Raw genomic sequence first — 144,179 nt, forward strand, 5'->3', positions numbered from 1 at the left:
CATAAACACACACATATTCATACATATACATATAAACATTTGTTCAGCATATTTTATTGTTTTCAGTGGGAGGGTTAATCTGGGTTACCCAAATTACCATTACCAGAAACAAGACTTAGATGGCATTTTTTTTTTAAAGATTTTATTTATTTATTCATGATAGTCACAGAGAGAGAGAGAGAGAGGCAGAGACACAAGCAGAGGGAGAAGCAGGCTCCATGCACCGGGAGCCCAATGTGGGACTCGATCCCGGGTCTCCAGGATCGCGCCCTGGGCCAAAGGCAGGCGCCAAACCGCTGCGCCACCCAGGGATCCCTAGATGGCATTTTTAAGTGTCTTTGTCAATGAAATAATTTTCCAGATCTATTTGGTTTCATTTCTTTACTTGTTTTTCTAAGCACACTTTTCCTGTTGCCATAATTATACTTTGTACGTGATACCATACTAGCTACAGCACCTTTTCCTTCCTGCATTATCCTTTATTGAGCTCTTTTTTTTAATGCATCCATTTCTCTTTTTTTTAAGAGAGACGAGACTGGGAGCAGAAAAAAGAGGGAGAGAAAGAATCTTAAGCAGGCTCCATGCCCAGTGTGGAGCCTGACACAAGGCTCGATTTCATGACCCTGAGATCATGACCTGAGCCACAATCAAAAGTCAAACGCTCAATCTACTGAGCACACAGGCACCCCTACTGAGATAACTCTTATTCATCCTTTAAGATAGTCTGGGAATCATCTCAGGAAGTCTTATTGCATTCCATTCCTAAATAATTAGAGTTGGTGTCCTCATGCACTTTATTACAGACAGAGAAGATATATTTAACAACCTAAGTATTGCAGGAGTACTAGTCACACAGACCAATAAGAACAGATGCCAGCTGTAAACAATCCGTGCCAACACATACTGAGTAAGTATCAGCAATGTTCAAAGAATGTACTACATTAAGGTATGATAACATATTCTTATTATCAGTACACTGTTCTATAATTTACTGTTTACATATCTCCTCTGGTAATCTGTGAGGTCATTGTGGACAGGGAGCAGTCGTATTCACCTGGAATCTTATGTTGCATGGATTACTGGTGCAAAGAAAACCTCAATAAACATTTTTTTGAATTAAAGAAAAGCTATGTTCATGGAACTGCCTCAAAAATTCATTAAATTCATTAAATAAATTATTATTTATTCCTTCACAGCTTTAACCACTAGAAGTTCATGAACAATGTATTCACTTCACTCATCCTGTTGGAACACCTCTGCTGAACCTTTGAACAAATCCTGCAATAAAGAGTTTGCTTATCACACCCTCAGCATTTTAGATACAATCATCCTCCCTTCTATGATTGGGATTATCTGTTCAATGGGGCTAGTTGGCAACATCCTCATTGTATTCACTATAATAAGGTAAGAGCTTCTTATCTTTTCCATAATTTAGGCACATCTTATACTCACTAAATGAATCCCTTTCCCTTTATATAATTTTTCTTAATGAAATTGGTTTGGGAAATATTTGGCTAAGATAATTAAAGGAGATTCTATAGATTATTTGCATCATGTATTAAGTAAAATCTAAGTTGCAAAACTCAAAATGAAAAGACCCAAGCCAATGTGTACTGCTGGGTTAGTGAATTTTTATAGCAGTCATCCTCAATCTTAGCTTCATTATCAGATCACCTGAGGAGCTTTCAAAACTCCTAATACATAGTTTCATCTAAATAATTCAGAATCTCTAGAGGTGGAACCTAGGCATGGAGCAAAACTGCAATGCAACCATTTTATTTTCTGGCAATAAGAGTTATCCTGTGTATAGCCCACAGATGCTTATACAGCAATAAAGATGAAGTTTTTGTATTTATCAAAACAAAACAAAACTACCCTCATCAGTTGGTGAAAGGGACTATATTGCACTCATTTGGACAAGAGAGAGACTTTACTTATCACCCAAAGATTCAGGCAGTCACAGATGGGGGCTTAGACCAGCCAGCCCCATGTAGGCCAAACTGAGAGAGATCTGCTCCTGAGCACCTCCTGCCTTTGCTTCACATCTCCCGCCTCATTCAGATAATTTCCTATTTCCTCTCAAACCTTGGGCATAAGGCTCAACCTGGAGAATAAGAATAAATTTCTTGCTTCCCATGGGCTTTGATAGATGGATTCAGAGTTGGTGTACATGTGCCCCATCACTGCTTGATATCTTTGCTATCCTGATTATATTCACATTTACTTGTTTTAATCAACATGTTAAATGTTATTATCCTGGTCTCTAATCATGCTTATAACCATCATTAAAGAAAATTTCATCCTTGTTTCTATATAAGAAAACACATTTGAGAGTACTACCTAGTAGGTGTTTTCAGCATTATATTAACATATGACTACAACAATCTTTTGTATAGCACATTATATTTACAAAGCACAGCTGCAAATCATTCAGTCCTCAAAAGAGCAGTACTATTATTATACCCATTTAGAAGAAGAGGCTTAGGAGAGAAAATAACTTGTCCAGCATCACATAACTAGTAAGTGACAATCCTGGCATTGAACTCAAATCCCATGATTGCAAATTCCAGGCTATTTTCTCTACCCTAATAAAAACAAACAAATCATTAAACTAGAAAGACAGTGGATTTACCATGTGGATGGAAGAATTCTCCCAGAAACAATTAAGAGCAAGAGCAGCCCTCAGGATGGTGATGGATGTGACACTCACCATCCCTGAGAAAGCTCGTAACTGGTCACTTTCCCCAAGCGGCTTCTCATCAGCAAGCCTACTTTCAAATTATTATTGTCATTATTCCTGCTGTTCGGTGTAGCATATCAATGGAATTTTTTACACCATCCATAATTGAAGATTTATTTAGTGTATTAGAATTTTACTCTTAATGAATTCAGGCATTTTTTATTGTGTCCTAAAAAGCCATTTGTGAATATCAAGCATACAGTGCGATATTGGTTTCTGGAATATCAAGCATTTTACATTAATTTTTTTAAGTGCTAGAAGTAGTTCAACTCAGTATGTATTACTAAAACCTATTGTAAACCCAGCACCAAAGGTTATGAAAATCCCAAAGAAATGTGGCAGCATCTGACCTAACAAGCTCATAGACGAAAAGATGAGATTTAAACAGATATAATTGAAAAAAAAATACAATACATTAAAAACAATCAAGCAGGGGCAAAAAAAAAAAAAAAGATGGTTCAAATAATAAGTTCAAGGAAGGGAAACAGAAATAAACAGATATTCTCAGGAAGCCTCAAGGAGACAATAGCTCCAAGTAGAAAGTTAATAGAAACACGAGAATGTTTCTAGCTCTCTCCTTGCCTGTTGCTCCTGCCCATTTCTCTTTCCATCTTTCCCTCATACCCATTGGTATTTTTACTGTCCTCTCCTAGAGGTACATGTAGTGTGTTGCATACCCATAGAGCCTTGGCCCCACTAGAGAGAAATCAAGTTCTCATAATGTGTTGGCCCTGCAGAAATGGTTGCATTTTCTACAGGCAACTTTTTTTTTAAGATAGATTTATTTAATTAATTAATTTATTTATTGATTTATTTATTTATGATAGACACAGAGAGTGAGAGAGAGGCAGAGACACAGGCAGAGGGAGAAGCAGGCTCCATGCCGGGAGCCCGATGCGGGACTCGATCCTGGGACTCCAGGATCGCGCCCCGGGCCAAAGGCAGGCGCCAAACCGCTGAACCACCCAGGGATCCCCTCTACAGGCAACTTTTATATGCAAAGACTTTTCAATATTAGATTTCAGACCGTGACAAGCTGTTGGAGAGATATTTGGGGCCAGAGAAAATTCTCGGCTTCCCTCAAATTACACCGAAAGGTATTAGCCTGATCCTATTAATCTGGAGACAAAGCTGGAAAAAAGAAGAAATATGGAATGTGAACTCTTCCAAAAGTCAATACTGAGCTATAATTCCTAGAAACAAATTCTCAACTTAAAGCAAATAACCATTTAACTGAAAAAGAAAACCTGAGCCATAATACTGACCAACTTATTTGCAATGATTGTGAAAAATCTGTCCTTTCTATCATTACCATTTTCTAGGTAATATGTGAGAAGATATATGTTAATGGAGCATTTAAGATGAATCTTTTAATCTTTCAAAAAACATTTGGGGGCAACTTAATTTTAATTTTTCTTACTAGGACTTTAATATTTTTCTTTGCAAGTTGCTCTCCAAAAATGTATTAGTCTTTCAAAAGCCATTTGAAAGCAAATTAATTTTAATTTATTTTTGGCTTAGAATTTATCTAACACTTTTTTTTTTAATTTTTTAAATTTTTAAATTGGCCTCCACAAATTTTAAGTCAATTTATATTAATATTTTCATCATGTCTTGCCATGATCTTTTGTTACTCTCTTAGCAGATGGGTACTTTAATTAAAATATTAAGACTACAGAAAAAATAAGGAGAAATAGATATATTTAAAGGTTTAGGACTGGGGATCCCTCGGTGGCTCAGCAGTTGAGCACCTGCCTTTGGCCCAGGGCGTGATTCTGGAGTCCCGAGATCAAGTCCCACATTGGGCTCCCGGCGTGGAGCCTGCCTCTCCCTCTGCCTATGTCTCTGCCTCTCTCTCTTTCATGAATAAATAAATAAAATCTTAAAAAAAAAAAAAAAAAGAAAGAAAAGGTTTAGGACTTTCTCGTTTATGATGAATATCTGCCTCAGAAGAGAATGAATAGAACTGAAAGTCAGTAAGATCATTAGCAATTATGGCAAGCAAGCAATAAACTAACTACTGGCTTTGCAAAGGAAGACTAGAAACATGTATTAAAAAATAGGTTTAAGGAAGATGGAGTTTCCAGAAAAAAGAGAGTCTAGGTGGCTATTTGTAAAAGAAGCAATTTGTGCATTAAGGAAGGTAACTATAAAGTAGGGAGGGCAGATCATTACTAGTTTGTCACATGTTAAATTCATAGCTGGTCAAAAGGAAACCAGATTAGGAAACAAAAATGTAGGAGGGAAATTGGGCCAGTTATAACAGAATCATTTCCCCCTTTAATTCCTCAGAGAGAGACTAGTGGACTCAGCCTCATTACACAACTACATTCCACAGTCACAGTGGGCCATGGGAAGCTACTTCCACAAAAGGGAGGACATTCTTCTCCATCAGTCCCCCACTCCCACCTCCTGAACACATTTTCACCTGTCTACTGACAGACAACTTCATGTAGGCAAAGACTCTCTAAGGGATGCCTGTCTCCTGAAAAATAAAAAGTCCTCGTTCTATCATTCTTTGACCTCAACTCCCTGTCAAGTCAATGAATTCAGACTAAATCATGAATTACTGAGACACCTTACTTTTAACCCTCCCAAAGGTATCTACATTTTATAGAGAGATTACAAGAGGGTCGCTGCAATAACCTGAAGGAACATTAGTGACCTAATAGTGGAACACCAGTTACTAACAGACAGGGAGGGGAAATGCTTAGAACAAGTCCTCTTCCTTTTTCCCACCCAGCTTAAATCATAACTACTGGCTCCCTCTGATCCAGCCCTCAGCCACTCTCAGGAGTGTCAGCCACATGTAAGTTGTTGTTGGTGTATACATACATATAGCCTATGCTTTAGATACTGCAGAAACTTTCAGCCACATTTGTGTACATGAACTGGAAAGTTGTTGAGAGAGCCTCGTTGTGATGGTCCAATACACCTAGACAACTCTGGAATCTAAAGAGATTGAATGCCTTGCCCAAGGACACAAGGAGGGCATAGAAATGAAGATGGGATTCCCTGTTAGGTTCTCTTTCAACTATACTACACTATGTATGTAGAGCAAAGTTGGCAAACATGTCACTTTATCCTAAACTCTCCCATTCATGCCAGTCATCTCTAATCTGTGCAGATGTTTGTTTTGTAAATAGTCCTTGTGTGAAGACTCAGAATTGTTCTTAGCACATTGCTTCACAAAATCACAACTAATCCATTGGAGTTGGCTCACAATAAGAATAGAGATAAATGCCAAACAGAGGCTGGTAAAGCAACTCAGAGATATACAAAAGTAGGAAGCTACTACTGTGTCCTAACCAACACCACCATCTTCCACCCCAACACCACCACCCTTCTCTTGGCCCTGAGCTGGATGGAGAAAAGACCTCAGGAGTCTGAACTGCCTGGTGGGAACTACAGCCATAATGGGATCTGGGACCATAGAATAGAGGCTACAGGATGAAGGTGGAGCCATGGATGGAATGCAGCCACTGGCAGAGATGCTAACAGCAGAAAGAACAAGGAAATGCCCTGGCTTCTCCTCCCTTCCATCCTCCAGCTTGCCTCCAGTAGTGCTTCCTTATTGGCCAAAACCAACCAAAAGCCAGTTGGCAAGGAGACCCAGGAACAAAGCTAGAGAAGAGTGGGAAATGGATCTGAGAGCAAGCTGATCAGCAAAGCAGCCTCCTGCATATGCGGTGTTATATGTTTTTACCAGTTTTATTTAATCCATAGCATATATTGTTACTTCTGACTGCAACATGTAAATACATTTTTTTAAAAATTTTGTCAAAATCAGTTATACTATTAACCAATAGATAAGCATTGTAATCACTTGACATATGATTCCAGCATATTTTTAAACATGTTGAAATAAATTCTTTAAATGTTACATAAATTTATGCTGCATACATAATTGGAACTTTTTTTTACTTAATCAGTATGTTTCCCTTTTGATTAAATATTCTTGACTATGATTTGTAACAACTATGTAATTATTGCAGGGTAATGTGGAATACCATAATTTATCTTACCATTCTTTAAATTAGTGAGCCTTAGATATGGCCATGTTAACCATATGGAAAACATGTTAGCTAAAATGATCACAAGGCTACATTTTTTATTTTAAATGTTTAAGTCAGGAGAGACAGGAATCTAATGAATTCTGGCAACAGAAAATCTAGAGATAAATTAGACCTAAAAAAAGAATGCAAGTTGTATAGGTAGAGATTTTACAATTTTAATTTCTATGCTGTCACTTTTAGTAAAGAAAGGAATAATGAACATAATGTGTTTTTATTGCCCTATTATCTTATGCCCAGATCATTTGCTTCAGAATTCTTTTTCCATAAATAATATCATCTAGAAACACTTTATTTCATTCTTTTTAATTGCCAGTTAATGGTCTGCACTGTCCTCAACAATAGAATTACCATAATTCATTAACACTAAATGATGGGTGTCTGTCTAGAGAAGAGCAAGGGCCATGAATCTAATTGCTGCAATTAGACCCTACGCAACCACTTATGGTTTATATCCCAATTCAAATGGAAATAACATCTGTTTATAGGCTGATTTATGGGGGGGGTTTGGTGGTGTTTTTCATGTGGAACTCTTTCTACCTGACCTCTAGGGTCTATTTCTCCCACCCCACTGCTCCTCCCCAACTCCCACTGACAATGGCCTGGATAGGACAGAGGATGAGAGACCAAGGCCAGTCACTTGGCTGTTTTTTTGGTTGACACGATCTTTTCCTCAAATCTCTTCTCATTCTGGGTCTTTCTGATATGAGTCACCAACCTGCTGGGGACAAGGAACCAACATGCTTTATAGTGCATCAACAATGCCCAGAGTGTGGTTGCTGAGTTAAGTACTCAATGGCCGTAACTGCCCCACAATGTGTGCTTGCCAGAGCCTGGGTAAAATATCCTCACCGACTAGTCTCACATGAGGATTCACTGGCTTAGAAATAAAATTCACAGGCTGTAGAATTTTCAGCCAATGAATAATAAAGACACACACTAGCCTCCAAATCACAGAGCAAAGCTCTGTACCGAGTGAACTAATAATTGTGGTATGATCTTAGGGCTAATTTTTATATGCTCTTTAAAGTCTTATTTGTCCTCAGTTCAGATGCCACTTCTGCCAAGAAATCTGCTTCGACTGTCCCCAGGGTAAGGGGCAGAAGCCCCTTTGTGTGCTTCTTGTGCTAGCTCTAGCTTTGTCACTGCACTGCAGTGATTATTTAGACATACCTAGACTACAAGCTCCTTGATGTTACAGTTTATAGATTATTTAGCTTTGCAGCCCCAGAGCACAATATTATGCTTGACATATAACTGGTTTGTTGACAAACAAAATGCTTGCTGAATTAATAGCATCTCCCAGAGAAAGATGTTACCTGTTTATTATTGAATAACCCAACTCCTTGAACATAGGGACCAAATGAATTTTAAATTTCTGCTCTTAGAAAATTCCTTTGCCTAGAGAGAAGAGTGCCATATCTAGATAGCACTGAATTCACTCCTCCCAACAGGAGTCATGAGATCATCCTCTGGGCTCTCTACCAGTTTACTCTTTTCAGATTTCTTCTCTAGATTTCAGAGTCTTAATTTATAGTCTTTGCTATTGGGTTAGATTTTGTTGGAATATTTCTAAATAAAAGTTGAAATTTCTTTAAGAATAACCTGTTAAGATTTGACTTCCACTTCAGTGGGGAAAAAAGGCATTATACAATGGAAACCATTTGTCTTCCTTGTTCAGCTGTTTTTGGTGCTAGAAATAAGCAAGAACTAAGCTTTTTGCCTGAGCTTAGAGTCGGTATAATTTGTTGCTATGTAGAAACTACCCCCAAAACTTACTGGCTTAAAACAACAAACATTTATTCTCACACCATTTCAAGGGGCGAGAATCTAGGAACAGCTTAGCTGGGTGGTTCTGGCTCCGAGTCTCTTATCAAGTTGCAGTGTCCTCCAAGGCAACAGTCATCTCGGCAGGAGTGGGAGCATCTACTTCCAAAGTAGCTAACTCACAAACCTGGAAGACTGGTGCTTGTTGTTGGCAAGAGGCCTCAGCTCCTCTCCACGTGGACCTCTCCACAAAGTTGCTTGCTCAAGATGGCAGCTGGCTATCCCAGAGAAAGTGATTCAAGAGAGAGCAAAGAGAAACCCTATAATGCCTTTATGTTCTTATGTCACACATTGTCATTTCTACCATATTCCATTTGTGAAAAGTGGGTTACTAAGATTAATCACACTCAGAGGGAACTAGGTTCCATCTTTTGAAAGCAGCATCAAAGAATTTGTAGCCATATTTTTAAGCCACCACAGTTAGTTATCAGATGTATAGTTCAAAATGTTTAAATATGCACAAGACTAGGAATTTGTATGTGCATTTGTTTAAGTTTTCCTTTAACTCCCTTTAAAAATCATTTTAACAATTACCAATTTGTAACAGGTGGCATATACTAAAGATGGTACATACTTTGAATATCAATTGTCAGTTTCCTTATTTTCTTTCAGGTCCAGGAAAAAAACCATTCCTGACATTTATATCTGCAACCTGGCTGTGGCTGATCTGGTCCACATCATTGGAATGCCATTTCTTATTCATCAGTGGGCCCGGGGAGGAGAGTGGGTGTTTGGGGGGCCCCTCTGCACCATTATCACATCCCTGGATACCTGCAACCAGTTTGCCTGTAGTGCCATCATGACTGTGATGAGTATAGACAGGTAAGTGAAGAAACTCTGAAATAGCTTAACATAATCCAGAAGTGCTTGTGCTTCCCCACGGTCATCCCAATTTAAGAAATATCGATTCTACTGTGTAACAGCCAAGTTCCTCATTCTTTGCTTGTTTCATCATAGGACTTAAAAATATTTTTTCCAACTTTCATAGAAATTTATTTTTTAATGGAAAACTTAAAACACTAAAATCTCCTTTTGGCAATCATTCTTTTTAACTTTAGTTTTATTTATAATTCACTGCCAGACAAAAATACTTTGAAGTCATGAATGTTGAAAACCAAAATGAGTGCCCCCATCATTCTTACAATGAGAAAGCTGAAGTCCCAAGAAGTGAGGGGCCTTTCTGAAGGCACATGGTGAGTCAGTGGCAAAGCTGAAAACTGAAGTAGGTCTCCTCATTCTGTCCAGAGCAATTTCTGGTATGTTGAATGTCTCAGAGTCCTATCATCACCTAGCAGCTTAAAGGAATCTGGGGACTAGATTTGGGCTCCTGAATAGCTCTGAAGAGATGTTCTAGTACACCCATCGTTATGACTGGTTAATGCAAATGATGCCACTTTACATCATTAAAAATGCATTCGACTGTGACCTGGAATGTGCCACAACCATATTCACCAACTATGTAAGCTAATGTTATTTGAGGAGATGGCAGCAATGGTGGGTACTTGTGGAGCTAGTGGGTGGTGGAGCCCAGTTCAGAACCAGGCTGTCTCTTGACATGGCAGGTTGCTTTCCCAACTACCTCATTACCTGCCTCTTCAGGAAGCAGGCAAATTAGGATATCTCTGCATCATACAGATGGTAGGAACTCCAGACTAGGTTTTAGCAGCATTCCCCAAACAGAAACAAGCCCTAAAGACACAGTAATATGAGTAACAGGAATTATCTCAGAGAACAACCTACTTAGAATCTCCATCCATCTTCTTTTCATCCCTACCCTAGCCCAGCACACTTGACCTCCTTTGCTCTGACCTTTTTCTTTCTCCCTTGCTGCCAATATATCACAGTTTAATTTACTTTGTATATGGATGTGTGTACTGTTTATTGTTCAGCTTCCTCTGCCCCTTAAATGTAAATTCCACAAAGGCAGGGTCTTTGATCACTTATACCAAGTATCTGTGTGACAATGCCTGTCACATGGGTGCTCAAAAAGTACTAATAAATGAATGATTTGACAATCAGTCTTGAGGGCTATGTTAAATTTTCCTGGGTCCAATCCAGGACTTCTCCCTGAACTCTGCCTCTTTTACCCTTCCATGTGTACCCTTGGGGTGGGGAAATGATGAGCAGTTTTTAAAACGAATAAACAAAGGAATAGAGAGGTTCAAAGAAATCATTCACTGAATCATTTTTTTAAAGATTTATTTATTTATTTATTTATGATAGACATAGAGAGAGAGAGGCAGAGACACAGGAGGAGGGAGAAGCAGGCTTCATGCCGGGAGCCCGACGTGGGACTCGATCCCGGGACTCCAGGATCGCACCCTGGGCCAAAGGCAGGCGCTAAACCGCTGAGCCACCCAGGGATCCCTCACTGAATCATTATTATTCAGACATGATGTTTAATGCATTTTTTATAACCTATTGCTTTTCTGTACAAGAATTCTCAAAAAATAGAGTGCGCTTCTTCTCAGTTTATAATTAATACCACATTTTAAAATCAATGTACTATGTAGGTCTGGTTAGTTCAGCTGATGCCAACCAATGCTGACAGTATCTTGAGTGAAGCCTGGTGAGCTTGCCAGCATTCCAATGCAGGGAGAGGGCTCTGCACAGGGCAGCTCCACTGCAAAAAAGCAACCTAAAGTACATATCTTACCAATCATAATCCCACTCTTAGAAATAATAAAAGCTTCTTCATATCCTATACTCTGAAGACAGGAGAGTACTGGTTTTTCTTTAAAGAAGGGAAGTCGTGGGGCAGCCCGGGTGGCTCAGTGGTGTAGCGCCGCCTTCGGCCCAGGTCGTGGTCCTGGAGACCCGGGATCAAGTCGTCAGGCACCCTGCATGGAGCCTGCTTCTCCCTCTGTCTGTGTCTTTACCTCTCTCTCTCTCTCTCTCTGTTTCTTTCATGAATAAATAAATGAAATTTTTAAGAATGCTTTTAAAAAAAAAGAAGGGAAGTCATATGTCTTCTGTAAACCTCTTACTGAAAATAAAGTGAATAGACCTTGTCTGTGTTGGAACAGACCAACTGTACACATTTCCTAAGGTTCCCGGGTTCTTTTCTGTGAGTATATGTGCTCATGTGTATATGTATCTTATACACCCGAATGTCATTTTTTCAAAAGATTTTTATTTACTTAGAGAGAGAGAGAGAACAGAGGGAGAGGGAGTAGCAGACTCTCTGCTGAACAGAGAGCCTGACCTGGGGCTCCATCCCAGGACCCTGAGATCATGACCTGAGCTAAAGGCAGACACTTAACTGACTGAGCCACCCAGGTGCCCTATGAATGTCATTTTTTTTAAATCGAATGGACACAGTATGCTAAACTTTTACTTTAGTATTAAGACACTTGGGCACTTATCCTTTGCTCGGCCCTCACTCTAGAGGATCCCATCACCAGAGAAAAGTGAAGATTCCGTAAACCTGAATCTTTTCCTCTTCAGCATTTCTTACAGTTCCATCTGTACAAAATGCATAAAACTTCACTATCTGCGATTTGGGGGTTTAAGATTTTATTTCTTTGTTTGGGAGAGGGAAAGCTCAAGCAGGGGGAGCAGCAGAGGGAGTGGGAGAAGCAAGTTCCCTGCTGAGCTGGGACACTGATGCTGGGCTCAATCCCAGGACCCTAGGATCATAACCTGAGCTGAAAGCAGATGACCAAACCACCCAGGTGCCCCAATATCTGCAATTTTGTAAAAAGAAATGGAGTTTTCTTTGCAAGGCCATAACTACGGTATTGGCCATGACCGTGCCATCAGTGATCTTGATTGCTTATACATTTAAGTGGTTTTAATTGCCAGTTTAATAGAACATAAATTTCAAGTGTTTCTGATAATTTTCATTTTTCTTTTTCTGATTAGTAATAACTACAGGTGTGAAATATTTCAATAGGGGGTGCCTACCTCCAAGTCATACCAAAAAAATTATGTAAACATCCAAAATATTAAAAATAAGCCTCCAGATGAAAGCTGCCTAGACTAATTTCATAAATAAATTCTCTAGAATATCAAAAGTAAGTAGAAACCAAATTCCCTATTTAGTTATTCATTCATTAAGCAAATATTTATTGAGTAAGACTACAGGCCAGGAACTACACTGGATACAGGATGATAGAACAGCACTAAGCTGATAGTCAAGGTTCCTGCCTTCGTGGGGCTTCTACTCCCAAGATGTAGATATTAAGTGAAAAGTCACACAGGTAAATGTGTATTTCCAAACAATGATATATACTAGGAAGGAAAAGGAGAGTTCCCCTACAATCTGCATGTAAAGTCATTGGCCATTATAGACAGTGAGTGATCAGGGTAGGCTTTCCTGAGACACAGACTGTTAAATAGAGACTCAACAGAAGAGTAAGATGAATCAGAGGGAGCTTCTGCTCGGCAGAAAGGACAGCATGCACCTGGCCCTGAAAGGGAAGAGACCTTGAAGGAAGGCCAGCAGGGAGACGGGCACAAACGACAGCCTGAGTGACAGGGAGGGACAGGTAGAGAAAGACTTTACAAATAATGGTAAGAATTCTGAATTTTATTTCAAAGGTGCTGGAAAATCATTGAAGGGTTTTCAGATGGGGAAAGGAGAGTGTTAGGATGAGGATTAGAGAAGATTCCCTAATCTCTTTATGCCATGATTCCATCATCCTTTCATCCCAGACAGAATGATGGCTGGGCTGTTGTACAAGTACCACGTCATCTCTTTCCCCAGCAGGGGAAGAGGGCCTTCTCCCCTTAGCCACAGGTAATGAAGGTACAATATGCAGAAGGAGGAGGGGCTGGGGTACCTTGGGCCACAAGTGTCTCCCTGCATGCCAAAGGGTCCCTTAACTAAGTGTCCTTTAAAACGTCCTGTCTCTTATACAAAATTGAAAGAACAGGGACAGGAAATCTTTTAATTTTTATAAATCTTCCTTAAGTAGCTCTATAAAAATTAAATGACCATCAGAACATGTTTTGCATTTATTTAATGTCTGTGATTACTGCCTTGCAACACCTGCAACTCTAGCAAAACTGCACTCTCACAAATACTCTTCCTCTTGGGTTCTAGGTTCTTTCTCACCCTTTAGCTTTCAGTTGGCTCTGAAAAATTCTTCTTGGATTTTCTAGACAACCAAATATATTTGATATGTCAGGACTTCAAGTTTAATTAACGATTTATCCTTTTTTACTGGATCAGAAATGGAAAAAAAAAATGAAAAGAAAGAAAGCCCCTTCCCCTATGAAATCAGCCCATTTCCCCCCTCGGGCATCCAGCCTAAGTTCCCTGAGGATTTTGCGTTGTCTGTACTAGCCACATCTGTTTATCCTCACTGCAACTTCTGTGACCTGAACCTCCAGGAGCTGGTGGCCCCCACCAAAAGGCCATCTGGGCAAAACGTCTGTCCCAGTGGTCCAGAACCTCATCCTGCCAGGGGATCCTACTAGCCAGTGCACTGGCCTCCTTCCTGCCTCCCTGTCAGTAAATCCTACTGGAAAGAGGGCCTCTCCCTCCTGGAGGAAACCCCCACTCAGAGACAAAGTTTTCCAGAGCCTAGCCTACATGGGAAGCACCTTCGCAAAGAGAGAGTTTGCACAGGGCAGAGTTTCACTATTATCAGTGTGTTCGTGGAAATGACAGCGATTTCAGTGAGTGGTTTATTCAGACTTGCAGGGTCAAGAGTTGTTTTCTCTACAGGTACCAGCCAGCTCTTAAAAAATATAACTTTCTTTTACCCTGATAGAGGTGTGCTTCAGGGAAGATAATAATACTAATAATTTACTCTTGTCATGAACCTTTCATCCTTGGAGCTCAGTGCTTTTATTGATTGTTCCCAAACCCTTCTTAACTGGCTTTGCAGGTACTTGGCTCTCGTCCAACCATTTCGACTTACAAGTTGGAGAACGAGGTACAAGACCATCCGCATCAATTTGGGCCTTTGGGCAGCTTCCTTCATTCTGGCGCTGCCTGTCTGGGTCTACTCGAAGGTCATCAAATTTAAAGACGGCGTGGAGAGTTGTGCTTTTGATTTAACATCCCCTGACGATGTACTCCGGTAGGTTGTTAAAACTTAAGAAAAATAGAGTTGAATTAAGTTGTGAAGTGCTTCATCCTCCTTGTCAACACGTGAGCAGCGGCACAGAGTGTTCTTGGGGATCCTCTAAGGGGCAGTCTCCCTGCTTAGTTTCCTGCTTTGCACAATCAGGTTGGTAGCTTGATTTTAAGGGGAAGGTAACCTTTAGAAACAGATCTGGAGTTTAATTATGTAGCCTCAGTGGACACAAACATATTTAAATATGGATTTTAAAGATCCATGGCAACCAGACACAACCAAATAAAGGGGGGGCAAAATTTCCAACAAGGCCTGGGAGTTACCAAGACTCAAGCCCTATCAGCATGCCGCTGGAGTTTGGTTGAATGATGTCCCCCTGCAAAAAAAAAGATCTACTCAAGTCCTAATTCTCAGTACCTGTGAATGTGACCTTATTTAGAAATAGGGTCTTTGCAGATAACACATGCACTTTGCAGATAAGTTAAATGAGGTCATGCTGGATTACAGCCGGCCCCAAATCAGGGATTGATGCCCTGATGAGGAGAGTGAGAACTGAAGGGACACAAAGAGGAGGGTGCCTGAGGAGACAGAGGCAGAGACAGGGTGATGAGTCTACAAGCAAAATAACACCAAGGATTGCCTGAAACCAGCAGAGTCAAGGAGAAAGACACAGAGCAGATTCTCCCTCAGAACCTCCAAAAGGACCAACCTTGCCAACACCTTAGTTTCAGTTCTTACTCCAGAATGGAAACAATAAATTTCTGTTGTTTTAAGCCATTGGGTTTGTGGTAATTTGTTATAGTAGCTCTCAGTAACTAACGCAGCAGCCAACATAGGGATTTCTCACATTTTAATCTGAAAAGAAAAATTAAGTCAAAAATTTTATTTGAAATTTTGAACATAGCATTAGAGTCTATGACTAAAATTTTTTCCTGGCTTACTAAGAGTCACGTATTGTGTAAGATGTTTTTTTGCATATATTATCTCCAGTCAATCTGGAAGATTCCTTTTTCTCATCCACCACTTATTAAATGGATGAGTCAGTTTTGCCTCATGTAGTCACAGCCCAAGAGGGATGATGGTAGAGGCCCCGGCAAGGCTCCAATTCCAGTAACGAAAATCTCCAGAGGACTGCAACATCAGTAGGATTGATTGTTTATTCATTATTTCGCCCATCAGCAATGGCTGCACCCACAGACCAAATCCACCTGCCAATCTAATGGTGAAATGATATTTATTCACTAGTACAGTAATTAATCACTGATACATTAATATGGACCCCAACATATCTGAAAGAGGAGCATAACCTGGTGACTGTAGGACTTCAGTCTTTGCCAAAGAAATAACAAGGATTCACTGTTTTGCACCAGTAGCTGCTTCTGCTATTTTTGGTTGGTTATCATAAAGGATATTCTGAGGCTCAAGGGTTGATCTCCCCAGAGGACTTTATGGAGAACTGAGATTGGAAGCACTTTTGGAGCCCTTCTGGTCCCAGGTGCTCTCTCTCTCTCTCTCTCTCTCTGCCACCCTGTCTGCACGTACCCAATGTGGGCTGTCTTCTTTTGCCAATGCCAAGGTTCTTCCAGGAAGGAGGATACCTGGCATCTGTGCAGAAACGGAGTTCTTACCTGAGAATTTCCCCTGGGGGAGCACCGACGAAGAGACTGGCTCATTTCACAACAGGCCTTTGGAGAGGCCAGCTGGAGCCTTGATTACAAATGTGGACTGTGCAGCTCAATTGTCCATCTGGGTTCAAATCCCACCTCTGCTACTTACTAGCTGGGCAAGCCACTTAATCCCACTGTGTCTTAGTTTTATCTCAGGCCCTGAAAAATTAGAGAATCATGCCTCATAAATTGTAAACGACAGTTCCTGACCTTGTGAATATGACAGTCATATCTTCTCTCTCATTTTACAGGTATACACTTTATTTGACGATAACAACTTTTTTTTTCCCTTTGCCTTTGATTTTGGTGTGCTATATTTTAATTTTATGCTATACTTGGGAGATGTATCAACAGAATAAAGATGCAAGATGGTAAGTGTTTACCCTATTTTATTTTATTTGTTGAAAGAACAATTCAGAAATCCTAAGACATCTACAATAGAAATTTAAACAACAATCACTTGAAACATACCACATTTAGACATATGGGCATTAATGTCTACATGAGCAATTTCTGAAAACAGGACATGTTCTGAAGCAGCTATTTGAGATCTCTCAGTGATAAATGTTCCAATCACTGAGGTAATGGTTTCATAAAAATGTAAACAGAACTCAAGATGCTATTTAAAGAATACTTTTATATTTTTCATCAACAATGGTATTTAAATGTTTTATTTGTACACTTTGCAGAGTTGTGTACATATGTAAATATCTTAGATGCTGAATATAACTCTCTAATTTTTGTGTTTTAATTTTTTAATTTTGAGAATAGGGATCTCATTAATATTTGAATACTTAGGACAAGATTAATTAGGACTAAATAAAACCAAAGATTTACCCTAAGACAAAAGATTTGGGAAAAACCTTTATGAATAAATCTAGATTATTTTCCAGGGGGACCAGAGTGGCTTAGCTGGTTAAGCATCCAACACTTGACAGTGGCTCAGGTCATGGTCTCAGGGTCAGGAGATGGAGCCCTGCCTAGCTCCATGCTCAGTTGAAGGGTGGGGGTTGGGGTGTCTGAAGATTCTCTCTCCCCCTCTGCCCTTCTCTCCTGTGTACTTTCTCTCTCTCCCTCTAAAAATAAATAAATCTTTTTAAAAAATTATTTCTACTTGAAATTGTCTATACCAAATTGAGTCAGTGAATACATAACATGGTAGATTTTAAAAATATTATTAAAATCTGTCTTTAGAATAGATTACTGTATGTTTTAGACAGACAAAATCACTAGATTTCCCACACATAACCCCCTCTTAATTAATCCCCTCCTAATCCCCTTCACCTCCTTCACCCATTCCCCCTACCTACATTCCTGCTGGCAACCACTAGTTTCTTCTCTATATTTAAAAGTCTATTTTTTTGTCTTTTTTTTTTTTTTTTTTGCCTTGTTCATTTGCTTTGTTTCTTCCAGCTACAAATGAAAGCATATGGTTATTTTTCCATTTCTGACTGACTTAATTCCCTCAGCACTATACTCTCTAGCTCAATTCATGTTGCAAATGGCAAGATTTTCCTCTTTTTATGGCTGAGTAGTATTCCATCACATGTATAAATCACACATTTTTTATTCATGTCTATCAGTGAACCTTGGAGTTGCTTCCATATCTTGGCTATTATAAATAATACTGCAATGAACAAAGGGTAACATATATCTTTTTCAAATTAGTGTTTTTGTATTTTGGGGGTAAATACCCAGTAGCACATTACTGGATCGTATGGTAATTCTATTTTTAATTTTTTAAGGAACCTCTGTACTGCTTCCAGTGGCTGCACCAGTTCACATTCCCTCCAACAGTGCAAGAGGATTCCTGTTCTCCACAACCTGACCAACACTTGTTTTTTCTGTTTTTTAGCCATTTCTGACATGTATGAGGTGATATCTCACTGTGGTTTTGAAATGCACTTCCCTGATGATGAGTGATGTTAAGCATCTTTTCATGTGTCTGTTGGCCATCTGTATGTCTTCTTTGGAGAAATATCTTCTGCCCAATTTTTAATTGGAGTATTTGGTTTTTTGGTGGTGAGTTAAATAAGTTCTTTATATATTTTGGATACTAACCCTTTATCACATATCTCACTTGAAAATATGACAACCCATTTAGTAGGTTGTCTTTTTGTTTTGTTGATAGTTTCCTTTGCTGTGAAGAGATTTTTATTTTGATGTAGTCCCAACAGTTTATTTTTGCTTTTGCTTCCCTTGCCTCAGGAAACCTATCTAGAAAAATGTTGCCAGGGCTGATGTCAGAGAAATTACAGTCTATGCTCTCTTCTGGGATTTTTATGATCTCAGATCTCACATTTAGGTCCTTAAGCCATTTTGAGTTTATTTTGGTGCTTGTTGTGAGAAAGTGGTTCAGTTTCCCAACACCATTTGTTGAAGAGAATGTCTTTTTCCCATTGCATATTCTTGTCTCCTTTGTCAAAGATTAACTGATCGTGTATATAATTGTGGGGTTAACTCTGGGCTCTCTATTCTGTTCCATTATTCTACGTGTCTATTTTTTGTGCCTCTACCAGACTGTTTTGATTACTACATTTCTGTAGTATGTTTTGAAATCTGGAATTGTGATACCTCCAGGGTTGTTCTTTTTCCAAGATTGCTTTGGCTATTTGGGGCCTTTTGGGGTCCCATACAAATTTTAGGATTATTTATTCTAGTTCTGTGGGAAAAAAATGCTATTGGTATTTTGATAAGGATTGCATTAAATCTGTAGATTGTTTTGAGTAGTATGGACATTTTAACAATATTGGTTCTCCCAATCCATGAGCATGGAATATCTTTCCATTTGTTTGTGGTATCTTCAATTTCTTTCATCAGTGTTTTATTGTTTTCAGAGTACAGATCTTTCATCTCATTGGTTAAGTTTATTCCTAGGCATATTATTAATTGTGGTGCAGTTGTAAATGGGATTGTTACCTTAATTTCTCTTTCTAGCTACTTCATTCTTAGTGTATAGCAATGAAAACGGATTTTTATATATTGATTTGTATCCCACAACCTTACTGAATTCATTTATCAGTTCTGGTAGATTTTTTAGTGGGGTCTTCAGGGTTTTCTAAATATACTATTATGTATCTGCATGATAGTGAAAAGTTTTACTTCTTTTCAATTTAGATGCTTAGTATATCTTTTTGTTGTCTGATTGCTGTGGCTAAGAATTCCAGTACTATGTTTATTAAAAGCAGTGAGAGAGAATATCCTTGCTGTTTTTGCCCGTTAAGTATGATGTTAGCTGTGGGTTTTTCATAAAAGGCCTTTATGATTTGTGAATATTGAACCACCTTTGCAACCCAGGAATAATCACATTTAATTGTGGTGAATGATTTTCATGTATTGTTGGATTGGTTTGTTAATATTTTGTTGAGGATTTTGCATCTATGTTCATCAGAGATATTGGCTTATCATTTTTTTTTTTTTTTGTAGGGTCTATCTGGTTTTGGTATCAGGGTAATGCTGACCTCATAGAATGAATCTGGGAGCTTTCCTTCCTCCTCTTTTTTTTTTTTTTTTTTTGGAATAGGTTGAGAATAGGTATTAATTCTTCTTTAAATGTTTGTTACAATTGACCTGTGAAGCCATCTGGTCCTGGACTTTCATTTGTTGGGAGTTTTTCAATTACTGATTCAATTTCATTGCTGCCTAGCAATGAAATCTGTTCAAGATTGATCTATAATCAATCTGCTCAAGTTTTCTATTTATTCCTGATTAAATTTTGGGAAATTATGTTTCTAGGAATTTATTCATTTCTTCTAGGTTGTCCAATTTGTTGGCATATAATATTTCACAATATTTTCTTATGGTCCTTTCTATTTCTATAGTGTTGGTTGTTATTTCTTCTCTTCCTGAATTTATCTGAGTCTCCTCTCTCTTTTTTTTTTTTAAATGAGTCTGGCTAAAGTTTTATCAATTTTGTTGATCTCCTCACAGAACCAGTTCCTGGTTTCATTGATCTCTTCTATTGTGGGTGTTTTTGTTAGTTTCTCTTTCATTTAGTCTGCTCTAATATTTACTATTTCTTTCCTTCTACTGTTTTTTTTTTTAAGATTTTATTTATTCATGAGAGACACACACACACACAGAGAGAGAGAGAGAGAGAGAGAGAGAGAGGCAGAGACACAGGCAGAGGAAGAAGCAGGCTCCACACAGGGAGCTTGACGTGGGACTTGATCCCCGGTCTCCAGGATCACACCCTGGGCCGAAATGGCACTAAACTGCTGAGCCACCCGGGCTTCCCTGGTTTTGAGTTCTGTTTGTTCTTGTTCTACTGTTTTATGTATAAAAAATAGGATGTTTCTTTGAGATTGTTCTTTCTTCTTGAAGTAAGCCTATATAACTATAAGCTTCCCTCACAGAACAACTTTTGCTGCATCCCAAGGATATGGGACAATTGTGTTATCATTTTCATTTGTGTCCATATTTTTTTATTTCCTCTTGGTTTTTTGATTGAACCATTCATTATTTGGTAACATTTTATTTAACCTCGATGTATTTGTGTTCTTCCTAGACTTTTTCTTGTGTCTAATTTCTAGCTTCATAGCATATGGTCAGAAAAAGATGCATGATATGATTTCAATCTTTTTTAATTTGTTAAGACTTGTTTTGTGGCCTAACTTGTGATCTATTCTGGAGAATGTCCCATGTGCACTTGAAGGAATGTGTATTCCACTCTTTTAAAATGGAATGTTCTGAATATATCTGTTAGATCTGTCCGTTCCAATGTGTCATTCAAGGCCACTGTTTGCTTGTTGATTTTTCTATCCGATCTATCCACTGATGTAAGTGGAGTGTTAAAGTCTCCTACTATTAGTGTATTACTATCAATTACTTCATTTTTGTTTATAGCTGCTTTATGTATTTGGATTTTCCCATATTGGTTCCATAAATATTTACAATTGTTATATGTTCTTGTTGGATTGTTCCCTTTATAATTATGTCATATCCTTTGCCTCTTGTTACAATCTTTTTTTTTTTAAAGTTTTTTTGTCTGATATAAGTAATGTTACCCCAGCTTTGTTTTTTACTTCCATTTGCATGCTAAATGTTTTTCTATCCCTTCACTTTCAATCTGCATGTGTCTTTAGGAATGAATTAAGACTTTGGTATGCAACATATAGATAGGTCCATTCAATCACCTTATCTTTAGAGCATTTAGTCCATTTACATTTAAAGTAATTATTGATAAATATGTACTTATTGTCATTTTTAAAGTTATTTTAAGGTTGCTTTTGTAGTTCTTCTTTGTTCCTTTCTTCTCTTACTCTCTTCTCTCAGTTTGATGGCTTTGTTTTGTGATATACCTGGATTCCTTTCTCTATATATTTTGTGTATCTATTTGTGGTTATCATTAGGTTATATGTAACATCTTATATATAGCAGTCTGTATTAAGTTGATGGTCTCAAGTTTGAACTCATTCTAAAAGCACTAAATGTTTACTCCCCTCCCCCCAATATTTTAGGTATATGGTGTTATATTTTACATCTTTCTATTTTGTGAATCCCTGGGCTGCTTTTATAGACATTTTTGCTACTTTTATGCTTTCTACTTTTTTTAATACCTGTTTATGGTCTTTCCTTTCCACTCAAGGAATCCCTTTTAATATTTATGAGGTTTAGAGATGATGAATTTCTTAACTTTTGTTGGTCTGGGGAACTCCTTTATCTCTCTTTCTATTCTGAATGATAGCCTTGCTGAATAGAGAGCATTCTTGGTTGCAGGGATTTTTTCTTTTAGTACTTTGAATATATTATGTCACTCTCTTCCTCCCTACAAAATCAACTGGAAGTTTTATGGGGTGTCCCTTCTATGTAAATATTTTATTTTCTCTTGCTGCTTTTAAAATTCTCTATCAGTTTTTTGCCATTTTAATTATTATATGTCTTGGTGTGGATCTCCTTGGGTTGATTTTATTGGGACCTCTCTGTGCCTCCTGGATCTGCATGTTTTTTTCCTTCCTCAGATTAGGGAAGTTTTTAGCTATTATTTCTTCAAATAAATTTTCTGCCCACTTTTTCTCTCAATTCTCCTTGTAGGATCCCTGTGATGCAAGTTTTTTATGCTTGATTGTGTCATGAGTTAAGGGTAATCTATTCTCATTTTTTTCCCCTCTCTCCTGTTCAGCTTGATTGTTTTCCATTATTCTGTCTTCTAGGTCACTGATCCATTCTTCTGCTTCCTCTATTTTACTGTTCTGTATTAACTTTGGCAGCACACATGCCTCTATTCTACTATTAATTCCCTCTAGTATATTTTTAATTTCAGTAATTTCTCAAGTCCAGTAAGTATCTTTATGACCATTACTTTAAATTCTCTATCAGGCATATTACTTATATCCATTTCATTTGTCTCTCTTGCTGTAATTTTGTCCTGTTCTTTCATCTGGGGCCCATTCCTCTGGTCCTCATCTTGTCTAACCCCGTGTCTGTTTCTATATGTTAGGAAACTGAGCTGTATCTTCTGCTTTTGAAAGTAGTAGCCTTATGAAGAAAAGGCTCTACAGTCCTCTGCGGTGCAATGTTCATTGTTCACCAGAACCTGGCACTTCAGGGATGTCTCCTATACATGTTGCATGTGCCTTACTATTATAGCTGAACTGCATTTGTCTTCAGTCCAGTCATCGGCAATGGCTCTCTATGCCTGTTGTAGGCAGGGTTTGGTTCCTGTGTTGTTAATGGATCAATATGGGGCTGCCCTGGTCTTGAGTTGGGTCAAACCAGGCATCTGGAGCAGCTATAGTCGCACTGAACTGTAGGGCACTCTCCCTGTGTTGTCCCCAGAGAAGCTTTCATTGTTGGTCAGGGCCTGCAATCAGGCCAGACTTCTGCCCTGGGGCCATTACTGGGACCACAGTGGAACTGGTGTGGGTGGTTATCTTCCCTTCTCCCCAGGGCAAGAGTCACTTTGGAGTGCTGTTGACCACTATCCAAGCTATATGCACACTGCCAAGCTTGTGGCACTGTTTTGCATGGGCTTCAGCCAAAGGTATATTGGAGAATACAGATCCAGAGAATGTGACGTTGGCAAGATTTGCATAGTTCTGCTCTGGGAGGGGACATGTAGCCACTTTTGAGGCTACCAAGGGCATGTTGGAGAGTTCTGAGGAGAGCAGGAAGGGTAGGGCACACTGTGTGCAAGCCAAGTAAAGAGTGTTTATACTGGTTCCCTAGGTGTCCATGTATCTAGGCCGGAGGGCAAGGGAGAGAAATGGCACTCCCAGCTCTTTTATTCTTGGAGAAGTCTCCTAATAATTTCTGCTCCTCCTGCAAATGTTCTGAGATTAGTAAATAAATCTTCCCACAAACTCCAGGCATTTTTCAAAATCCTGCTTTTATTCTTTATCTCCAAGGGATGGTTTGTTGTGCTGTCTCCTTAAGGGTGGGAACTCAGTTTCCTATTATGCTCTGGCTCTCCCAGAGCTGACCCTGATGACTTTTAAAGTTCCAGGTGTTAAGCCTCACTGACTGCAAAACTTGTGAAGTTAAGCCCTTCTGGTTTTAAAGCCAAATGTTGTGAAGATTCATCTTCCAAGTGCAAGTCCTCCCCTGTTTGGGGTACCTGGTGTAGGGTCTGCTCCTTTGCCTTCATCATGCTTAGATCTTCCTGCCCTCCAGAAAACAGTCTCACATATCAGTTTGGTGCATGACTGCATCTTTGTCCTTCCAACCATTTTGATGTGCCTGCCCTCCTCTCTCTGATTAACCATGGAGAGTCTGTTCTGCCAGTCTTTGGATCATTTTCTGGACTATTTACACTAATGTGGGTGTTATCTAGGTGTATCCATGGAATGAGGTGAGTTTAGGATTCTCCTAACCCATCATCTTCCCTAGAAGTCAAATAGGTGATCAACTTGTCCATGAGCCAAAATTCATAGCAAACTCTAATGCCAAAGGTATAGGTGTTCTACTGACCCATGATATTTTTTCTCACTTAGCTTCTTGAAATTCTTTGGAAATATTGCACCCCTAAAGGGTGGTCTGTTTAGAATGGAAAAGGGAAGCAGCCACAGTTATATAGAAAAATAATTTAGCTTCTAAATGTATTATAGGCAGCTGAGCTGGTGAAACAGTTGAAATGGAATCATATGGAACATTAAGAAACTGACAGGTGGAAAGGATGCTTGAGCCCTTTTAGGATAGTTCACTAAAGCAGATCACTGTGTTCCCAGCACTTTTCTCAGAAATGCAAAGAGCATCTTATGAAACAGAGCTCACACTGTCTAGTTATCCCTCAAAATGGAAGAAGTTTGAGGAATGATGGTGTCTACTCTGATAAACTGCAGAGCAATCACCTTACAATGACTTTCCGCTGCCACGCTGTTTTTTAATATATATATATATATATATTATTCCCTAGGGTGTCCCTGCTTCAACTGTGTCCCTAGGACATTTCTATTGAATGTCTAAATATAACGTGATAAAACTTGGGAATTTTAAAACATTTATTTTGGAATAATTTTAAATTAATAGAAGAGTTACATTAACAGTAGAGAAAGTTCCTATATACTCCTCACTTCGTTTCTCCATTAATACCTTACCTTACCATGATACAATTTTCAAAGCAAAGAAAATGGCATTGGTACATTACTACCTACTAAACTCTATCCCTTATTGTGTTCCAATTTTTTGGAAATTGGTATCCCAATTTTTCTATTAAAGTCCTCTTTCTGGTCTAGGATTCAATGCAGAATACTATATTGCCTTTGGTTGTCATGTCTCCTCAGTCTCCTCTGGTCTATGACAGTTTCTACTCTTCTCTTATTTTTCATGACCTAAAGAGTATTAAGGAATACTAGTTAGGTATCCTGTAGAATGTTTCCAATCTGAATTTTTCTGATATTGTATCACAATTAGACTGTAGTTATGTGCTTTGGGGAAAAATCAGTTCTCATCACAACATATCAAGGGGCACATGGTAACTGCATTACATCTCTGTTGATGAAAGTTCTAGAAAATCATTGCCCCATAATTTCTATGGTTGTTTATGTTCTGTCTATCTTAATATTTCCTTTATAGTTACAATCCCAGTGTTCCAAAAGAGAGAGTGATGAAGCTGACAAAGATGGTGCTGGTGCTGGTGGCGGTCTTTATCCTAAGTGCTGCCCCCTACCACGTGATACAACTGGTGAACTTAAAGATGCAGCAGCCCACACTGGCCTTCCATGTAGGCTATTATCTCTCCATCTGTTTCAGCTATGCCAGCAGCAGCATTAACCCTTTCCTCTACATCATGCTGAGTGGAAATTTCCGGAAACGCCTACCTCAAGTACAAAGGAGAGTGACTGAGAAATCAACAATATAGAAAATACCTTGAAATCGAGCTTTTAGGAGAGTACATGGATCACCAAAAGTAGATAGGCTTGTCTATGTTATTGATATTATTAGAAAGGGCCAGTGAAACAGTGTGCTTGTGTCTATCCTTCCTGTGTACTTTTGACTCTTAGTAGCATGGAACAGAATTATAACCATTCGAATGCAATGAGTTTAATATGCTAACTTTAGTAAGATGTAAAATACTTGTCTGCACTGGAAGCAAGGGATGGATAGTCTGAGATACCTAAGCTCCATGGCTATGGATATTATTTCAGCATACTGTAACTATCATTGATAAAAAGGCCATCCATGACTATTGATTGAAAACTCACCAAGGAATCTGGCTTTGCCATCCATACTTTGCTCACTGCAATAGTACTCTTGAGGTGTCTAGAAAGAGAACACCTTACAATGAGGTCTGAAATTTGGCCATTTTTTATCTACAAAATTTTGTATAATCCAATCTAATGCCTTCAATAATCAACTCCACCTGTTACCATAACAGTTATCATGTACTGAACATATGCAATATGTAAGATTACATGTAACAAACTCATGAGGTATTACCTCAGTTTACTTAGCCTCAGAAAGGTTAAGTGGTAGGCTTGATCCTGCAAAACTACGTAAGAGCTGGGCTAAATCCAGGTCTGCCTGTTTCTGTCCTTTGAAACTACCACCTTGGCAACCTGTACCGATCATACTACAGAGGGTCAAATAATTTGGGGGGTTGCTTTCTTCTACAACCCCATAAGGAAAGAACTAATGTCTGTAAAAATTTAGTTGATGATTTAAACATATCCTTTTGTATTTAGCTTTGTTCTCATGCTTACAAATTATAGAAACAAGCATCTACATTTTAATAATAGTATTCTTCAGGTTGTTAAGCATCCAATCAGATACATTCTCTTTGGGTACAGTATATGTTTGTTCAAGGGTACAAAAAGTAATACCCCTTAAATTTGTATATGTTAATTATATCTATTTTTCCTCTTTGAGCTTATAGGAAATATGCACTTTGTAAAGAAAGAAAAGAAAGAAATGCTTTTAAAGCCTGTATTCTCAACAAAGGTTAAAACACTGTTATTTTGTTTGTGGATGAAATCTATAAATCCATCTCCATCATCTAAATCATAAAATCACTTGCTCCATGGATGTCTTAAACTGATTTTTAAACTACCCTTTACATAAAGGAGTCACAGAGACCAGCTTTTCTTAACAACCTAATGTTCATTTTTATAACTCAACTGTCAGCACACATGACTTTTAACCCAATGTGTTTGGTTCTCGATCTTTTAAAGACTATTTTGAAACAAGGTAATATATAAATGAATATCTGGATTTAAGATCATGTAAACAACATGAGACTGATATAGGTTACCTCTGAGATATTTTAGTTCTGTAAGTTCTGTAACTGAGCTCTACAGAGCTAGACCCAGAGCCTACATGCTCCTTTACAATTTCAGAAGAAGCTATGTCATGGCTACAGTTCCAGAGGCTTTCCTTCTTACTTTCCTAAGGTGCAGTAGTCAGGGTTCAGTGAGTAGCCCTGACATCTGAAGACCCAACACCATGGGACATAAACAGATGTTGCCATTTGGTAACTGAAAAACAGTTGAAGAGTTTACCTCCATTGTCTTTTTTAACACAGAAAATATTATTTTAAAGACTTAAATAATTTTAAAACAACAGACCTTTTTCTAAAGCATTTCCAATAGGCCTCAAGTAATTCCAATATATAAATTAATTTGTGATTTAATTTATAAAGAGTTGTAAAGAACTTTAGCATTTAATCAAAGTACAAAATAAAAAGGATGACTATTAAAATCCTTTCTGGGCCTCTATATATGGTTTTTCTATACATAAGTGTATATACACACACAGATGCAAATTCGTTGAGATTTGATAAAGACTGTACATGTTTACTTTTAAGACAAGTTAATGATCAGTTTCCCATATCTAATTAATACTTGGGTATTTATCATTATTTACAATCATATTCCTCCTCTATGCCTATCCAATTTTAGGTACCTCATTTAAATTTTGACCAATTAATACAAATCAATGAATAATGCTTGTATATTTACTTATTTCTGGCTAGTAGCTTGTATTTGCAAGACTTTCTTATATAAAGGATTTCATATTTCCTTAATATAGCTTCTCCTGAGCAAAGCTTAAAGAGTTCAGAATTAGTAAAATGTGTCCTAAATATGGCTAATAGTCAAAAGGCAATATCACACCAGATTCTCAGAAATCTGGGCACTTATATTATACCTGAAGTCTTAGAAATTACTGCTTTTCGTGGGTTATAATATCATAGGGGTCATGGAATCTGGGACTTGAAAGATACTTTAGAGATTCTGAGATGCTACAGATGAGACAAATAATCCCAAGAAAGATGAAGTTATTTTTACCCATTCAGAGAAACTTCTCTAGTAACAAACTATAGAAATGATCCCTGAAAGCACAGTTTTAAAATCGAGTTATTTTTAACACAGTCCAGTGTCTGTCTGAAGACCCACCCCTAATGGGCAGCTAGAAACCAGCCCTGAGTTCTTTCCACCAAACTTTCCTTCTTTCCAGGACAGTGAAAAACAACTAATAAAATTAAAGTTAAGACTTAATGACTATAACACATTTCTGAGAGCTCAGTGAGTAAATAAAGACTGTGTATGTTTGAAAAGTTATAGAATTAGAAAAAAAAGCTGATTTTTCATAATTTGCTTTCACGATTTTCATGACTCATAACTTTTTGTTAGGATGGCAGATATTAATTTTCTATTTATTTCACAGAGTTCCATGGAATGAGCCCAAAGTTAACAATATTTTCTTTTACTATCCTCAGTTTTGTTTTGTTTTGCTTTGTTTTGTTTGTTGACACCGCTCTATACCAAAAATTTAGTTCATTCTACAGGTAGCCTCCTCCCTTGCCTAAGGCTAGGAATAGCCCTACAGCTATGACTCCTTTATGACTTCACCCCAGGAAGGATAATATTAAATTATTTCATTTGTCTTTTTAGTAATTAGTTCAGGTTCAACAATGTCCATCCAAAAGACTATGCTAAATTGGCATCTTGATTTTTGGTGTCTGTATATTCATTATTTACCACATATTTATATAACAATTTACCTCTAGGACACTATGCTGGGCTCCACTGGAAAAAATAATAATAACAATAATGCCTAAAACATTACCCAGTCTCAAGAACTGAAAATCTGGCGTCTCCTGTTTTCTGTAGATCAATTCTACCTACTTGGGTGACTCAGAAAACAATCTCTAGTGATTTCTCAATTCTAAAACACAATTCATGGTAAAATGCACCATTAATTGAATAACTGCCTTTGGGAAACAAAAATAGAACACTAAACATTCACATTAAACGTACAGCATTCCCTAATTTCAAAAACACTAACATGTGGGTAAATTGCACATTACTGAATTGAAAAAAAAAATTGACAATTCATCATCGCATTTTCTTCTAAGATTAAATGTATTCATCTCTATTATTCAATGAAACAATTCTCTACCAACAGATTTCCTCCCTACTAGTATATACCTAAATCCAAATACATAAATTAATCATATAAAAGGATCTAAATTAGTTAAACACCTCACAAAATGTTTTACTTTTTTTCAGGCACAGGATTGAAAAAAAAATGTAAATAATTTTGAAATAAATTGTATTTCTATAACAACAAAGCCACAAGTACCTTCGACCTTAACAACTGAAAAACTTAACATGGCATCCTGAAAATAAAACTTTGAGTTTCTTGAGAATAAAAAGTTATCTTGGGCTTCATCACTCCATTACTGGGAATGTAATTCTGGGAGACTGCTTCAAAAGTGTACTCTTATATCAGAAACCTATTCAAAAATATAAAGTTGCATCTTAAAAGCAAAAAACATTTCTAAAATGCATGATCTTTATGGAGAATACAGTTGTATCTCTAGTACATATAAAAAATGTGTTGTGCTTCTTAATTGAATACATTTGCTATTTCTCTGAAAAATATTCAAGCAATTACCTCTTTCACTGAAAGATTTAAGTAACAGTAGGTACTTTTTAATAACCGCTCTCTAAAATATCCTATGTAGATTTTTTACTATTCAAATAACAAAAATTCAACCGAGTAAATTTTAAAGATCTAATTGACTTTATTAAACAATTCATGAATTGGGTAGTATCCCATCTAGCAAACAGAAAGGCTCTAAGAGGGATCCCTGGGTGGCTCAGCGGTTTGGTGCCCCCCCTTCAGCCCAGGGCCTGATCCTGGAGACCCGGGACCGAGTACCACATCGGCTTCCGTCATGGAGCCTGCTTCTCCCTCTGCCTGTGTTTCTGCCCCTCTCTCTCTCTCTCTCTCTCTGTCTCTCATGAATAAATGAATAAAATATTAAAAAAAAAAAAAAGAAAAAGAAAGGCTCTAAGAGGAGTTGTACAAAATAGAAGGTTGTTATAGAAGGGGTATGGGGCAGGAAAGTTATTAACAAAAGAAAAGGATTAGTCCAGAAAAGGATTAGTCCAGAAAAGGCTGATTTCCCTTAGGAGTAAAGGCAAGGGTCTGACCATGAAGGTGTCCTCATCTTTCTCTGGGTGATGGAGGAGGCCCATTCAGCCGACTCATTGGCATTGATCAAAAAATTCGTGACTGACTAGTTAAGACAACATTTCTAGGGAAAGTTGAAATTGTAATTAGTTTAGGTAATAAGCCATGGTTTAGGAACCTGGTCTAAGTGACACTATTTTGGGCCTGTGGTTTTCTTTTTAACATTTCCAAACAATTGACAAAATTATTTCCAGGAATAGGAAATAAGGAATGAGGTCCCTCTCTTCAGCTTTCAATATTGTGCAAAAGTTCTGGAATTCCTAATGTGCAGTAAGAGTTGCTTCATCAGTCACTAGATGTAAAAGACCTTGGTAAAACTATTAATCAAACTACTTAGTTGTATGAATTAGAAAATTGGAGCCCAAAGAAGGGTAGACAAAGTCAAGCAGCTTTTTATTGTTAAAACGTTAAAACGAGGGCAAATTGCTAAAGCTCCCTCCTCAGGCCTTCCTTCTTTGCAGTATATCATTCTCTCCTGGCTGCACTCAGAGAGAAGGAAGTAGTAAATTTCACGCAAAGAAGTTTGGCTCATAAATGCAGTAAAATGCTAATAAGTGCAATGAGATACCCTGAGGTTTTTTTGAGAAGAGTAGTACCACAATCAGATCTTTGCTGGTGGAAATAACTGGCACTGGAGTATATGGTGGGATGAATGGGAGGAGCCTAAAACTAGAAAAGGAGGCCTCCTTTTCCATTCCATAAACGTATGGATTTCTTTCTGGGCTTTCTATCCTGTTTGATTGGTCTACATGTCTATCTTTATGCAAGCACCATACTATTTTAATTACTTTAGTTATTAAAATAAATTTTGAAATCAGGAAGTATGATGCCCTTCAGCTTTGTTCTTCTTGTTCTACATTGCCTTGGCTATTTGGGGTCATCTGTATTTCTATATGAATTTTAGAATTGCTTTTTCTATTTCTGAAAAGAATGCCATTGGGATTTTGATAGGGATTGCACTGAATGTATAGATCACTTTGGGTAGTATGGATATTTTGGCAATATTATTTCCAATCCATGTACGATCTATTTATCTGTATTTTCTTTACTATCCTTCATCAATATTTTATATTTTCAGCTGATAAGCTCTTCACCTCTTTAGATAAGTTTATTCCTATTTCATTCTTTCAGTTGGTATTGTAATGAGATAATTTTCTTTTTTTAAGAATTTATTTATTTATTCATGAGGGACACACAGAGAGGGAGGCAGAGACATAGACAGAGGGAGAAGCAGGCTCCCCGCAGGAAGCCTGATGCAGGACTTGAGGATCATGTCCTGAGCAGAAGGCAGATGCTCAACCACTGAGCCACCCAGGAGTCCGGAGATCATTTTCTTAATTTCCATTTCAGATAGTTTGTTGTTAGTGTATTGAAATGCCACTGATTTTTGTATGTTGATTTTGTATCCTGCAACTTTATTAAATGTATTTATTAGTTCTAACAGTTTTTTTGCTGAGTCTTGAGGGTTTTCTACATATATGATCATGTCATCTACAAATAGTGATAATTTGATTTCTTTCTTCCCAAACTGGTGTTTTTTCATTTATTTTTCTTGCTGAATTAACTGCTCTGGCTAGGATTTTAAGTACTATGTTGAACAGAATTGGCAAGAGTAGGCATCTTTGTCTCTTACTGAATCTTAGAGGAAAAAGCTTTTATTCACCATTAAGTATGATGTTAGTTACCAGTCTTTCATATATGGACTTTATTGTGTTGTGGTAAGTTCCTTTTAAACCTATTCTGAATATTTTGATTGGATGTAGAAAATTGTCAAATGCTTTTTCTGTATCTATTGAGATGATCATGTAGTTTTTATCTTTCACTCTGTTAATGTAGTATCAATTTGTGTATGCTGAACCATCCTTGGGATGGGATAAATCCCACTTCATAATGGTGTATGACTCTTTTAATATGATGTTGAATTCAGTTTGCTAGCATTTTATTGAGGACTTTTGCATCTAAATTTATTAGAAATATTAGCCTATAGTTTTCTTGTTGAATCTTTGGTATCTGGCCTCATAAAATAGTTTGGAAGTGTTCTATCCTCTTCTGTTTTTGGAATAGTTTAAGAAAGACTGATATATTAATTCTTCTTTGAGTGTTTCGTGGGATTCATTTGTTTGTGGGATTTTCTTTGTTAGAAGTTTGTTGTTGTCGTTGTTGTTGTTGTTTTACTGACTCATCCCTTTACTCATGATTGGCCTGTTCAGGCTTTCTATTTCTTCTTGATTCAATCTTGAAAGATCATATTTTTCTAGGAATTGATCTCTTTCTTCTAGGTTATATAATGTGTTGGCATATGAGTCTTCATTTTCATTGTTCTTAAGATTCTTTGCATTTTTGTGATATCAGTTGTAATGTCTCCTCTTTCGTTTCTAATTTTATCTCCTCCTTTTTTAAAAAATGCAGATTCTGATTCAGCAGTTCTAGGTGCAGTCTAAAATTCTGCATTATCTAACATGTTCCCAGTTGATGCCGATATTTCTGTTCCATAGACCAGACTCTGAGCTGCAAGGGGTTATGTCTAATGGAAGTGCAAAGAAGGAGAGAGACAGGAGAAATCTTCCAAAAAAATAAAGTTGGTTGTGTAGACTGAAGAAGACAATAGAGGAAACTGTTTTGAGATTTCTAGCCTAAGGGAAAGTTACCAATTGAAATAGTAACCCAGGAAGAGGACCAGCTATAATCTGTATTCATCAAATAATCTGTCTCTCTGCTGTTAAATCAATTTTATTATCATTTTTTAAAGATTTATTTATTTATTTTAGAGAGAGTAGGGTAGGAGAAATGGAAAGAATCTCAAGCAGACTTTCTGCTGAGCATGGATCTTACGACCCTGAGATCATGACTTGAGCAGAAATCAAGAGTTGGATGCTTACCTGACTGAGCCACCTAAGTACCCCTTAAATCAATTTTTAAAGGGCTAAAAAATTAATTAATAATAAATAATAAAAAAATAAAAAGGACTGAACCCACTCTCTTAGCAATTATTAAAATCATGCTACTAGTAGTAAATAGTGCATACATACCAACTTACTTATTCAACTCTGTTTTTTATTAGCAACTCAGTCACTACAATAATCTCTGATTACTTAAATCAGGATTGATGTTGACATAGAAAAACATAACACAGTCAGCAGGGACTTACTACCTCATAAAGAGTAGAGAGAAAGGGAAGGAGGGGAAAACTATAGGCTATAAAGTTAGTCAATCTGTGTTTGCATCCCTAAATTTGTGTAATACTTTGAGTTCTTTAACTGTTCCAACCAACCCTCAGGTTCCCCATCTAAAAATTGAGGATGATTATATCACCCAATTCACACTTCTTTTCTGAATTGTAAACACTGAGAGCACTTAGAACACTGCTTAGTGTAAATACTTAGTACTTTTGGTATCATCATCACCCTTATCATCTTCATTATCATCATCACTTTAAAATATTGGACAAATTTTAAAATGTATGAACAATATTTTACAATTCCTCCTATTGAGAAGTAGTCTTTTTCCCATCCCTTGAAGTTAGGTTAAACTTGTGACTTCCTTTGATCAACAGATTGTGACAGAAGTGACACTGTGTCAATTTCAAAGTGTAGGCCTCAAGAGAGCTTGCAGCTTTCACCTGTGCCCTCTTGGAATCCTGCACTGAGACATCAAGTAAAATGCCAGTGTAGCCTACTGGAGGATGAGAAGCCATGTGGAGGAAAACTGAGACACTCAACCTGGTAGCCAATGCTAACTCCCAGACGTGAATGAGACCGTCTTGGATCTTATATTTTAGCTGACTGTCCAGCGTTCATAGTCATATGAGTGACCCAAACAAAAGCCACAGAGGACCACCCAACCAATCCACAGAACTGTGAAAAATAATAAATTGTTGTTGTTTAAGTCATAAGTTTTGAGGCAATTTGTTCCACAGCAATAGGTAATCAAAATAGCATTCACAAAAGTAAAAATTAATAAAATGGCCCTTGGTGATAAAAAAAATTTATGAGCTTCTAAAGTATTACAGTTACTATGAACTTTGATTTCTTCCTTTCTTCCTTCATTCTATAAAGATTTACTGAGCACCTAGCACATTCCAGATAATATACTAAGCTTCAAATATAAATTGATAAAACATTTTCCTGCCCTTACAGAGTTTACAGCCCTGTTGGCATTACAAATGTAAATACAGGAATATGTATATAATTATAAATTGTGATGTGCCTAGAGGAGAGAATAGCAGACACATGTCTTAGTTTTACTGGACAGTTTTTTGTCAGTGCTAAACCCAGAGATGCTGTGATTTTATTCTGAAAGAATCCCATTGATTTTATTCTAAAAGAATTGGCTATTGCATCAAACTCAAAACATTTAAAGTATGAAAAAATTGTTGTTCCATCTCTTTTCTATTTAAAATAGTAGATATAAATAAACTATCTCCAGAGATGGAGAAAGCAGATGGATTTGAAAATTCAAGCTCACACTGAATATAATTAACTTGGAAAGGGAGAGAAGCTAATGACGCCTGAGATTATAGGTGCCCAGGAGACAGGCAAAGGGCTAACTTATTTTTAACACTACACTAGTCTCAGCAGTAAGGAAAATTCAAACTTGATTAAAGTCTCTGAGGAGGTGAAAAAGCAAATGAAGAGAGAAAAAAAAAATGTGGCTATTGAGGAATAATTAACATTTTGACCCAGTTGCCAGCCTGAGTAGGTGTTCACTGCTTATTAAAGCTGGGTTTCTTGGGTCATTGCAAATGAGAAGGTCTTGTGAAAGCGCTCTGGGCATTGTTTACTATTTGATTCTGAAGAAGGTACACCTGAAGAGACAAATGGGCTTAGACATAGCACTTACTCAGCAGGACTGGAGGACTGCTTTCTGCAAAGAGAAGCCCGTATTTGCATTCCCAAACAGAACCCTCTGGGATATTAGATCAGGAAGATGAGAAGATCACACCTGGCCTGGAAGGGCTTGATAATAGTCATATCCCAGGTCACCATGATTGAGGCTTAAATATAGCCTGGTCTACAAAGCCTTTCACGATTGAACTCTAAGGGCCATTCCTCTCTACTCACTCTACAATTTGGTCAGTCATATTCATGGGGGTATACATTCATAAATCCATGCTTTTTTTTAAGTGCCATTCCTGCTACCTAGAATACTCTCTACTTAACAAACTCCTGCTCTTCAGACACAATGTAATTGTTATTTCTTACACTCCGATTCCCAAAGTAAGCCAAGTTAATCATTTCCTGTTTGTACTTACATACTACTCTGTGGTGTCCTCTATAGAACATAATCAGTAATAGCAATTATGCACTTGTCTTACCCACTACATTTCTAAGCTCCTCAAACCAAAACATATTGACCTCATCATGGTACTGGTGATACTTAAGTATCTATCACGTAACAAGTGTCCAGGAAACACTCAAGTGATCAAATAAATAAATAAGGAAAGAAGGCAAAGAATACTTGAACGGATGTTGGGGCGTCTGTGTGTGCTGTGTGTGGGTATCCATAGTCCTATGTGGGCATGGAAAGACACGTATCTAAATGTTAACATTTAGGAAGATTTCTCATATCAACTATGAAAAGGTTTTGTGATTGAAATATCTTACAAATCTCTTTAAACTTCTCCTTTTCATTTTTTATTTTGAATGTAGTAATAAACCAGTGGCATATCACTTGTGTATTAAAATGCTTGTAGATATTTTGCCTTAGTTAGGTTTTAGCTAGGGTTTTCTAAAAGGCATCTGATTTGCACTTCTTAGGATTTAATGTGAAAAAATATAAATAAATGAGATAAAAAAGATTTAATGTGGTTTCAAATGCCTTACTGTGAATCTATGAGAACAGTATTTGATAAATGCTGCAAGTGCTTAACTTAAAGCTTGGACTTCTGTAGACCAATTTCTAAACTTCATTTCTAAGAACATTTGAAAGTTCAAAGAATAACCTTTTCAAAATTATATAGTTACATCAGGTATCAAGCAGAAAATATTCAATCCTGTCTTCTTTTTCAATAAACCAAAATCCTATAAATGTTACTAAGCAAATAACAACAGGTTCTAAAGATGGCTGGTTCTACCAAGTGTCTTATCTACATGAGTAAATTCTTTCTTGCTTCCATAAAACTATTATAATTCAAAGGGGATTTGAATATATTCTTGCTGTCAAGATATGTTTTTAAGTACTGCTTATTTTTTCTCTAAATTCATAAAAGATACAAAAATGCTCACTATAGAGAATTTGGGAAGCAAATAAATTATTTCCTTTAGAAGAGTAGGAGTGAAAAGAAATTATAATTACATTGGATCTGAGAGCAGGAGTTCTTTAGAAGAAAATAAAAACCATCCCAAAGTCAGCAGCCCAAAATAATTATTGCTAATATTTTATTATAATAATGTTTCATTAGAAAAATAACATAGAGAGGCACCTGGGTGATTTAATTGATTAAGCACCCAACACTGGATTTATGCTCAGGTCATGATCTCAGGGTTTTGAGATAACAGCCCTGTGTCAGGCTCTGTGCTTAGCCAGGAGTCTGCCTGAGATTCTCTCTTTCCCTCCCCCTCCATACCTCCTCCTGCACTCACTCTCTCGAAAAGAAATAAATCTTCAAACAAAGAAAAAGAAAAATAATATAGAAAACTCAGAAATACAAAATGAAAAGAATTAAATGAAAATCACAATGTCTTCTAGATTAGATTTTCCTAAGTATATGTGTTATTTTAACATATATTGGCCATAGTACATATTTTTAAATAGAATTAGGTTACTCCAGGTTTTTTCAAGGTTATAGCTAATACTACAATGGATTTTGTGCATAGATATTTGAGTTTTTAACCACTTTTTTAGAACAGATTTATAGAAGGGAAATAAATAGACTAAGGAGTACCTAGTTGTTAAAACTCTTAATACATGTTGCAAAGATACTCTCCAAAAAGTTGCCACTATAGAATTTCCTATCTGCAATAGATAAGAGCATCTATTTCCCATCTTCTCAATAATACTCAGTATTATATTATTTTTGTCTCTATTATGACAGGCCTAGGTTGTTTCTCAGTAATTTTGTACACTTCCAAGTTAGGAATTTTTCACATGTTAACTGGTCATTTGTATTCCATTTACTGTGAATTAAACTCCTTGAGGACAGGGGTGTTTTCCTGCCACACTGTAATGACTCAATAACTGGTGTAAAAACAATCATATTTTCACATACTCTGACCATTTGTTACATTGGTTTTTAACGTTTTTCTTTTTCATTTCTAAAAGCCATCTATATACTAAATGTTTATTGCAATTATTTCCCGCCAATTTCCCATTTTCTTTTTAATCTTGTTTTTAGTGTTCTTTGCTGAACAGTTTTTCATTTTTATATAATCATTCATTAGCCTTTTTACTTTGAATTTCTATTGTTTTTACAACTTTATGAACTCCTCAATTCTGAGATGACTTTCAGTGTAAACATAACTCACAGTTATTGTTAGGTAGGAGAGGTATTTATTACTTCTGTTAAGGTATTTAATTTGCAGAAAGAGATTCAGTGCCTCATAACAATAACTTCAGGAGTAACTGGTGTGTTCTGGCAATCCCTAAGAAGTGAAAAGGTGAGACTTTAAGAAAATACATTTCTCCATACAAGTATTCTTAATCTGGGGTGAATCTTCCAAGCCTATAAAATTCAGTGCGTACTTTTCTGGATAGAGTCTTGAAGAGACTTGTGATTTAAAATGGTTAAGAATCATGAGAAGTTCTTCAAAGAGTTTTCACATGTGACACTGGATTACCCAATCTTTAAACCTCAACAACTTTTCTTCAAATCAGAGTTTGACATCCCACAAAGAATAGTCTGAAGACTGGCAATTGATGTTTTTAAGTTGAAGAATAAATTTAGCACAAGCTTTACTGAAGATGCTGTCATGCTGAACCCAAACTTAACCACTGGGTGCCAGCCTTACATGGGTACCAGCCCATGTGTATGCTATTGAAAATTCAATAGATCCTAAGGCCTAGTATGTCAGTCCTTTGACAAAATTTAAACTCGTAAAATCTCCCAATTGGGTAAGACCGTATAAGTCTATGAGCCTTACAATCTTACATCACCATACTGTCCAAAATACCTCCAACAGCAGTCACCATATCTGTGATTAAAGATTTCTAGGGATGGAAAGCTCCTTGCTTTTTAAGACAGTTCATTGCAGAATTCCTCCCTCCAGTCCTTATTTTATGAAGATCTAAGTTTTCCATTTATCTTCCTGAAACAATGGAGCCCAGGTAATCAGGCACACCTGCAGGAAATCTGCTGAAACAACTTTTCAGCCTTCTTAAATGGATGAGCTGAGACATAATCAAAACAGCATGTCACTATTCTGTACAGATTTCTTGCTGAAACAGTGTGAGATTTCGAATACAAAGTACACTTTAAAAATAAAGGCAGAATGTAAGTTATAAAAAGCATAAAGTATACACTATACTGGGGTTTAGACCTTCTAATTTGGGGAAACTGGCATGGTAATTACTGTGTAGACAATCATTAAAGTATAAGGTCAGGCTATTGCCACAAAACTGGCCAATCATTTTGACAAAGCTAAACAAATGAGCAGAGATATTGTCGATTTTTACTTGGAGAAATGTCTCAATGCCAATGTGGGCAAATATCTCTGGGGAATGTCCAACCTACCATCTAGATTCATATAACAATGGAAAGGGGGTGTAGAACTGAGTGTGTGGTTGTCTTCTAGGAAAAAAAATGTACATATGGATGCAAAAAAATGTGAAATAACTTCAGTGTTTTTAAATACTTATTTTTTAAAAAATAACAATTTTATTATTAAAAAATAGACTAGGTATGGGAATTAGCCTGTTAATTTCTTTATCACTCATCACAATAAAGAAGGTTCAATCAGAAACCCATGGGGAAGACAGTGCTCAATTAGGATGAACTAAAAAATAACATGTTAGAGACTCTCATCACAACCTCTAAATCCCTAAAGGAAAGAATTCTGCTCTAGTTAAACACTTTTTTGAATCTTGTGCTATACTTTAATTTGTTATTATAAAGGGTTTTGACATACAGCTTTTTTAATGCTTATCTGTTTTTATAACATAAAATATTACTAATACTGTTTTTCAAGGTGCATGTCAAACCAGAGAGCCATGAGACCAGGTTAGTGGCTCATGACCATCTGTTTTTCCTCTTCCCCCCCACCCTTAATTAATAGAACATAAGTTGTGTATATGTGTGTTTGTGTCCACATACATGCACTAGTATGTGATACAAAATATATTTCTTATTCTAGGTCAAGATCAAATATATTTGAAAGACATTCTTTCATAGATTAGAGAATAGAGATCAATAAATGATAGATTCCCCTTTAAGAAAAGATTATGTTCCTATCACTAAAATCTAGACATGACAGTATTTTTCTTAAAAGTTTTTTCTACCATGTGCTATCAAAGAAATGTTTTCAAATTACTTCATTCATCTTCACAACTCTCCTATGTGGAAAAAATTGGACTTAATTAAATGGTGCTGTCAACTTCATCTTAAGGGAATGGATTTCTATAGATAGTAGCTGCCAATTTTTATTTGCCAAACCAAAGATTTTTCAAGAACACAGAATAAGACTTCTGAGTTGTGACTAAGAATGAAATGTCAATGGTAATTTATTTCTGATGACAACAATTTAGATCAAGTCAAAGCATAGACTCAGGAAGTCAAAATACATCTATACAGCCAAGTCCCAGTTATCTAGAAATGGACTATCTACAGTGTGAATTATTCATGTAAAACTCTCAGATAAAACCAGGGCATGCACATATATTCCCCATTGCCATGTTCCTCTTGGTTCTTTGGCTTAGACACAAGGTGCCAAATGCTTGCCTAAAGCGCAGCTGGGAATCCAAGCTCCTAGATCATCATCCCAGACTTGCCTGATTGAGTCTCTGATATTAGCCAACCGCACTTCCCACTCTATCTCTGCCTGTCCATTCCTAGTAAAGAGGTTTCTGCCAAACTCTATACTCCCCTTCCTGATCATCTTCTTTGTTTATATCACACCATTTCTCAACAATAAATCCCAATGCATCACGGCCATGCATTTGATATGGAGTCCCAGGGTAAATTACAAACTTCACAGACTAACTGTGAGATGCATCAACTACAGTAAACTCCATTTTGTGTACTGGTCCAAATGCAGTTGAAATTTTTCCTCATATCACTCAGACATTCTGACAATTCCTAAGAGACTTAGTGGGGGGAAGAAAGTGTTGTGATCATTTGACTATAAGGTGGTATGCTTAGCAAACATAATTAAACACACCCAGCATTTTTCTATTTTTTCCTTCAATTGCAATAGACCTTCAAGGTTACATCCAACCCTACTAATTGTACAAAAGAAAGAGCTCTTAATTGGAAGTCATGAGAATATGCTACTTCCTATAGTGGTAGATTTTAAGTCCTGTTCTTCCACCACCAAAATGATGCAGAACAGATCTAGGTGTTCATAGATAGGCACTGTCATCACTCGACTGTAGAAAAGTAGAGCCAAGCAAAAGTAGGGAGAAGACAGAGACATTACAAGGGACAAATACTGGGAAAAGACTGGACTTAGAAGAGTTGATAAGAAGTGATTGATTAAATGAAGAATATAAAGAAAATTATAAATGTCAATGACCTGCATTTCAAGTCAGTCCTTATATCTTGGTTATGTCTTTGGAAAAATATTAAGCTCTAGTGGTTATCTAATAATCTAGCAAATTATTTCCAAATCAGTACTCAGTACTTCACTGGTTGTAATAAAAATACATTTCAAATAACAAACAGAATAATGTGCTGAAATAGCCATTTTTATTTAATTAATCACTCAGTTCTGTCAAACATCTGGTCAATTTAGTGAAGAGGAAAATAGACAAGCGATTATTTGGTTTAAGTGATTAACCAAACCAGTTTAAATGGTTGATTCCTTCATTCTATATAGATCCACTTCCCAGCCATACCTCCCCACCACCAAAAAATAAGAAAACAAGGATTCGGTTTCATAACATTTGTTTCTACGTCAATGTATTAGGTTCAGTTCTACCACAATGAGAATGGAGATGTGTGGCATCTGCCCATTTTTCAGCACCAATAAATAGAGAAAGAATAGTCCAAAAAGGAAGGATTTCCAGGAGAAAAAAGTGCTGCAAGCACAAGGGTCCAGCAGACAGAATTGCCCAGTCAGGTTTGTGGATTTCAAGGATGGGATGGTTTCCAAGGATGTGTCAGAAGTTCCTTCTTTATTTTTATTTTTATTTTTTATTTATGATAGTCACACAGAGAGAGAGAGGCAGAGACATAGGCAGAGGGAGAAGCAGGCTCCATGCACGGGAGCCCGACGTGGGATTCGATCCCGGGTCTCCAAGATCGTGCCCTGGGCCAAAGGCAGGCGCTAAACCACTGCGCCACCCAGGGATCCCTGAAGTTCCTTCTTTCATGAACAGCTGCAGCAAATTAATAACAAGGACTAATTCATAAACCAATAAGGTATGCTTTGAATTATAAAGAAAAACTCCAAGAAAAGTTTGGACTTTCCGCATGTGAGGGGGCTTGCATTTTGTAACTAAAGGAAATATAACTCCCCCATGCTGGTGAAATAGAGCATCTTGATTGTAGTATCAAAGTAAATTAATTTCTCAAATTCTTGAGGTAGTCTACAACGTCCTTGATGCAACAATTTTCTGTAAAAATTTATTATGTCTCAGTCATCATTGAATCTACCTCCTTCATTACTTCTCTTTGTAAGAAATACAGAGCCATCGCTCCCCAGTCCATCTTCAGAGTATTCTTCTAGCCCTCATGGCATAGAGGTCTCATTTATAGATCTTTAACTGCTCAATGAGAACGTCTCATCTCTTCTTACCTCCTAATATAGTAAGAAGTTCTGGAAGCTCCAGTGGCAGTGGCAGTACCAGGGATGGCAGCTAATGTTGTGGGTAATACACTCTTTTTTTTTTTTAATTTTTTTTTATTTATTTATAATAGTCACAGAGACAGAGAGAGAGAGAGGCAGAGACATAGGCAGAGGGAGAAGCAGGCTCCATGCACCGGGAGCCCAACGTGGGATTCGATCCCGGGTCTCCAGGATCGCGCCCCGGGCCAAAGGCAGGTGCCAAACCACTGCGCCACCCAGGGATCCCAATACACTCTTTTCTGATTTGCTCCTCCATCCTTCCAACAAGTTATTAACCAATTCCTTGCATTGATTTCCTCTCTGCTTGAGATACCTAGTGCTTTCTCTTTTCCTGACTGACTCCTAACTAATATAGACCATATTTACCTTCATTGCCCATATTTCTCCACTTATTCCTTATATTTTATTAATTTACAATACTAAAATTATATGCTGTAAATATGTTATATATTTGTAAATACTTTACTTTTTACAAGTAAAAAAAAACTTGAACCAAATAAATTATTCCTTAGTTTTAGAACTCTCAGATAGCTACCACAGTGCCCATTTATACACAAGAAGATTTAACTGATTGGCCTGAAAATTGACTAGAGTCTGTTTTGATCTTCTGATGATAGAATAGCCACTTAACAAAATAAGACCTTTATTTTTACCAGTCCAATATCATCTAAAGAACCTAAAAAGAGACCAGCTGGCAGAGGAGGTAAGAGTGTTTGAAGATTAACTCTTCTGAATCAATTTAGTACAAAGTGTGGCAAAAACAGACCATGTAAGTGAACATTAAATGAAATATGGTATTAAATTATCCCTGAGACACATGTGGGCCCTGAAACTATTGAAACCAAGTCTAAATGTGTTTAGAGTTGATATGAAATATTCAGTTTGGTAAATATAATGCCAAAAAAGATTAAGTTTGACAAAATGTCAATACCTTTTCCAAAGGCATCTTTTTACCTACCTTGATGTAAACTAACTAGCAACTAATAGTATTATTGCCTGAGCAACCAGAGATTTTGCTAAGAGTCTTGAGAACCAACTAATGCCTTTTTTGAACCGTCAGATATAGTTGAAAGCAATCAGTTAAGCATGGTAACAGAAACATGGTCTCATTCTCTTTAAGCGCCAGTTAGTTCTCTGTTTCATGCCACTGGGTGCTCTCAAACCCCAAACAACTACCCTTCAAATACATTCTACTGGTCCCAAGAAGATGAAAGAATCAAAGAGTTACGGCATTTTAGAACTTCATTAGACCTCAGAAACCTTTTCAAGATATTACAAGATTTATACCAAGTTTTATCCAAAGATTTATCCACATTGATGAGTTGAGCAATCAGAATAAGAACTTGAGTTCCTACACAGGTCATTTTGCCTCAAGTGTATGGATGAGAATCTTGGGACTCTGTCACCAGATGCAAGAAACTCAGAGCACAATCTGCTTAAAGTCAGTGAATCACAGATTCATTCGCCTTTCCTAGGTCTTCAGAATCCATTCCAATCCAACAACAAATTCTGAGTTGTGGTTAAAAATCAATCTGTAAGAAACTATACTGTACTTGTGAATTTTTTCTTTTTTTTTTGAAGATTTTATTCATTTATTAATGAAAGACAGAGAGAGAGAGAGAGGCAGAGACATAGGCAAAGGCAGAAGCAGGCTCCCAGTGGGGAGCCTGATGTGGAACTTGATCCCAGGACCCCATGATCATGCCTGAGCCAAAGGCAGGTGCTCAACCACTAAGCCACCCAGGTGCCCTGTGAATTCTTTTTCAATGGGAATAAATGCCTTCAACTGTCCACCTATTTTTAAGAAAATTTTCAGAGCTTTCATCTAGGTTGAGTTATATCAAAGCTAAACCATAGTAATGCAGCTAACTCTACAGTAAATCAATAAATTCTAAAGTTGCTATACCAATATAGCCTATGACCTTAAATGAACACAAGTTTATATACAATGTTCTTGTAAATATCCTTTCTTACAATAAACACTCTATTATGCTACCAGTTTATTGTACTGCTTAAAATTTTTGACTATGCTAAAGGTAAAGTATGCAAGGCTTATAATTTTATGTTTCTACAACCTCTCCATTTTCACTCTCCTAGATCATCATTACCACAAGATGTGGACATAGGAAGGAAGCTGTAAAAATAAACTCCTTCAGGCATCTCTCCACTCACCTGCTCCAGAAAAAATCCATTCTCTCACTGAAGTCAGATTAATCCTCAAAAACTGTATCACAGCTCCCATTCACTCCTCTGGCCCTTTCACTTCCCTAAATCCTGTGTTTCTCTCCAGGATGAATCAGTGAAGTCTGTCCTTACAGGTCTCATTGATAACTCCTTCTATTGACTTTTCCTGTCATGTATTATAATGCATGCATGCATGGCTTTTGTATGCCATTTTGAGTTGTTATTCATCATTTTTCACATTCATATTCCTAAGTTCTTATTTTATACTTTGATATCTTGCACAGTGATGTGCTCATAGTAGGCAATTAATAAATTATTTGCAGCAGTCAGCTAGTGAAAGGTAGGAGCTTTGGGGTCAGACTGACTGTTGCAAACCCTAGCTCTACCCTTCTGAGTCACAGTTCTCCTTAACATGAAGGTAATGAGACCTACCCTGATGGTTGTTGTAAAAAAAAAAAAGAAAATAGAGAAATATCAAATATCAAGCTACTAGAATAGTAGCTGACATATATTTAGTGCTCAATAGCATAGCTTTGGTAATGAACAAAAGCCTGTGTAGCATTATTGATAACCACATTGTTATAAACAGCATTATCAATTTGTCATTATTAATAACAAACTGGAGTTTCAATCTCTTTCATTCTATTCCCACTATTCAATACTCATTTTGTTATCAAAACAAAATGTTGAACTTTTCAAGCTTGATCAACTATGCACTTTATCTATAGAATCTAGAAAGGAAGTATTTTTAATATTTTTATTTACCATACCATGTTTGTTTAATTTTCCCTTCCATTCATCATAGGCTTACTTTATTTTTCTGCAGCAAAGTAACAGATGATTATAGCTTGACAATTGTTCTATCTTTGATATGCCAAGTTGTAGTAGGGGCATTTTTAATCTTGGTCTTAACACCTATATGACATGGGGGGGCAGATCTCAGACTCATGCGGAGGGACCTCCCTGCCCTTTGGGGTCAACCCTCCTAGAAATTGTGAAGACCTTACTCTGCCCCCCCCTTCAGGACCAGGATTTGCACAGAGGCACAAGCATGTACCCCATAAGCCCCCTCTTCTGAGCAAAGATATTCTCCTGCCTCCACTCAACTTGTGGCCCAAAGCCCAAGCACAAAGAAAACTATTGATTTTTCATGATGCAATTTTACTTTGCCTTCAAAAGTTAGCAGATAAAGTGATCTATTGCCAATGACCTTTATAAATGAAAAGTAAAAATGATACAACTTCTGGAATCTTTTTATCAAAAAAAAAATGGCAAATAGACCTTATAACAACTAAGGCACTCAAAAAACAAGTTGGTCTATCAGCATAAGCCTCCATTTCCATGTTCCAAGCATTTCCTGTAGGGACAAAACACATTTAAAGGCAGTTCTACTCATAGTGTTCTAAACATCTCAAACCAGTCCCTTTGACTGTGGAAATATTAGCAAACCCACGGGCTCACATACATAATCTCACCATAGCCCTATCAGTCTCCTTGACTGCATTCAAGGCATCCACAGCATCCACATATGTCCACTCAGGATATCCTCCCTGACCTCACTTTTATTTCATAATACTCATCCCAAATCAGCCCATCATTCGGCCTCTACTCTTCCCCAATCTGATAGCTCTGTATTTGGTTACAGAGCACCAGGCCATGCATTGTATTTCAAAGCATCCCAAGATTTCCCAATCAAAAGTAGATAATAGTAGACAGATAGATGATAGGTAGGTAGGTAGGTAGGTAGGTAGATATAGATAGATAGATAGATAGATAGATAGATAGATAGATAGATAGATAGATATTCCCAGAACCTTCTCCTGAAGATTCTGGCTTAGAAGTTCTGGGGCTAGCCCTAGGATTCTTGCTTTTAACCAGACCTCGGGTAATACGATCATATGCCTGATTTGATAGCATCATCTTAGTTCAGAAATTCCAAACTCACACACTATGGACTATAGCTCACAAGGTGCTTTTCAAAAGTTTTACCTGAATGTCTTTAAGTGAAACACACACTCACCAATTCCCTCAGAGCCCGCTCCTTGCTAGTATTATTCCTTTGAGCCTCACCCCTTTAAGTCACTTGTCTATCATCTAAAGGCATCTGAGTTTGTGAATTCTGCTTTAGTTACTAGCTATATTCATCCTCTTTCACATAAAATTTTAAATCATTAAGAAAAAATAGAATGTAATCATCAGGGAAATGCAAATTGAAGCCACAATGAGATATTACCTCACATCTGTTAGAATGGCTATCCTCAGAAAGACAAGAAATAACTGTTGGTGAGGATGTGGAAAAAAGGGAACCTTCGTGCACTGTTGGTGGGAATGTAAATTGGTGCAGCCACTATGGAAAACAGCATGAAAGTTCCTCAAAAAAATTAAAAATAGAAATACCACACAATCCAATAATTCCACTAACATTCAGCCAAAAAACCAAAAAACCTCGTTCAAAATGATATATGTAACCCTATATTTACTGCAGCATTATTTACAATAATGAAGAATGTGGAAGCAATCCAAGTGTCCATCAACAGATGAATGGATAAAGAAGAAGTAAGATACACATGCGCGTGTGCACGCGCACGCGCACACACACACACACACACACACACTGGAATATTACTCAGCCATAAAAAGGAATGAGATCTTGTCATTTGCAATAATATGCATGGGCCTGAGCATATTATACTAAGTGAAATAAGTCAGATAGAGAATGACAGATAACATACGATTTTACTTATACATGGAATCTAAAACACAAAACCAATAAATGGAAACAGACCCATAAATACAGAGAACAAACTGGTGGCTGCTGGGGGGGAGGGAGGAGGGCAAAATGGGTGAAATGGAGTGGGAGTTATAGGTTTCCAGTTATAGGATAAATAAGTCCCAGGAATGAAAGGTACAGGATAGGAATACATCAACGTTATTGTAATAGTGTTGTGTGGTAACAGATGGTAGCTACACTTGTGGTAAGCATAGCATAATGTATACAGTTGTCCAATCACTATATTGTACACTTGAAAATAATATGACATTGTGTGTCAATTATACTTCAATTTAAAAAAACAAATTTTAAAAACCACTAAAAAGATTTTTTATATGATTTTAAGGCCCATTTTTAGGTATTATGAACAGAAAGGCTATTATTCTGATCTTTCTCATGTTCTTTAAAAGTATAAACTGAAAGTTACCCATTCAAGTTTCAAGTGCATTTTGTACATATGGTTATAATAAATCTGTAATCATATGCTCTTAGTATGGTAGCAGTAGGGTTTAACTCTGTTTTATATTTTACGCTATTAAAAATTAGGGATAAAAAAGATTAAGTAGAATAGATAAAACAGAATTTTCTCTTTTTTGAAATACATTTAGCATTCAAGGAGGGTTGTGGGGGTTTCTTTATTTTGCTTTGTTTTGATTTACTATGTATTGTTTTTAAAGAATGGCCCTCTCTAATGTATTCACTGACGTTCTCTTAAACACCAAAAGCAAGCTGACAGGCACAGGATTCTGATTTCACCTTGACTCAGGGTTAAAGAAGCTGAGTTTATCTCTGCAATATTAAATCCCTCTGGCTTGAACTATCAGACATTGTTCTCTGAAGCAAAGAAGATGACATAGCAGGTATGCTGAAGCAGTTAGTTAGTATCCTGCTGAGACAACGTCCCCTCTGCACTCATTTGGAGTATTTACTCTGAGAAAAAGTGCCATCCACTATTCTCTATGCTAGTAGAGAGACTGGGTAATCCCCTTACCCTGCATAAAGCTCAGAGGATTGACCCCAGTGTTATACATAGCCATTTCTCCAACTAGAGAGAGGATCAGGCTTGTTTGCTTTTTTGTGTTTTTTACCCACCTTAACAATACTATTTTATAGGGTTCAGAAAATAACAAAAAGAAAAGGAAGAAGAAGCAAGGAAAGGGAGGAGGAGAAGGGGAAATGTGCTTCAGGGGGAATATATCAGAGTTGGAATATATATTCCCTTTCAGCCTAAGAGAATTTAGTTAATTAGGGAAAATTTGCCAGCTGAGAGTAAATGGCTTCTAATGAGAGTCACAATTTCTCCTTTCCCAGAACTCTCCAAGAGAAATGCCGAGAGCCCTGGGTTCTGGATGTTTCAGACTTTCCTCTACCTAAAGTAGCAGAAGAATGGAAAAAAATGTGTCCTGAGTACTTTCAACAAACATGTCTTGAGTGCTTATCATGTGGCAAGGATAAGTCTAAACACTAGAATCTAAAGATAAACAACCCACTGCCCTCAAAGTCAAACCAGACCAGTAAAAATTAACCAATCACTGCTACATATTAGAAATGGATGCAAGGGGGGATCCCTGGGTGGCTCAGCGGTTTAGCGCCTGCCTTTGGCCCAGGGCGTGATCCTGGAGTCCCGGGATCGAGTCCTACGTCAGGCTCCCAGCATGGAGCCTGCTTCTCCCTCCTCCTGTGTCTCTGCCTCTCTCTCTCTCTCTCTCAAATAAATAAATAAATAAATAAATAAATAAATAAATAAATAAATAAGTCTAAAAAATAAAAATAAAAAAAAGAAATGGATGCAAGGTGATTTGGGGCACAGAAGATAAATTCTGACTCTACCTAAGGGTAAGAGAAGGAAAGGTCTCAGCAGAAACAAAACAAGTGGGAACACTTGGGTTAGTCTTGATAGCTGAATAAAATCTCACCAGGTCCATAAAATAGGGCAACATGCCAGGCAGAGGGCACTTCATGCACATGGAAGTTTTGGAAAATATTTTGTATTGGATTTCCAGGAATATGGACTAGGAGGGGCCTATGGGTTAGAAGAGAACTCAGGTGCTGTACCAATAAGCAGATGTTGGGATGCTGAGTGACTCAAGGCCCACAGGCTAGGCTATCACCCTCAACATAGGACAGCCTTCCCCGCAGACACATCTAGTTGGCAAGAGATATGTACATTTAGGCATCAGAATTTGTCTAAGACCTAAAAGTTATCATGAGGGTCAGTAATAGCCACAAAGATCACCAGAAATATATCTAGAGCAAGCGGTTCCATCTGAAACCAAAAATGGTAACCTGAGTATTAAAAATGAAAGCTAACTTCCAGATAAATGTGGTTAATTCAGCATGCATGTTTATAGTCTCTCCCTTCTGCATTTGTACCAAAAAATCAGTAAAAAGGGGGAAAGTGTAATCCACAAAGGCAAGAGAACCAAAGAGAATACAAAAGTAAGTGAGCAGTATCCCCAAAAGGAAAATGGAAAGTAAACAGAAAAGTAGTAACAGACAGAAGAGAAGTTGAAATCTAAGTGCTTTCTCTGACTTATTTCACTTAGCATTATACCCTCTAGATCCATCCATGTTGTTGCAAATGGCAAGATTTCATTCTTTTTATGGCTAAGTAATATACCACTGTGTGGAATCTTCTTTATCCATTCATCTATCCAGGGACACTTGGGTGGTTTCCACATTTTGGCTATTGTAAATAATTCTGCAATAAACATAGGGGTGTATATATCTTTCTGAGTTAGTATTTTTGCATTCTTTGGGAAAATACTCAGCAGGAGAATTACTGAGTCATACGATAATATTATTTTTAATTTCTTGAGGGACCTCCATACTGTTTGCCTCAGTTGCTGCACTAGTTCGAATCCTACCAATATTGCACAAAGAGTTCTTTTTTCATCACATCCTCACTAACATTAGCCATTCTAAGAGGTATAAAGTGGTATCTCATTGTGGTTTTGATTTGCATTTCCCTGATAATGAATGATGTTGAGCATCTTTTTATGTGTCTATTAACCATCTGTATGTCTTCTTTTAAATTTAAATTCAAGTAGCCAACATATAGTACATTAGTTTCAGATGTAGCTTTAAATAATTCATTAGTTGCATATAACACCCAGTGCTCATCCCATCACATATGTCTTCTTTGGAAAAATATCTGTTCATATCTTCTGCCCATTTTAAATTGGATTATTTGGTTTTCTTGGTAAAAAGAAAAGGAGCTCTGTTCAGCTCTGTAAGCTCCTTATATGTTTTGAATACTAATCCTTTGTCAGATATGCCACTTGCAAGTATCTTTTCCCATTCCATAGGTTATCTTTTTGTTTCGTTTATAGTTTCTTTGCTGTGAAGAGATTTTTATTTTGATGTAGTCCCAACAGTTTATTTTTGCTTTTGTTTCCCTTCCCTCAGGACATATGCCTAGAAAATGGTGCTACAGCTAATGTCAGAGAAATTACTGAGTGTGCTCTTTTCTGAGATTACTATGGTTTCAGGTCCTTAAGCTATTTTGAGTTTATTTTTGTGCTTGGCATGAGGAAGTGGTCCGATTCCATTCTTTTGCATGTAGCTATCCAGTTTTCCCAATACCATTTGTTGAAGAGAATTTCTTTTTCCCATTGCATATTCTTGCCTCTTTTGTCAAAGATTAAATGACCATATATGTAATTACAGACTATTTTCTCTTCCATTGATCTATGTGTCTATTATTTGTGCCTCTACCTGACTGTTTTGATTACTACACCGCTGTAGTATGTCTTGAAATCTGGAATTGCGATACCTCCAGGGTTGTTCTTTTTCCAAGATTGCTTTGGCTATTCAGGGCCTTTTGGGGTTCCATACAAATTTTAGGATTATCTGTGAAAAATGCTGCTGGTATTTTGATAGGAATCGCATTAAATCTGTAGATTGCTTTAGGTAGTATGGTAGTATGGTAACCAGTATTTTAACAATATTGGTTCTCCCAATTCTCCCAATCCATGAGCATGAAATATCTTTCCATTTGTTTGTGGTGTCTTCAATTTCTTTCATCAGTGTTTTACTGTTTTCAGAATACAGATTTTTCACCTCATTGGAAAGTTTATTCCTAGGCATTTTATTAATTGTGGTTGTAAATGGGATTGTTACCTTACTTTCTCTTTCTAGCTACTTCATCATTAATAAACAGAAATGCAACGGATTTTTGTAGATTGATTATGTATCCTGAGACCTTACTGAATTCATTTATCAGTTCTAGTAGTTTTTTTGGTGGACTCTTTAGGGTTTTCTAAATACAGTATTATGTCATTTGTAAATAGTGAAAGTTTTACTTCTTTCAATTTAGATACCTTTTCTTTTTGTTGTCTGATTGCTGCAGCAAGGACTATGTTGAATAAAAGTTGAAAATGGGTATCCTTGCCTTGTTCCTGATTTTAGAGGAAAAGCTCTCATATTTTCACCACCGAGTATGATGTTCGCTGTGTCCTTACCTGGTGTTGGTACCAGGGTAATGTTGGTCTCATAGAATGAATCTGGAAGCTTTCCTTCCCTCTTCTATTTTTTGGAATAGTTTGAAAAGAATGGATATTAACTCTTCTTTAATGTTTTGAGAATTCACCTGTGAGGCCATCTGGTCCTGGACTTTTGTTTGTTCGGAGTTTTTCAATTACTGATTCATTTCACAGCTGGTAATCAGTCTGTTCAGATTTTCAATTTCTTCTTGATTAAGTTTTGGGAGGTTTTATATTTTTGGAAATTTATTCATTTCTTCTAGTTTGTCCAATTTGTTAGCATACAATTTTTTATAATATTCTCTTAGGATCCTTTGTATTTCCATAGTGCTGGTTGTTACTTCTTTTGTTTCTCTGGGTCCTTCCTCGCTTGTTTTTCTTTTTTTTTTTTTTTTTTTGTTTCTTTTTTTTTTTGAATGAGTCTGCCTAGAGGTTTATCAATTTCATTGATCTTTTCAAAGAACCAGCTCCTGGTTTCATTGATCTCTTCTACTGTTCTTTGTTTCTATTTATTTATTCTATTGGCTTGGGGTGTAATTTTTCTTTTTTCTTACTGTCTTAGGGTATAAAGTTAGGTTGTTTGGTATTTTTCTTGCTATAAAATTCCCTCATAAAACAGCTTTTCCTGTATCCCAAAGATTTTGGACCAATCAATTTTTATTGTCTCTATGTATTTTTTGATTGCCTCTTTGATTTCTTGGTTGACCCATTTATTTAGTAGTAAGTTATTTAACCTCCAAATATTTGTTTCTTTCCAGATATTTTCTTGCGATTGATTTCTAGTTTCATACAGTTGTGATCAGAAAAAAATGCATGACATGATTTCAGTATTTCTGAATTTGTGAGAGAGACTCAATTCGTAGGCCCAACACGTGATCTCTTCTGGAGAATATTTCATGTGCACTTGAAAATACTGTGTAATCCACTGTTTTGGAATGGAACGGTATCTGTTAAATCCATCTGGCTCAATATGCCATTCAGAGCCACCGTTTCCTTGTTTTCTTTCTAGATGATCTATCCATTGATATTAAATGGCTGTTAAAGTTCCCTATTGTTTATTACTATTAATATTCCATTATGTCCATTAATAGTTAGTTGCTTTATGTATTTGAGTGCTCCCATGTTGGGTGTATAAATATTTACAACGGTTATATCTTCTTATTGGATTGTTCCCTTTATGATTATGTAGTGTCCTTCTTTGTCTCTTGTTAGTCTTTGTTTTAAAATCTATTTTGTCTGATACGCAGTCAAATGCTCTGCTATAAGTATCACTATCCCAGCTTACTTTTCACTCCATTTGCATGATAAATGTTTTTCCATCCCTTCACTTTCAATCTGCATGTGTCTTTAGGTCTGAACTGACTCTTTTATAGGCACCATATAGATAGTAATAACTCAATTTTTTAAATGGACTAAGAAGATGAATAGATATTTCTCCAAAGAAGAATACAAATGACGAACAGATACAAGAAAAGATGCTCCATATCACAATCAGGAAAAAGCAAATCAACATCTCAGACCCCTTCCCTAACTTAACTAGAGGAGCTTAACTGTTATCTTTTTATTTTCTATTCCACATAAGATTTCATTTGAATAAAGGGTTTGATTGCTGCTAGAAGGGCACTGATTTTGAAATCTCCTATCCTCCAGTTTCTGGATGAGTGACCTTGAGCTATTCCCTTCACCTCTCTTTAACTGCCCAACCTGGAAGCAATAGCAATAAGAAATGTCAAACACCTAACACAGGGTCCAATCCATAGTAGGTGCTGTAAATGTTGATTCCCCATTTTTCTTATCACCCTGGAAATTCTAAAGGCATTAGGTGGTCCTTGATGATAAGACACCGTAAGGCCAAAGGAAAAGGGTTTTGCTTTTCTTGCTAAAAGGGACAACAGTCATCTGGCACCCTTCCTCACTTCTCTATGCCTCATACACAGAGGTGTAGTAGCATCTACTTGAAAATGTGAAGGAAAGGCAAGAAAAAAAAAATCACAGAAATAGTGCCAATCTGGTATCTCTATTCTTCTGAATCAATGGCACTGGATGCTACTATCAACTAGAATGTCAGCAGGAAACAGGTGGCACATTCAAAAAGCAAAGAGAATTTAATAAAGGAACTTTTTAGAGTGCTGTGGGCAGGACTAAGAGAACCAAAAGGAATAATGAAACCCCAGGACCCAGCACAGTGAAAAGCCATCATGACCTGAAGCCTGAAAGAGAAAGAAATAAAGACAATGGGCCTGAATCAAAAGAGGAGGGAGAGGGGGTGCCCCACAGGAGCTGTGGTATTAGGTAAAAGACCCAAGCCTCAATTCAACTTAGCTCAGTAGGGAGGAAACCAGGAAAAGAAATATCCCAACTTTTCTGTCCTGCTTGCTTGGTGTTTCCAGCTGTTGCCACCCATCAGCCAAACTCAGCCTGATGTCCAAGGGTAAAAGAACACAGATGTGTTGAGAAGCCAGATCTGGTATATTAGTTAAGAATATGCAAATTATGACATGCTGAAAGAGTGGGCAAAAGCTACTTACAGATGTTTGGCAGGTAGCTTCCTCAGGATCCAAATACACTTATACAAAGGAAGTAAAGTCTCAGGATTCATTATTTGCAAGTTCCAGAAACAGGTGAAAGGCAGGTAGCAGAATAACAGGGGGACGCGCAGTCCTCCATCCTAGCAGAGCAGGGTAGCAGGCACTTATTACTTACAATGAGATTGGGACAAAGGTCATTAAGTTGGGGGAGAGGGGGACTCAATCCTAAGTGGTTATTTTAAAAGGTGTCCCAGGAGAAGTAAAGCAGGAACTTGGGGTTGGAACGCTAAGCTCAGGTCCTTATCTAAATATCCAAACTCTGATTGTGAGCAAGGTTGTCATACTATAAAATGCCTAGTCAGCAACTCAGTATAGCTGTTTTCTCATCACACTAGGTGACACAGTCCTCAGAGATCAGCCTCCGAGGGCACAAAGAAGGGCAGAGAAAGTACAAAATGGGCATAGCCAACTATCTCCAAACATTTTCTCATACAACACAAATAAAAAATTCTTATTTCTTAAAACCAATGTTAGATTTCAAAACAGACCCTAATTGAAAAATCCATCAATACAGTCCAAACCAAGGGCCTTTGCTTGGTAGAGGGTAGCCTAGATTGGGGTTAGTATGGAGTTCTGCTAGGATACAGTAGAAAGGAATGGAAAATGGAGAGGAAAAGTCTCAAAGACAAAAATCCTTATTGTTAATCAGAAAGGATGTTAGAGTTAGGGCAGACTTTAGCATGTTCTCACCAAGTTACTCACATTTAGGGTCTCCTGTTTTTTCTGCTGATTTTAAGATGACAAGTAGATGCACTGAGAAGCTAAATCACATGAAACACATCAGGTGCATTTTAAAATAAAAATATTGAAGAGGGCACTCCAGAAACTGATCCCTATCCCTATGACCTCTGGACTCCAATATTACCTCATCTGGAAGGCCATAGAGTCTGAAGATTTCACAGAGGAGGAGAGTTTCTAGGTCAGCTGCGGTCCTGGACCAGGTCCCCTAGAAACAGCTCTAGGCCTCAAGTTAAAAGTGTCAATATTAACTTACACTGATCTAGGTCACAGAGTAGCTCAGGTGGAGAAGGCAGACCCAGAACTCCTGCAGGATGGTTAAAGGTAAGGATATGTCCAGAAAGTTTAAAATTAGGTTTCCAGGACATGGATGTCATGAAAATTGAACCATGTGAATAAGAACAGTTTCTTCACCTGTCACTAGCTAAATTGCTTGGGAGTATATGTTGGGATTTAAAGGCCAAATTAAATAACACTCCTTTGTCAAGTTTGGAACTGACTGAGAAATGATAACCAAGAAATAGATATATAGAGATTAACATGTCAATTTTACTTTTGGTACAGTTCACTGCAGAACAGGGCTTTAAATCAGTGGTTTCTTGTGGACATCCTGAATCAACTTCAGAAATATTCTTACCTGCCCCACCATACATTGAACTGAAAACCACAGACCACTTCTTTAAAAGTAAAGCCAGCCAGTAATCTTTCCACATTACTGGGAAAAACCCAAATATACCCTCTATGCAGGTCAGTAGTTTTGAGGGAGCTCAGGAAATTTAAAGGAAGTGATTTCCACATCTTCCCCCAGACTCACCAATCAGTTAAGTCACTCTGCCTCAGAAAGGAGTAGGTGAGGAAACTGTAGTGGAAGCTCCTTTTGGCAGTGAAGTTTAAGTGGCTACTCCTCTGTTGACTATTATGTCAGGGAAGAATGTTGGTGGGGAAGGCACTGTCCCTCCAATATGGAAAAGTTCAAAGTCGGATCCTCACAACGAATAACAACAGGGTTTCATGGCCCGGATTTTGCTCTCAACATAATCAGCTGGATTTCATTTTACCAAGAGTTTGCACAAGTAAATTGTTGGCCAACTGAAGACAAGGAAAGAATCTATTCTTATATTAGTCTTTATCATAAATTGGGTACTTTATATCATAAATTGGGTAATCGGCTTAGAGAAACCAGAAGTAGAGTCAAAGGGATGTGTATTTATGATATGAAAAGCTTCCTAGACAACCACAGGCCACTGGAACAGCTGATATTTTATCAGTAGGTCCACAGGGGGAACATCTGAAAAGTGAATAGAGGAACCACAGAAACATCAAACATCCTCCACGTCTCCTGTCATTCTCGCCCCATCAGGACACAAACTAGATGTTAACTGATAGGTTTTTTTCCTCAGAGGGTGCCCTTTGACTCCTTCTCACTTACTGCTGTTATTAAGGGACAGTGGGCTTGTGTGAGTGGCTGATGAGGGTGACAGTCTTGGCATGTGCCTAGAAAAATGTCTGTTCCTTCTGTGGGAGCTGGCTTTGTGCTAAGAGTTAGCCACAAATCTAGACAAAGCAAGAAAATTAATGTGAAAAAATGTTAACAAAGTCCTTATCAGAAATGTTAAGAGCTTGGCTGATTCCTCTCCTTTTTTTAAAGATTTTATTTATTTATTCAGGAGACACAGAGAGAGAGGCAGAGACATAGGCAGAGGGAGAAGCAGGCTCCCCGCAGGGAGCCACATGTGGGGCTGGATCCCCGGACCCTGGGATCACAACCTGAGCCAGAGGCAGGCATTCAACCACTGAGCCACCCAGGTGCCCCCTGGGATGATTTCTTATTGATTAAATGTTTCTACACTCTACTCACCTACTTACCTATCAGCCCCCCAAGGGGGGATTAAATTGCAGTGGAAAATGAACTGACTGCAGGAGATTGTCCTCCATGATAATGCTGGGCAGGGCCTACCACTGTTCTCCACTGTTCTGTTTACTGTTGAGGCCAGTGGACTGCCCATAGAAGTGTTACATGGAAGAAATTTATCAGCCCAGATCCTGGGCCAATGTGAAACTAGATCCAACTCACAAAGTTGTAGTTTGTCTTCTCTGATAACACTCTACTACCAATAACTTGATTTACCCCCCCAAGGAGGTTCTCATCTTTCCCCAGTAGGGGATCCTATGTTGCACACATGAACCCATTTTTCTGCTTTCCCAGCACCAGGTAATCCTGAGCATGTTTCCAGCTGGATCTGAGCTTTCCATTCGCCTGGGCCAGGGCTTATTTCCTCAAGGGTCTAATTCTCAGTCTTTGGGTAGATTTCTGGCATTTAGGAAGAAAGAAGTTGCCACCAGTTCTTTCAGCTTGTCAAGGCTAATATGGTTAGCTGAAACATTTCTTAAAAAGAAAAATCAGTTTGTATACTGCAACTGCTAATTTGGAGATCAGAAGTAGTCTTTGCCACTCTTATCACAGTAATTCCCATAAGTTCTCATGGCCTAGAGCACAAACAAAAACATATTTTCTATAAGATTTCCAACTATTTTGTTAAATAAGAATAATTTTTAAAGTAGCTGCCATTCTCCTGTCACTATATGTTATGAAAGAAAAGATATTTAGTCAGAATCACAGAATGAAGGATACTCCTTTAAACAGACTAAATTTAGCCATAAGGGAAGAAGGAATATTATCTATAGTTTCTAAATTTCACTGAAAACTTTGTTATAGTCTGGTTTTTGTGAACCATGCTCTTCAACATTAGGTTAAAAGTACACCGATAATACAGAATACAAATGATTATTTAAATACAGGGGGAAGCAGGACTAATAACATACATTTTCATTCAGATAAGTTATTTACAAAATGTAGATTCACATAAAAATATTTACAAAGCAGCTTCCCTCCCACTAGTGGCCTTCTCAGAAAACAAAATTATAATTTTTCAAAAAAGAGAAATTATACAACAGTACAAATTCAAATAAAAGCCAAAAATCAATTCAATGCTGAGCAACAAAATGAACAGCATGCATAAAATTCAAAGGGCACAGTTAGTAATAAATTTCCCTCATTATAAAGCCAATTTTTTTCCAGTGGGTAGAAGCAGGTTTTGGCTAGCAAAATTTTCAATAAATGAAAGTACAGAAGCCAAAAATGAATAGAGAAATAATCCCAGCAAGGTACTTTTCAGAAAGCATGTTTTGAGAGCCTGTACAATTTGATGTTTATTTATCTTAATAAATATACTCTCCTCTGACACCCCTCCCAATGTCTCCCCTCTCTCCGACAACAAATACCCATCCATCATCTTCTGAAAGAAATTATCTGTAGTGGAGGATGAATCATAGTTGTATTATTAAGACTATGGCTTCATTCCTAGAATATTAGCACTGCAAAACAATACAACAGTGACTGGTTCAAAGAAGGTTTTGGAAGGCTCTTTTAGGTACTGAAAGATGGAGAGTTTTACTTTAAGCTTAGAAGCAAATTATTCAGAATTAATGGTACCGGGAATATACATTTAGTCAATATAAATGCTGGGGTTTTTTTTTTTAAGATTTTATTTATTAGAGAGAGAGAGAGAGAGAGAGAGAGAGAAAGAGAAAGAGAAAGAGAAAGAGAAAGAGAAAGAGAAAGAAAGAGAAAGAGAAGCAGAGACACAGGCAGAGGGAGAAGCAGGCTCCATGCAGGGAGCCTGACATGGGACTTGATCCCGGGTCTCCAGGATCATGCCCTGGGCTGAAGGCGGCGCTTAACCGCTAAGCCACCAGGACTGCCCAATAAATGCTGTTAATAGGCATTGTGGGGCATTCAAAAATGAACAAGGCAGTCTCAGCCCTCCAAGAACTCAAATGTAGTAGTTAAATGATACATAGTCCTCCTCAGCGGCCATTAGGGTAGGCCCAGTACTAAGCCACCACACAAGCAAATTAAACCTGTAGTGAGGATGGCAACAAAGAAGGGCCATCAATAAAATCATTTCTTTAAATTTCATTTTTCTTTTTATCTAGTTACTTTCAGAAAGTTTAGAAATAGCTTATTTTAATTTCGATCTTTTCCAATATGATAATAAACAATGGAAGGCAGTAACTGTACCTTGCACAGGACATCTGTATTTTAAGTCAGTCCTTCACACATTTTTCATTGATGTTACTGTTGTCATAACACATATAGTTATGAACCATCATATTCACAATCATGTCAATAGTAAGTCAAGCAAAACCTTTGGCTTCAACTCTGGACTATTACTATGTGATTCTTACATAATCATCTTTTAAAAAGAGACACTTTATTACTTTACTGTCCCAAGGCAGGACAGAGAGAAGGGAAAACCTTTACATGTTACATAAAGAGAAACTTCTCTCCTTCCTTCAGCAGCCACCTGAGTGTGGATGTGAAGTTGATGGAGCTGTGTGTAGACTGATGTTGGGTCCCATTCCAGGACCAATTAAGGCAAGAGCTCTAAAAATGAGCCAAGGAATCACTATTTTCAAAGCTCCCTAGGTGATTATAAAGTACAGCAAAGGTTAAGAACCAGGGATATTGATGATTCCTCTACCCTGCCTATTCCTTCTGTCAAGTTCACTCTGATTTGACAAGAGGTTGTTTTGACTTTGCCTAAAATATTCTCCAAATCCATAAAGCTCAGTGCCAACTTTTTTAAGGTTAAGAATGATCACACAAATATTATTAACATAATATCTTTACAGTGAATGTATTCACATAATACAGTAAATGTAATGTGCATGGGACAATATTAATGGGAAAGTATCTAGACTTCTTACATTACACATGCAATATAGTTTGTCTTAATAGAACTTTTCATATTAAGTGGCATTTCCCTAAAATGAATTCTCAACCATACCCCTTACCACTTTTATTTCACTCCTGTCTACTGCTGACATAGTCCTATGCTAAGACAACTGATAAGTTGATATTAAACCAATGATACCCTTAGATCATTTTTTTTCCTTTTTTTTTCTTTGTTTAGATCATTTTTTAAAAAACTGAAATAAGGATATGAGACTTGTTGTACCCAATGTGATTTTATTTTCCCATTACTGCTTCAAACTAGATTCTTAATCTTCCTTTATTTTTTATTCCTTATCCTTTATTCATTCACTCATTCAACAAGCTAAGAGCAACATGCCCATGTTTTAGAGAACTGTGAGCTAACTAAAGAAATGGAGAGACTGATGGGCAGCCCAGGTGGCTCAGTGGTTAGCACCATCTTCAGCCCAGGGCCTGATCCTGGAGACCCGGGATTGAGTCCCACATCAGGCTCCCTGCATGGAACTTGCTTCTCCCTCTCCCTGTGTCTCTGCCTCTCTCTCCATGTCTCTCATGAATAAATAAATTAAATCTTAAAAAAACAAAAAGAAAATAAATGGAGAGACTGAGAAACAGCTAATCCCAACACTCTCTCTTATCCACATGAGCTGATTAAACTGAACACCACACCAACCTTTAAAAAGTCAGAGAAGGACGGAGACTTTTATATTTGTAGTGGACAAAAAATGAGATGACTCTAACATTTATCCTTCCCTTTTCTTACCCTACCCATGCTCCTCAGGAAATGCATAGCTGTCCAAAGTTGTGGTATTAGTCACTCCTCTAAAACCTTGCTCCACTCAACCCAGGATCCAACCCAGGAAGCAAGGAGAATACATCTAGGTCTTCTAGGATTACTCAAGCAAAATGAGTGTATCCAACATCATAGTGCTACCTCATAGCCTAGGGCTCGCTCTATCCTTGTGAGGCACCACTTCACCCCACCTGACATCCATTTATTTGTCAGAAGCACAGTCTCTCCGTATTTGTCTACCTCTTCTACATTGTTAAATCAAGAAAGAGTGATTATTTTTTCATTGTATGTTTTTTCCTAATATCTGCTTATTAGAAGCAGACTATTATCTTAACTGTCTCACCCTGTTTAGCAGACAAAGCTCAATAATACCAAAATTTAAAACATTTTAATTGTAACATAAATACTAAAAATTAAAACTAGGGATCCCTGGGTGGCGCAGCAGTTTGGCGCCTGCCTTTGGCCCAGGGCGCGATCCTGAAGACCCGGGATCGAATCCCACATCAGGCTCCCGGTGCCTGGAGCCTACTTCTCCCTCTGCCTATGTCTCTGCCTCTCTCTCTGTGTGACTATCATAAATAAATAAAAATAAAATAAAAATAAAAAAAATAAAACTAAAAGACAACACTTAGTAATACTAAAAAATACTGAAAAGCTTAGTAATACTGAAAATTAAAACATTCTGATTGCCAGGTCTTGGGATTAACTGTTTCATTACTATAGCTCAAAAACGTTGGGCATTTGTTTTACTTTTCTTGTCCTCTGAGCTGAGATAATCAGAGACAGAAATTGAGAAATCCTTTATCCAGACAGATGTAAGGCACAAACACACATCAGAGAACAGGACAGAAATAGGTGTCTCCTCACGGAGTCTGGAAACCAAGAGTTCCTAATCCTTCCTTCTGCCTTATTCCTCACATCACTCAGGGCTGAGCTTCCTGAGCCTGCTACCCAGATCCACTCTCCTTCATCCTCTCCCATTACTTCATTAGGTATCATCCCCAGGCTGGACTGTGGGAATGATCTCTTTTCTGATTCCATCATATGCTTACATGTGGATGAGATGAGGAAGAAAAGCCAACAAAGGAACAGTGTAAAACTTACTAACACCCTAAAGGAGGCAAAGGAGACTCAAGCACTGATATGGAAGCAGAGAGGGGGAGAGTTTACAGAAGTAGGGGCTCCACAATGCTACATACTGCAGGAAAGCTAACAAAGGATGATTTATAAAGATCATTGTTGGGGATTCCTGGGTGGTGCAGCGGTTTGGCACCTGCCTTTGGCCCAGGGCGCGATCCTGGAGACCCGGGATTGAGTCCCACGTCGGGCTCCCGGTGCATGGAGCCTGCTTCTCCCTCTGCCTGTGTCTCTGCCTCTCTCTCTCTCTGTGTGACTATCATAAATAAAATAAATAAATAAAAATAATAAAGATCATTGCTTATAACTAAGGCATCAGTGTGCTCTGTAATCACAGCCAAGGTGCAAGGTCAGATTACAGAGGATTAAAAAGTAAGCAGTGATACACACAGGGGCTCTTAATATTAAACATGAATTAAACATGAAAGAGAAAACTACAATTATTTTATAGACCCCACCTCTCAATTAATGGGGACATTGATGTATTCCTAAAATTTAAGAAGTAGGACTGATCATGATCTCTCCCAAGCATAGGAAAAAACCCAATAGTCCTTCTTCATGCTGTGTTTAAATGTTTAGAACTCTTCTGCATCTTGCACTGTTTTAGATTACCAACCCACCCACCCTAACCGTGGGAAGTAAGCAACTATTAATCTAAATAAATACTCCTGGGGGGATCCCTGGGTGGTGCAGCGGTTTGGCGCCTGCCTTTGGCCCAGGGCGCGATCCTGGAGACCCGGGATTGAGTCCCACGTCGGGCTCCTGGTGCATGGAGCCTGCTTCTTCCTCTGCCTATGTCTCTGCCTCTCTCTCTCTCTGTGTGACTATCATAAATAAATAAAAATTTTAAAAAAAATACTCCTGGGGCACCTGGCTGGCCCAGTTGATAGAGAGAGCAACTCTTGGTCTCAGGGTTGAGTTTGAGCCCCATGTTGGGTAGAGAGATTACTTAAATAAATATTTTTAAAAATACTTAAAAAAATAACCTGTTCAAGATAGACCTATTATGCTTACACTTTGGCATAATTAGTCTGCCCTATTCCTGTTTAGACCACAAGTTTCTTAAATCTAGAGAGAAAAAGAGCAAAAAACAATTTTATGCAGAGTTGATATTTGATAAATGCTAACTGTTCTAATCATGATTCTGAATTACCGTCACCTGACTACCTCTTATAAAAGAGATACACCAGTGATTTTGTTTGGGTACATGGGAGTACCATAGGACAGAAAAGGGAAGAAGGATAATGAATGTGTGAATATACCCTACTAGAAAAGTGGTTTATTATGTGATTCCTTTGTTGTTGAACCCTTTGCTCTATAGCCAAATATTCAACTCTAGAAGATAGAAGGAAAGACATAGAGAAATAGCATATTTCAATGAGAAATGTAAATAATTCAAAGTTCAAAATCTAGTCAAGTGCCTTGCACACAATGTTGTTCAAGGACTATTTGCCTGACATCCAGCAGCTTATAATCCCACCCTGCTCAGAAGAACTCAAACTAGAAACTTCTGATTTTTTTATAAACTCAGAATGATTTTCAATAAAAATATGTTATAAGTATTAGTTCAAAACAGAAAAATACAACCAAAATATTTTTACCCTTAATTTTCACAAAATAAATTTGTCTCCATATCCCAAAGCCCAAATTTATCAATGGGGATGAAATTCTCCAATGGAAGGATAATTCAACAGTACTTGAAATTCTAGTTAATACATTAGACAGAAAAGAGGTATACACATCGGGGAAAAAAAACTAAAACTGTCTTTGTAGACAGACGACATGATTGTCTATGTTGGATATCCCATCAACCCAAAAAGTAAGTCTCCTAGAACTAGGAAGCAATTATAGCAAGTTTGCAGGATGCAAGGTTAATATACAAAAGTCAATTGCTTTCCTATATACCAACACTGAACAATTAAAATTTAAAATTGAAAACAGAGTACCATTTACATTAGCACCAAAAAAATAAAATACTTAAATATAAATCTAACAAAAATATGTATGGGATCCATATAAAGAAAACTAAAAAATTCTGATGAAAGAAATCAAAGATACACAGAAACAGGAATTATCCATAAATACTGTTAAAATAATAGTTCTTTCCAATTTGACCTAGTGATTTATGTAATCCCAATCAAAATCCCAACAGGTTATGTTGTGGGTATGAACAACTGATGCTAAAGTTTATATGGAAAAGTAAAAGACTCAAAATAGTCAACACAATACTTAAGAAAAAGAACTAAGTTGGAGGACTGGTACTACTAGCTAACTTCAAAACTTACAATACAGCTACTGTAATCAAGGCAACATAGTATTGGTATAAGAATAGACAAACAGATCGATGGAACAAAATGGAGAATCCAGGAATAGACCCATACCAACAGTCAACTGGTATTTGACAAAGGAGGAAAGTAGCTCAATGAAAAAAAGTCTTTCAACAAATGGCACTAGAACAATTAGACTTCCATATATAGAAAGATCTAGACACAGATGTTACACACCTTTCACAAAAATTAACTCAAAAGGGATCATAGGTCTAAATGTAAAATGCAAATTATAAAACTTGAAAATAACAGGAGAAAATCTAGATTGGGTTTGGACTGATGTTGGATTTGGCAATGAGTTTATGGGCACCAAAAGCATTACTTATAAAAGAAAAAAATTATAAACTTGATTAAAATTAAAAGCTTCTGCTCTGTGAAAGACACAATCAAAAGAATGAAAGACAAGCCACAAACTGAAAGAAAATATTTGCAAAAAATACTTAATAAAGGGCTCGAAAAAAATTAAAAAGACTTGTATCCAAAAGAAACTAAGACCTCTTATAATTCAACAGTAAGAAGACAAACAACCTTAATTTTAAAATTGGCAAAAGATCTGATCATATCTGTCACCAAAGGAAAAAAATATATGAATATATGAAGTAAGTATACGAAAAGATGCTCAACATCACATGTCACTAGGGAATTGCAAATTAAAAGAATGATATACTGATACATGATATCCTACAATAATATACTACACCTATTAGAAAAGCTAAAATCCAAAAATGTCATGAATTTCAAATGCTGGTGAGAATGTGGAGCAAGGGGAACTCTCCATTATCACTGGTGGGAATATGAAATGATAGTCACTTTGAAAGATAGGTTGGCAATTTTTTAGAAAGCTAAACATAGCTGGGAAAATTGGACATCCACATGCAGAAGAATGAAACTAGACCACTCTCTTGCACCATACACAAAGATAAACTCAAAATGGATGAAAGATCTAAATGTGAGAGAAGATTCCATCAAAATCCTAGAGGAGAACACAGGCAACACCCTTTTTGAACTTGGCCACAGTAACTTCTTGCAAGATACATCCACGAAGGCAAAAGAAACAAAAGCAAAAATGAACTACTGGGACTTCCATCAAGATAAGAAGCTTTTGCACAACAAAGGATACAGTCAACAAAACTCAAAGACAACCTACAGAATGGGAGAAGATATTTGCAAATGACATATCAGATAAAGGGCTAGTTTCCAAGATCTATAAAGAACTTATTAAACTCAACAGCAAAGAAACAAACAATCCAATCATGAAATGGGCAAAAGACATGAACAGAAATCTCACAGAGGAAGACATAGACATGGCCAATAAGCACATGAGAAAATAAATGCTCTGCATCACTTGCCATCAGGGAAATACAAATCAAAACCACAATGAGATACCACCTTACACCAGTGAGAATGGGGAAAATTAACAAGGCAGGAAACCACAAATGTTGGAGAGGACGCGGAGAAAAGAGAACCCTCTTGCACTGTTGGTGGCAATGTGAACTGGTGCAGCCACTCTGGAAAACTGTGTGGAGGTTCCTCAAAGAGTTAAAAATAGACCTGCCCTACGACCCAGCAATTGCACTGTTGGGGATTTACCCCAAAGATACAGATGCAGTGAAACGCCGGGACACCTGCACTCCGATGTTTCTAGCAGCCATGTCCACAATAGCCAAACTGTGGAAGGATACTCGGTGTCCATCGAAAGATGAATGGATAAAGAAGATGTGGTTTATGTATACAGTGGAATATTACTCAGCCATTAGAAATGACAAATACCCACCATTTGCTTCTATGTGGATGGAACTGGAGGGTATTATGCTGAGTGAAATAAGTCAATTGGAGAAGGACAAACATTATGTGGTCTCATTCATTTGGGGAATATAAATAATAGTGAAAGGCAATAGAGGGGAAGGGAGAAGAAATGGGTAGGAAATATTAGAGAGGGAGACAGAACATGGAAGACTCCTAACTCTGGAAAATGAACTAGGGGTGGTGGAAGGGGAGGAGGGCGTAGGGTGGGGGGTGACTGGGTGCTGGGCACTGAGGTGGGCACTTGATGGGATGAGCACTGGGTGTTATTCTGTATGTTGGCGAACTGAACACCAATAAAAAATAAATTTATTATTAAAAAAAAAGAAAGCTAAACATAACCTTATTATACAACTCAGCAATCACACGCCTAGGTATTTACTCAATTGAGTTGAAAACATATCCAAAAAAAAAAAAACCTGCACATAAATATTTATAGTAGCATTACTCATATTGACCACAGACCATAGACTGGAAGCCACCAAGCAAGTCTTTCAATAGGTGCATTTATAAACAAACTATTTACATCAGTACAAAAAAAAAACATTATTCAGAAAAAAATAAGCTGCAAAGACACGAAAAGGCATGGAGAAAATAAATGCCTATTACTAAATGAAAGAAACCAGTCTGGATGGGATAGGATCCTGGAACAGAAAAAGGACATTGAGTAAAAACTGAATGAAATCTGAGGAGCCTGGAGGGGCTCAGTCAGTTAAGTGGCTGGCTCTTGGCTTCAGCTCAGGTCATCATCTCAGAGTTCTGGGATCAATCCCCACATCTGGCTCCATGCTCAGTGGGGAGTCTGCTTGAGCATTCTCTCTTCTTTTCCCTCTGCCCTTCCTCTGCTCTCTCTCTCTCTCTCTCTCTCTCTGAAATAAATAAATGAATCTTTTTAAAAAACTGAATGAAAAAAAAATGAAAAAAAAAACTGAATGAAATCTGAATAAACTATTGGTAATATATTGCTGGGTCAATATTGTAAAAGGTATCAGTACTGGTTCAATATATCTATATTGGTTCATTAATTGTAATGTAATGATGTATCAATACTGGATCAACACATCAGTATCATAACGATATTATTAGGGTTGGTTCATTAACTGTAACAAATGTACCACACTAATACTAAATGTTAATAGGGAAACTGCAGGAAGAAGGGAATTTATGGGAACTTTCCAAACTTTCTACTCAATTTTTCTATAAATCTAAAGCCATTTTTAAAAATAATAGTTATTAACTTTTAAGAGGCCCTTTAAGGCTTTATACACCTCTGGGTGAAATTACTTCCCCATCTATGTGCTAAAGCCTCCACTGGAATTGGTCACTAAATCTATACCTCTGTATTAGTGAAGAAAGCAATTTATGGCACAGAATACTGATCCAAAGAGGGTTCGGCTGGGGGCTGGGCAGTATGACATTCTGAGGGAATGTGGACTGTGGGACACAAGGAAATTAACAAAAATCCCCTACCCCTGGACAAGCAGAGCAGGACTAACTCCATTTTGTGCTACACCCGCCATCTCATGTAAAACCCCCACATGACCTGCTTATTGCTTAAGGCACTCCCCTACCCTAGTCAAGCCGCTGAGCACACCCTTACCCAAAACCGGCTCATATAGGAATAGGGAACCCCTAACCGCCAAAGAATGTAAACCCTGCCTTTTGCCCACCAAACATGCACGGCAATTCTGACCAGAGTGATAGGCTAGTTCAAACGGTCACTATAGGGTAAATTGTAATTCACCTGGCCACCTGTGTGGGGGCCGACATGACTATGCAACTTTCTGTGTGGGTTACAATCTCATTGGCCACTGGCCCCTATAAAAGTGCTACACCTCTTAACCCCGGGGTCCAAGTCCCTACTCTGCTGTGTTGGGTACACTTAGACCCAAGCTCAAGCTTGCAAATAAAACCCTCATGCACTTGCATCAGTGTCGGCTCCTTGGTGGTTTCTCGGATTTGCAATCTTGGCCACAACAAGGACATCTGGAAGAAAGATGAGAAAAAAAAGTAGGTAAGCTAAATATCTCAAAACTATCCTGGGGTCACAGACACAAGAGAGTTCTCTGCTTTCAAATGTACTTTAAAAAAATTAATGAAAGGGGAGACAGGGTAGCTCAGTCAGTTGAGCATCTGACTCTTGATTTCAACTCAGGTCATGATTTCAGGGTCCTGGGACTGAGCCCTACCTCAGGGTCCACACTCATGGGGAGTCTGCACAAGGATTTCTCTCCCTCTGCTCCTCCTCCACCCCTCTAATAAATCTTTAAAGAAAATTAATAAAAGATTAGGTAATACAAAAAAATCATTTTTAAAGAGCAAATAGTCTCCTTCCTATGTAACAGCCAGGGGAACCTCATTTGCCAGCTACTTACTGAGCACCTGAGGCCTGCTCACTTTCTCCTTTCCCCCCTCTCCAACCTGATTGAGTGGGAGTCCTTTGTGCTCTCCCTGATACTGTTACCCATTGGCTGCCTTTTGTTGCAACTGCCAGTTTTGCAACCTTGCAACAATTAAGTGAAAAATACAAATCTCTGAGGTTACAGTTATTCTGCTTAGCAATAAACTGAGCCAGTTAAGTCAGGAAAATTGAACAAATATGTCTTAGATACTTCAGGCAAACATCGTTCCACATTATGGAAGATTCAAAGATGGATAAAGTACAGCTTGTGCCCTCAAATCCAGCATTTAATGAAAGAGATGAGTTGACCTCAAAAAAGCCTTTGGTTTATAAACCTAAGGAAGTACAAAAATTAACCTTATTAATAGAAATGAACACTTTTAGGAGGACTAGTTTTGGAAGGAAGGTATTTTGAGTGCCCTGGATTTCAAGCTTCAAATAACATAGTTGGGCTAAAACTATAGACGTGGGAATTTTGCCAGATATCTTATTTACCCTGCCAAATCTACTTTCCACCTTTTTTCACCCTGCTGTCTGCTCTAGGAGCCTGATCTGTGCAGATGAATATAAATCATGGAACCATTTGGCTTTACCTTGGGTTCTGCCAACAGGAGACTGGAGGGAGGTAAGAAAGTGAAGTCAAACTGTTTACTCCCTAGGTTCCCTCCCTGTGAGGTTGCCTCAGAATGCCCATGCCTTTCACAGGTTACCACTAGTGTATCTATCCCCTGCTCTCTTTCTAGATTCCAGTATCCTCTCCCACCTCTGTCTCTTCAGACAGTGACACTTATACTAGCCCTACACCACCCCTTGAGCTTCCCCTAGACTCCACTCACACTTATATGAGTTCTTTCATAAGTAAACTCTCCTTGAATTATCCTATTTTGAGTATGCCTTTGATTTTCTCTTGGGATTCTGAATGAATCAAGAGTCCCTGAACAAAAAAACTTTCCCCCAAAAGGGGAAAATGCAGAAGAGAATCATCAGAGAAAAGATCACTTGGGAATTTTCTGTAACTCAAGAGGAAAAAGAAGCCACAACAAAGGAAACTAACTGTGAGAGATACCTAGAAAGTAAAAAATTACATCAAATGCTGTGTAAACTTAGGCCAATCCCCATCCTACCCACTCACTGCAAGAGATACAGTGACAGAAGAAAATGATAAAGATGGCTATTTTTAGACCTGATGCCTATGGCTACATCTTTCCAAATCAAACCTACTCTAATTTTTCTTACATTAGTGCTAGGCAGAGACTTAGTAGCTAGTGTGTCCCTCTCATCATCAGCCACCAGCCACTGCCAGTCACCACCCACACACCAGGCACACCAGTCAACCATTCTCAGTCTTGCCATCCTATCTTCTATAGTGACCCAGACTTTGCTGGCGGATTGAAGGGCTTAGTCCCCAGCTGCTGAGAGTCCTGACAGCTGAAAATCCTCAACAGACAGCCCTCTGTGGAATTTTCTATGCAATCATTATTACTGAAAGATTGCTAGACCAGTTAGAGAATGCTTCAGTGTTCTGTGTGATGGTTCTGTCTATGAATTGATTTTTCAGTCTAAGTGCATGGGATTTGGTGAGTAGAAGTTGATGCCCAAAATTTGCATCAGAACACAGATTTCCCAGTTGATTGCTAAATCATACAACAGGATTCAGGGCTTTCATTGCTTTATGTTGTGTAACTAGAAATGTAAAATGATTCACTTTCAGAATATTTGAACTCATTCTATATCTTCATAAGAGAAGCATTTCTATTTCTAATACCAGATAATTTCTGCACCTGCTAAAGACCAAATAACCCTAAAAATTGTCCCTATTTTTCAGGATAAACACTGTTCTAATGATGACACATGTAAAAATGTTGGCTTATGTGATATTGATATGTCACTGAATGATATTAGACAAAAAGTAATCAAGAAGTTTTAAAAGTCTTTAATTTATATATTTACCCTTAAATAACTCATAGATGATTTAACCTGAAACTCATGACCATTTATTAAGTACTCACTCTGAGCCAGAGAGCATCCAGGCATTTTATATTCATTCATGCATTCATTTAAAAATAGTTAATACTTCTTAATCTTCATTTTAAAAAACCTTCGTTATTATTTTCCACTTTATTTTTTTGTACTCTCAGTAAATATTTACTGGCCACCTATTCTATGCAAGGCTCTGTGCTAGGAACTGGGTTATGCAAGGTGAACAAAACACACACAATCCCTGTACATCTGGAACTTATGAAAGTGACCAACAGTATTAAATATCACACAGTTAAGTGTATAGCTGTGATAAGTGATATGAAGGAAAAGTATATCTTGCTGAGAGATGAAGAAAATAAGGGTCTGAGAGATTAAGCGATGTTCTGGCATCCTGCCTCAGTTAGTGCACAATCTGCTTCATAGCATTATGATTGTAGCTGGCCTTTCCCAAGCAGCCCCGCCCTCACCAGCAGCAGCCTGCTGCCCCCTCCATGGGAGGACACCTACCCAGAGTTGCTCTGCACAGACCAGGACCCAAGTTTATCAGCCTTACTTCTGGAGCATGGTTAATTGGAAGAAGTGTCACATAACCCTTAAGGCAACATATCTGGCACCAGGACAATAATCTAAGTCACAATGGTTTGGAGCTTATCTTAAAACAGCCCTGTCATACTGAAAATCCTGAGCACATTAGATTAACCCTTTCAAAGCAATCTTCACTTTATGGCTTACAATTACAGTACTCTGTGTCCATGAACTGATTCCTCTTTGTAGCCGTACCTAGAAGCACTTATCTAACTTAATCTCTGTTGAGAGAAAGAGAAAGAGAAAAGAGGGAGGAAACGCCAAATATTCCCACAATTATAGGCAAACATCAGAAAAAAATTTTAGTATGACAACAGGGAAGGTAATTTTCAGGAAAAAATAAGCAAAAATCAAATAATATCAATATTTCTATTCTGAAACAGCTATAAACCTAGTTAGGATGTAACTAACATGCAATAGGTACCATGAATACTAATTAAATATACACACAGAGATAGCCCTTCATTGTACCTCAACATTTTGCAAATGGTGGTGTGAAAAATGTAATAATCGGGTTGATTTTGTAAATGTTCCAACATTCTCAAAAATAAAACATACATTCCCCCATTTTCAACTTTTCCAGGTAAATTACATATTTTATTTAATATGACTGTTTAGGCTAGAAATGATCTTTTCCATGGCAAGTCACTAGTTTGACCATGGCACTAAACAGATAAGATCCACTGAGAGCACACAGACTTTAATGGGCACCTGTTAGGAAGCATTCTGCAATATCCCTGACCTGGCCAACTGAGGATTAGGCAAATCATGACTTCTGGGAGCATGATAATGCACAGTGCATATCATTAGAATATTACAGGGTGTGTTATACTTCTTCCCAAATACATGAAATATTAAATTATAATGAATTCCACAAAGAATAGAAAAAAAATATTAGCATTTCCTCTGAGAGGCCTGGGTCCCTGACTTGTTCATGTGAATGTTTCCTAATGTCTAAACTTGTGAATAATAACTTAGGGTGACCTTAAAGACTTAAAAATGAAGACGCTAAACAATTAGCAAGAGTTTCTATCACTTTTATAGAATTTCTTGGTAGTTTCCTGGTGAAGAAGAATAGAGTAATAATCATTAAATTATTTTGACCCATGTTCATTTGAAACTAGAGGTTATAAATCAGGATCAGCCTGTGAAGACTTTGCCATCTGTTCTAATCACTCATGGAAGAATAAAAAATGCAATCATAAGATTGTTACCTTCATGAATAGGAAAGAAAAATGGAATCTTGGTCTATGAAATTTTCTTCTAATAAACTATAATTTGAAATGTGGTATCAATACTATAACTTGTCATAATTTCCTGACTTTTTTTGAGGCTTTACTTATAAACTAGGTTTTAATTTTTATTAGGCACCAGAAAAATTAGGCTTCAGAATTAAAATAAATAAATAAGCAAACAAAATCATAACCAAAAAAAATCCCCCATTACATGCTCCATAATCTTAAATGCTCCAAGTATTGATCTGATCAGGTGGGAACCCACCCAACAGCAACTCAGCCCAATAGGCCCCTTAGGCTGCTGTTCCATGGAAACAGATTCTAACCTGAAGACAACACCTCTACGTGGAAAAGGAAATCTTTCTTTCCCCCAAGGAAGTCTTTGCTTCCTTAGTTTCTTCCTCGGAAATGCAATGTTGAGGATTCTGAAGCCTCATCTCAGCTTGCAGGGAGAATGCTATAACTAATTGTCACTGTCTCCCTAGGTCATGAAACACCAAGAATGTGACAAATAAGAGTTCTGCCCATTATTCCATTTCTGATCCTTTTCCAAAGTAGCTCCTCTGTCCTTTGATGACTTAACCCTCAGAGGTAACACTTTTTTGTCTTAGCTGCTAAGAATCACTTGTGAAAAAAAAAAAAAACTATCACCCCTTTGGTCCCTACTCTTGAAGTTTACTTTGGCATTTATACAGGAAAGGGGAAAAAAAAAAAAAAAAAAAAAAAAAAACCTCTCCTATTAAATGTTATAAGCTTAAAAAGTGGGATAAAATCTAGTAATATCTCCTAATTAGGAAAAATGTCAAAAAGCCAAGGAATTCCATCAACTGTTTGAAGTACAGAAAGAGGAGAAATATACATGATCTCTTCATACTTACCTCAATCTTCATAATTCTTCAAAGAAGTTATAATCCTCATTTTACAGTTGAAGAAACAGAAGCTCAGAGACATTAAATAAATTCTTTAATGTTTCAAAGCTAAAGTATGTGCCTAGGTCTATCAGTGCCCAAATTACAGACAGCTGGGTGAGTCACACACAAGATTTGGGGAATATTTCTGGCAATATGATAGTCCATGGAAGCCAATTTATACTAATACTAGTGTAGTTATACAAGTTTCAATAGGGTTTCTTTTACTTCTCAAGAACTAATGCTTTCTCCTTAGATCTTTTCATATTCTTCTGTTCACTCTTCACCTGGCTGATTCCTACTGTCCCTTTCTCAGATTAAATAACCTCTCTTCCAGAAAGTCATTCTCAAGTTTCCAAAACCACACCCTTTAGAATCCAACAGTCTCTTCTACCATTTTGATAATTGCTTTTTCTGGATTCTTCATTATACTCCTTAAGGGCATATCCACATCTTCTTCATCTTCTCATCTTCAGTACTCAAAACAATGCCGAACCCGTAATAGGCACTCACCATGTATTGAAGGTAATTAAGAAAGGAGATAACATGTTTTAATCTTGGTATCTGTGCAAAATATTACCAACTCAAACAATAAAGTGGCTAATGATTCCTAAAAACTGGAATGGAATTAATAATGTAATGTGTAGGGGCAGCCTGGGTGGCTCAGCGGTTTGGCGCCGCCTTCAGCCCAGGGCGTGATCCTGGAGGCCCAGGATCAAGTCCCACATCGGGCTCCCTGCATACAGCCTGCTTCTCTCTCTGCCTCTCTCTCTGTGTCTCTCATAAATAAATAAATAAAATATTTTTTAAAAAAATTAAATAATGTAATGAGTATTAGTTAATAATGTAAAGAGTCCCCAAGCCTCTTTTTAGTATGTAAGGCCTTTGCGGGTCCTGTAGTTATTTAAAAGAAGGCCAAGTATTAGTTAAGCTCACAGAACTCTAGAAGAGTTCATTGGTACCATGAGCCCCATAACACAATGAGAGCTAGGTATCAGTATCATCTGCCTAACTCTAAAATGATTCTTTATGAACAAGAAAAGAAGACCTCTTTTTCTAGCCCTAGATTTCAATTTTTTCTCTGGTTCCAACTCTCTCCCAGCATAAAAAACTACCTTAATACTATAAGGGTTCAGGTGAAAGAAATGTCATCATTGCAATGGGACTGCAAATTCACTCACAACAACCTCCACTACTCAGCAAAAGCACAGCATGTGTTGTTTCCAACTGACATGATCTCCTTCATAGACCCCAGTGTATGGGGGCATAGTCTAATTTCAGTTAACTTACCATCCAATCTAATAAATAAGGCAAACTTTTACTAGGTATATTCGCTTTTTGGGTAAAAGTACTCAGTCTTTTCTCTTATTTACATTTACCACTCCACTCCAAGTTGATATTTGGCATCCATATGGAACATGGTTGACCTGACCATCCTCTAGCACTCTGCTGGTTTCCACTGTTGCTATTTGCAGCTGTAAATGTGTGGCCTTTCTTTCTTGACTTAGCCAGGGTCTGGTGGAATATTACTATTGGCTCAGTATATTAACCAATCACATTTCTAACTTCCGTAAACTTGATGCTTTAACATCTATCCTATGTGCATATGCCAAAACATCTTGTTCTAGACAACCCAATAATATGCCTGAGTTATCCTGCCTTGACCTTTTGACTACCTGTTGCCCACACTGCACCCTCTCTAGAGAGGACTCTTCCTCTTGGGGAGTGGGGGTATTCAAACACAAACAAGAAAACCCAGAGTCCATACCCACCACCTTTATTGGGTTCTCACACTCTGGGCCACTATACCCCTGACCTAATTATCCAAGGCCCAGGTCCCAGACAACTAGGCACAGCCCCAAATGCCCCAGAGCCTGCTGAAATTACTCAGAGCCAATCCCAAACTTAAATAGCTTATTCCTTCCCACAGAAACCACAAAAAAGGTTACTGACTGCCAATAGTTCTCTTCCTCTCTGCCTCCTGATTAACCTCATTGCTTTCCTGTGTAGCTCCCAATGGCATGCATGCCCTCCGCCTTAGAAACCATAACTATCTTTTCAATGGCTAGCCTGTCCTGATCTGTTGGCCTTACTATACCTCAAACTTTGTATTAATATGCTACATTTTAAAATATTCAGCTTCATTTCTCTTGGCTTTCAATGGCTAGAGACCATGCTAAGTCTCTGGTACATCTTCCATGTGGTTCCCCAGGCTTGGGTATTCATTCCACTTTCAGTTTCTACTGTGAGGTCACCTTGACCCTGCAGGGGTGTGAGGTTGCCCAAGATAGATTCTCTGACTTTAAACCTAACATCTATACCACACGGGAATTGAGAGAGACAAGAGTCCAACTAGATTTGCTGTCTGGCTACACTATTCTGTTAGACTATCACAAATAGGTAGAGGGCACCCTTCATGAAGTCCCAGATAAAAAGCTGAATATATCACCTCCAACGTTGGTATTCTCTCAAATTTCTAATAACATCATCTGTACTCTGGCTGACCATATGGAACAGAGAGTTGTCTCCTTTCTCTGTCTCTTTCTCACCACCCCTTAGGTCCAAGAGGAGACCCTTTCCCACATTCTCTTCCTGCTTACTCTTATACCATTCTTTATACCACTCTAAAATTCTATGTTCAAGTTCTCTAAGCCTAGCACGTATGTGTGTGTGTGGGGGGGCTTTCTATTTCTTCTCTCTCTCTCTCCCCCCTCCCATCTTCATCTCCCTCTACCCCCAATCTCTCTCTCTCTCTCCCCCACCCAGCCCCCTATATCACTCTTTCAATAACTAATATCTAGCATTCTTCTGTATTGCATCATCCTCTCCTGTTATGGACGGGTAAATTTCATGGCTTAGGCTAAAAAGGGAATGGAACAAGAAAATAATTTAAGTAGAAAGTTTAAATTATTCATTTTACATTTGCAAAAATGCTATCTCTTTTATACCAGCTTGGAATTGCCATCTTCAATCTTAACTCTAGGTATTTGCCTTAAGATCAAGATCCCCTTTCATCTTCTTCAAGAGCTCCAAGCAGTGAGCATCACTCCCCAGAAATAAAATCCCTTTCCCCTATCTAGTATAAAAGATCACGAAGACCAATGCCCCAAACTACAAAGAACATACATATCAACTAAATGAAAAGTGAAAAATATTCTATAAAATAGGAGTGTAGGTCACTGGTAAGTGGTTCTATTCATTAGAAAAAGAAATACTAGGCACATGACTGAAACATTACACAATACTACAGCAATTAACTCAGGCCTCAAATTTTTACACAGGGCCTAGAAATCTCACCTAATTCTGACTTACCCTATCCTCAGAAATAATTTAGTATTTCCCCCCGCTTTAGGTGAACCATTAAGATAATTATGGAAGATACTCTCAAAGGCTGGTATGTGGAAGTCATTATTTAAAACACATCTCTTGGGCAGCCCCGGTAGCACAGCGGTTTAGCGCCGCTTGCAGCCCGGGGTGTGATCCTGGAGACCCGGGATCGAGTCCCGCATTGGGCTCCCTGCATGGAGCCTGCTTCTCCTTCTGCCTGTGTGTCTGCCTCTCTCTCTCTCTGTCTCTCATGAATAAATAAATAAAATATTTTTAAAAAATAAAAATAAAACACGTCTCTTTATTTTCTGACAATCTAGGATACTCTTACCCCTCCCCAAATGTATTCAAATCTGTGCTAAGAGCTTTTTCACACATTACAATCCAGCTATCACTTTCATAATTTTTTCTGCTGAGAATTGCCTAGAAATAGATTAGCCAGACTATAGGTGTGAAAACCTAAGAAATGTGAGAAAAGTGAGATTTAATATTAAAGCAGTGAAACTTTTATTCTCCATTCTTTGAGAGTGTGTGTGTGTGTGTGTTAGTGCATGTGCAAGTGTGCTCCTCTGCGTACATGGGAGTCCCTTTGTGTGGATTCTTATTCTTGCCTGAGATGGTAACAAAAGTAACAAGTTTCCCAGTTGCATTTAAAAAAAAAAGGTCCACAATAACAAGTTTGGATATGCATAGCAAGAAAGGCTATAGTTAAATAGTTAAAGGCTATAGTTAAATGTTAACAAAGTAAGTATATGATGAGAGATAGTTGTTGCCTCCACTTCCCACATTTGCTGTCATGTTATACTAAATCATTTATTTTTTTAAACATTGGTTTGAGAAATTCCAGAATAAAAGCTGCCACTGAAGTCTTCAAATGCTGATTTATGTTATTTATGAGGACGGTCCAGGTAGCGTGACTTAAGGTTGGGGTTGTATTAGCTTTTCAGGATTACTTGCTAAAAGCAGGATATGGAAGTTTATTCCTACTGAATTATAGCAAGGAAGCTGGCAATGTATAATGCAGTTGTGGAGATTATGAGAGCAGAAATCCTCGTTTTACAGACCTCAGTGTATCTCAAGGCAATGTTTTTCAAACTTCAGATAATGACCCATTATGGGTTCTGAAATCAAGTGAGGGGGTCAGGACTATATTTTTTAAAACAAATAAAATAGAATACAAAATATTAGAACACAGCCCTTTCAACAAAGCCATTGTTTCATGTACACATATATGCATATGTATGTAAATATACGCACACCTATATGTTTATATTTATTTCACGAGTGGTGAAGTAAAATATGTTCCTTACTGTATTTTCCATATGTCTTTCCAAAAAAGCTTAGAAAATGTTATTCTAAAATATCTATCACAAGACCCTATACACAGAGAGTATGGCACAGTGGGAACTCAGGCACATGCCCACACATACACGTGCTCAACTAATGGCAACTATTTCTGTCTCCTTACGTCTTTCTCTGAGGGGGATGGCATTTTATTAACAAAGCACTTCCCCGCACCATTTGCTCACAGAAAGATGAGCTTCTGAAAAACTGGAAACAAGGAGAATGAAATGGCTCTGTGGAATGAAGGGCTGTTGGAGTGCCAGGTCACAACCCAGAAATGGAAGGATCCAAAGAAAACAGGAGAGATGTCAGGGGAAGAACAGCACAGTAGCAGGTAGGGGGTCTGTGAAGAAAGATTACCTAGGGAAAATGAGTGAGCAAAGGACAGTGTGTTTAGTGTTCAATTTCAAAATGAGCTTCTTTGTGACTGTGCGCTCAGACATCCTGCTCTGAACTGCCTCAGTGACTTCAAAACCCCCCAATAAAGTCAGCTCCAGACACAGCTTTGAGTAGGCAGTATTTTCAAGTTTAAAGAACTGACTCAGGAATGGATGTGAGATGTCCTCTTCCCAATGTGCTAGAAGGAGTGACTCTTGGATTTCATCATTATGCAAACATTTATTGAGTGGAAGGGAAAACAGGATGAAGACTAATGGCCCTGACACTCTGTTCTGTCACCCTAGCGAGGATGGCTAATGTCTATGACTCGATCAGCAGTGAAACCCATGAGGTAGCTTTCCTGGCCTCTGACTGCGACTTACTGAGAACCTTTTCAAGATAACATGCTGCACAGATTCAGAACACAGAAACCACAATCTAATACCACACAGACTGCATCTAGCCACCTGCCTCCTTTTCTGCCCAGCCTTGTGACCCATTCTGAACACAGCAGACTGCCCTGCATACCTACCACCCACTAAAGTGTTGAGTGCTCTTTCTGGAATATGGCTCAGAAGCTGGCCTCTTCTTTCAGCAGAGAATGACAATGAAAGAATGACACCTTGTGCATTTGCATGTAGCTAAGCCTCATATTTAATGAGAAACAATAGAATCATAAAATGCTAACTTCGTTTTTACATCTTAATTTATTCATCTACCACGTAAAAGGACATGAATAACAAACTCCAAATTATTCAGAAACTTCATTTTCACCAGCTGCCACCTTTTCCTCCTACCTTCCCCTCCACTTAACCCACAAACTCTACTAGTTAGGGGCAGCAAAACAGAAATGAGTTGGTCTCATCTCCTTTTATAGCCAATATCATCATGTGAAGAAAATTGGGAAAAGCTGCAAAATGATTAAATGAAAATGTGGGAGGAAAAAAAAAAAAGGACTTAAAAGGTCAAACTGAAATCCATTCTAGAATAACCAGGAATTTTCCCAGGTGGAAAAGTACACTAAAGGAAATTTAGATGTGAGTAAATCCAAGTACACTTGTTTGTACGCCTGCAAGTGAAAGGCACTGCAGTGTGCAAAAACTGTGTTAAGTGTAGCTCTGAACAGAACAGTTTCCATAACCAAGGTGCACACAGAATAGCTGATGGCATGAGACAGGACATGAAAAGATAACAAACAATATTTAAAAACAATGAACAAAGGTTCTTTCAGATAATAAACATCACAGAAGTTAAGTAGAAAATTAGAAAGGGATCTAATCTGATCAGTGAAACATAAAGACAAATTTCAAATGTTCTGAGATGCCACCTAGCTTGTTCACAGACACCAGCCACCACCATATATGGGGCACACTATCATCAGGACACTCTAGTGACAGCTCAGAAGTATCCCTCTAAACCTCCCATCCCTGAACTGGTGCACACCACTTGAATCTGTTATGGGATTCCATATCAACAATGAGAGAAGGCAAAGAGTAAGTCAAGGAAGGAAGAACATTTCTCAGAAGGATCTGAGAATTAAACCTGAACTATCCTGTGAAAGAGAGGTTGGATGAGGGGTTGAGAGCAGAAAAGAGACTCAGAGGAGAAAGTTGACGCTAGATTCTGAGTTACAGAGGGGAGTAGAGCTGCTGGCAGGAAAAGAAATAGCTGTGTTGCCCCATGGTCCCCACTGCCTTAGTTCACTTTACAAAACCCACATTCCCTGGGAATGGGAGAGGGGGGATGGCAGCTTCATGCTGTAGGGAAAAGCAATGGGCCTCAGAGACAGAAATAGTCTTGAATCTCTCCTCTGCCACTCACTAAATAGTTATAGCTGGCTCTGCAGTTTCTTAAAGTTCAGAGTCCAATCTCTGGGGCTTGCACCACCTTCTTTCATTGTTGCTTCCCCCGCTACTCTCTTATTTGTGCTCTCTCTGCTACACTGGTTCACCATCCACTAACTTGCTTTCATCAAAGATACTTCTTTGGTGTCTTTCATGTCCCCTCCCAGGGAAGGCTGAATTTTGGAAGCAGAACCCCAGAGTCACAGAAAGTGAGGGAAGAAGTGGATCTTAATGATCATCTGGTCCAACACCTGTAGTCTACAGGCAAGAAACCTGAGGCTCTAAGAGCCTTGCCAGAAGTCACCAAGTATAAGAGCTGCAGGTGCTCAATCCAGGGCTCTTGCCACTGTGTCACACTCCTGCCAGATTTCAGGTGAATCATGTTACAGAATTAGACCCAAACTTGGGGCACAACTGAAAGACAAACTCCAAATCCAAAAGGACAGCTGGGTCATTTCTAAGGCAGATGCTCATTCTGAAAACAAAGTGTTGATTTTGACACTGTAGAATGCTCGGGGTTTGCATCTACACTGGGAAGCAGAAAGTGTGGAGCGCATCCTTCACCACAATAAATGGGCACAGAGCGCCATCTGCTGGATGTCTGGACTTTAGGCTACCTGCCACAATTCAGAAAGATGCTTTAAACAGCTCATTTTTTTTTAAATTACTATTATTGGGATCCCTGGGTGGCGGAGCGGTTTAGCGCCTGCCTTTGGCCCAGGGCGCGATCCTGGAGACCCGGGATCGAATCCCACGTCGGGCTCCCGGTGCGTGGAGCCTGCTTCTCCCTCTGCCTGTGTCTCTGCCTCTCTCTCTCTCTCTCTCTCTCTCTGTGTGTGTGTGTGACTATCGTAAATAAATAAAAAAAAAAAATTTAAAATTACTATTATTGAAGTACAATTGACATAAAATGGTATGTTCGTTTCAAGTGTACAACACATTGATTTGACAATTCTATACATTACTCAGTGCTCACCATGATTGACTATATCCCCTGTGCTGCACTTTTCATCTCTCTGACATTTTCTAACTAGACTTTTATACCTCTTAATCCCCTTCATCTATTTCACCCACTTTCCCCACTCATCTCGCCTCTGGCAACTCCACTTTGTCTTTGTATGTAAGAGTCTATTTGGTTTTCCTGCTTGTTCATTTCCTTTATTTTTAGATTCCACATGTAAGTGAAATCATATAGTATTTGTCCTTCTCTGTCTGACTTCTTTTACTTAAAGCAGTTCATTTCTTGTTGGCCACAACCACAAACACAAAGAAATACTTATTTCCTCTTTTAAAAAATGTACACTGATTTCTTTTCCCCCTTAATATATCATGGTGATCTTTGTTAATAAAATGGATTGAGTGTATGTTTTCAATCTAAGCTTCTAAAAAATTGTATTATGAAACCTTCCAAGCATACACAAAAGAAGAGAGAATGGTACAACAATTTCCCATATACCTTTCCCTCATATTTAAAAATTGTCACAATTTTGCCACATTTGCTCCTCTATCTTTTATCTTTTTATCTTTGCTGAAGTAATTAAGGCAAATATCAAGTATTCAAACTTCAGCATTTTTTTTAAGATTTTATTTACTTACTTGACAGAGAGAGAGAAAAAGTGCAAGAGCAAGAGCACAGGCAAGCCAAAGGAGAGGGAGACGCAGAGCCCCAGCTGAGCAAAGAGCCGGATGTGGGGCTCAATCCCAGGACTCCCGGATCATGACCCAAGCTGAAGGCAGACGCTTAACCAACTGAGCCACCCAGGTGCCCCCAAACTTCAGTATTGATCTCTTTTAAAAATGAGACATTTTTTTCTCCTAAACACAGTATCACTATTACATCTGACAAAATTATTAGTAATCCTTTATTATTTGCTAATGCCCAATCCACAGATTTCCCTGGTGGTCTAAAAAAAGTGTACCACTGATTTGTTCTAATTAAAATCGCAACAAGGATATGATCCAATTAAATACATTTAAAATCTGAGTTCAGGGGATCCCTGGGTGGCTCAGCGGTTTAGCGCCTGCCTTTGGCCCAGGGCGCGATCCTGGAGTCCCGGGATCGAGTTCCACGTCGGGCTCCCTGCATGGAGCCTGCTTCTCCCTCTGCCTGTGTCTCTGCCTTTCTCTGTCTCTATCGTAAATAAATAAATAAATAAATCTTTTTAAAAAATAAAAATAAAAAATAAATAAAATCTGAGTTCATATACATCTAAAAAAAAGAGAGGGAAAGTCTGCCGCTCCTAGAAAGAAGGAAAGAAGTAAAGGAGGGAGGGAGGAAAGGAAAGAAGGAAGGATGGATGAAGGCAATGAGAGAGATAAGGAGGGAAGGAACCGACCATTTCTTATTAGACTACATTAACTAAGCCATAGACTCCTTACTTTGAAAATGGGCAACTAAAGGAAAGAATTAAATACATACCCTGCCTTTCATGAATGAACTGTACTTCAGTATAAATGGAGCTTTATTTGATAAAGGACATTCTTCTTTACAGAAGAGTACCATCTAATAAAGGTGGAAGAAATGACAGAGTGAAAAAACTCCATTTTGGGTTGCCTGGGTGACTCAGTGGTTGAACATCTGCCTTTGGCTCAGGTAGTGATCCTGGGGTTTTGGGACTGAGTCCCCCACTCCTGTGGGGAGCCTGCTTCTCCCTCTGCCTGTGTCTCTGCCTCCCTCTCTGTGTCTCTCATGAGTAAATAAAATCTTGGAAAAAAAGAAAGGAAATCTCCATTTTACCATGAGAGAAAAGTTGATGGGGAATTTGACCGAAGAGTGATCAGGCTGTCGTCCCCTACTCCTACTCAGCAAAAGGACTATCACGAAAGGTTTGTTTACCTGGGTTGCTTTTTAAGCATATAGTCTGCTCATTGTCTGTCTTTTTCAGTTTTATACTTAGACCTCTATTTCTTATTTTACATTATACAGTATCTAACAACCCCCCCTCCATAAATTATTCTTCTTCCTATTTTTCTCCCCATTTCTATCTCCTGATTTGGTTAATTATCATTTTCTTTCTTCTGAAGAATATCTTGATAGCTTTAAGTAAAATGTCTATTTTTTTGAAGGCAAGATTTACTGAATTCAGCTGAGACCAGGAAATTGTCTTACTTATACTTTTTCCATCTTCTTCCCAATGGGTATATGTTGTCCTCTATTTGGTAAGGTTTTAAATTTTATAATGGAAAATTTAAAATACATCCAAAAAAAAAAAAAAAGACTAGATTAATGAACCTCATATACCCCTCCCCCAACTTCAACTATTACTGACAAACCCATGGCTGCCCTTGTTTCATCTGTTTCCACCTATACCCACTTACCCCCACCTCTCACAGCAAGACACTGGCTTAATCCAGATCTCAGACCATTTCATTTCTTTGGCTAAATTATTACTCACTGATGGCACACCAAGCATGCTTCTCCTCTCCAGCCAGCAGGGGCTCCAGCATGGTGGACTCCAGTGGTTATCCTCTCTGCAGGGAGGGGATCATAGAGATAGTGAGAAGGCATTCTACCTCTGTGAAATTGTTTCATTTCTAAGCTGCCTACACCCTGCTTTCTGCCTTTTGTCAAACTGAGGATTATTAATGGGATTATCTAGAATTTTGGTCATCTTTTTCCCTATAATGGTTGCGAGAAAGAGGAGTTGGGAGCTGCATGGAAATTTGCTAATTCTCAGAAAACTTGGTCCTACTCTTTCACAGCCACCAGCCTGTTCCTCCCTTCGATTGCTATTGGTAGGATTGCCAGAAAAATACAGTATAATTATTTTCCCAAATATTGGGGAAATTTTTTTAAATAAAAAAATGTTATCATTTTATCATTTACCTGACATTCAAATTTAATGGGGCATCCTATATTATTGTTTGCTAAATCTAAAAATCTTAGCTACTAGAGCAATTCGCTGCCTTCACCTTCAGTGTGTTTGCTTGGTTGGTGGGTTGATATATCCACATATTATTTCAACTGCTGGGTTTGCTGGCAGGAAGGTTTCAAGGTCAGGCTTTACTCTGCCATCTTACAATCTTACACTGGAGACTCTAGCATTTCATTAAACATTAAAATGATTCATTCAATTTGAATATGTTTAATTTTATGTCATGTTTAATACATCAAATACACTTAGGAAAAGCATATGCATGACTTTTGAGTTTGTGTTTCTCTTTGCTAGAAATGTAATCAACATTTAGGTATATTAGAAAAAAGCTAAATAAATAATGTCCCATCTTGTGGCCAGTGCACCAGGCATATTGTGAATGGTATTTTTTATGGATTTTGTTTCCATTTTTAAAAAAATATTTTTTAAAATATTTTTAAATATAAACATATTCGATAGAGAGCACAAGCAGGGAGAGTGGCAGGCAGAAGGAGAAGCAGACTCCCCACTGAGCAGGGAGCCAATGCAGAGCGGGATCCCAGGACCCTGGCATCACCACCTAAGCCAAAGGCAGACGCTTAACCAACTGAGCCACCCAGGCACCTTTTGTTTCCATTTTTATTATTTTTTGACAAAGGTATTCCTAAAGTTCTTCATCACCTCTAAAGTTTCATGTGGTCAAGCAGTTAGTTCCCAGGGGTGCCTGTGTGGTGAAGTCGGTTAAACAACTGAGTCTGATTTTGACTCAGGTCAGGATCTCAGAGTGAAATCGAACTCTTCATGGGCTCCATGTTCAGCGCAGAGTCTGCTTGCGATGATCTTTCCCACTCTCTCTCTTTCTCTAAAATAAAAAAAATCCAAAAAAAAAAAAAAAGGTTACTTACCATTGGAAACCCCAATCTGAGCTCTGAAACTTTTCCCTGTCACAGAGAGTGGGATTTTGATCAATAACTAATCATAGATAAGCGACAAACTCGTATTTGGGGTTGTTTGTCTAAAGGTACAAGGACTGCTAAGGAACAAACAAGTCCCTTTTAGGTTTTTTTTTGTTTTGTTTTGTTTTTGTTTTTTTTAAAGATTTTATTTATTTATTTTTCCATGAGAGACACAGAGAGATGCACAGAGAAAGGCAGAGACACGGGCAGAGGGAAAAGCAGGCTCCCTGCAAGGGAGCCCGATGCGGGACTCGATCCCGGGTCTCCAGGATCACGCCTTGGGCGGAAGGCGGGCGCCAAACCGCTGAGCCCCCCAGGGATCCCCAACAAGTCCCTTTCTGGTGTTGTGCACGCTATTTGCTGAATGACGGACGGGCTGAACACAACACCACAGAATCTAGTTTGTCCACACAGCCGAGAGATATATTACAATGATTTCTATGAGGGTCAGGGAATTAGCTTTGACGTCCCGCAGCCAGAAGCAACGCAACCGGTCTCACCCCCAGACGCAGCCACTGCAGCAGAAACCCCACTGCTCCCACCACTTGCCTTGAGTTACCCACGAAGCTTCGATCTCGACCTGTCTCTGAAGGCTTCCACGAGTCCCCCACAACGGCTCTGTGCCAGTCTGGGGGAGGCGGTCATGGAGGGGACGTGCCTCGAGTCGACCTGCAAGCCGGACCACAGCAAGAAACAGGAAGCTCCTCGCCACCCCACCCCCTGCCCGGTCCTGGAGTGTCCGTTGTGCCCACCATTTTCACAGTAGAAATTATTTTCAAGGACCGGGCCTTGGGGCAGCAATGTGGTGCTGCGACCATCTAGACGGTATAAGGCAACTGAACCTTGTGACGGCCGCTGGGTAAACTTTTAAGATTCTGGTGGGCGGGGGATCCCTGGGTGGCGCAGAGGTTTGGCGCCTGCCTTTGGCCCAGGGCGCGATCCTGGAGGCCCCGGATCGAATCCCACGTTGGGCTCCCTGCATGGAGCCTGCTTCTCCCTCTGCCTGTGTCTCTGCCTCTCTCTCTCTCTCTCTCTCTCTATCATAAATAAATTAAAAAAAATTAAAAAAAAAAAAAGATTCTGGTGGGCGGGTGTGGAGACCTACTCCTCTAGCGACAGAGGCCAAGCCTCCCGCATAAGTGCCCTGGCTTGTTAAAGCTGTCACCTACCCTTCTGGAGTGCTCGCTCGCTCGCTCTCTTCGGCCCCCTCCCTGCCCTCCGTGCCAGGCGCCGCCAACTTTCAGATGCCACCGGGGAAACTCCCAAGCTTACGAGACACAAGCGCCCCCGACCCGGCGGGGGAAAAGCAAATCCTCGCCCACTCCTTTCAAAATCTCGCCCACCTTTGACCCCTTTTCAAATCTCGCGCAGGCGCATCAGCTGGGCGGGAGTTACTCGCGCGCACGCTAGAGCGGGGGATGCTGGGAAGCGTCGTCGTTCAGTGGCGCCTCGCGAAGCTGAAGTAGCGCGAAGTGGAGAGACGCCCAAACGGTTAGTGTATTCGAACGCTTTGAGGGAGCATGAGCGGCGGTTATTTTACCGCCATTGCTCGTTCAGCATCCGTTGGCCCTTTTGTCTTCCCTAACGGAAGCACGTTTTGCTCAAGTATATATCCTCCTCCCCATGCCAAGCGCGTGATTCAGCAGAACTTGTCTTTAGCTGCAAGGATGCCTCTGAGCCGATCGTGGTACCCCTTTTGCTAATCAGTGAGCCAAGAACCCAGATTTATTTCAAAAAGCCGATAGTATTCTAGAAATTGCTAGAAGTCGCGGATGAGCCTTTAAACTGAGCTGACGGAATTCGACCGACCGAAGAATTTGTCTTCCTTTGGGCGGTGATTGTTGTTTTCTCCCTTTCCTGCTGTGTGAACCGGAAGGCCTTACTATGAACAGAAACCTCACAAGCAAGAAGACCCTAAGGACAAAGCCAGAGGGGAAAGAGCAGAGAAAACTGCCAGGAGATGCAGTCAGAGGCCTAATCAGTATGCAAAGTCTGCCTCTGAGTTGCATAATCTGAACGACCAAAAATGGCCTTAGTGTTTTTGCTTTGCTGTAGGGGTTTGCTTTGCCTTAGGGTTTCTGTTAGATTTAGGCAAAGCATCCTACCAGATATAATTTCTCCTACATTTCTCCCGCGTGTGCTCTGGGTGGCTTCCCCTTCAGGTGGGCCCCCCACCAGGAACTCCACAGGATTGGCTGCAGTCTGGGAAAGCTTGTCTGCAGGCTGCTCCCAGTCTCAGGAAGCTCGTACACACCCCCACCGTTTCTAACCTCCTAGACAAAAGCGGTAGTTCAGTCCACAGATGGCCATGGACTGCCTCCAGCACTTTGTTCTCCAACTGGCACTACTTTCTTGGCTGCCTGGAAGAATGGCAACCCCACCTTGTGAAGTCCTTTTACCTGCAACTTCTGAAGAGACCTGGTGTGAGATAGATTCACAGTCTAGTTGGTCAAGGCGGGGGACTCACAGCTAGGTTGTCTCCGTTTATAACCAAATTAGGTCTACATTTACATAAGTTCATTTTAGTTTCATAACAGCCATACTATTCCTGCAACTACTACTATTACCACTACTACTGATAGTAATAACCCCTGTGATACACAGAGCCCATGATTACCTGTGCAGATGATAAGAGCTGAACAATGGCAGAGTCACATAAGTGGTTTTGAAATGGTATCCCTCAGCCACATCAAAACCAAAGGTAAATAATTTCAGAACTAGTGGAAAATAGGGGGAGATGGCCTCTCTTACCCTGAAGTGATGATTTAACAACCCACATGACTTGCCAAGTTTTGGGTATATGCCCAACCCCGGTAAACAAGCTGTCAGAGTACCTTCTTGTCTAGGTGGAAGGCAAAACTCCTTTTCTACAACTTTATAGAGTCTGGAGGACGTTCCCAGAATAAGTCTCATTCATCCAAGAGTCAGAGCTGCCCAAAGCCTTACTTGGATCTTCCTTGTACTGCCTAACCCATTAACTAACCTCCAGCCTTCTTATCATGCCCTCTGATTCACCCACACAAGTAGCCAATTCCTGAACTGTCACATTCATCAGCCTCACTCATCTTCCCTGACTATAAAGCCCTGTTTCAGATCACTCATCAAGAAGGTCTTGCTAATAATTCATTAATTCAACAAAACTGTTGAACAATTACTTTGTGCTTAGCAGTGTTTCAGGATCTGAGTTAAAATGAAACAGCATAGAACCTGCCCTGATGAAGCATAAGTGCAGAACAATAAATAAAAGACAATTACAATGCAAGGTCAAAAGCATCTAATCTTGTCTACGAATAGCTTTCTGTTATTTTTAGAATAAAAGCAATACCATTTAACCTAACAGATAATGCCTCACATACTCAGATCCCAGGGTCTCTCCAGCAGCATTCCATACCAAGGCCACCCTGCCATTATTTCACCATTTCAGCCTTAAATGTGTTCCACATTGGTACTGCTATCCCCCAACCACGGGAACTTTGCACATAAACCTGAGACCCTCTTCACTCTTCTTTCTGCCTAGTTAACCCTTAAGCTTCCTTTAGAGCTCAACTGAGGGTCGCTTCTTTAAGGAAGACTTCTTTGCACCCTCCTCTTAATTTTGCTTGAGTAATGTGTATTTGAGTGACTAATTGTCTCTTCCACTAAAGTTTAAGCTCCAGGGATTAAATTTGTTTTTTCTGACATCATGTTCCTCATATTTAACACCATTGCATGACACAAAGTATAGACAATTGATAAATACATGTTGAGTAAGTAAATTAATAGAGGATAGCTGATTTCCAAGTTGAAATCTGAAGGACAATAGAATTTAGAATAGTAACCAGAGAGTTTGGACATCCCTTCACAGTGGCACTGACTTTGAGCAGAATTTAAAGAGGTAGCTTTCTTCAACCCAAACTTACAGAAGCCATCTGGAGAAAAATGTTAAAAAAGTTTTACTGTCATAGGACCTAACCAAGACATAATGTCCAACAGCTGCAAAGTTTGGGAGGAAGGAGAGATGAATCTTTGCTGATTGTTACAGCATATCCCCCTTGTGCTAGTAGCAAGTCAGAACATGTCAAATCATTCCAGCCATACTCAGTTTGCATTTGGTAAAACACTATCAGCCACTTCTTTAGGTTTTATCTCCAGTCTCTTTGGGATCATAATTTGGGTCACAGACTGCATCAATGATGAATTTTGTGTGGCACATCTTCGAATGGTTGTTTATGGAAAAAGAAAGTATGTTAGTAAAGGCTCAAAAAATATATAAAATATTTCATCTCTCAGGCAATCCACTTCTCCCAAATACGGGGAAATAGATGCTTTCTCCCTGTAAAGAAGCATCCTACAAACACTGAGACATCCTGACCCACCCGTCCTACCTCTTAACTTTTGACATAGAGCCACCTCTATGCCCAAGACCGATAGAAAGACTGCCCACCCAACTGATAAAATTGCAAGAAGGGATAAATAATTGTTTTAGGCCACTAAATTTGGAGGTGATTGATTATGCAGCAACAGATGACTGACACAAATTTTTTTTTAATGTTTCAAATCTTATTATGTTGTTTATAACCTCTAGAGCAATGTGAATAGTGATAGCAAACAACTGCCAATGTGTATCAAATTTTGAAATTTGCATACTCTTAGACACAGAAATTTGGAATGTGTTTTATAAAAAGGTTTGCACATGCATATTAAGATATAAGCACAAATATTCTTTATTATCTGTAATATTAAAAAGTTGGAAACAAATGTTGAGGGGAATGTCTAAGTCACACATATTAATACTGCTCACTTCATACTTAATAATGAAATATTAGAACTATATCAAGCCAGAGCCTGCTATCACCATTCAACATTCTTTTGAAGATTCTAATCAGTATAATGACATTTTCTTTTTTTTTTTTTTGTAACTTAAATTCTATTTAGTTCACATACAGTTCAATATTGGTTTCAGGAGTAGAGTTCAGTGATTCACCATTTACATATAACACCCAGTGCTCTTCCTAACAAGTGCCCTCCTTAATACCCATCACCCATATATCCCATCCCCCACCCACGTTTGTCCTTCATAGTTAAGAATCTCTCTTGATTTGTTTGTCTCTCCTTTTATCCCCTGTCTTGAATGTTCATCTGTTTTGTTTCTAAATTCCACATGAGTGAAATTATGTGGTATTCATCTTTCTCTGATTGGCTTATTGCACTTAGCATAACACACGCTAGCTCTATCCATATCATTGCAAATGGCAAGATTTCATTCTTTTTGTTGACTGAGCAGTATTCTATCATATGTGATATATATATATGTGATATATATATAGAATCATATATATGTGATATATATATATCATATATATACAGAATCACATATATTTATATATATCCCACATCTTTATAATGACATTTTTAAGAGAATATTTATAAATACTGAGAGGATGGGGCAAAACTGTCATTATTTGCAAATGATATGATTCTATATTTTAAAAATCTAATGCAACCCACTGAAAAACTAGTGGAAATAGTAAGAGTTCAATAAAATGGCTAAATTTTGGAATATTTAAATATGTATAATTAATAGCTTTCCCGTACAACAATAACTAGAAATATTTTAGATTTATTTACAATAGCAAGAGAAAAGCCAAATGGTTTTTCCAGCCTATCATAGTGGTTGCCAACAGCTAGAATGGAAAATACAATAAGCTATAATTAGCCAAACAGAAATGACTAACACCTACAAATGTAATTCCAGATTGCAATGACTTTTTAGGCTGCCAGATCATTCTATTGGTGTATATTGGAGGGCTAATTAAACCTTTTTTTAAAACATATGCTGCTATTTAAGTCATCCTATCCGTGTGTGGTTTGCTATTTAGACTTAAGTCGAAGACTTTAAAGATGTCATGTTAAATTTCTAGTTATTTGGATCAGCCCACTCTGCAAACATGCTGAAATCATTTTTAATTCTACTTTCCAATCCATTCTCTCTTCACATCCTCTGCAAACTTAAACATCATGATGACACTGTCAACAAAGTCCTTTTAAAATTGTGAGTTACCAAGAGGTAATATAAGGGCAGATTAAAAATCAAAAGTTTCCCTCTCATTTTTGTCATTTTTAACATTATGCTTTCCACTTCAAACAATGTAAATTTTCCTTCCCTTTCTTCTCAGATTCTTTATGTTCCTGCAAGCTCTTATCAACATATTTTCAATTCGTTTTGTGAGCATCCTTCCATCTCTTAAGCAGTTGGGCTCCCTCTCCTCTTATCCTCCCCCTTTGCCCATATACATATCCTCTTGTTCTTCTAATTAAAATAGCATTTTACTGCCAGGTTTTCATTTTTTGAGCATTGCGTTTCCCTCCTGGGCTACCATCTTACTTCAGTCATTTGTTTATTCCATAAAAATATATTCAGCAATGACTATATGCTTGGCAATGTAATAAGCAATGAGACATCAAAGATTAAAAGACATATTCTTCAAAATGTATTGTCTAATGGGAAAATAGACACATAAACAACTAAAACGCAAAGAGCTTTGTTCAGGGAAAAGGAATATGCAAAATGTAACAGAAGCGGAATTATTATGTTGATGGCTCTCAAATTTAACCATTTGGCAGTGAGGTAAGGGAGGCAGTGAGGTCCAGGAGGCCCAGAATGGTGACAGACACTGAAAAGGGAATTGGGTCATTTGCAGTCATGGGCTGGAACTGACTCATACTGGTTCAAGAGCCACATCTCTTCCCAATTCTGTCTTCAATGACTTCAGGTTGGTAGTTGAAATTAGCCATGCAGGAACTATTTACATGACAGAAATTGGCAAATGATACAAATGCAGGCACTTTTATTTTTATTAGAAAGCCAGTTGTTAAACATTTACCAGAATACCACAAAATTAATATATTGGAGGAGCTGTTACAATTTTTTAAAAAGTTATTAGACTCAGATGAATTGGAAAGATAGAAAAAGTCAGTTAGGCACTGGAATGCTAATGCTGAAATTTTAGCAACAGGTTCAAGGTTCCTGCTCTTTCCTTACTGTGCTCTGCCCATTACCACCCTCTCTTTGTCACATTCCTCTAGGCCTAATTGCTCTTCTGCACCTGCTCCAAATCTTTCATGTCCCAGTTTCCTCTTATGAGTGTTTCTTCCGATCTACCCAAAAAAATCAGTTTAAGACTGAGCTAATAATCCTTACCACTTTTGATACACTGAAATTATTTTCTGCATTTAGGCACAATTTCCTTGGCCACATTTCTCACAGAAATCTGAGAAAACTCATTTGTAAAAAAGACTTTTTCCTCCGGGCAGCCCGGGTGGCTCAGCGGTTTAGCACCGCCTTCAGCCCAGGGCCTGATCCTGGAGACCTGGGATCGAGTCCCACATCAGGCTCCCTGCATGGAGCCTGATTGTGTCTCTGTCTCTGTCTCTGTCTCTGTCTCTGTATCTCATGAATAAATAAAATCTTAGGAAAAAAAAGACTTTCTTCAGAATCCCTATTTGACAACCAATTGCTTAATTGGTCTGAACACTAGAAGGGAGATGAGAAAAAGTGGTGACCTCTGAGTGATTATACCATAACCAGTATGATCCATCCAGAGAGTGTATATACAGTCAAAATAGGCATCTTACCTTTGCTGTGATCCAAGTGATCTCCTTACCTTCAGAGCATATCATCGATTAAAAATTACGGTGCAGTTACAGAATCTACTGTGTAATAACAGTAAACACGCCAAATACAATGGCTGGCATTAGCTTTTGTCCTGGTATCTGATATTACACTAATTTTCTGATGCTCATTTGTATCCCTGGGCATTAAGAAATATTTTCTTTCTGTTTATAAATATGTCAAGTATTCCCTTCTGTTGCTTTGATCATCTACAGCTGTTAAGTTAGGGCTAGTTTCAGAAAATGGCACTACAGGGTGAAAAAGACTGCATTCAGACTTTATCAACCATCTGGAGTGGTGAACTGCTTTGATGTCCTAATATCACTCTGATTTGATTTCTTTTTTTTTTTTTTTTTTTTTTTTTAATTTATTTTTTTATTGGTGTTCAATTTACTAACATACAGAATAACCCCCAGTGCCGTCACCCATTCACTCCCACCCTCTGATTTGATTTCTACAAAGTGGGAAAGTTTCTAGTAAAAAGTAAATTACCATAGATGTTATCAAGAGATGCTCATAGCTTTGGAACTTTTGTGCTTACTGAAGAAATCTCAAATCTTTGCTGCAGCCGTATTTATAGAATCATCAAGTCAACCTCCTTTATTTAGCCTGTTCAGCAAGGATGTACAAGAACTGTTTTAAAGACTTAACATTAGATCACAGCTGCTGTTGATAGAATCTTCTTCATCCCTGTATTATTTATTATTATTGAAGTGTAGTTGACATACAGTATTATATTAGTTTCAGGTGTACAACATAGTGATTCAACCACTTACATACATTTCAAAGTGATCACCATGATAAATCTAGCTATAATCTGTCACCATACAAAGTTGTTACAGTTTTATTAACTGTATGCCCTGTGCTATCCATTCCATCCCCATGTTCTATTCCACCCCATTCTTTATTTCATATCAGCTAGGAAACTTCTTTGAGAAAGTTATGGGTATACACTCTAGAATCTTCCAAAGATTAATACTACCTCTTCACCAAAAAAACTCTGATTGTACCTATCAGGAATGAAATCTATAGGAAAACCAACTACCTCACATGACAAGTCCTGAAGTTGGATAGCTCCAGAATTGGTTGATACAAATGATGTTATAAACACCCAAGTTCCTTTTATCCTTCTATTCTGCATCATTTATATGTCAGCTCTGTCTCTGCTCTCTCTCCTCATGATCACAAGATGGCTGCTACTGTTCTAGTCATTTTATCCACAAAAAGCAATAGCTAGCAAAGACCTATCCTTTCCTTCTGTTTCTTTATAATAATGAGAAAGTATTTTCCAGAAGTTTCCATCCAACAACCTTTCATATCTCATTAGCTTTACCCAAAAGCTATCACTGGTACAGAGACTAGAACTAACAAGCTAAGCTTAGATTGTACTAGGTTTACTCTTGGGTCACATGAGAGAGACTGCCCTGGAACACAAAAGTAGGATCTCCCAGCAAGGAAAAAGCTTACACTAACTCAGTTAGGCTCTTCAGTGATGGAATTGCCCAAGAATCTATCCTGTTGCCTTCTATTTTCACTATCCAGATTGTATGATTTTACATATTTCCCTGCTACCTATTTACTAATGACTCTCAAATTTACATCTCCAACCCACAATTGTAGCCCTATATTCAGATTCAAAATTCAAACTGCCAATTATTACAGATTCCACAAATTTAACATATAAATGGAACTAGTTATCTTTTCTCCTAAGTGTGGTCTGCATCCAGCATTCTTTATCACAACTAATAAATTAGCTATGTAACCATTCAACCAAGCTAGATAATTCAATATCATTCTCAATTTCTCTTTCTTTTTATACATTCATTTGGGGTTTTTTTTGTTTTATTTTAATAAAATAATTTTTTATTGGTGTTCAATTTACCAACATACAGAATAACACCCAGTGTTCATCCCGTCAAGTGTCCCCCTCAGTGCCCGTCACCCACTCACCCCCACCCCACCCCCCTTCCACCACCCCTAGTTCGTTTCCCAGAGTTAGGAGTCTTTATGTTCTGTCTCCCTTTCTGATATTTCCCACACATTTCTTCTCCCTTCCCTTATAGTCCCTTTCACTATTATTTATATTCCCCAATCATTTGGGTTTTTTAATTGTCATTAAATCTGAATATTTTAATCTCACTAACATAAGCAGATTTATTTACATATAAGAACGTTTGTCTTTGTCATGCTTATAAATTCATTTGATTTCATTTGTGCCTAGCTGGCTCAGTTGGTAAGAACGTGTGACTCTTGATCTCTGGGTTGTGAGTTTGAGCCCCATGTTGGGCATAAAGATTACTTTAAAAATGAATATTCATTTGATTTCCAAATCCTGCTGATTCAATTTCCTAAATGTTCCTCTTCCACATAGCCTCCATTTTGTTCTGCATGACTCAAGTTTCTCCCTATCCATTTCTGCTTCCATTGTCACTGAAATGATCTTCCTCAAACCAAGAGGAAATGTCAGGGCCTTCCTTAAGTAGTCTATGAAATCTCAATGGCCTACAGGAAAACAAAACAAAACAAAAGCCAGCATCTTCTCAAGGCCCTTCACAATCCATTACCATCCAGTGTAGCCTCCTCTTCCAATCTCTCGACAGGTACCCCCTACACTTCTGAACACTGAACTCCTTACCATTGCCAGGTTATGTCAAGCCTTTTATGAGATTTGCTTTGGGAGAATAGTTTCCATAACTTCGGATTCTCTCCTCCAGTTTTGACTTAGGAATTTCTAGATCATTCTTTAACACTCTCAGATCAAAGTATTATCTCCTCCAAACAAATGACTTAAAGTACATGAAGAAGAATTCAACTCCAAAAATAATTAAAGAAATACACAGTAAAATAATATCGGTTTGAAAGCATCATGTTAGGGACACCTGGGTGACTCAGTGGTTGAGTGTCTGCCTTTAGTCCAGGGCATCATCCTGGAGTCCCAGGATTGAGTCCCACATCAGGCTCCCTGCATGGAGCCTCCTTTTCTGTCTGCCTATGTCTCTGCCTCTGTGTGTGTGTGTGTGTGTGTGTGTGTCACTCACGAATAAATAAAATATTTTTTTATAAAAACAGGTTAAATGAAAGAAATAGGTGCATGAAACTATATAATATGAGCCCATTTACATAAAATATTAGAAATGGCAATATGAGTGACAGAAAAGAAAGCAAAGGTTGCCTGGGACCAGGAATAGGGGCCAGGCTGTCTGAGGAACTCAAGGCATCTTGTTGAGGGTAACAAATGTTTTTAGTCTGTGTTGGGGTGGTTTTGAGACTATACATTTTTCAAAATTCATCACGCTATACATTTAAAACTGGTAATTTTTTATATAAAAATTGGACTTTAATAAAGATAAAAATACTCCTGCGTCCAAACTTTAAAGAGACACTTTAAAAACAATATTGAACTAAAAGTTTCACCTATTAAATTGTCAGAGCTTAAAATTTAGACTACCAGGGTTGGTATGAATTCATTGAAATGTGTATTTTCCTGCATGACTGCATAGGAATTATAATTGATAGGACCTTTGTTTAAAGTAATTTGTACATGTATATCAAGAAACTTAATGTTTTCTCATTGTTTAATCTGGTAACTTTACATCTGGGGGTATTTTCTAAAAAATAATAATCCAAAGTATATAAAAAGGTTATGTATAAATATGTTTATTGAAATACTTCTTTATTATATGAGACCTCAGAGACAACCCATGAGACAACAGAGGAAATTAGATAAGTAAATCATTAGAACTTTATGTTTTTAATATCATCCCCTCATGGACTTCCCAAATGTCCCAGACTGTCTTTCCAGTCTCCATGCTTCTGCAGTCCCATGTCCAAGGGACAGCACTATGTTTCATATTTATTACTGACTGCCCCTAAAAGACTGACATCCAGATAACAAGAATGCATCATATTCATCTTCAGAGCCCCACTACTGAGCATATAATAGATTCTCAACTCAAATAAAAATTTTTTACTGGAAAACATTTGCCTGGGGTCTACTAGAAGTCCTGAGTGATCTTCATACTACAGAATGTGACTCTTCAGAAGGGTAAAGTGGCCACTGTATCATCATGTCATTTAGAAGCTTTGCAGTGACCAGCTAGACATGTGCCAAATATGATACAATTTTCAGAGTCTTTATTTTTGCCAGTAAATGTATAATCATTCTAGAGGTATCTGGTGGCTCTGAGAAAAATTTGTCTGCAAATGGGATTTAAAGATTAGTGCCTGTACTGCAGCTTCAGTCAGATACCTAAGGGGGTCTACCATGATCATTTTTGGGGTCTAGCAAAATTTTAATTTCCATCCAGCCATACCATCCCACAGGTAACCAAGTTCAGTGAGCTTCCAGCTGTTGTTTTGCAGCTGCATGTTTGGCTATGAATGTTAAAAGGAGAGAGAGTGCTCCCAGAACTCTACTTTGAGTAAATGTCTTACCTGGTGACCATAACCAAGACCTAAATGATCTCAACCCTCAGTAGACACAGAATAATTTATGTTGATTACAAGTATATCTATTCTGCTCAATTCTAAAGGCTTGTGCTAGGTCTCTTCCTTGGAACCCTCAACTACCTAACATCATGTTCTGTACTTGGAGAGAATTCAGCAAATGCTTGTTATAACCTAACTGACTGCTAACTTGTAAATCTGGATAACATTTAAGGTAATTATAATCCTATTTGTACAATACTTTACAATTTGCTAAGCACTTCCACACAAGTACAAAGAGAAATGAGAATATACACTCCAATATTTCAGGAAATATCTGGTAGTGTATGAGAATATACACTCCAATATTTCAGGAAAAATCTGAAATTGCATTTCAGGAAAATGCAATGTTATATACATTTGGGTTTACTCCGTAAGATTTATATTTCTTTATATGAGAAAAAAGAAAATAAATTCCAAAATCTCTAAAAAAAAAAAAAAACAGGAAAATAATTTCTTTCTCTTCTGTACAGAAGGCATCAAATTACATGACTTTGAAAATTACACTTTTCTATATCCTTAGCACAAAATAAAGTGAAAAGGCTTTACACAGTAATATCATAAAAGAAACTTCTTCATTACAAATCCTAATTCATACACCACATACCCAGCTCCTTTATTTTACCCACCAACCTCTGCTCAGCTTTCCTGTGCCAGTTATGGCACCTCTACCTTGTCACCAAATCCCCAGGACCTGTGGATGCCAATGGGATGTCAATTAGGTAAATGGCTGACATTTCAAACCGTGAATACTTTCAAAAAGCTGAAACATATGCTAAACATTCATTTGGTTAAATTCATTTGATTAAAGCATCTGAAAAAATCTGAACATTATGACACATATTAAAACCAATGGTCTGGATTAAAAACAAATTAAAATAAAACCACCCCATCTTTTACACAATCTTTGACATTCTTTCCCTGACAATAAATCATTTGTTGAAATGTCTTTTGATAAACTAATTTTTAACAAATTAATTTCGGTGAACTTGCTTTCAGTTAAGTAACCTAGAAATGCAGGCCCATTCTGTACACCTGAACCTAGAAATTCATCTAATTCAGATTCTTTAACAAACTTAAAAATGGTGCTTTAACTTGACACTGTATAAAGACAACAGAGGGGTCTCTAAAAATATGCATGCTGTGGAAGAATTCAATACAGTAATGCACTAAAAGATTAACTTTTTAGTTAACTGTGCACAATTTTACAGAAAACAAACCATACAGGAGGGATTTGCAAAACTCTTAGTCATAATTGAGGAAAATGTTTCTGCTCTGGTTTTACCCAGAGTTTCACTTCCTTTGCCATTCTATTTCTACATTTTTCTACTGATCTTCTGTGTTTGAAGGCATTCCACATCTGCTCTGGTTTGCAGTGCAATGGGTACTTGGCCCATATATGGATATTTCAGCAATTATTATGGATAAGAATTTGTACAATAAAAGAATTCTCATCTCATTAAGAATTCATATGTAAGAATATGAATTTCCATTTGTTCAAAGTTCATCTTTAAGTTCAGAGGGCTTGTATAGTTCATAAATTCTATTGCAGGTTGTATATTTCATAAATCTATAAAGTGTCTGCTGCACCTTCTGGTGCCCCAGAATGCTGCCTCTGGGTGTGCAATACTGGACTCAGTATGGTATTTTGTGAGTTCCCTCGTCTTCACTGTGTTTCAGTGTAAGTTCCATAAAACGCTGGGTTTTTGGAAGGAAAGAATAGCTTCTTGGCTGGGTTCTTTCTGGACTACAAAACTTCTGTGTTCCTCTAGTAAACCTCTGCGTGGCTAGAGCAGCCCCAGGTGTGAAAAAGATCCTACCTGTAGGCTGCTATGCAGCAAGCTTTTGCATAACAATGGGAAGTTTTGCAGATTGTCTTCCAATGGATTTAGCTCTTCCCACTAAGAGTTATAAAGTATATGGTAAAAAAAAATAAAATAAAATAAAAAATAAAGTATATGGTATCATGCAGTAGCTCCACAGAGCATGATTGTGTATAAGGAAGAAAGAAAAGAAAATGCATAAGCATTTTACCTAGTACTGGTCTTACTCAAAAAGCAAGATGATTACAAATGTTATCTCCACTGGCAGCATCTAGAATATTCTATGTCCAAATGGCATTACACTGAGAATGAACTTGGGATTGCTCACCGGAAAGGTACTAAAAACCAGAGTTCATCTTAAAGTGACTTCTTATCATAAGTTTACCATTTTGTTATAAGAGTGCTTGAAAAAAAGAATACTTGAGAAAATATTACAGATAACAGTAAATACTCCTTAAAGTAACCTATGGACAGCACCACCACCTCAGCCAAAAAGAAAAATCCCTAACAGCCAGGCATTCAAAAGGTCCATAACATTCCCATACACATCAGTGGGTAAGTAGACACTTTGTAGTCTCAATGGTTGCATGTGAAGGCTGTCCTAGCCGGCTGCCTTGTTGTGTATCATTCCTGGCACTGGATGCACTAGTAGGTGTCCCACCTTCCAACAGGAACCTTGTTTAAAAAGGGGCATTGTGGAAAACTACCCCTTTATAAGGCGCTGTGCTAATGATGACCACTTGGAAAATGCAACTTTTTAAAGTGTCAGTAAAAAGGAAAATCAAAAATTTCAAAGGTGAGTACATAACACCATGAACCATGCAGACCTTCAGTAGAAACTAATCTCAAACACCCTGGAAGATTAATCCATTTTTAATGAAGCTCAAAGCAATGATGCTGTTACAGTTGTATGAGCTCCGCATGTGCACATTAATCCTAAATACACTTTTGGCTTTGTTTGGGAAGCAATTTCCACCTTCAAACTTTGAAAATGTATCAGGACCCAAGGAGATATTTGCATTTAAATTATAGTACATGCTTTTCATATCAATTACTCTAGGGGAAAAAAGACAATCTTGATGAGATGACCAAAATAAAACCGACACAGTATTATTTATACAGTTCACTTTCAACACTCATAAAGCAAAAGAAAAAGAGCTGCCAAGATAGAAAGTTTACTTTGATCACCTAGAGAAAATGTGCTATGGAAACAGGATGTATTTTCAACCCAGGTCCAGAAATTTATCACCTGTTTACAAAAGATCCCCATGGAATGAGTAAGCAGTGTTGACTGCACTCGATTACAGCTGTTTTCCCTCCTTACCTCACTCCACTGGTAACACAACCTGGATCTCCCACCCCTGGAGCAGCCACCTACATCTGCAACTCTCTCTGCTGTCATTGTCAGTGACAAGCTTATTCTTTTTTTTTTTTTTTTTTGACAAGCTTAGGTCAGGGTCCTTATACCTTTATATATTGCTTGACGCTCTACATGGAACCTCTTCCATCATATTTTGCATATCATGTCATTCAGGTTTCTGTTCAAATGCCAGCTCCTCAGGCCTTTCTCAACCAACTTACCTAAAAATACCCCACCCTACCCTTCCCCTCATAGGCTGACCCACTCAATCGGTTTCATTGTCTCTTTTCAACCCTAGTTACTACCTACAATTGTATCATTTATTTGGTAACTTGCAGATACAAAAGCAGAGCGTTTCTTTTTTTTTTTTTAAGATTTATTTTTATTTATTTATTTATGATAGACATAGAGAGAGAGAGAGGCAGAGGGAGCCCGATGCAGGACTCAATCCCGGGACTCCAGGATCGCGCCCTGGGCCAAAGGCAGGCGCGAAACCGCTGAGCCACCCAGGGATCCCCAAGCAGAGTGTTTCTATAACTGTATCGTCCACATCTTTTTCACACTCCTTAAATGCCCTGTGAAGACGGGAGGAAGGATGAAAGCAGAGGTGGAGAAGATGAAAGATGAATGAATTGTCAGTGAGGGAATAGATAGAAGAATGGAATTTCTCTTCCTGTGGTTCCTTGTCCATCAATACCTTCCCTGTCTCATCTTTAAAAATATAAAACCAGGGGCACCTGGGTGGCTCAAAAGGTTAAGCATCTGCCTTTGGCTCAGGTCAGGATTTTGGGGTCCTGGGATCGAGCCCACATCAGGCTTCCTGCTCAGTGGGGAATCTGCTTCTCCCTCTCTCTCTACCTCTCCTCCTGCTTATACTCTTTCTCATACTCTCTCTTTCTCTCAAATACATAAAATCTTTAAATATATATAAAACCATCAACTTCCCAAACTCTATGTATTATCCCTATTTCTTCCTTTCTCTTTATAACTAAGCTCTCTTGGTAATAGCTTCCACTCACTTAAAATCTATTAAATCTTTTTTCATATACTTTCATTTAGTAATGTAATTATAAAAGTAACAAATGCTGACTATAGCAGTTTGATGTGTATGTTCCCAAAGTTTTTATTTGGTTTATACAAATATAACTACATAGAGTTGTGTATTTTTTAAAGGAATAGGCTATTCTTATTGTACTACACTTTTTTAAATTCAGTAATGTGTTAAGGATATCTTTTGAGACCGAACATATAGATTTGCTCCCCTCTTTTTAATAGCTGCATAATATTCCATACCATGGATATACTATATTTCATTCAAACCCCCTGATGGACATTCAGGTTGCTTCCAGATTTCCACTATTGTAACCATATTGCAATAAACTCACTCATACATATGTCTTCACATATTCACACTTTTATTTATGTTGCATAAAATCCCTGTTCAGCCTTAAACTTGCTATGATTAATCTTGTGCCCACTCTCCTAGCTCCAACCACACTGCTACAGCAGATGTCACTACCCAAACCTATACCACTAACCCCTTCTTCCCCTGGAGTTCTATAGGAAAAGCACACAAGTAGGAATGATAGTTGAAAAGAACTCAGAATCTGACTATTCAAATAGCTGGACAAGCACTCAGCACTTGGCTCTCTGATAAGAGTGAAGTAAGTGAATTCATCTTAAGCCAGGAGGCCTCAAGAAGTCACATAGTCACAGTCAGTGACTGTGTCAGAGGCAAAAGATGTATTACTTTACTGCTTAGCAATCAGCATGAACTTCATGGTCATGTCAGTTGCCCTTGTCCAGGTCCCACAGAAAAACACAAAGCAGCCCAGGTAGATGCTGTTCATGCAGTGGGTTGCATCACACTGAGGAAACTCAAGTTTAGGGGACCTCCAACTTTTCATGATGGGCAGCAAGTAAACCTGCTTGAAATCTGCCCCAAGAGAGACTATCTTTATTATGCTGGAGAATAGATAAACCTTCCCTCTACTCCAGAGGAAGACTCTATCTTCCAAGGCTTTTTGGTCTGCAAATATCCTTTATAATATAGCTGGTGCATCTTCTTGCACACACACAAGACCCCTGTAGAGTTGTCTCCCAGCAGAGACTACCCACTCCTCCTCTCCAATTTTAAGATGGTCAGTTTGGTGACCTGACAGAGAAAGACAAATACCATATGATTTCACTCAGATGTGGAATTTAAGAAACAAAATAGATGAACATAGGGGAAGGGAAGGAAAAAGAAAATAAGATAAAAACAGAGAGGGAGGCAAACCATAAGAGATTCTTAGCTGTAGAAGACAGGCTGAGGGTTGCTGGAGGGGAGGAGGGTGGGGGGATGGGTAACAAGGTGATTGGGCATTAAGGAGGGCACTCATAATGAGCACTGGGTGCTATAAGGCAACTAATGAATCCCTAAATTCTACCCCTGGAATAAATAGTATAGTATATGTTCATTAAATTGAATTTAAATAAAGAATTAAAACATAAAAAGCTGACTGACTTATTGCCCCCATGAAAACTCAAGAATAAATAACTAAAAACGACAGAAGTGAAAGATAGCTAAATTTACCAATAGAAAGCAGACCCTGGTCAGATGTGCTTACCACACTAGAGAAGGCAAAGTACTAATAACAAGAAAAAGCCTACAACATAGATTTGGAAGCACAAGTTATTATGGTGGCCCCTAAAAGAACATGTCTACTTACTAATCCCTGGAAACTGTGACTCTTAACTTTATTTGGAAATACGGCCTTTGCAGATACAATTAAGCTAAGTCCTGGCCTCCAGAATTGTGAGAATACATTTCTATTGTTTTAAGCTACCCAGTTTGTGGTAATTTGTTATGGCAGCTGCATGAAGAAATTACATCAGCCAACATATTTCTGACCAACAATATAACTATCATAGCCTGGGTTTGTAAGCCCAGTAAAGTGAAGGAGGATTTCCTATCACTTTTCAGTATTCAGAGCCCAGAACACCTCACTTTTCTTTCAATGGCTAAATTTTAATTGCTTTTCTGCCATATGTTCCCTCTGGCGTCTCTTTTTCTTGTGTTCTCAGAGTCCTTTCAAGCACATATGGCAGAATTTTAAATATTTTTAAATCATCTATTGGCAATTGTACTTGATTTATGCAGATCTATCACAGTTTGTTGGAACAGAATACCTTTCCTTCCTTCCTTCTCTATGATCTTCACCTTCTGACCTAGAATGTTTTCTTTCCTAATATCTACCTCTTTTTCAATTTCTTGTAGAAGGTGATATGAGATGAATGGTTGCACATCTGACAGAACAAATCCTAGCTACCTTCCCTTCCTTGAAAAGGATAATTCCCACATAGAAGTCAACCACCCATTAACCCCATCCCCAATCCATGGTTGAGCTCATTGTATCAGAATGCTATCTGACTCGCATTAAATACATCCCATTGTTTTTTTTTTTTTCTAAAAATCCTATCGCCATAAATTTCCCAAATACGTTCCCATATAGCATGAGCCAAATCTGCCCTCTGTACCTATACTAACCACAACACCACAAAACTCCCTAATTTATGACTAAAGTATTCTAGGTTGACTTTCCCAGCCTTCTAATACCAAACTTTCCAAGTCTTATATAACTTCCAGTGGTTGTTCCAGTCACCAATGGTAGGTTCTCCAGTTCTTATTGACTCCCTGCCTGTAGCTTTCAAGGGCACTTTTCAATAATTTCTTGGGTTCTTGCCTCTATGTGGGAGGGGGTGGGGAGAAGTCTTCCTAGTTCATTCTCTAAAATCTCAAATCTTCTTTCCTAGTTCTACTTAAGAGCATTTTTTAAAAGATTTATGTATTTATTTGAGGGGGGTGAGGGAGAGGGCAAAAGGGAGAGAGAGGATCCCAAGCAGGCTCCCCGCTGAGCATGGAGCTCAACCCAGGGCTCAATCTCTCACAACTTGGAAACCATGACCTGAGCCAAAACCAAAGGTCTGGTGCTCAACCAACTGCACCACCCAGGCACCCATTTAAGAACACTCAAATATGCATACATTTTCTTTTCCTTTCCCTCTGTGACTACCCTGGCCTCTAAAATCATAATCCTTCTCATGAGAAAGTCCCTCCTGTTTCATTGTTTCCCAATCAAGGCACATTTCTCTTCCATCTTTCACTTTTTCTAGATACAATACCTAAATCTGTTGTTTCTTTATAAGTGTGCCACTTTTCCCACTGTCTCACACTAAACCTGATTCCCACAGATAATGTTTCAAGCACAGGCCTTTTCAATTTCCTCTTAACTTTCAGATTTATAAAATTCTTTGTGATTTTTGTCTATCAAAACCCAAGAATATAACATCTGTGCTTTATAATAAGGCTCCCCTTTCCTCTTTATCTCTTCATTAATAAAGATTCCACCATCCCTCAATGATTAAATCCACTGACTGAGTTCCTGAAATTTACAACCTAGCTAATATCCACTTCAGAGTCAATATGAGAACATATGGGATTGGAGGGCAGGTCAACTTTAGAAGTCTTTGGGCAGATCAGAACCCAAGTCCCTTTCTGGCCTGGAATTTATTTAAAGTAAAGCTACAGAGGAGCAATTGGGAAAAGTCAGCCAAGTGCTGCCTACCCATGCCTCACTATACCCGTCTAAGCTCGTAACTAAAGGTGAACTGTGTAGCAGTGCTTGCTCATGCACAAGGAATCTAGCTGATTTACAGTTTAAAAGCCTGGTTTTTTCATCTTAAGAAAGAGAATAAAGGAGAAAATAAACTTTAGTATCAAAATTTGTTCCATTCCCAAATGCCTTTTGAAAAAGAGAAAAAGAAAAGGCTTAAACGCTACTTGCACAATCCCTTTTCCAATAATCTACACATCAGTAGCATTTACAATGCCAAGTGCCTCTGCTGTGCCAAGAGCTCTGATCTCTTTTTGACTCTTTGATCCCAACTGTTCATTCTTATGTATATGCCCTTTTGGCCTCACCCACAATAAGCACCAATGTAATGTGGACTCATTGACAAACCTTGTCTATTATATGTCCAAAACCCAAGGGTGAGATTTTTATCTAATAAACAAGGCAAAAAAATTTAAAAATGTATAATTGCAAATTGAAAAAAAAAATACTAAGAAAGCAATGAATAGAGTTATGGTATAGAATAAAGGAGGAGACTGACTTCAGACTCAAAGCCTCAGAAGGAAATGGTTGCACTGAGAACTGAAGGACAAAATACATCTACAGGCTGAATCCATGCTTATCTCCTTTCTATCTTCATTTATATTGGCACAATATTTAAAATACTGCATTTAAAAAATATATTGAAATAAAATACCGTGCCAGTTGATCTTTTCTTCTTGACAACTCAAATTTTGCAGAATCACAAATGTAATTTACAAATAAATTCATTGCTTACGTAAATGTTGTGGGGTTTTAAATAATTAATTTAATTACATGTCACTTAAATTCAAATGCTGTCTTAAAATCTCCAAATGTAATTGCTTTTAGTTAAAAGGCATATGTTTAACTATCTTAGCAGTCATTTGTTAAGTAGACATAACCCAATAAAGTATCATTCCCTTGTGAAATATAACCAAAACCTGAGATTTAGCATTACTTAAGAGACTGAGGATATTTATTAAATATGCATTAGCAAATCAATGATAGAAATGCTGTAGGTCTTTGCTATGAAAGAGAAAAAGAAGATTTACAAATACGTAAAAATAATATGTCTAACACTGAGGGAGAGAGATTATGGCATTTAAAAACCCAAACATATTTCTTTAAAATTAAAAAAAAAAAAGGGATCCCTGGGTGGCGCAGCGGTTTGGCGCCTGCCTTTGGCCCGGGGCGTGATCCTGGAGACCCGGGATCGAATCCCACGTCGGGCTCCCGGTGCATGGAGCCTGCTTCTCCCTCTGCCTGTGTCTCTGCCTCTCTCTCTCTCTCTCTCTGTGACTATCATGAATAAATAAATAAAATCTTTAAAAAAAAATAAAATAAAAAAATAAAAAAAAACTTTACATGTAAAAGATTTTCCTGATGAAAGGTAGTTTAGATACTAATTAAGTAAAAGATTCATAAAGAAGAAAACATACATGAATTCTGTGCAAGAGAGTAGAAAATCAATTTTCCCTGCCAGAAGCTGCATTCACATATTTCATAGGGTTGGCAGTTAGGTTTGGCAACTTAGTCTTTCTATCCCTGTAAGTCTATCTGGTAAGAATTAAATAATCCATTTCCATCAATTAGCTAATTCCAACAACAGGACACATTACTAGAGAAGGAATTCTTTTAAATGTTTAGAAATATAGTAGGAATGAAATAGAAGGGAGTAAATATCCATCAAAGATTTTTTACACAAATGTTGATAGCAACTTTATTTGTTAGAGCCAAATATTAGAAACAACTCAAATGATTAGCAACAGGTGACTGGATAGACAAACGGTAATATATCCAATAGAATACTAATCAGCCATGAAGACGGAATAATCTATTGATACAAGCAACACCGTGAATGAATCTCAAAATAGGCTGAGTGTAAGAATTCAGATAAAAAAAACCTTACTGTGTGGGATCCCTGGGTGGCGCAGCGGTTTGGCGCCTGCCTTTGGCCCGGGGCGCAATCCTGGAGACCCGGGATCGAATCCCACGTCGGGCTCCCAGTGCGTGGAGCCTGCTTCTCCCTCTGCCTGTGTCTCTCCCCTCTCTCTCTCTGTGTGTGACTATCATAAATAAAAATTTTTAAAAAAAACCTTACTGTGTAACTATTTTTATAAAATCTAGAAAATGAAAATCAATAATGATGAGACAGAAAACAAATCAATAGCTATTTGGCTGATAAGGACAAATGTTGGGGGCAGGGAATAAAGGATTGGGGATGGTAGGAAGGAGTGATTACAAGGGCATGAGGAATCTTTGGGGGTGATGAATATACTGATTATCTTGATTATAGTTTGGTTTCACTTATGTACAGATATGTCAAAACTCATCAAACTGCACACCTTAAACATGGGTAGTCTTTTGTACTTACTTTTCAATAAAGCTATAAAATAAGGAAAATCTGTGAGCGATAATCTCCCAAATATTGTGATGGATTAGACTGGAATAGGCAGTGTAGTCAGCGATTTGTTGGAAAGCTAATCTAAAAATTCAGACAATAAATTTTCTAGGGCAGAACTAAAACACTGGTAAGGGGAATTTTAATTAACTAAGAAAAAACATACATGAAAGAGTAAAAACTCTGGGCTGAATTTTTTTAAACACCAATTTCACAGTTCAAAGAATTTACAGTCAGTTGTTAGTTTAAGAAATTACTTCAAAATAGTGCCTAATGTCTGTTAAGAACCCGTATAATGAGGGCACCTGGGTGGCTCAGTCATTTAAGCAGTTGCCTTCAACTCAGGTAATAATCTCAGGGTCCTGGGATCAAGCTCCGTATCTCAGGCTCCCTGCTTGTGTTCTCTATCGCTCTTTCTCTCACAAATAAATAAATGAAATCTTTTAAAAAAATAAAATAAGAACCTGTTTAATGAAAAGTAAGTGTGTAATTTCCATATTAAACATTTATTTCTGATTTGTACCTAGTTTACTTCCAAAAAAGAGGAAAGGGAGAAGTATGTCAACTATTGGTATAAAATGTAGATATATAGACTTCTAAGGTAATTGACAATATATTCTCTTATTATTTAAAATATGATTATCACTCTTAATACTATGAGATTGTACCATTTTAGAGGACAGTTTGCCCTGTCCTTATACAAATTATCCCAAATTCCATATTAGTAACCTCTTAAATATTTATATGTTGCACATGTTTGACAATGTAAGTGCAAAATTAAATGTTCTACAAGAGTATTTTTTAGAAAAAAAAGTATTTTTTAGAGTTTCACATCCTACAGTTTTATCACTAAAATAACATAGGCTATATTCGTTGGCATGGGACAAATCAAGTGTTCCTCCAACTAAACTCAAAGGTCCCTGTGGACCTTCTGTTGCAGAGCTGGGTTCATTCAGATGATAATGAAGATTTCTCAGTGGAATACACGCTCTCTATGTGATCTTTTGGTCTACAAAATATATGGGTCTTCTTCAATAGGTACTTCAAAACACTAGTGCTCCAAGATCACCCCAGAAAGATGAACTTCTATAAATAGCAGTTCCTGTTCAAAGACAGCAATATTTAAGGAAGAATATAAAGGACTATCCATCCATTTCTCCAAAGCTATATTCATACCAGATAGGTTACTGTTAAGCTCTACATATGGGAATTTCTAAAATTGCTCCCACAAGAAAACATCTTCAACAAATTACATTTTAATGTTATGCTTTCCATTTTTGCTGAGTCATACAAGAAATGGCGATGTAAAAGAAGTTTCTGAGTTTTCTTTAATATTGCTATTTAAAAAGCTTTGTATGTTCACTGTATATTAAAAATATTGACTTCACTGTCCCTATAAAAGAAACCATTTCTTTTAAGGTTTATTATCAGGAAAAAGTTTGTCTAGAAGAAATATGTAATCTATCATTGTATCCTTCCTTTCTTGCCTGAAAGATCTCCCCTGGTTCCTGGAATCTCCTCATACTTCAGGTTCCACCTTGATGAAACCCACCTGGTCAGGCCCTTTGAACTTGCCTTAGATCCTTCATGCCTCAAATACCACCTAGGGACAGTTTTAAAGCCCCTTTTTCCTTTGCCTCATTTTCTTCCTCTGCTGCTCTGCATTAGTCACCACAGAGAAGAGGCAGCATCAACCAATGTGAGAAAATAATGTAAATGCATATTTGAAATTAAAAATAAAAGCAGACCATGTGGCATCACACTACTGTTGGGTCATTTTATGGTACACTCAAAGAGACACACTTTATTAAAAGTCAATATTCAGGTAAAAAAAAAATCCTAAAACAAAGACTGCTCCTTGTAGTGCTACTTATCAAGAACAAGCAACCTACTTCATTTACATTGGAATCCCTAGGGGCACCTGGGTGGCTCAGTGGTTGAGCATATCTGCCTTTGGCTCCGGGTCCTGGATTGAGTCCCGCATCAGGCTCCAGGGAGCCTGCTTATCCCTCTGCCTATGTCTTTGTGTCTCTCTGTGTCTGTTATGAATAAATGAATAAAATCTTTCTAAAAAATAAAATAAAAAAATAAATTGGAATCCCTATAATATGCTTCCCCAAAAGTTGTCCCATTCAGAAAACTGCAACAGAAAATAAGAGAGAAAAACTAAACATTTGGCCAAATATTTTAACAATATTGACCCTCTTTTAGTCAGTAGAAATAAATGAGTCTGCTACTGAAATATTTTTATATAGAAAGTCTGCTTTTTGTTATTCCCACTAAATAAATATCAAAGGACTTTTTTAAATCTCAGTTGGAAGAGATATCAAATAAGTAGTCTGCTCAGAAGGCTCAAATGTTTCTGTCTAGCCCTGCTTGACCCATATCCTAACACCTGCCCTTCAGAAGTGGAATGAGATTAAGGAATCCTTCCACTCCCATGAAGGTTAGAATGTACTAGTAAGGATCTTTCATACTTAATCCAGACCCCTCCAAAAACAGATAGTCCTGGTAAGAGGTGACCACAGCTTGATATTGGGCCTTAGGATCTCATGGTAGTTTATAAACTGAATAGATGCCCAGAACTCCATTGCACTCCAAAGCACATTGACAAAACAAGTAGCACCACCTCTTCTAATCTGTAGCTCCAGGACACCAGTGGAAGGAGCATCTTCCATAGACACAGCAGAACTGGGGAGGGGAGTAACATCCTCAGAAGCCTAGGAAGAAACTAAGGCCCGCCCCTAAGGTCTCTTTCTTCAACATCAACTCTGAGCCCAAAATATGTTAAATGTGCATTATATTATCTATTCAATTTCTATCCAAAAAAGACTCATCTGATACACATGCATATATACATAAACATCCATCATTTCATTTTTGAATGAAAAGAATAATAGAAACAAGGTAGTAGAATGCAATGGACTCTGAAATAGAAAATTGGTTCTTGCCCTGGTTCTTTTTTTTTTTTTTTTTTTTTTAAGATTTTATTTGTTCACTCGGGAGAGACATAGAGGCACAGGCCGAGGGAGGAGAAGCAGGCTCAAGGCAGGGAGCCCCATGCAGTAATCAATCCCGGGACTCCAGGATCATGCCCTGGGCCAAAGGCAGGCACTGAACCACTGAGTCACCCAGGAATCCCTCTGGTCTTGGTTCTACCACTAATGAAGCCATTGAAACTCAATGAGCCCCAGTGTCCCCTCCTGTATAACAGAAGACCAAGATGAAATAATATCTAAGATCCTTTGAGGGCTAATAATCTAGAATCAATGTATAATGACACTGCCTATAAAAAGGACAAATGTGGAAAAGAAAGTTGAAAAAGTAAGACTGGGCACCTGACCTGCATAAGCTGAGCTCTTGATTGATATCTGGCCTTCAGCTGCTCCTGATGGCTAAACCCAAAGCATTTGGGCTTTCTAGACCAGCAACGCCCTTGTAGCAACCACCAGCTTCAGCATGAATGTACCTCTTTGAATTCAAGTTTTTACTCTGATAATTTCTCTTAATTCTTTACTATCTCAATCATGCATTCAAATTAACTTTTGCATATTTTATCCCTGATCCAGTGTTCACAGTATTTTATAGTTAAGGAATTTTACAGGCTGTTTCATTATATTGTCAGAATTAGAAGTTATTGTTCACTTTTTAAAAATATTTGTCCACTGATTATGAATAATAAACTCATAGGAAACAATGCTATGAACAGCATCCAAGTCAATGCATCTCTGCAGCACAATATCCCAGACATTTGCAACACCAAGATTGAAAACAATAATTGTCTGGTGTCAAGGGATGAATCTGAGCACAACTACTCCAGTACTTAAGTACATATCGATTTAATACTTAGTACTACTCAATATCTATCTGACATTTAATTTAAGCTACAATGATAATCCTTTAAAAAAGAACCAAATTTTTCACCACAACTGGCACTTAGAATTTAATTTTAACAAAATGACAAAATTAATTTGTTCATCTGGAAGCACAAGTAAAGCTTTTACAGTATTATATAAAGCAAGGGTAAGAACCAAATCCTGCCTTGGCCAGGTCACCCCTTCTCACTAAGATTCCTGAGAGCTACCACCTTATGTCATGACATGGAAAACTGAATTGCCACTGTCTTGTTAACTGGGTGTGCAGGGCTTCCCGCACAGGGATCTGTGACAAATCTGGACTCCAGCACCTAGTTTCTACCTTGAGCCAAATTGGGGCCTCACAGTCCCTATCGAATGTCTGTCTTATCCATCCACCACAGCCTGAAACAACCAGAATTCCCAAGCACTTAAGTGCTTTTGTGAGAGGGGAAAAAAAGCACAATAGCTAAGCCCAAAGGAGTCTATGGTTCACCTTGCATATCCTCAGATCTGGAGGCAACAGGAAGAAAGCAAGGGCTGAACAGAGAGGCATTATCTTTTCCATATTGCACGCCTGCCTCACCCCTAGTAAATGTAGCTAATCAGAGTCCTGAAATCTGGTCAGATTAGCACCCCCTTTGGGAAGGTATGGAGAAAAAGAAAATAAGTTGTATAAGAAACGAGGGACCTCCTACCATTCACATAACCAAGTGTTTTTTTCAAATCTCTTTGAAACAAAAACTTACTGTCTCAGCATTCAGATAAACATGCCATAGTGGGGCAGCATGTTGGGCTCCCTGCATGGAGCCTGCTTCTCCCTCCGCCTGTGTCTCTGCCTCTCTCTCTCTCTGTGTCTCTCATGATTAAATAAATAAAATCTTAAAAAAAAAATGCCATAGTGTTAACTATATACACATATTGTTTTAAATATATATATAACACTATATATACACATAAAAATTATATATGCATATATATGCACATATATGAAAAGATTTATGACAAAAGCATTTTGCTAAATGAATAGATTCCTAAAATGATAAGAATTAGAAAGTATACTTCTCATATAAGTTTTGGCGAGGAAACATTTTAGACCTATACTCATATAAACAAATAATCATTGGAGCTAAAAATACAGAAATAGCTTCATTTTTATACAGACTGGATAGTATATAAGACTCACTAAAAGAAGATACTACTTGTAAACCACTTTGATTTTCTGTAAAAGAAAAATAATATTGAAATAAACAATATCAAAGATAATAAGATAAAAAATAATTCAAAATTTGAAATGAGATTGCCAGATTTTCTTTAAGATGAATTTTCATAATCTTATGTCTAGTTGTTAAAATGAATGCACTATATAGCAATTCGGAAACTTTCTAACCAAATGAGGTCCTATTTATAGTTTAATTCATTCATGTACATGCAAATACCTTAATATTTTAGAATAATACTGTCCTCTCTGATAATACCAGAAATAAAAATACTGAAATTATTCCATGAAACAGATGCCTTCTCTTAGAATCTACCCTTGTAACAAGCCATTAAGCTGTGTTGACACCTTCACTTTTTTTTTTTTTAAGATTTATTTTTATGTATTTGAGAGAGAGAGCACAGTGGGGAGGGGCAAAGATAGAAAGAAACCCAAGCAGACTCTACACACTGAGCCAGACCCAGGGCTCCATTTCATGACCCTAAGGTCATGAGACCTGAGCAGAAACCAAGAGTCTGACACTTAACCAACTGATCCACCCAGACACCCTGACACCCTTGATTTATTTTGAAAGAGGATGACAAATAATAACTCCCACCTATTAAACACATGACCTGTCTCAAGCATTTTGCATACATTTTAAAAACAGCTCTACTAGATGGGCAGTATAATTCACATTTTATAGATGAGGAAACTGAAGTAAGTCACGCAGCATTCTGCGGTGAAAGTTGGGATTTGAGCCAGCCTTTGTCACCACACACTAACAACATAGCCTCTGCACCTGTCATTTGAATACTACTTCATGAAGCCCCCAGAGCTTCTCCTGAGGTGCCTCCAAGGATAAAAATGACACAGTTGCTAAGCAGACAGTGCTCCAGCTGCCCCACACCAGTATCAATCCAAATAGCCTTCAAAAACTGTGGAAGCCCACTTGTCAGGACACGCCATTCTGATCCTGAGCATTCCCAAACCCCAGACCCAATCTGACAGAGGCTTCGAGGGCTCCACGCCCCACTTCATCCATTTGTTCATTGAACAAGCATTTGTGAACTCATGTGTGTGCCAGGCACCGCTAAGGAAGGGAATTTTTAAAAAAGACATACATAGGCCCATCAAACATTTGAATGAACTTGGACCAAGAACCTCAAACTCAAATGCCTTTGAAGTCCAGGTAGATAATAAAAATGATTGAAGCAAGCCAGATGTAAGCCATAGGGAGTGTTGAAACACGGAGTGGAGAGGCAACCCAGAAAATAAAAAACACAGGAGACTGTTTCCACCCCTCAGCTGAGAGCAAAGGAAGAAGGTATTATTAGAACCTCAGAGCCTGGGTATGGGATGTGGACCTACAAAGGGGGCACACCAGCAGCAGCTGGAACTGAAAAGGAGACACAACCAGTGGCTTTTTTTCTCCTCTCTTCCTCCAATCTCCAACCACTTCCTCCACCGGCTAAGCCTAACCAGAAGCCAGTGAGTAAGGAAGTCTGAGACTTGCAGTGTGGAGGGGGCAGGCTTTGTGGTACAGGCAGAGGTGGAGAAAGGCAGGGATGGATTCAACAGCACAAAGGCAAATGAGTCCTACAATCTAGGATTCTTGATTCCCAGGCCCCTACCCAAGTGCCCCTTTTGCTGTGTGATCAATCTCTCTACCTACATCCCGCTCCCCTGCCCTGTCTGCCTTTATTTGCTGCAGGTATCATATCTTACTGACTCCCTATCCCAACCATAAATCCCTCCCTTGCTTCATTCTGAGGAACTCATGTGGCTCCAGATTCTGGTTCCACCTTGTCATCTATTCTCAGAAGGCCCTCCTCTGTGGTCATGCCTACAAGTATTTCAATCTAGATTTAAATTGTTGGCCTCAGAGACTGTCACAGCTCCATGTTAATTCTAAGCATGCCGCCAGCATGCATCACTCACAGGCTGACATTTTGGAAATATTCATAAGTAACTGAAATAAAAATTAATGCTTCCTCTCCCTCACCAGGGCACAGTAGAGAAAAAAGTGGCAAAATACAACCATTTGCATTTAATGAATAATTTATTTACTTTCAAAACTATATTAGAGTCTGGACTGTGATAAATCCACTAATTACACATTAAAATGAGGCCCATTCACTTCTTCAAAATTGTTCCAAACTGCTTAGCACAATTTTCAGCTGAACTTTGACCTTTGATCTTACGTTGAATAGCACTGATGGATCTTGCAAGCAAGAAAAGTCACATTAATTATTTTACATTAATGAAACACAGAACCATGAAGGAGAATGTAGGCATTATTTTTTTCCAAGTGTATTGAGTCAGAAATCAAAAAGCTTATTAGCAAGTATTTTCAAATTTCATACCTGAGAATGATATCATCCAGTACCTTCTCTAAGAAAAAAAAATCACCTGCTTAGTGTTTTCTTAGTGTTTTCTATACCTTAAAGAATATGGTAATCAATTCCTTCCCAAATAGTTCCTCTCATGGAATATTCACTTCCTAGCAACAGCATTCCAAGCAAAGACCACTTCTTCAAACTCCCATTTTATAGCTTTCCAATTCTTAATTGCTTTCTGGTTTATGGAAATAAAAACTGCTTCACAGGTGCACTGGAATTGTGCCTAATAAAAATTAACTTGCACAAGAATCATCAGACTGCATATATCATCAATGAAATTCAAAAAGGACAACTTACTGGCAATTGAGAAAAATTAAAATTGAGGCAGTTTCCTACAAATTTAGGAAACTAGTATCAAGTGACTCCTTGCATCTATAGGTCTTGCCTGATGTGTTTGGAAGTTCACCTTTGGAAGATAATTACTCAACGCCATTTAGATTCCTTAATCAAGTAGTGATTATGGTGTTTGGAACTCCAATGAGATAGCTACAAATTAAATATAAGTTTCATTGGTGTAACACATTTTAGTACATAATAGTTCAGTTAGATAGCATAATAAAACATGCTTCTCTTGGCTCTAATAAAGGCAAACCCATGGGGTATTTTAGAAGGATGCATCCTTCTAATACTTGTGCAGCCCTTCTCAGGAACAGAAGCTTTCTTAGTGAGAAACTCATTAGATTTCATTGTATTTCCTACATGTGGGGAAGACACTCACCCAATTCTGTGAATCACCCAGAAGAGCATTCCCTCAAGTGCATTCCACAGATCTCTGGTACTTTGGGATATTGACAGACATCTTCCATACACCCATATATATACACGTAAAAGACTGTAGTCAAATAACTCCAAGAGGTGTTGGATCGGGATGCTTGGGTGGCTCAGTGGTTGGGTGTCTGCCTTTGGCTCAGGGCATGATTCTGGAGTTCCAGGATCAAGTCCCATATCGGGCTCCCTGTGGGGAGACTGCTTCTCCCTCTGTCTATGTCTCTGCCCCTTTCTGTGTGTCGCTCATGAATAAATAAATAAAATCTTTAAAAAGATGTTAGATCAAAGAGTTAAATGGGATTATGATTTTTCTATAGGACTTCTCAGAGATTTTAGTAGGCTAATGTGTCCTACGAGTCTCCACAAACAGAATATAATCAGCCTTGTATATTAAGATTATGACCTTTCTGTCACAAAGCATCTCTTCCATAAAGTAGCATAAAGCTCACGAAAATCATGGAAACCAACCAGGAGGCACACCAAGTAAAGGGAAGAATGGAAAGACAATCAGGGCTGGGAGTAAATAGAGACAAATTAGGATTATCAATAATAAGAACTAGCATTTATTTAGTCCCTTCTACATGCTCATTGTTTTGGTGTTATCCTAACCAATACTTCCAACAGCACTTTGGTGTACATGTTTTCTCCACTTTAAAGATAAGAAAATTGAGCCTCAGAAAGATTAAATGGATTGCCCAAAATCACATAACTCACACATGGCTGACTTGAAAATTAAAACTACTTGTGTCATGATTCCAGTATCCCTTCCTTGTGCTGCACTACCTGCTAGAAAAGAAAAAAAAAAAAATAGAAGGCAGAATAAAATAGTAAGTGGCAATAAGGAAGCAAAAGAAAAGGGTGGCTCAGCAGTTTAGCGCCTGCCTTTGGCCCCGGCCGTGGTCCTGGGGTCTCGGGATCGAGTCCCGCGTCGGGCTCCTGGCATGGAGCCTGCTTCTCCCTCCTCCTGTGCCTCTGCCTCTCTCTCTCTCTCTCTATGTCTATCATAAATAAATAAAAAATAAATCTTTAAAAAAAAAAAAGAAGCAAAAGAAAAGACCATTTCTCAAAAACAAAATTAAGTGGCTTATGGCTAGACTGTTTCTAAGTCTGCTCTTTAAATCCCTGCCTCTCCATAACTGCAGGGATATGCCCTGAGGTCATAGAGGCCTCTTGATCACAGCCATAGGCTAAGCAATAGCCTGGTCAAACCCAATACCTGTCAACCTTAGAGGGTACAACTGGCTGGAGTAGTCTGAGATGCACTGGCCCTATCCAGCTCACAAAAGCCAATTTTTTTCTATCTCTTTCCAACTCCACATTCAGTGACATCATGTTGGTAGCTTGTAATCAGCCATGATGGAAGTATTTACACAATGGAAATTGGTAAACACTGCAAAGCAGGAAATTTGTGGGGGGTTTTTTCCCCAGAGATTCAGAATATCAGCATATCACTGACTGAATCTTAACTAAAAGGCAGAAGTAGAAGAGACCAAAGGTGGCAAGACTTTGAACTAAACAGAATACCACACTAATTATCCTCCTTAATGTCAAATTCAATTATTAATAATCTGTATATACCTGTGCTAATGAAGGGGACTAGTGTCGTGTATAATGACATTATTCTCTGCTGTCCTCTAATAACTTGTATAATGTAGCTCAAAGCAGAGAACAAAGTGAACAGAGGCAGTTCCCAGCCCCATCTCATCCTGGTACCACACCACCTGGACCCTATACAGTCAAGCTTACTGTTCCAGCACCAGCACAGTGCAAATGTGACTAGGTCTCACTTTCTTTTCCACATCCATCAATGGACCCCAAGCTGCAATCCTCTCTCCTCACTACTACAGAAGCGGTAGTGAAGATATAGGGATGCAAATGCTATTTCCAATACTGAAAAGATCAGACATCAATAATATATTGATTTCCAAATAAGATCACACGGGCTAAATAAAACTTTGTTTTTTGTTGTTATAGCTGTTTTGCTTTTCTTTTATCAATCCAATCTGGTCATTTTAATTATCTCAAGATATTCCAGTTTTTCTCACTGAAAATCATTTTTGAGAAATTTTTAAAAATTTACCAATGAGATAATTACATCACAAATGATCACTGTAGTAACTCAGTCAATTGAGCCTCCAACTCTTGGTTGACTCTGGCTCAGGTCATGCTCTCAGGGCCATGGGATTGAGTTCTGGGTGGGACTCCAGATTTGGTGCCAATTCTGCTCTTCCTCTCCCTTCCCCTCTGCCCTTTCCTCAGCACATGCTCTCTTTTTTCTCTCTCTCTCTCTCTCAAATAAATAAAAAATAAAATCGTAAAAAAACAAAAACAAAAAATGATCATTGTGTGATATAGATAAAATCTCTTAAACTGGAGTGAAAAAGTGAAGAACTATGGAATGCATATAAAGATATTTGAAAGAAAAACCATTTTCTTTCAGCAAATAAGACTCACCTAGAGAATGAGATTCGCACCAGACATTGAAAGGCCGGTGATGCATCCCATTTTGCTTATGATAAGTCTCCTGAAAAGAGGCTTTGACGTGTTGGAATCCACAGCACCTGCCACAGCCCATGGCCTTTTGCAGGAAACTTTCCACAGAGCAAGACAAAAACTCATAGATCTCTTATCCTCACCCAACTGCCCCCACTCTCTCCAGTGAACCACCTGAGCCCTCTGTGATCTTCCCTAAGATGGCACAGGGAAAGCTACCATACATAGGGAATGTTGCCTAAAAGGCAGCCAGTGTGAACCCTTACCCAGCTCTTGTGTACATAAACTATCAGCAGATGGAGCCCTTTGCTAATTCAACAATCATTCTGAATCTGGCTTCAATGGCCTGTTATAGTTGCATTCTCAATTTTTATGACTCACACTGAATTCCTGTCATTGTTGGGATTAGCTCATTATTGTATTTTGTATGGAAGCATACGGGAACTATATTTCTACAAGTGAATGACAGAAAAATTAAGATGAGTTCTCTTAGCATTAGAGACAATATTTGATGTATTGCCCTTGTATTGTCTTCGAGTGTGTGAAAACGGTGCTTTAATTCATTCATTCCATACATATTAAGACCTTCATGTGTTTTCAGAAATATCACATATGTTTATTCTCTATAAATCAACCTAATATTCTGGGATTCCATCTAATCAGGCTGTAGGGAAATTCAGTAATAGTTAGAGGTTCCTGAACTCCCAAATTCAGATCCTATAAAGATTCCTGGGCTTATACAATTTCAAAGGAAGAGAAGGCATGGAGGGGAGGGTGTGCCTCTGATAATTGGCCATTTCCTTGGCCAAATCACCAAGATGTATCTTACTAGGTCCTTCTCTGCTCCTTCTAAGTGCAATGTGGAATATAGGAATCACCTGTGAGGCTGGAAACCTTTCAAGGCCCATCTGGTCTAATATCCCCAAAGGGGGCAGCATGCAGCCATCCTTCTCTGGGGTGTTGCCAGAAACACAGGCAAATTACCTGCTTCTCTGGGAAGCATAGGCTTTTCTCTTCTCAGCTCTCAAAAAATCTTATTTTTCAGTCACATAAAAACTCTTTGGGAAAAAAAAACTCTTTGGGGTGCTTGGGTGGCTCAGTCAGCTAAGCATCTGCCCTTGGCTCAGGTCTTGATCCCCAGGTCCTGGGATGGAGCCCATCATTGGGCTCCCTACTCAACAGGAAGTCTGCTTCTCCCTTTCCCTCTGCCCTTGCCCCCAAGTCATGCTCACTCTCTGGTACTCTGTCTCTCTCTCTCTCTCTCTCAAATAAATAAATAAAATCTTAAAAAAAAAAATGCTTCTCCCATCCTATTTCCCTTAGAGCAATAGTCATCAACCATAACTATACATTGGAATCACCTGGAGAACTGTAAAAAAAAAAAAAAAAAGTACTGATTCCTGGTTCCTACTTTCAGAAATACTGACCTAATTGGTGCTCAGTGTGGCTGGGACAATGAAATATTTCAAAATTCTCCAGATGATTCTAATGTGCAGCCAAGGTCGAAAACTGTCATTAACTGTGACAAATATATGGATGTAACATGCTAAAAATTAGGGAAACTGGGAATCAAGTATGTAAGAACTTTGTATGTTAACTTTGCAATTTTTCTCTTAGTTTCATACTAGGTTCTAGGGATGCCAGATGGCTCAGTGGTTGACAATCTGCCTTTGGCTCAGGTTGTGATCCTGGGGAGCCTGCTTCTCCCTCTGCCTACATTTCTGCCTCTCTCTGTGTATGTCTCATGAAAAAATAACCAAAAAAATAATACTAAGTTCTAAAATTAAAAGTTGGCTAAAAACAAAAACCAAAAATGGGTGCAGTACCTCCGTGTGTATATGTGTGTGTACACACAAAATTACATATAGTGCACTTGTGTGGGTTCAGATGGAGGGCAATATTTTTTATTTTTGTAAAAAACATATGCACATAATATAATAAAATTTTTTTTCAAGTATCACCAAAAGCTAAAAAATGAAAACTAAAAATGAAAATAAATAAAAACTCTATATTAAAGGAATTTTTTAAAAAAAACAAGTTTTTACCCATAAAAGTACTTTATGCTATTTTAGGAAATTTGTAAACTGCAATAAGAAAAAAGTCACCTGTATTTTGTACTTCTGTACAAAGCATATAATCAAATGTTAGGTAGAGAAAGCACAATCCAATCATTATCCAGCTATATTATGAGGTTATACATCTTAATTTTATATTGTTTGTACTATGCTTAATTCACTTAATTTTAAATGTTTCCATTTAAAATTCATCATTGTAACAAAAAAGTTTAAGTGACTCTTCTTGAAGTGTAAAAGACTGGAAATGAAGTGACACCTCTTACCTCTCACTTCCAATCTTTGGTCCCCAGGATAGAACACCCTCAGATCCCATACATCTCTCTCCATAGCTTGGGAAAAGGCTGAGGGGTTGGGCTGAACCCCAAGGCACCAACTGCCACAGCAGTCTCCTCCCATAAGAGAACTCAGTCCTTTTTCCACTGTTCCATATGCTTTCCTCCCAACTCCCTACAGGCACCTCTCTCCAAGCTCCATGTCAGACTGGAAGCTGAATTTTTTTGGTACCCTGACTTTTTATACCCCTTCCCACAAAAAAAAAAAAAAGAAAAAAAGAAAAGAAAAGAAAAAGAAAAAGAAAAAGAAAAGAAAGAAAAAAAACAGGGACTTGACTAATATTATTAGGTAAACTGTTTTGTTTTACTTAGGGAGACAAAGTAAAATAATGCTAGGAATCAAAAAATTTATGTGATCAGGTTATGGAAACCAGTATAAAATTATCTGTAATTATTTTTTCAAAAACAGGACATCCTGAACTGAGTAAATTCTGTGTGACTTTTAATTCTTGTCCTTAAAAAAAGATAATGTTTTTCAGAAAACTCCTCCTGCATTACAATCACAATTTTCCAGGAATCCCTTCTTTTGCTTGTGGTATCATAAATGTCTCAGTTATGAATGGGTTGCTTTTCACATCCCAGAAATTTCTCTTTTGACATTTCCTCTCCTTCTGCAGCCATCTCTGTGATGAATTTGTTTTAACTATATATTTCTTCCGTTGTTTCAAAGGTATTTGTTGGGGGAGAAGAGGTAAGTGCAGACCATGCCTGCTGATTTGGGTTGACTGTTACTGAAAGAGCACTCTGGCAGCAGTAAGAATGAGTGGTTGGAATGTAAGACTGAGAGTGGGGAAACAGGGACAACTGTGATAATCCAGATGAGAAATGGCAAAAGACAGAATTAGAGCCACATCAGGGAGATGGATATGAGGGAACATATTGTCCCCTGTTTTTTTTAGGAAATTTACCATGCTGGTGGAAAGACAAAACACTACATAAAACACAACCTGAGTGTCTCAGGCTTTATATCTTCTAGGTCATATAAAGATCACAGAAAGAGTAACATCTCCAAATTCACTGGTTTCCCTCTCTGCTCCACCCAGCAAAATGAGAACTCCACCCTGGGCAGTTTCCTCTTGTTATTCATGGAGTTGCCAATGAGTGGCTCACCAGGACTCACAATGTGCCCGACTCTGTTCCTCTCATAAACACCTCCAGACATGAACTGAAGTCCTCGTGTAACCACATGGTGGCTTGAAGTAATGCCCAAGCTGTGATCAAGCTGAAGTCCTTGACAACTCTTAGCTTTCTTATTAGGTCTCCTTAGAATGAGTTCTCACCCAAGAGTAACTTCAGTTCTCATGTAAATAGAACTCTGCTAGGATTATATCCACCCCCAACCCCCACAGCATTTATAGGGACAAAGCTTAATCCCATTTTGTATAAACTGTAACCTTTCTCCTCACCAGTCCCATTATATCCAAAATAAGCATTTAAAATAATACGAAGTGGGATGGCAGGAAGGAGATGGGTCTTAGGGAACTAGTTTGTGTTACATATGCAGCAGTTGTAGGAAAATGATGATTATAAAATAGCCTGGGCATTGAATCAGAATAAAAAGGAAACTATCAGAAACGAATAAATAGAAACAAAATGGCAGAGACAACAGAGGCCCTTCCAATAAATAAAGACATCAACCCAGTGAACACATTCAGTGCTACCAACTTCATTTTAGAGAGGACAATAGTAACATGACCAAGCTATGGGAAGCACTCAAAGGCACACTTTTTTTTTTTTAAACTCAAAGTCTTAAAGTCTTGAAAGAAGGTAACCTCATCTGAAAGCCTTACCTCTCTGTAGATAGCAAGGTCCCAGGGAGAGCCTCTGAATTACATATTGCCCTCAAGTTGGACTTAGCCTGTCAATATTAGCTGGAAGAGGAGATGATTCAAAATGACCAAAGACAAGTTGGAAATTCTCACATTCCTCCCTTACCTCTCTGCTTTATCTTCCTATCCAACATACGTCTCTCTTCCTCTCCCTGTGATGTCCATCCCAACACAATTGTTCCTACTCTCGACAGTCCATAATAGTTTCAATTCCAACCCAGTTGTCAGGAAACAACAAACCTGGTTCACATGACACCTGAAAGAGCACACTTCAGAAATCCCTGGAGAAGATGACAGAGAGACACGGGAATCATTTCAAGGTGTTGTAGCCCTAGCCCGCTTTTACCAATAGAACTGCTACTGAATGAAAGTCAAACTAGTTTTATTCTTATCCATGGCTTCCTTTTAAATGTCAGCCTTAGAATCAAGCAGTGAGGAGAGGAAGTGATGGAAGGACTCAGAGAAAGAGAGTATTGGGAAAAAGAGGAAAAAACTGCTTTTGTTTTTCCTATGGGAGATAGAAAAGGAAGCATTCTCATCCAATTCATTGATCTTAGCTCTTCGAAGATTCTTTCAGGAGTGATTAGAGCTTGGTCTCCTTTCTGTACTCAAGGAGAACTGTTTCTTAGGTGAAATGAGTTGATCACTTTGAAGGAGCCAGTTTAGCATTTTTAGATAAGTTTAGGTCAAAGAAGCCAATTTAACAGGATGTTCTATTTAAATCACATGAGAAAATACAACTTCTTGTTTTAGGTTAGTTTATTGTTTTCCATATGAAAATGCAGCAAGAAATTCTTTAAATTGTTTATTTCATAGACATATAAATAAAGCATGAATCAAATCATGTTTTTTAGAAAATGACTTTCTGTATATTATATGGAGTTTACTGGAAAAGAAACAAACGTCTGCTATTCCTAAAGCACTCTTGTTCACAGGTATTGTATTATCATATACAATACACAAGTTTACATATATAGAAAAACCTCATAGGAACACAAATTGCTGGAGTATTGTAAATTATGTTTTAAATTCTTTGTAAGTGTTATGCTAATCTAGCAGCCCCCCAGTGGCCACCCACCACCAGCTGAGAAGCACTGGAGAAACTAATAGCCATGTGGAATAAGAGTGTGAATCAAGTAACAAAGCCAGCCTGCTGTTGGTCCTTGTATTAAGCAGCATCCAGTCAGGAAGCAGAAATACACCAGATATTTTAGCAAGGAGAACTTAACATAAGGAATAGTTAACCAGGTACTTGAGAGCTGGAAATACAACAGGGTCCACCCTGAGGTAATACAGAGATATAACTGCAAGGGGGGAACTCCCACCCCTCCCACCACTGGAGCAAGAGCAACAAAGGGAAGAGTTCAAAAGTATTAAACCTCAAAAGCTTGAAGGAAGGACCCCTACAGCTGGCATCCAGATCTCGGGGGTGGGGGGGGGTGCGGGGGGGGTACTGCCTAACTCAGTGGTCTTCTCCAAGGGAGGGCACTGAGGTTGGTTCTGAAAGAACTGCTTACTGCTGGGATCAATGGTCACTGCCAGGGTGAACCACTGCTGTGGTAACACTGACAGGAACAACAAGAAGCAGGTCCCCACTTCCTGGCTCTTTTAAATAGAGTGTAACAGATCTAGCTGACAAAGGAGAAGTTTGTAGGGACTGAGCCCTAACATCACAAAGCAAAATCTAGAAGAGGGGGATTAAAGGCCAGTGACAATGTATCAACCCAGTCTTGTCCCACATTTTAAAAGAATTTTAATATGCTTAACCTTATTTCTCCTGCTTGTAGAAAGTTTCTGGTGCAATTATATTATTGCAACCAAACATGTGCATCCTCCTATGCAAAAACAGCTCAAGGAGGGGATAAAGGAAGATGAGATATTGCCATATCGTAAACAGAAGAGCTATCCTGAGATTGGATTTCTGTGAAACATTGTTTTCATCTTTAACATTTACCTTAGACTTTTCCATTTAACTCTGTGTCTGTTCTAAGAAGAATCCAATTACTTAAATCTTCATTAGCATTTGATTATGCTATAAATAAAAATTGGCTTCCAGGCTACTGAAAAAAAATGTTCTTCATTCTCAAGAATCACTCCTCCCCCATATATTTTTATAAATGTTTACTGATGAAAGAAATAGATGCTATTGACCAGGCTGCAGCCAGTAGTGGTAGCCCCTACCTAGTTAGTCCTACAGGTAGAAATTTTTGTCACCCAAAAAGGTGGAAATTCTAAAACCCTGACATGTTATCACAAACTTATCTCACAAAAACATAATAGTAAAATCTTTTATAAAACTTCTAATATAGAATGTTTAAAGATATTGCCAATATTTTGTTAAATAAGAGAAAAAAATGGGTACAACACAAACTCATTTCTCCTGCAAATATGTATAGAAAAAAAAAGATTAGAAGAAAACATACCAATATTAAGGGACTATGTTAATTTTTACTCTTTTATCTTTTCTTATTTATATATTGTAAATAACAATGTAATAATAATATAGCTCTTCATGGAGTGCATCCTATATGCTAGGCTTCATCTACTATTGAGACCTCTGAGGGTTCAGTAGTACCATTTTACTTGAGAAAAAATGAAAACTCTGAAAAATTTGCCCTAATTCTTCAGCTGGTGAAGACAGAGGGATCCCAATGCCAGTCCATTAGCCTCACAAGCCCCTATACTTAATCATATTGTTTTGATTTTTGATATTTCTCTTTTGAAAGGAGAAAGGAAGAGCAATTTTTTAAAAGATTGTAGTGAATAAATATAAACGTTTAGTTAAATAAAATAGACCATTTTCTTTATTGTTTAGTGAATAGCCGCTGATTCAAAATTATTAGATGTCCAGGCCATGGCCAGAAATCTAAGCAAAATAGATATAAATAACATGCCTGATAGAGAATTTAAAGTAAGGATCATAAAGATACCCACTGGACTTGAGAAAAGAGTGGAAAGCATCAGTGAAACCCTTAACAAGACAAGGAATAACATAGCAGAGATAAATAATTCAATAAAAGATATGAGAAACAGGCTTGATAGAGAGAACAGAAGGCTGGAAGAAGCAGAGGAATGAATTACTGACCTAGAAGACAGAGTAATGGAAAGTAATCAAGTCAAACAAAAGAGAGGAAAAAGAATTATGCAAAATGAGAATAGACTTAGGGAATTCAGTGACTCCATCAAACATAATAACATTCATATTATAGGAGTCCCAGAAGAAGAGAGAGAAACTTATTTGGAGAAATAATACCTGAAAACTTCCCTAATTTGGGGAAGGAAACAGATATTCAGATCCAGACAGTACAGAGACCCCCAACTAAATCAATAAAAGCAGATCCACATCAAGACATATTGTAATTACATTGGCAAAATACAGTGATAAAAAATAATTTAAACATTGAGACAAAAGAAAGCAGTTATATATATAAGGGAAACCCCACAGGCTCTCAATGGATTTTTCAGCAGAAACATGGCAAACCAGAGAGAGTGGCATGATATATTCAAAATGCTGAATGGGAAAAATCTGCAACCAAGAATATTCTATCCAGCAAGGCTATCATTCAGAATAGAAAGTGAGAAAAAATATTTCCCAGACAAAGAAAAACTAAAGGAGCTTATGGCCACAAAATGGCCCTGCAAGAAATATTGAACAGAATTCTTTGAGTGTTTAAAAAAAAAAAAGTGACAGTAGGAAATACAAAAGCAGTAAAAACAAATATTTCTGTAAAAAAAATCAGTCAAGGAAATCACAAAATAAAAGGATATAAAATATGACACCATATACCTAAAACGTGGAGAGGGGAGGAGAGGAGAGGAGAGAATGAGTTTAAGCTTAAACAATCATCAACTTAATTTAGACTGCTCTATGAAGAAGATGTTATATACAAACCTAATGGTAACCACAGTTCAAAAACCACTAATAAATATGTGAAGAATGAAGAGAAAGAAATCCAAACATATCACTAAAGAAAACCAGCAAAGCATGGAAAAGAGAAAGAGAAGAAAGGATCAGAGAAAATCTTCAGAAACAACCACAAAACAAGTAATAAAATGGTAATAAATACATATCTATCAATAATTACTTTGAATGTAAATGGACTAAACACTCTTATCAAAAGACACAGAGTGGGGGTGCCTGGGTGGCTCAGCTGATTGGGTGCCAACTCTTGGTTTTGGCTCAGGTTATGATCTCAAGAGTCCTGGGATCAAGTCCTGTGTTGGGCTTCCTGCCCAGCAGGGAGTCTGCTCAAGGAGTCTCCCTCTCCCTTTGCTCCCTCCCCACTCATGCACATTTGTTCTCTCTTTCTCTTTCTCTAAAATAAATAAATAAATAAATATGTTTTTTAAAAAGACACAGGGTGACAGACGAGATTAAAAAAACAAGACCCATCTATATGCTGCTTACAGGAGACTCATTTCAGACCTAAAGACACTTGAAGATGAAAGTGAAAGGATAGAGAGCGTTTATTATGCAAATGGATATCAAAGGAAAGCCAGAGTAGCAATATTTATAGCAGACAAGAAAAATTTTTAAAACAAAGACTGTAACAAGAGACAAAGAAGGGCATTATGTAATAATAAAGGGACAATCAAAGAAGCAGATATAACAATCATAAATACTTATGCACCCCACATAGGAACACCCAAATACATAAAACAGTTAATAACAAATATAAAGGAACTAATAAAAAATAATACAATAATAGTAGAGGACTTTAACATCTCACTTATATCAATGGACAAATCACACAATCAGTAAAACAAGGAAACAATGGCTTTGAGCAACACATTGAACCAAGTGCATTTTACAGGGATATTTAAAATATTTCATCCTTTTTGTTTTTTGAACATTTCATCCTAAAAAGCATAATACATATTCTTTTCAAGTGTACATGGACCATTCTCCAAAGTAGATCACATATTAGGCCATGAAACAAATCTTAACAAATTCAAAAAGACTGACATCATACAATGCATCTTTTCAGACCACAATGCTATGAAATCAGAAATTAAGCACAAGAAAAAAAAATCTGAAAATACCACAAATACATGGAGGTTAAATAGCATGCTATTAAACAATGAATGGGCTAACCAAAAAATCAAACAAGAAATCCGAAAATACATGAAAATGCAATCAGAGCAGTCCAAAACCTTTGAGATGTAGAAAAAGTGGTTCTGAGAGAAACATTTATAGTAATACAGGCTTATCTCAAGAAGCAAGGAAAATCTCAAATAAAACCTAACTTTACACCTAAAGGAGCTAGAGAAAAAGAATAACAAAACCCTAAAATTGCAGAAGGAAGGAGATAACAAAGATTAAAGCAGACATAGAAACTAAGGAAAAACCACAGTAGAACAGATAAATGAAACCAGAAGCTTGTTCATTGAAAAGATCAACAGAATTCATAAACTTCTAGCCAGACTCATCAAAAAACAAAGAGAAAGAACTCAAATAAATAGAATTACAAATGAAAGAGGAGGAATAACAACCAACACCACAGAAATACAATTATAAGTTAATACTAAAAAATTATATGCCAACAAATTGAACAACCTAGAAAAAAATGGATAAATTCCCTTTCTTTCCATAGAACCTACCAAAACTGAAGCAGAAAGAAATAGAAAATCTGAATAGACTGATTACCAGCAAGGAGATGGACCAGTAATCAAAAAATTCCCCAAGAACAGAAGTCCCTGACCAGATGGTTTCATAGGCAAATTTTACCAAACATTTAAAGAAGAGTTAATGCCTATTCTTCTCAAACTATTTTATAAAATAAAAAAGGAAGGGAAACTTACAAATTCATTCTATAAGGACAGCGTTACTCAGATACCAAAATCAGATAAAGACACCACACACACACACACACACACACACACACACAAAAGAACTAAAGGCCAACATCTTTGATGAATATAAATGCAAAACTCCTCAACAAAATTCTAGCAAACTGGATTCAATAACATATTTAAAAAATCATTTACCACAATCAAGTGGGATGTATTTCTGATATATTCAATATTCACAAAAGTCAATGTGATACATTACATCAATAAGAGAAAGGATAAAAATCATATGATCAGGGGATTCCTGGGTGGCTCAGCGGTTTCGCGCCTGCCTTTGGCCCAGGGCGCGATCCTGGAGTCCCGGGATCGAGTCCTGCATCGGGCTCCTGGCATGGAGCCTGCTTCTCCCTCTGCCTGTGTCTCTGCCTCTCTCTCTCTCTCTCATAAATAAATAAAAATAAATCTTTAAAAAAAATCATATGATCATTTCAATAGGTGCAGAATCTAACAAAGCACAACATTCACTTATGATAAAAACCCTCAACAAAGTAAGTTTAGAGGGCACATACCTCAATATAATAAAGACCTTATATGAAAAACCCACAACAAACATCATACTCAAGGGAAAAACCTGAGAGCTTTCCCACTGAGGTCAGGAACAAGACAAGAATGCCCACTCTCATCACTTTATTCAACATAGTACTAGAAGTCCCAGGCATAGGAATCAGGCAACAAAAAGAAATAAAAGACATCCAACTTGGTAGGAAGAAATCAAACTTTCACTATTTGCAGATGACATGATACTATATATAAAAACCTGAAAAACTCCACCAGAAACAACGAGAATAGATAAATGAATTCAGGACACAAAATCAACGTGCAGAAGTCTGTGCATTTATATACACTAATAATGAAGTAGCAGAAACAGAAAACAATCCCATTTATAACTGCACCAAAAATAATAAATACATAGAAATAAACTTGTAACGAATAAAGTGAAAGACCTGTAATCTGAAAACTATAAAACATTGATGAAAGAAACTGAAGATGACACAAAGTAATAGAAAGACATCCCATGCTCATGGATTGGAAGAACAAGTATTGTTAAAATGTCCATACTACCCAAAGCAAATCTACAGATTTAATGCAATCTCTATCAAAATACCAACAGCATTTTTCACTGAACTACAACCAAAAATCCTAAAATTTGTATGGAAGCACAAAAGATCCCAGATAGCTAAACAATTTTGAAAAAGAAAAGCAAAGTTGGAGGCATCACAATTCTGGGCTTCAAGCTATACTACAAATCTGCAGGAATCAAAATAGTATAGTCCTGTACAAAAATAGAAACATAGATCAATAGAACTGAATAGGAAACCCAGAAATAAGCCCACAATTGTATGGCCAACGGATCTTCCACAAAGCAGGAAAGAATATCCAATGAAAAAAAGATCGTCTCTTCAACAAATGTTGTTGGGAAAACTGGTCAGCTACATGCAAAAGAATGAAACTGGACCACTTTCTTACAGCATACACAAAAATAAATTCAAGATGGATGAAAGACCTAAATGTGAGGTCTGACACCATAAAAATCCTAGAAGAGAGCATAGACAGTGAGGTTTCTGTCATCAGCTATACCAGCATTTTTCTAAATATATCTCCTGAGGCAAGGGAAATAAAAACAAAAGTAAACTGTTGGGACAAAATCAAAATAAAAAGCTTCTGCACAGCAAAGGAAACAATCAACAAAACTAAATCTACTGAATAGAGAAGAAATCTGCAAATGACATGTCCAGTAAAGGGTTAGGATCCACAATATGTAAGGAACTGATACAACTCAACCCAAAAAATAAATAATCCGATTACAAAATGGGCAGAAGACATGAAAAGACATTTTTCCAAAGAAGACATGCAGATAGCTAATGCAGGAAGGATGTTCAACATCACTAACCATCAGGGAAATGCAAATCAAAACCACAATGAGATACCACCTCACACCAGTGAGAATGGGGCAAATTAACAAGGTGGGAAACCACAAATGTTGGAGAGGATGTGGAGAAAGGGGAACCCTCCTGCACTGTTGGTGGGAATGTGAACTGGTGCAGCCACTCTGGAAAACTCTGTGGAGGTTCCTCAAAGAGTTAAAACTAGACCTGCCCTACGACCCAGCAATTGCACTGTTGGGGATTTACCCCAAAGATACAGATGCAATGAAATGCCGGGACACCTGCACCCCGATGTTTCTAGCAGCAATGTCCACGATAGCCAAACTGTGGAAGGAGCCCCGGTGTCCATCGAAAGATGAATGGATAAAGGAGATGCGGTCTATGTATACGATGGAATATTACTCAGCCATTAGAAAAGACAAATACCCACCATTTGCTTCGACGTGGATGGACCTGGAGGGTATTATGCTGAGTAAAATAAGTCAATCGGAGAAGGACAAACATTATATGGTCTCATTCATTTGGGGAATATAAAAAATAGTGAAAGGGAATAAAGGGGAAAGGAGAAAAAATGAGTGGGAAATATCAGAAAGGGAGACAGAACATGAAAGACTCCTAACTCTGGGAAACGAACTAGGGGTGGTGGAAGGGGAGGTGGGCAGGGGGTGGGGGTAACTGAGTGCCGGGCACTGAGGTGGGCACTTGATGGGATGAGCACTGGATGTTATTCTATATGTTGGCAAATTGAACACCAATAAAAAATCAATTTATAAAAAAAAAAAAGAATGGCTAAAATCAACAACACAAGACACAACGTTGGTGTTGGTGCAATTGTCGAGAAAAAGGAACCCTCCTCTACTTTTGGTGGGAATGCAAACTGGTGCAGCCACTCTGGAAACAGTATGGAGCTTCCTCAAAAAATCAAAAATAGGACACCCTATGATGTAGCAATTGCACTATTGGGTATTTACCCAAAGACTACAAAAATACTAATTCAAAGGGATGCATGCACCCCAATATTTACAGCAGAATTGTTTACCATAGCAAAATTATGGAAGGAGCCCTGGTGTTGATCAAGAGACGAATGGATAAAAAAGTGGTATATTGGAGTGCCTGGGTTGTTCAGTCATTTAAGCGTGTGACTCTTGATTTTGGCTCAGGTCGTGATCTCAGGATCCTGGGATTGAGTCCCCTGTTGAGCCCCAGGTTGGAGGTCTATACTCAGCAGGGAATCAGCTTGAGGATTCTCTTCCTCCCTTTCCCTCTGCCCCACCCCAACTCTCTCTCTTTTCTCTCTCAAATAAATAAATACATCTTTTTTTAAAAAGTGGTATATATATGCAATGGAAGATTATTCAGCCATGAAAAAGAATGAAATCTTGCCATTTGCAATGACATGGGTGGAGCTACAGAGTACAATGCTAAGTGAAGTAAGTCAGTCATGATTTCACTAATAGGTAGAAGTTAAGAAGCAATACAATCAAAAGAAAAAGAGAGAGAGAGACAACCAAGAAATAGACTCTTAACTATTGAGAACAAACTGATGGTTACTAGAGGGCAGGTGACTGGAGGAATGGGTGAAATAGGTGATGGGGATTAAGGAGTGTATTTATTGTGATGACCACCCGGTGATGTATGGAAGTGGTGAATCACAAGAATGTACCCTGAAACTATTACACTGTATGTTAACTATATTGGAATTTTTTTTTAGAATCTTATATTTAGAAAGTATTAGAGGGCACCTGGGTGGCTCAGTGGTTGAGCATCTGCCTTTGGCTCAGGTCATGATCCCAGAGTCCTGGGATCAAGTCCCGCATCAGGCTCCCCACAGGGAGCCTGCTTCTCCCTCTGCCTGTGTCTCTGCCTCTTCCTCTGTGTCTCTCATTAATAAATAAAATTTTTAAAAAGTATTAGATGAACTACTGATTTATTATGTCTGGCTCCTATAATTTGCCACTCTCCAAAAAGTTTGGCTACATTAGATATATTTAGTTTTTGTTAAATGTATAATTGGAAGCTAATTCCAAAACCGGCTATTGCTGCCAATTAAGCTGATAGCTGGGGAGCCCTTTGTTCTCCCAGGAATGTCCTTGTTCCCACGGAGGTGCTGAGCAGAAGACAGCTAAGGATCAAAAGATAAATCTTTACAAGCTAATTAATAATAATTGACTTGTTCAGAAATTATTTCTCAACCCAGGATATTAAATTGATTATAACAAACATCTGCAACTTTCCTACCATGTCTCCCATCCATTCATCCATCTGTCTTAATTCTGTTGGATTCATGAATTTTTATTTTAATCATACATGTACTAAGGACTTTTAACTCAATCAGAAGCACATACATTAACATGAATTTATTTAAAACAAAAACATTGCCTTTTTTTTTTAGCTTTCTTCATTAATTCCTGACTGGCTCAAGTTAATAACATTAATGCAAAATACATCTTTAGTTCTTTGCAGACTTCAAATAGACTAGGAAAAAAAAGCATTAAATTAGCATGCCTAAAGCATTTCATATCCAGCCATACAGAAATGAATAGAAGCAGTTTGAAAAAGAGAAGAAAGCAATAAGTAGGAAATGCAACTCTGAGGATTCTCTGTGTTCATTCTCAATCAGAGTTGATGGAAATGAACACTGCACCACACTTAGCCCCAGATAATGGATGAACCTGCTTTCATCTCACTATTAGAGAGACAGTGGCTTCTTTTTTCTGATTCACTAGTGGCAAGGAAACATCTAACTGCATTTTACCTCTTTAACTTCTCAAGAGCTTACATAAAATGCTCCATCAGCTTGGACCTCTTTGTGACGTAAGGTATACTCTTTAAGAAATTGTTTAATAAACTCTTTGAAAATCTCGATTTGCATTTGAAGAAAGGAACTAAGCCACAGCAAAGTCTGTTAGTGCTAATCTCCAGCCAGCTACTGGTGAACTAGATCTAGATTCAAATACAGGTAAAGATACAGATACAAGTAAAGAAATAGACACAGATAAAGCTGTTATCTATATACATATTCCCACCACCCTGCCTTCTCCATTCATTTATTAAACAAATATTTATTAAGCAGCTAACATTTTTCAGGCATGTTCTAGGTACTTGAGGTACAAATGAGAAAAGCTTACACTCTAGTAAACAGGACACACATTTCTCCCCTGCTTAAGGTCTTGCATTACTCTTAAGAAAAAATACAAACTCCTCACCATGCCCACCAAGTTTGGGCCACCAGTATGATCTGGCTCCTACTTGCTCAGATTGAGTAAACTAAGATAACACTACAAGTAAGTTGTAGAGCCAGGTAGTTGGGCTCCTTACTGCCATACTGTACTGCTTCCCTGAATACCTTTTACTTATTGGATGGCCCTCGCCCCACATAAAATCTCCATTATGTGTGACCACTTGTCTTGGATGGCCTTCTATTGTCGTACCTTTTCCTCTCTAATCCTCAACAAGATCCTTTTAGAACACAACCCTTACCCCTTGTCTCCAGTTTCAGCAAGCTCCTTTTCCAAGGCTGCATCTAGGTCTGGTACCATTCACTGCTAACTCAGAAGGACCCCAATCTTAGACTTGGAGACTCAGGTACCAACCGACCTGGTACAAATAATCACTTATTTCTTGAAACCTCCACTTTTGATGACCATGACTGATTTTGTGTTTTCCATTAAGATTCCAAAGAGTAAGAATCTGATGGACCCAGTTTACCTTTTTCCACCATGTCAAAACAGATTGTTGACCAGCTATAGACTGTTTCTTGGATCAGATGTCTTTTTTTTTTTTTTTTTTTTTGGATCAGATGTCTTAACATCTTCTGCATCTAGCCAACAGAAGGAGAAAAAGAGAGTGTGGAGAAGTCATATCCACTTTATAGTCTTTGCCCAGGAATAAAACACACCAGTTTCATTCATACAGCATTGGCAAGAACTGGACACATGGAAATAAATGGGTGCACAAAGACTGGGAAATGTAGCTCCTGGAGAGAGTTAATTCTATACTATGAATAAGGAGGATGACTTCTGGGTGAAGAGCTAGCCATATCTGCAAAATCATGCAATATCTTACCCAGAAACTACTGCTAGAGTTTCCTCTGGGGAGTAAATTGCTCTATCTTTTTATTCTAAAGCAAGTGAAAGTTATGTATGGCTTATTTAACAAATGTAATCAGAGTATTTCATGCTGTGCCACCTGATTCAGATATTTGACTTGTAATCTATGTAGAGATGCACCAATCATCCTTGATATTTGGCCAAAACTCTGTATTTTGGCTTCAGGCTTTGGAAGTTTGAAGAGCCAAATGCCCATTTGCGCATCAATTCAGTTATCCCTGAGTTTGTGCCTGGTCAATGATCACAAGATGACATAGGTTAAAATATCTAGCCATTATGACAACATCAGTAATAGCTACAAGGCATGTCATTCTGATTTTATCATTATTATTTGTATATTTACTTCCAAATATAAATAAGGCTTTTAGGTATAAACTAAAGTGAAAACCTCTTTATGTGATTTTATGTTGAAACTCTATTTAGTTGAACAAAAAATGTATGTAACTGCAAAAATAAAATTCTAAAATAATTCTAAAATGATAAAAATCTAAAATAATTAATGATAATTAGATAAACTTTAATATTACATATAAAAATAATTAAGAACATTCCACTATCAAAATTGATAAGGAAATTGATTTGTATTTAATGTAAATATTAGAAGTGTAATATTTAGAAAGAATATTACATCTTTCTTGAGCCAACAAATATTCAAAAACTTAAGTAATAATGAAGGACTGAAGAGTAGATATAAGATATACTCTGGTATATATGCATGAATAATATAAGACATAAATGTTAGAAAAATATTTAATTTATACTTCTGAAATGCCATTCAGGTCTTGAGTCTTTTAACAAAAGTGCTTTTTAGAATTCTGTATATCAGGACACCTGGGTGGCTCAGTGGTTGAGCCTTTGGCTCAGGTTGTAATCCCGGAGTCCCAGGATTGAGTCCCACATCGGGCTTCCAGCATGAAGCCTGCTTCTCCCTCTGCCTGTGTCTCTGCCTCTCTCTCTCTCTGTCTTTCATGAATAAATAAATAAAATATTTTTAAAAAATTCCATATGAGAATGAATACTTAATCTGGAATTATTTTTATAATAGTGAAAGACAGCCAGATTATGAGGCTGTACAGTGTGACTGTGTGGAGAGGCCTTGGGAGCAGAAAATTACCAGAAATAAAGAATGAAGATGAGCAGCCACCACCATGTGCAGAACTTGGCACTTTCTCCCTGAAAGATGGCAGCTGGAAGTAAGCATCCCAAGGTGCTGAGGAAGCAGGCAAAACAGTGGAGATTTCAGTTTATAATAGAGCAGCTTTGTGCACCGTCAGAGAACCCAGGGGGACTGTCTCTGGGTCAGTCAATGAGATAAAAGAATCAGACTTTCTGAATAGAAAGAAAACAAAGATTGGGAAAGCATAATGCACAAGACAGCAAACGAATGAGAGCAATACCAATTGTATGTACAGGGGGATTTTTTCTTTAAATGATGCTATTCACTTATAATATGACCTATACTCTTGAGTTCACTATACAAAATTATTGTGTTTATTTTGGGTTGAAGTTCTATGACTAAAAAAGAAAAAAAAAAAAACAAAACAAGCAGGATGTCCTCATCTCCTTGGCACCATAAACCCACCAGTCAGCCACTTGTTCAATTCTGAGGAACTAAAGCTACCTCTTAGCACCTTCCCAAGACTCAGCTTCAGTTCTTTTTTTTTTTTTTTTAAGATTTTATTTATTGATTCATGACAGACACAGAGAGAGAGAGAGAGAGAGAGGGGCAGAGACCCACGCAAAGGGAGAAGCAGGCTCCATGCAGGGAGCTTACCGTGGGACTCGATCCCGGGTCTCCAGGATCACACCCTGGGCCGAAGGCAGCGCTAAACTGCTGAGCCACCAGGGCTGCCCTCAGCTTCAGTTCTTAGGAATTGGAACAGCCAGTTAGACTGAGGCAGCTACTCCAAACACATGAGGACATGATGAAGCCCTCACACCAGTGATGTATTATTCCAACAGTGAACACAGAACAGGCCGAGGGAGACAGGAGCAAGCTCTTAATTTTCAAAAATGAGTGTGGTGGCCATGTGCAGGGTGGCCTCAGAAGCAATACACAGGGAGGAGACCTAAACCTGAGTGAAAGTCTGGAGTCCAGCTTGGCCCAGCCTGGATCAGCAACCCATAGCCAAGCTGGATGCATGATCATGGAAACAAAGATTTATTGTTGTAAGCTGCTGAGATTAAAGCTTATAGTTACATAGCAAAAACTAAATGTTACAATTCTCATATTTGTGTAAATCATGACCCAATATGGTAGGTTCCATAATAGTGGATTATCTCACTGAAATTTTTGCAGATTTTTAGAATTTTTGCAAATTTTTGCAAAGAATTAATTATCTTTATCCAGTTACTGTAATTTAAAATGAGTGGTTTTGTGGCCTTTCATAAGTGAGAAAATAGCCTGTCTTTTAAAGTTTTTTTTTTTTTTCTCAGTAAGTATGAGATTCGACTTTGGAAATAATATAAATGATTTATTAACAAATTTTCTTTTTTTTTAAAGATTGATTGATTGATGATAGACATAGAGAGAGAGAAAGAGAGAGGCAGAGACACAGGAGGAGGGAGAAGCAGGCTCCATGCCGGGAGCCCAAGGCAGGACTCGATCCTGGGACTCCAGGGTCACGCCCTGGGCCAAAGGCAGGCGCCAAACTGCTGAGCCACCCAGGGATCCCCACTGAGCCACCCAGGGATCCCCCAAATTTTCTAGAATTGATGTATCTAAATAATCATTAGCTTTCAAAGATCTGAGACGATTACATTCTTATTCCAGTAAGAGTACCATTACTGAAAGTAATTTCAATTTCTTGTCATTTCCAAACTTTTAGGGCTTGTGGCACATTTATTACCTCCATTTTCAGATGAGGAGACTGAGGCAAAGAGAGATTATGTAATTTGCCCTAGGCCACTCACAAGCATCAGGATTTGAATACTGGCAGTCTGATGACAGGTCTGGTATTATTTTTTTAAAGATTTTATTTATTTATTCATGAGAGACATAGAGAGAGAGGCAGAGACATAGGCAGAGGGAGAAGCAGGCTTCCTGCAGGGAGCCCAATGTGGGACTCGATCCCAGGACCCTGGCATCATACCCTGAGCTGACCAATGAGCCACCCAGGGCCCCGACAGGTCTAGTATTCTTGACCATGGTGCTATGTTCTGCCCACCAGAACCCCTAATTCAAAATGTTCTATTTGAATAAGTTCCACTATAAGCCATGATTAATGAGTAATTAGAACTGGATTTACCCCACACCCTGAACAACTATGAAAACAGACAACATATATGAAGCGATGGTTTTCAGACATTGGACAATAGGCAGCACAGGACAGCGATCCCCATAAGAAGAGAAACATGTGACATAAGTCCAACCATTGCCACAGCTTACAGCCTGGGGAAAATATCCAAACATAGTGTGGGGATAAGACACTCAAATGTAGCCCAACGGTCTTCCTGAGCTGAGGAGATGGAGTTCAGAGTTCAGGGACTTAAAGATGGCTAGAATTCCTAAAGTAATATAGCAGAGAAGAGAGAGCTCAGAGATCTGCAGGGGATCCCCCTCTTTGGCTGAGTACTGATCAGAGCATGTGCATGAGGAAACTCCCAGAAGCCAGGAAACAACCACCCGAGGGAGGGGGCACAACAATTCCTGGAGCTGATATAGGGCCAGAAATAGATCATGTGCTCCCCAGCCATGGTGGAAAGACCTCCCAACACACAAGTATCCATCGCAGTCCTTCAAGAGGTATTACCTCAGTAATGGGGCCAAAGGCTGGTCTAGACCAGCCTAACAAACCTTAAGTGCCAGCATCTGAAGGATTCATTTGTTTCCAAGTAATTTAATTGCATCTCAGAACAAAGCCCAAAAATATTTAAAGTGATGCAAACGTCTTTGACACCCCAAAATATAAAATTCACAGTGCTTGGTATGCAATCAAAATTGCCAACGTATAAGCAAATTCACTCAGATACAATAAAATGATGAGTATTGGTAGGTCCTAAAGAAAAATTACCCAGAAAATTATTCAGCAAGGAGATGAGATCAGAGATCACATTTGAGGCAAAGGCAAGTCATCAGGAGCAAACTCTTCTTTCCTGGGACTTGTGACATGAGCATGTCACAGGAGGGGAAGGAGCAAGAGAGAAGATTCAGTTGTGCTCAAGAAGAATGGACAGACAACCTTCTCAGGATGAACCATGAAATTCCCTGGGTCGTATTTAAGAACCAATGACATTAGTTCAGTAACTGATTGACAATAAACTGTAAAAGAAGGAAAAGAGACAGAAAAGAAAATGTCAGTGAACTTCTCGGGAAAACTGATTTCTTCGGGTAACAGGACGTTAAAATCAGGAGCACTGTCTCCACTAGCGCAGTTTACATGGTCACCTCAGCATGTGTGCACCTGTTTCTTGGTTCTGCCTCCTTTTTCTGGGTTTGTGGAGAACCTTCCGGGGGGAACTCAGGGTTTCTGTTCCAGACAGAGACTTGCAGTTGCTAATTGACAAGAAGAGCCTTTGAAAAAGGAGTTAATGTGATAGGAGCGGGGGGGGGGGGGGGGGTGTCATGACATCACAGATTCTCCATTCTCATTACAATTTTCATAGAAACCTCCAGACTCCAGAAAAGAGGACTCTTGCAGTATATCAACAATTCAATAATGCCTTCATGGACTCCCTGAAGAGAATCCTTTTATGTGTAGGTAGAAATTATCAAGAGCTCATAGCACCTCTATGACTGACTCCTGACTCCTAGGTATATAAAATATTTAGCTTTCCTCTCTGCCTTTTTCACTTCATTAAAAAAAAAAAAAATGTCTTCAGGACACCTGGGTGGCTCAGAGGTTGAATGTCTGTATTTGGCTCAGGTCATGATCCCTGGGTCCGGATCGAGTCCCACATTGGGTTCCCCACAGGGAGCCTTGCTTCTCCCTCTGCCTATGTGTCTGCCTCTCTCCCTGTGTCTCTCATGAATAAATAAATAAAATCTTTTTAAAAAATAAAAAAATAAGTCTTCTAAAGGAAATAACTTAGGCCCTGTGTAAGAAATTGGTGAAGAGTTCTTTCTACTCACATTTACCCTGGCACTGCTTTCATTTACTACCAAGTGCCGTGGGGGGAAAAGCTGATTATTAAATCTGTGGACCATTATAAAAGGATTCCACTCCACCTCCAGAATACTGAGTACAGATAGATATAACAAGTGAGGTGGGTGGTAAGACAGGGTAGATTCAATTGAGACGGTAACATTTTATATCCAATTGATCATAACGTGGTTTTTTTCTTTTTTAATTTAAATAAATTAAACACTTTAAATAACGTGTTTTTAAAAAGCCTCTTCAGAAATGGATTACAAAAAAAAATGGATTACAAGGATAGATTCAAAGGTCAATAAACTCCACTGGGGAATTTTGTCAAGCAGTTATGCCAAAAGTCATTGGCTCACAGTCCAAAATATCGTATCACCCCCTGTTAGTTTTTGAGGACAGAAAATTGTTTGGCTGGTCTTATCTAGCCCCACTTCCTATTTATGTTATATTAGTATCTAAAGCTTCAATTTCTGTTGCTTTTATTTTACATCATCTGCAATTGTAGAATGAAAGTAATTATTGCTCCCTGAGGCCTAGTTATTTGCTAACATTTCACAGTAGTTTTGTATAGTTCAAGTAATAAATCCTTCACTACAATTATCAAGCCTCATCTCTCCAGCTACTTGAAATGATTTCTCCTCAGCTGCATAATATTTAGCTATGACAACACCCGTAAAATGAAACAAGAAGGGGCAGGTTGTCCTGTCTGCAACACACAGAGTGGTTGATTGGAGTGTATGAATTAGTCTGTTATTCTGCTATTTCTTCTTAGACCAGCAGTGATAGGGCTACAGAGAAACTGGTTTTGCTCTTATGGGGGTTTACTGAGGAAATAAGCAGTATTCCCCACTCATAGAAGGGACCTAAATGGAACTTTCATCTTACAAGCCTGGATGTCCAATTCAATTTCATACTTCCTGAACACCTACTAAATGCCAAGCACTGTGCCAGGTCCTGGGGAATAGAAAGGTTGGTGGATACGGTGCCTGCCCTCAAGAGGTTGTTGGTCCTGTGGTGTAGACATTGAATTAAGAAATAATTACAAAGCTCTACATGTAGAATGATACAAGAATGATACAATTACGTGCAAGATTGAAGCCAGCAGAGATGAGAAGTATGACTCCACCTGAGAGAGGGGAAGCATCTCAGAGGACGTTAAGTTGAGTCTTCAAAATTTGGGGAAAAGAATTACAGATGGATAAATTGTTTGGTGGGGGTTGCTGCTAGAAATGTGGGCAAAGGAACAAGATACATAAAAGCACAAGGGTGTGGAAGAGCCAACCTGTTCATGAGTCTACAAACACTCAACACAGATAAAACTAAGAGGGGCTGCTCGGGAGAGGCAGGGTGGGAAGAGAACCAAAGGATGTGTGGGCTTGAAGAGGGCAGGAGGAGCCAAATCATGAAAGGCTTTGACTGCCTTCCTCAAAAAGTCATAGGGGGACACCTGGGTGGCTCAGAGGTTGAGTGTCTGCCTTTGGCTCAGGGTGTGATCCCGGGGTCCTGAGATCAAGTCCACATCAGGCCCCCAGGAGGGAGCCTACTTCTCCCTCTGCCTATGTCTCTCTGTCGCTCAATGAATAAATAAATAAATAAATAAATAAATAAATAAATAAATAAATAAATAATGAATAAATAAAATCTTTAAAAAAATACTAGAAAAATTTGCAGCTGCTACAAAAGTGACTATCTTGCACTTGCTAAATCCTCAAGTCTATCCAATCTCTAAACTGCTTCAATAGTTGTTAATTCTTTTTACTTCTCTGGTCCTCCCTGGAGGCCCCTAACTCTCTTTACATGAAATGAACCATGTCCTTTCCTGACTTTTAGTCTTACCAGCTTGTTCTTTTTAACAGAGATCCAAATACAAAGCACATTTTCCCCTTATGTTTCTTTTCATTTTCACTGTATTTGTGTAGTTCAATAAAAAAAGATAAAATTATTGGTATTTGATATTACAAGTGGAGGGACAGCTAGAATGAGAGAATTCAGGGGCTTAAGGGTCCATGAATCTGTCTCAGCCATCAATCTGTCCCTCTAAAACTCTCTAAACTCCTACCCAAATTACTCCTGACATATTTCTTTCCTTATGACCTCCCACTAGACTATAATAAACTCTATGAAGAGAGGAATTTTTGTGTGATTTGTTCACTGTTTATTCCCAGCCACTAGACTAGTACTTGGTACATAGTAGATGCTCAATAATATATGTCGAGTAAGTAAATTAATAGTTTTAGGATGCCATCTGAAAGCAATTTATCCCCAAGAAAAAATACTATGATAATGTCTCAAAACCATGGATTTCTTCATGTGCTTTGAAATTTTGCTTCATGCTCTTGTTTTGCATGTGAGTTTTTACCCTATTCTAGTCTTTCTTATGGATTTGAGGTTGGTTCAGCCTGCCCAATGGACCGCCCAGGCACAGAACAAATTAGAGGGTTGGGGCTGTGGCCCATTATAGACAAAGCAATATCAAAGGTTCTGTCCACAAGCTGCATAGGCATCCTCCCCATGCTGACTCAGGTGTACCTCTCATCTACTGGAGCTACAGGCAGAAGTCCACTTCCAGCTACACCCCAGGTGATGTGGCATAATTAGTTCAGCTCCAATTTTCCAGCAATGTCAGCCTGAGAGTGCTTGGATATGTTCTTGATTAGGCCTGGAAGCTCTGGGTGCTGTAGCCCTAGTCCGATGCCAAGATCAAAGGTTTGCACAGTTTATTCCCACTCATCACTGTCCATTTCTTGTCCCCTGAGCCTTCTCTTGTCCTTCAGCTTGTATATGTACTTTAAATTTTTTTAAAGCACATTTTCAAGTATTTCTGTCTGTGGAATAGAGTGGAGAGAATTATACAAGATACCATCTTATTTGGAAGTCGCCATAAGTTTTCAAAGCTCAAAAAAACTGGGGAAATTGTCGATTTTCCTTTCTCTTTGAAGTTCCTTAATGAAAGGTGCCTATCTGTATTGCCTGTATTAACCCCCTTTCTGAGAGGTAGGGGTGTTTTTTTCCCACAAAATCATAATCAGTAGATTGCTTTAATGGTAAACTCTCTTTGCATTCCTGGAACTAGATGGACTGATTCCTTTTTTTTACATACTTATATAACACTATGTGTCAGTGTTTTACAAAGATGAACTCATCTAATGATTTTGGTAGATTGCTTTCAAAGGTGGCTGCAACAGTTCCTCCCATTCTTGTATGTACATCCCTTTACCATGTGATATTATCGTTCTCTCTATTAAGAGGTAGTCTCTTTCTCCATCCCATGAAACTCAGCCACCTTGCGACTTGCTTTGACCAACTTTTGTTGTTGCCTCAGGACATTGTGTGATTTCCAAATCTACACCTCCTCCAAAGGTGTTGCAGTTTCTGCTCTTACTCTCTTTCTGCCCTTAAGGATGAGAAACCACTTGAGAGAGAGAGACCCAGCCAACAGCCAGACCAACTGCCAGACCAGTGATGGAGAACATTCGAGGCCTCCCAGCCCCAGATGAGCCACCAGAAGCCTGAAGCTACAGGTCAGACTAGCAAGACAGCTGTCCAGTTGATCCTGGCCCAAACTGCCAAACCCACAGAATCACCAGCTTATAAGTGATTATTGATTTAAGACTCTAAAATTTGAGTGGTACGGTATAAATGAAAAATCAAAATAATGATACAATTATTATTTAAATACTACTGCATTCAGTATATCAATATTTTATTTAATATTTTAGGACTATGCTTCTAAATGAGATTGCTCAGAGTTTTCCTTGTTGTAGTACATCCTTCTTTAGTTTGATATTACAGTTTATTAGAGTTATAAAATCAAAGAGGTGATTTCTAACATCTCTGCTATGACATAACTTAAATAGCATAGCATTATCTATTGTTTTAAAAGTTGTTAGAATTTACCCATGAAATTTTCTGGGCCTGGTGGCTTCATTCACCATATATATTTTATTAACTTTTCAATTTTATTTATTTATTCATTCATTCACTCATTCATTCATTTTTACTTAAATTCAATACGCCAACATATAGTACCCCATTAGTTTCAGATGTTGTTTTCAATAACTCATCAGTTACATATAACACTCAGTGCTCATTACATCACGTGCCCTCCTTAACGCCCATTTTCTTTTTTTTTTTAATTTTTTAAAAAACTTATTTATTTATGATAGTCACAGAGAGAGAGGCAGAGACAGAGGCAGAGGGAGAAGCAGGCTCCATGCACTGGGAGCCCAATGTGGGTGGGATTCGATCCCAGGTCTCCAGGATCGCGCCCTGGGCCAAAGGCAGGCGCCAAACCACTGCGCCACCCAGGGATCCCCTTAACGCCCATTTTCAATTTATCTTTTGTCTCTTTGTCTATTCACTTAATATATATCAAGAAATGAGATTTTCCATTTCTTAGACTGTTGAAATACTGCAAATATTGATATTTTTATTGACATAAAGAACTTTAAAAGAAAATCTAAGCTTATGACATTTTTTCTAATTGCTTTAATGCTCACTAAAAGAATTTAACCACAGTCATATTTCAAATACAGTAACTTTTTTTTTAAAAGATTTTATTTATTTATTCATAGAGACACAGAGAGAGAGAGGCAGAGGGAGAAGCAGGCTCCATGCAGAGAGCCTGACGTGGGACTCTATGCAGGGTCTCCAGGATCACGCCCTGGGCTGCAGGCGGCGCTAAACCGCTGCACCACCAGGGCTGCCCTACAGTAACTTTATAAATATATAGGAGCTAATTGAAGTCTGTTGGATGCCATTTTTTTAAGATTTTATTTATTTTATTCATGAGAGACACAGAGAGAGGCAGAGACACAGGCAGAGGGAGAAGCAGGCTCCCTGCGGGGAGCCCGATGCGGGACTCGATACCAGGATCCCGGGATCAGGCCCTGAGCCAAAGGCAGATGCTCAACCACTGAGCCACCCACGTGGCCTTGGATGCCATATTAAAATACACCAGTAGGTGGCGCTCTAATATTAAAGCATGTAATCTTTAATAGTACCTCTTTTGGTTCTTTGTATTAATTTCAATCTGTACGTTCAAACGAACAAACTATATGCATTCTAAAATCAAAATTGAAACCAATCGACATTTTAAAATAATTTACGAACGTATACTCTCCAGGCATACGTTCATATACCTCCAGGTGTACCTTCATATACCTTTGATGTCTATACATTAGACATCAAATGAGGTATTAAAAAAATAAATACCTAGCAAAGGTACATGAATAAAAAGAAAACAACTCACCAAAAACTATTTCATATGTTATGTATTTTCAAAGAAAAAATTTAAATATATAAAAATATAAAATTGATTAAATATATTACAATACATTC

General features: G+C 38.1%; 1 protein-coding gene, 1 long non-coding RNA gene and 1 pseudogene across 6 annotated transcripts; 1 reads left to right on the top strand and 2 right to left on the bottom strand.

Annotated features, from left to right (window-relative positions):
* Positions 1 to 1,200: 1,200 nt before the first annotated feature.
* On the top strand, positions 1,201 to 27,472 carry MCHR2 (melanin concentrating hormone receptor 2). Its single transcript, XM_072831964.1, is given in 6 exon segments — positions 1,201 to 1,404; positions 9,253 to 9,462; positions 14,478 to 14,672; positions 16,588 to 16,707; positions 25,349 to 25,614; positions 25,617 to 27,472. Coding segments are annotated over 6 exon segments (1,017 nt in total). The 5' UTR covers positions 1,201 to 1,222; the 3' UTR covers positions 25,661 to 27,472.
* Positions 10,875 to 85,987, bottom strand: LOC140636591 (uncharacterized). 5 transcript variants are annotated; one of them, XR_012033802.1, is made up of 6 exons: positions 85,772 to 85,987; positions 83,188 to 83,263; positions 25,978 to 26,035; positions 16,298 to 16,495; positions 15,379 to 15,524; positions 10,875 to 15,045 (listed from the first exon to the last, which is right to left on the bottom strand). It is a non-coding gene; the product is annotated as an uncharacterized lncRNA (long non-coding RNA). The 5 variants fall into 5 exon arrangements; XR_012033803.1 differs by having other exon boundaries at positions 10,875 to 14,686; positions 85,772 to 85,986; XR_012033800.1 differs by having other exon boundaries at positions 10,875 to 15,524; positions 85,772 to 85,975.
* On the bottom strand, positions 28,030 to 28,116 carry LOC140637455 (small nucleolar RNA U3; annotated as a pseudogene).
* Positions 85,988 to 144,179: the final 58,192 nt, after the last annotated feature.

Source organism: Canis lupus, chromosome 7, assembly GCF_048164855.1.
Source record: "Canis lupus baileyi chromosome 7, mCanLup2.hap1, whole genome shotgun sequence".
Taxonomy (NCBI): domain Eukaryota; kingdom Metazoa; phylum Chordata; class Mammalia; order Carnivora; family Canidae; genus Canis; species Canis lupus.